The following is a 144,179-nucleotide window of genomic DNA, read 5'->3' as shown; positions in this document are numbered from 1 at the left end:
CATTACATAAATAATTTTCTTTTTTAAAAAAAAAAACTTGTTTAAAACAGCAATGGCTTACTAGTAAGCATCTCCTATTTCCTAAAAGTCTCTTCTTGTTTTGTTCTGTTTGCTCTATTTTAATAAAATTATAATTATTTCACTGGCTCATATCTTTGATTAGAAGAAATACTTTTTGAATGGGGACAATTATTATTTGCCCATTAATTTTTTTTCCTTTGGGCAAACAGTTAAATCATTGAGTATTTTAAATGTAACCAAAGCATTATTCTTTTCAGCATATTGCCTTAGTATTGAAATATTAATAAATTGAATATAGTATTTTCACATATGATTTTATCCCTACTTCATTTTCTTAACACGTTTACATTAATTCTCTGATTCCATCACATTTTTAATTAAAATATATGTGAATTCTGTTTCTTTCTCCTTAATTGGTTTGCCTCCACCAATTATTTTCACATCAGAATGATTGCATTAGCTTCTTGTTCACTATGATTTAAGGACTTTTCATTTCAAACCATTTGATATTGTTCTGCCAGACTAAGCTTCCTAAAAGATGGCTTTCACATATATTTTTTTCTGATTTAAATTCTGCAGTGATCCCTGTGCTCTCATAATCAAGTACAATTTCAACTGTGTTTTTTTATGTATTTTAGCAAATCACTATTTTTACCTATACAGTCTATATCATTTACTCTTTTCACGATCTGTTGTCATTTCATGGTGACTAATTTAGGCATAAGAATGTGCATAACAATGCATGTAACATATGTAAAGAAGTTGGTTTGACTTTGGATTCTGGAGAAATACAATTGAATCCTAATTTTAGGACTTATTGCAATATTTGAAACATTGAGAGAGTCACAAATTATTAGAATTCATCTCCCCATCTATAAAATTGAAACAAAAAGTTCTTTTTATTTCGTAGTTTTTTATGAAGTCAAAGGGAGGTACAGTATGTGAAACACTATAAAAGTATGAGTTGATATTAGTTTGTATGTAGCACTGTGGTATCGTACTCATAGCAAAACAGCAATCTAGAGCTTTCCATCAAATATTTTTAAGATAATTATGACTTCTTCTTTTGCTTTTTTTCTTTTCCATTGTGGTGCATAACTTTATTGAAGAGGGAAATATGTATGAAAAAGGGGCTTCATGCGAATACTCCTCAGGTCAGTGGAGAAGGAGTATTATTTTTTATTCCTGATCATTAACTACAGCCACAGTCTAGCCTTCATTGAACCAACAGAAAATATGACTAATTACAAAGATTAAGAAACAGCTACTATTAAGATAAAAATTATACTCTAAATATGTTCATTATTTCCTCCTTGGATAAATTGAGTAGTAATTATTCCTAAAATATGAAAAGCAGCATTAGAAAAACTGATCTTGTTGGTTAGCATCTCTTTTCAATGATAACACACCAATGTCAAAAATTGTCTATACTACTTAATTATTTTTAGGACAGAGTTAAATCTTTAAATCTGGAAATACAATATCTTATAATTATTCCAAAATTCTACTTATATTCATCAAAACATTGAGCTAATAACTAGTTTAATATCATGATATTTTTCTTTGTTTGAAATTTGATTTATTCTCCCCTCACTAAATTAAACTCTGCTGGGTATACTATTAGCCTCACTTTTAATGATGAGAAAGTAAAAGTGAAGACTTGGACTTCTGTGTCTGCAAATATGTGGTTCACCAGGTACAGAAGCACAGACAAAAATACCATACTTCTAACAGCCTGTTTATTTCTTTTGTTGCTAGTACACATAAAAATATATATGTATAACTTTCCGTGGCCTGAATACAATTGTGGTTGGAATACTCTTCTGCTTAACACTTTTCTCCCTGGGGTAAAATTACAAAAAATAATTGATGAACATATACAATATTTTCTTTATGTTCATGATATATGTGTGACATTGTGGGAAAAGGAAAGCTAGCATTGAGTTCCCAAATGTGATGCTGTCTCATTCAGGGCACAGCTCTTTTGCCACTTTTCCCAATGACTTTTTTCCCAAATTGTTCCTTCCTGATATATGTAATGAAAGAGCAGATATAGATTTGAACTAAAAAAAAAAAAAATGGAAGTAGAAAAAAGGAGGCTTTACAGGTGGATAGAAAAGGTCAATTCATATAGAAAGTTATCAGGAAATTTAAGACCCAAATATTTCCTATTCCAGTAAGGAAAATAGCAACAACAAACAACCTAAGTTGATCTTGAGTTCCACACACATTTGCTGCTGTATTCTGTGCATCCCACTGAATGCTGCCATTTTAGTCTTTCTTTTTTTCATAGTTAACTTTCAGGTGTCAAAACTTGAGTTAATCATACTCCTCAACCACATGCAGTATTGCCACCAGCCCAAGGTTTTTTTATTTTTTAATTTGCATGCTTGTTTCTTTCCATTCATACTCATTTTCGCTGTTTTGAGCAAATTCTTTTATTCACATATATTTCTATAGAAAGTGTATTATTTTGAATCTGTATTTTAAATTTGCATACATGGTGCTATTTTATAGATTACATTATATTTCAATTACATTCTTAAATCCATCAGCATTTCTATGTGTATCTCTTGCATGTTATTCCATTGTATCTATCCACCACTTTCTATAAGCTCACTTACTCAAGAATAGATACACAGGTTGTTTAATTCCCTGCCAATAAAAAAAGTATACACTGGCTATCTTTGTATATGTCCCTTAATGGTCATGGTGATCATTGCTTTGGGATATATACCCAGGAAAAGAACTAAAAGGGCATAGCATATGCCCAAATTATATCTAACTTTGTTAACTACCAGATACTGTTGAGAATTGACTTCACCTGCATCTATTCCTTTCAGCTGAACATGCAGGTCCTCAAGTCTCATATCCCTCTCATAGATTGTCTAATATTTGGTACTTTAGTAATTGTAAAGTGAGGTTGTATATTTGCACTTTGAAATATTCTGATTTCATATGTGCAAAATCATCTCTTCACATGTTGCATTTCCTGCTACATTTCCTATTGCAAATAATTCCTGTTAACTTATTTGTCTGTGCTTCTATGACATTAATGAGTTAGCATGTCTGTGTGCATTTTGAGAGAAAAAGAGAACAAGAGAAAGTGTGAATGTTATTTATATTTGCAGAAACTATTGGCATTATATTTAGTATTATCAATAATTCAAATGAAGTAACAAAAAGCCATATTTTTAAAAGATACACAATACTCAGACACACATGATTTATAATATTATTAGAAGGTAGTGTATCATTTCATGCTGTATGAGTAGAAAAATAGTGATTGATAGAGGTCACTAGTAAAGAGGTAGATAGCTCATTATGCTTAGAGTTGGTCAAGGAAATATCCTGGAAGAGACAAATCCCATACCTAAGTTGATATAAATTGAGCCACTGAAGAATTTGATGTATTGCTGTGCAAAAGGTAAAACAGAAAAATCCCATGCTAATCCTCTACTTTTTCCTTTTCTTCCTTCTACTCAAGCTGTTATTCTCATTTTTACCTCTGTATGCAAATCCTGGTTCAGTCATATTTTCAATCTTTAAAATTTAAAGATTTTAGCTTTCAACTATTTTTAGTAGCAGAGCACTTCTTCGAAGAAAATTGTATAAATCAAACACTATGTGTGTGTGCGTGAATGTGTGTATGCATATATATGTACATGTATACATATATCAGATCAAAATAGTTCCAATCTTATGGAATAGGGGTGGGGGCCGGTAAATTTGTGATGCCATACTGCCTGAGGGGCATTCTGGTACATTTCTAGGAGTATTATAAGCCAGTCATAAACATCTTAAAATCTTGAGATAGATTTGTAGATTGGAGGCAATAATAATATGGTTTACTATTTAACAGATAGTCCAGTATAATTTACATCCCAAAGCATCAAAGTTAATAACAAGTATAAAGAAGCAGAGTTTCATATACTTGCCAAAACTCTGTCATTGCATACCAAACAATCTTTTTTCTGGTTTTACAAATAGAATGTGTTTTATTAGGGGTGGTTTAGTAGAGTGGGATCTGTACCATTACTGAACAAACCATACATTTTATAGTGTTAAGAATGAAAACAAAGTTTTCTATATTCAGTATGGATATTAACTTTGAATAGTGTAGGTAAGGTTAAGAATTTCATTTTTCAGAATTAAAGATACATTTTTGCTTTCTGTACAAGAGCTAAAACAAAAAATCTCCTTTTTGTCCTGTTCTTTTTACTTTGCTTATTCCTACTCAAGCTGTTGTTCCCTCACATTTTATTTGCCTCTTCTTTTTCAAATCTAATCCCTCCTTTAAATTCCATCCAACTCCAAAGCCATACCTTATTCATAACTTAAAATATGCATCTGAACCACCTTTACTGAAATACTTCTTTTTTATTAACTGCTTCATGTCTTTTTCAATCTGCAAACATTAAGCCAAGAAGCATTTTCTATTTATTTTTCCTACTGCCTATCTTAACTGTATTACTTTTTGTTGAATCTGTCAACATTTTGGTGCACAAATTGTCTTTAAACCAAAAGTTCATTGGTTTACTAAACATTTGGACCTGTAATACATAGCCTGATTTAAGTTATTAAGTAAAAACCCCAAATGATTTTCCTATTTAAAGAATTTCTCCTTTATTCTATGTAATATTTTACATTAATAATTCATAACAGTGTTGATTCCTGTTTATTCCTTAGCTTACATGACAGAATCTACCTTTAGGACTATCTTCATGAGGTTTCACCAATCCGGTGTAACTGGAAACGCCAACACATTCAGCTTAGAATATAGTGACAAATTCAACCAGTCATTAGAATATAGTGACAAATCCAACCAGTAGATGGCAGTATCACTTAGCAAAAACAGAATCAACTTTTTTTTTTTTTTTTTTTTTTTTTTTTTGAGACAGAGTCTCACTTTGTTGTCCAGGCTAGAGTGAGTGCCGTGGTGTCAGCCTAGCTCACAGCAACCTCAAACTCCTGGGCTTGAGTGATCCTTCTGCCTCAGCCTCCCGAGTAGCTGGGACTACAGGCATGTGCCACCATGCCCGGCTAATTTTTTATATATATATCAGTTGGCCAATTAATTTCTTTCTATTTATAGTAGAGACGGGGTCTCGCTCTTGCTCAGGCTGGTTTTGAACTCCTGGCCTTGAGCAATCCGCCCGCCTCGGCCTCCCAAGAGCTAGGATTACAGGCGTGAGCCACAGCGCCCGGCCTGGAATCAACTTTTTTATTATACTTTTTTGACTTATTGCTATGTTTTGTGTTCATTTTTAAAATATATAATTTTAGAATCACTTTATAAATTTAAAAAAATATATTTAATTTTATGTTGTTTCATAATTATCATTCTGAAAATATTTTTCTCAAATTTAGAAAAAATATAGTCAAATTATTTTACACTTTTTACAATTATAAATGCTGCATATTGCTATACTAGACCCTGAAAAACATGAGGGCTCTGATAGCCTTTGTCTATATTGTAGAAGTAAGTTATTAAGTTTTTTTTTTTTCTTTTTGGTTAACTTACTTGCTCAGATAAATAATAATGTGCATAATCTTGTGGATCTGTATATTTTATTGGCACTGCAATGCAACTCATACTATAATTTATCTTACTGACTTAAGTAGCAGGTGGTGATTAATATAATTTCAAGTGATTAAATGTTAAAACCAGTAGAGATTATTTTATAATAATCATTAGAAATGACCATAAATCTACATCATAAAGTTTTGTCTATCAACATTACTTCTTGCAATATTAAGAATGATTGAACAGAAACAAATAAAGTCTCTAATAATGGGTTTGAAACTGAATTTAGAGGAGCTCAAAAGAAGTGAATTAAAGTTTATGGTGGTTATTCTGTTTCTTCAACATACTACTGATTTCATAGTAACTGTTTTTACGTCTATTATCTTGCCATTTTTAGCAAAGTATAAACAATTATAATACTTGTTTGAAAAGATGCCATCCACTAGAAGTGATATACATAGTATATACTTAGAAATAAAAATGTGAATATGAAAAATAATGAATTTCATAGTTCTAATAAGTCTGGCGAGTTAGTTGTTTAATGTAAACAAATTGATTTGAGTAAAGCTCCAAGTGTATCAACTGGATACACTAAATGAATATTCTAAATTCTGTAGAATGCAACTGGAGTGTGTCACACAAGCATCCAAAGAAAACAGGTGGTGATTGCAGATTTCCCAGGTGAGGAGGACAATCAGGTTGCAATTGTGGATCTCTCCTGTGTAAGAGCAAATACGGATTGTTCTTTAAAGTTATGCTCTGCTGGTGTTCTGTTTGCTGCAGACACTGTCTTTTCAAGCAACATCTTTACAGGCAGATAAATTCATCCTTTTGCCAAGGACATTCGTAATTGTCAGAGCCTTTGCTGTTTTCTTTGACTGGGGTGAATCAGCTGTTTAACTAAACAGAAAATGCTCACACATTTCTTCTTTCTTCCACTAACTGTAGCTTTCTTTCATGCTTTATGAAATGCCCCCCTGCTAATCAAAGCCTAACAGTGCATAATGGACTTTCGTGAAAGCTGTAATGCATTTATTCCAAGTACAAAGTATTTGAGCAGCCTGTGATTTAATCTTAGCTATTTGTTTTTCTTATCAAGTGATTGGCAGGATGAGGCAAGCACAATCCATTTTTCTGATTAATACACTGCCATGTACTTTGATTTCCTCCACATGAAGGTTACAAAGACTAGGTGGTGCCATCGAGGAGAAGACATATTCTCATAAGGGAAAATGCCAGATGCATTCTGTTTTGTGAAGATAGCTGAGAATGTGAAGTTTAATGGAAGAATCGGGGGCTTTGGAGTCAGAGAGGCCTGGGATAAGTTCAGCCTTCCAACTTGTTTCCCTTAAACAGATGCTTTACTACCTGGCATTAGGCACTTTACCTACCCACTCATCCTGCCAGTATAACATTTTTGAATCAGTACCAGTCTACAGACAAATCTTACAATTATATTTGGCAGCGTTTTCTGTTTCTCATGGCAGTAAGATTGTATGTATCTTACAATGAATGGGATTGGTTTTAAACTCAATGAAATATGTTAATCCTTATGAATTTCCATTTTATCACAGGAAAACAAATTTAGCAGTTCTTACTTCAAGGGGTTGGGTTAGGCATTAACATTGATGGCATATATAAAGGACTTGACATGTAGTAGCAGTTCATTTAACATTAATCATGATCTTTCATCTTTTCTCAAGTATAATCGCTGCAAAGATTGTGAAATAACAAATCATTATGAGAAATACTTTTTCTGGATTTCTGCAAACAAAAACAAACTATTTTATGCAATTAATGTGAGCTAAAATTAAAAAAATTCCTGTCTCCTTGTAAATTATCCTTTGAGGATAATTTACAAAAGGAAGAATATTTTCTTAATTTGCTGGTTTACTTTCTCTGTGCAAGTAAAGTTATTGATTATTATATTTCCAGAGCTCCTAAGACTATCACTTATGATTTAATACATTATTGATAAGATATCTTAAATGATTTTAAACAGTTACTATATTTCCTAAATGCATATGATCACTAGTTAAATGTCTTAAGCAATAGACAAAATGAGCTCATTGGATTCTATTCATTATTCTCTTACTGAATTAATATTGGCTCCCCTGGTCAAACAATTTAACATTGTATACTCACTGTGACATGCTTAAAATGCGAAGAGTGGCTTATTTAATGTGAAGAGTGGTGTGGTATAGACATTCATTTGAAGTTGAGGTAAAGCAGATTAGATTTTACAGTTATTAGAGTAATTATAATATGAATTCCAGAGTTCATTTCATCTTGTGTTCATATCTCTCTTATGTCAGTATGTCCAAAACAACCTCTGGACTGAGGTGTGTATATCAGGGTGATTTTTGGTTATCCATAGATAAAATAAGCACCTCTGTGATAAATGTTTGTCCACTGATTAACTTGAAATGAAATAAACCCTGTGTGTATTCTAAAGATATTGCCAAATTCAAGAAATCAATTTTTAATATGCTGGAATTATGTTCTGCTAATAATTTTAATATTAGTGACAATTCTTTTCTCAATGTGTGTCTGGTAAAGATTTTTTTAAGTGTCTGGAATTCCAAATACAAATACAAATTTATTTTGATATTTACCTAAAACTATTTTTTCTATATAACTTGCAAGAAGAGAAAAAGAAAGCAAGAAGCGAAAGTATCCACCTGGTAACAACAGTGATCTTTAAAATCATACTCTTTTAGACTAGCTCTTCTAGAAAAAATGCTTCAAAATGGTGCTATTTAGGTTGAAAGATATGAAATGAATGGATTGCAAGATGGCTACATGAATGAGAGAGTGGTGAGAAAAAGGGAAAAAAGGAGAAAGTAAACACTGTTCTCAAAAAGGAACCCTTGAATTGGGGAGGGAATATAAACAAGAACCCAAATTTAATTTCTGATAATGACATAATTTGTATTTTTCCTTTTCCTCTATCTTTTTATCTCTTCTATTTCTGTTTTTTCTCTCTCTTTCTCTTACTTATTGCTTTACTGCTTCCTTGTGTTACTCAATTTGTAATTTTGCGGATTCTTTATATATCTAGCTTGTTCTTTTAATTGCTGGAGAAAGAAAAACTGAAAGTAACCATTAAATGGAGCCAGAACATGTATTTAAGGAGTCTTAAGTTGCTAGAAAGATGCAGGGTATCATATGCCTTACAATTCTGCACAGTTTAATTTAACTAGATGGATAAATTATTGAAATGTTAATGCATTTGACTTTCCCCCTCTTTTTATTCCCTTTTCTTTCCCTTATTGCTTAGTATTTTTTGCACTCTTTAGTTCAAGAGAAGAATAAATGAGAACAGAAGGCATCTCCACACTGACCTGAACAGACCCCAAATTAACCACTGAGACACCTTGCATACACACATATATGTATATCACCTGTGAACCTTCAAAAAAACAAAAACCTGAAGTGAAGAGTCTAGCATTTCTTTTTTTAATCTCTGTAGTAGAAAGGGATCAGCTGAGACAAAGAAAAAGTATATTTTGTTCAAAAGCCTGCTGCTGACAGTTATGAATAAGATTTCACATAAAGGATATTGCATCTCAGACTGATTACTACCCTTACAATGTGAAAGAATTATAAGGAAATGGCCATGTCCCAATGGATAATTGAATATATAGAGAATATGTAATTCTCAGAACTAACTGATAATAACATGAACTTTAAAATGAGTCTAAAAACACTAGATCGGAAATAGGACAAATAATGCTTAAAGTCTATTGAGGAGTTACCAGTTACTTGTCAGAAGGAAGTTTGATAATGCACAGAGACTAGGATTTAGTGATTTTATTCATATTACATATATATATATATGTATATATCATAGAAAAATTCCTTTTTTTTTTTTTTTTTTGAGACAGTCTGTCTCTGTTGTCAGTGCCATGGCATCAGCTTAGCTCACAGCAACCTCAAACTCCTGGGCTTAAGCGATCCTACTGCCTCAGCCTCCCAAGTAGCTGGGACTAAAGGGGTACACCACCACGCTTGGCTAATTTTTTCTATTTTTAGTTGCCTGGCTAATTTCTTTCTATTTTTAGTAGAAACCAAGTCTCGCTCTTGCTCAGGCTGGTCTCAAACTTCTGAGCTAAAGCAATCCTCCCACCTGGGCATCCCAGAGTGCTAGGATTACAAACATGAGCCACCACGCCCGGCCCCATAGAAAAAATGTTGCCCTATTTATAATATTGTTCCAAGTACAACAGTAGATAATAGGATAAACCTAAAAAGAACATTGTTTAACAAAATCATAAGTAAATAAGTGATAAATTACATAGGTAAATTACATTCTATTACAAGAATGTAATATTACACATCAAAATGAATGAGCATAGCTACATGAATCAAATTCATACACATAGTATTGAGCTCAAAAGGTAAGTAATAAGATAATAAATATAGCATGCAATTGTTAATATGCATATCAAAAAATAAAATTAAAAGTATATTGTAAAAATATTGATATATATTTATGCATATTTATGGGTGCACCTATGTATATATTATGTATATATTAATACACACAACATATATATGCTAAAAATAGAAATAAATGCAAAGGAAAGGAAAGCAAAAATTCAAGAAAGCAAAGCAAGAAACATCTAGTGGATTTCAAAGGTAAGTAGAATTCTCAAATTATTAATGTAGTCATTAAAAGTTGGAATTTCTTAGCTTCTATATATATTACATATATTTTTACATGCATGAAATGTGAGAAATATTTTTAAATAACAATAATGTAAAAGTAAAAGCAATATGAAAACCTTTCAAATATATGTATTGTTTAGAGTAGCTATTTGTTCTTTATGGAAGTAGAATTTGGAGTACCTCTTCCAAAAAATGTTGGTAACGTGTATAAAAGCATTTAAAAATATGTATACCATTTCCCCCAGAAGTACCACTCCCAGAAATTTCTCCTAAAAATATAGTTATGGATATGCAGAGAATTTTAATTATAAGGTTGCTTTACCTTATTGTACTTTGCTTTATAATAGCAAGTATTATAGCTAAAGCAAATGTTTGGCATTTAGAGAATGATAATAAAATATAAATGATGGTATGTTCACACACCAAATTATTATACCATGATAACCATAAATAAATAAAATAATGCTGTATGTCAATATTGTGATGTTCAACATCTACATTCTCTCCAAAGTTCCTATGGCATACTTAGCTACCAAAGATGTTCTCTTTAAATTGTTAACATTTCTTTTTTTTTCCCTTTGGGATTTATAAAATCCTTTAACACTTCTCTTTTATTGGCAAGTTAATTTTAAAATTTATTTTATTTTTAGTTTTTGACAAAAATTATTGTATGTATTTATTATGTACATGTCATTTTGAAATATGTATACATGGTGAAATGGCTAAGTTGAGCTAACTAACATATATACTACTTCACATTTTGTGATGAGAACACTTAAAATCTGCTCTCTTAGTAATTTTAAAGAATACAATACATTGTTATTGTATATACTATAGTATAACTTATATATACTATATATACTATAGTATAACTTATATATTGTATATAACTACTTTGTTGTACTATAAATTTCTTGAACTTATTCCTTCTAGCTAACTAAAATTTTGTGTCTTTGACCAACATCTCCCCAACCCCAACTATTATATACTTGGAAATACATAATGCTCATCATATGTTTTCTATTTTTTTTCAATTTAATGTCAGTATATGCCTTGAATACTTCTATTTAAAACACTGTGCTTGCTTGTTTTTAATCACATATAGTAGAAATTAAAAATTGTGTATCTTAAATATTTTTAAGTGACTGAAAGGCACTGATTAGCTTTGGATTGTGACACTTAGAAAATAAAGTATTAGAATATTTCTTTACACATTTTCAGTAGGCAGCCCCTGAGCAAACTGCGTGATGCTAAGAGTTGATGGTATGAGAGCCATGACCACATTCCCACACTCCTGGTGTGAGGGTACACTCATGCAGTCCACCTGTAGATCAATCTGGCAAAACCTAGCCAGATGAATATATGATCCAAACACTCAACTTTTGGAAATATTAACCAAATAAATATCTACACAGTTAAAGAAGGGAGAATGGAGAAGTTTGTATTTTACGTAGCATCAAGGACATGGAAGTGATCCGTGTTTATGTCTGGGGAGGGCATAGAAAAATGTAGTGAGAGCACAACATGGAGTACTTTGTTGTAGTTAGAATCAGTGGACTAAATAAAGCCATAGAAATACATGGACCCAATATGCAAACAAAAAGTAGATGAATCTTAAAATTTCAGTTCCCGGTAAGAAGAAGTAAAAGCCACAATAAATTGTATTATACCTGCACTTTCCCTCTAACTCAGAGTCTGGATTAAGCTGCTATAACATTGAGACTGGAAAATATACTGCATTAGAGAAAATAGAAATTTGTGTTTCCTCTCTTGTGTGATATGCCCAAGGTTACAATAGCCATTCTACTCTCTATCAGCCTATTTTTGTGGAATCTGGGTGCTAGCAAAGCATGGTTTTTAAATTTGTAAATGGTTCTTAAAGGAAGCATGGAGAGGAGTGGGGATAGGATGAGGAGAGAACAAGAAGAATAAAAATAGGAAGTGGAGGAGGAGACAGAGACCATGGACCTAAAATACTCACTATCTGAAAATTCATGGAAAAAGTTTTGCTGGTGTTTGCTATAAACAGTAATTCATGACTCAGCTCCTTTCTATTGCTGACTGAAAAAGAGTCACACAGTCTGTAAACTTATAAAAGAGACTTTATTTTTTTATGAAGGGTTACAACCTGCAGGCTGGCCATCCTGACTGAGTGGGAAGCTAGGCAGGCATGTTGAGTGAAGGAAGGGCAAGGCAGCAGTTTACACTGAATGCGTTGGTCCAGTATGGATATTCAACAGGTTATAGGAGGAGCTCTGAATATTTATGAAGGAGACCCACATACATGCGTATTAGGCTTACTCATATGTAATACACATCTTAGGATTCCTTTGCCATGACAATTTAACATTTAATGTATCATTAGGTTCTATAGGTTCTATATGTAGAACTAGGTTCTATATGTAAAAGGTGAAATGTAGAGCCCAAGTTCGTGAACTGCACATCCCCAAGAGACTGGCAGAACCAGTCTTTGTCTTGTAGTCATTTATTAAGAAGAAACTTTTTGTGGTCTGAAATAGCTGTCATGTTAAAACCATAAAAGCAGGAGAAGGGGGCCTGGGGTCAGATGAAATGAGCAAAGAAATTGGCCAACCTTTTATTCTTCTTGAGTCGGCTTTGGTACAGTCTAGTAATAACAAGTAAGAAGAAGGGAGGTAGAAACAAATGGGACATGGCCATCCTCTGTCCTGTCATGACCTGGAACTTAAAACTTTTAGCCAAAGAAGAGCCTGTTAGTCCATTGAAGGTGAGTAGGACTTTTATTTCAGTTCTCACTATGTTATTATAGCTTGGGAACATGAATCAGAACAGCATGAATCAGAACAGCATGAATCAGAACCACCTTTAGGGTTTGTTAAAACAGACTGATGACCCCACCTCACAGTTTCTGACTCTGTAGGTATGGTAACACTGGTAATACTAACAATTATTAACAATTTCTGAGATGAAGCTGATGCCGTGTGTCTAGGAGGAACACTTTGAGAAGCAAATGCCTTGGAGCAGTGCTGTTACTTATCTAGTTGAAACAGCATTACTCTCACATCTGGGTAGCAGAGAGGAGGAAAGAAAAGAAACAACACACTCAGAAACGTTTCACATAACTTTTGCTTATATTACACATTTGGATACAACAAATGGAGATGATCTTAGAAAACGTAGTTTATATTCTATTGCTATTGAATTAGGGATGATGAATTTGGTAGAAAATCAGCAATCCCTGCTACTGCACTATTTATATAAGTTAAAAGTGCAAAAACACAAAATAAAACACTCATTATATAAAGCCATATGGAAACAAAAATATGCATATTAAATAATTAAGTTGGTTTCCTCTATGAGATGGGAGATATGTGTGTGTGCATGTGTATGTGTGTAAAATCTTTCATAGACCAATTAATAATGTGAATTGAATAAAATAATTAATTCAATTCTTTGCACCTGAGGTTTAAAATAAAAAAATAAAATGGCTATATACTGGAATAGAAATAGCTGAAGAAAGACTTAGTGAATCAGAAGATAGATTTGAGGAAATCGTCTATGCAAAGAGGCGAAACACATCAAAAAGAAGAAGAACATTTGTATCCTTAGAGACATATTTTTAGAAAACAAGAAAAATTTCAGAACTAATAAACTAAAAATTCTATTTAGAAACTAAAGAAATTCAGACTAGATAAACAAACTAAAAGAAAGTAAATAAAGATAAAAAGCAGAAAATAATGACGCAGAATACAAAGAAATCGTGGAGATAATTAACATAAAGAAATGCTAGTTTTTTGGTGGAAAAAAAAACAATAAAGTACTTCTTGGACTACAGATAATACAATTTTTATTTACAGGAAACTACGAACAGATATTATGAATACAACTCTCAGGTAGAGTTCACTTTTGTGAAACATCAATAGGAAAACTATGAAAATCTTAGATCCAAGTAGCCAATCCATTAATGAAGAGGAGAGAGAATTCATCAGTGTTTTCAACAGGTGACAACTTTTTATTTTTCAAACCATAAAACTTTTGTACATTGTGATTGTAAAAATGGCATCATTCTCTACCACTCCCTGATCCATGCCCTTTGCAATATGTCTTTGCTCCAACTTCCATCAAGAATTGGAGTCTATTTCTCTACTCCTGAATCTGAACTTGTGTTGTGATTTGCTATAGCCAATGTAATATCCTAGAAATGACGTTAGCCTAGGTCTAAAGAGGCCTTGCACACTTCCACTATCCCTTGGATCTCTGCTTCCATGTGAGTTAAGCCAAGATTAAACTGCTAGAGAATGAGAAACCATGTGGAGCAGAATCAAACTGCCAGCTGATTACAGATACATGGACAAACCCAGACGAAAATCACCGAAGGCAATCACCTATCTGTCCCATAGATACAATAGGAAAATAAATGTTTATTGTTGTATGGAATCATATTTTGAATGGAAGTTTTTGTAATTGTTTTGCAGCATTATAGTGGTAATAAATAACTGGAAACATTTCAAAACACATTTCACTGGGTGCAATAAATGTGAATTTTCACATTTCATGAAACTCGTTCATGTATTAACTTGTTTTTGACATCTGCTTTGTTTCCATTTTGTTGAATAAGATCTTTGCCTTAAAGAAAAAATAAACAACAAAAAAATAACAAAACAAAACAAAACAAATCAGTCATCCTACAAATAAGCATAGATTCACTTCAGAAAATACATATGAATTTGTCTTGGGAAATTAATTTATTTTTATATGTTGATTATAAAACTTAATTACTTAAGTTTTTAAGTAATTATAATGCTTAATTACTTTAAAATGTTGAATATTTCTGTTATAAGCAAAATGGAGGAATGAAGACTGAATCCCCATTTATTCAGATAGACTTATTAAAAATGAAAACTAAAATGTTTTGATACTACAGAGCTTTGCGATAGAAAAAAAAACCTTAAAGCCTATCTTATAAGATTTGATCCAAAGCCTCTGACACTTAAAAGCCTCAGAAGATTTGACAATTCCTTATTAATAAAATATGATAATAATATTAAGTGACATTTATTGAAAGCTCATAGTACATCAAGCATGCTGTTTTGCGTGCATTTGCTCATTTAGTCATTGAATTAACTCTATGGGATAGGAACTTTTACAATTATCATTTTATATGCCAGGAAACTGAGGTGTACATAATGATATAAATTAAGCAAGATCAGTAATTGGTAACAGAGACAGGTTTGAAATTTATGACAACCTGATCTCTGAGCCTGCATTTTTCAGCCAGCACCTCCAACTTTCTCTTTATAGAAAGAGAGCATTGTGAAAGGCTGCAGCAATGAGGGAGCAACACACACACAACGTGTGCAGGAACACACAGAAAATCATCTGGTATCATCTTCAGGCCAATGAGGGTCTAAAACTGTCCTCAGCAGTTAACCTTCGTTCTCCCTGATAGAGGGGGGCATGATAACTTTTATCTTTGTAAAACTATGTTTTGGTTTTAGACTAACAGAGGGCAAAAGCTTTCCTGTACCTGTGTCTTCTGAATCATTTTCAGCTCAACAATCCTTCATGTATGGGGGTGGCATATTCTGTTCTCCCATGGTGGGATAGTTGACTGGCCTTCAGTACCAGGCATAATTACTATATATGGAATAATACGGGGGGAAATTGCCAACCTCTATTTGATAACCCGAGTTTAATTCAATCAGTGCTGCTTAATATCATTCTCCTGGCCATTGGATTAGGTTGAGAATGGACATCTGCCCCAATTCAGACAATGAGGCAAGAGAGGTTTGTGAAGGGTATATGGAAAGTATCCCTTGAGCAACATATAGTGGATTGAATAATGTTACACCAAAATTAATGCCCGCCCAAAACTCAGGACATAATCTTAATTGGAAGCAGAGTTTCTGCAGATGCAATTAGTTAAGTGCACTGGAAATAATATCCTACTGGATTTAGGATAGACTTTAAATCCAATGATTTGTATCCTTATGAGTAGGAAACAACAAAGAGACACAAAGGGGGGAGAAGATGCGAATACAACCATCCCACTGCTCAAAGCTAAGCAAGCAAGGAAGACTTAATGTGAGTGTACTACAATAAGGACAGGGAGGCAAAAACTCAGACTGAAAATTAAACCCACAGAAACAAATAACAAGACAGGTTTTAAGAGCTGGGATAAGGCAATTATTATAGGCCATCCGTGTGTGTTAATTAGCCTTACCCAAAGGAAAATAAAATTTCTCCCATCTTATTGACAGAGGTAGTTTTACAACTTGGAGCAAGGTGCTCATGTTAGTTAGGCTCCTATTCTTCCAGGGAACTGGGGGAAAGGGCTGCTATTTTCCTTGATTACATTTCAAAAAGATGGCCACCAGGTCTTTGAGAAAGACAATCCTGGGCTATGAAACTGTTAAGAGGCATTTTAAAAGATTTACATATCAGTGGCTCAAACCTATAATCCTAGCACTCTGGGAGGCCCAATCCGGTGGATCGGTGGATCACTCAAGGTCAGGAGTTCAGAACAAGCCTGAGCAAGAGCAAGATCTCGGTCTCTACTAAAATACAAAGAAATTAATTGACCAACTAAAAATATATAGAAAAAATTAGCCAGCCACAGTGGCGCATGCCTGTAGTCCCAGCTACTGGGGAGGCTGAGGCAGGAGGATCGCTTGAGCCCAGGAGATTGAGGTTGCTGTGAGCTAGGCTGATGCCACTGCCCTCTAGCTGCAGCAACAAAGTGAGACTCTGTCTCAAAAAAAAAAAAAATTACATATCAAAGGGGCAGAGAAAGGATTTTCAATTGTTTTCTAAAGTAAATGTTCTAAGAAAAGGGAAAAAGGAGAACTTCTGTGGTTAGGTCACCTGGACTCTGTGGGGGCCAGGGTAGGTGGGAGGTGAGGGCTTAAAGGCAGAAAGAAGCCCGTCTAAAGTTTTATCAAGCTGAGGGAAACCTTAAGGCTGGCTTGATCAAAGGCCACGTAAAGATAGAGGCAGACATAGGAGTTATGCCTGCCTTGGGCTACGGAATGCTAGGAGCCACCAGAAACTAGGAGGAGACATAGGAAAATACATCCTTAGAGGCTTTGACTTGGACTTCTGGCTGCATGATCTGTGAGAGAATGCATTTCTGTGATTTTAAGCCACCTAATTTGTGGTGATTTGTTATGGCAATCATTGAAAATGAATATAGTGCAGGCCACCAGCCTGCTTTCGCCCTCTGTTTTGATGCAGCCCTAGAAGTCATTGGTAACAACCTTACTTTGGGATTAATTTGACACACTATGGAAGTCTGAGGATTGAGAAAAAGGATCTTAATAAAATCCATGAAATGCTAACTCCAGTGAATATAATTAATTGTAACCACTACTTATACATTCTTGGAGGCAATAAATCCCCTTTATGTTGATGCATTTTGAGAAGGAACCCTGTTACTGACAAACAAAATATCTTAATCTATGCTATGCACTGCACAATTCCAGAGAGCAGCTGCACATTGATTACAATGTGAATGGCGCTTTTTGGTATTGTTCAAAGCTGCAGTTCTACTTCCTTAGGGTCACCCCTACTTCCTTAGGGTCACTTAGTGTTCCCCAACATTATCCCAAGCAAACCAGTCTGAATCTTCTATGAGTCTCAGGGTTACCAGTAATACCACTAATACTGCCTTGAGAGGTTTACTGTGATAATTAAATAGCAACAAATGTGGATAATTTTGTAAATTACACAATCTTTCAGAAATTTTAATTTGTAAAAGGTATATAATGATATGTACTCGGCATAGTTATAAGCATTAAATGTGAAATGAAAAATAAAATCACACATTATTTCATACATTAAAAAGCAATAAATTTTCTAAGAATCTAAAATTTACGGGTGCTGTTGCTATGGCAATGACTACAGCGGTTTTTCCTCCTCTTCTTACTGAAATTATAAAATCATTACAAGTTCTACAAACAAAAAGGGCTATAGTTGTATGAAAGGACAGCCCTGTAACACGGCATTTTACTCACTTCAATATTGTAATCATCAAATCCGAGTACAAAAATCAAAGAAAAAGTTTCAATTTTGGTTGAAAAATATACTGAGGAGAAAAAAAAAGCTATGTCCCACTATGTAATAAGGAGCAAATGACCTTGAGAAAGTGAATAAAGAACTAGTACCTGTGATCTAAGGAAACAAAATAGACTCCCTTTATCAACTAAGAGTTAAAATGGACAACGAGGTTAAGGAAATAAAAAGTTACCTACAGGCCAGGGCTCTCCTGGCATGGCCACCCCCCAAATTCTTATGACTACAAGAAAAAAATCCCATACTCTTGTTAAACTCCCTAACAATAGACACCATTAGGCAAAATATGGGACCCTCCCTGTCTCTGGTTTATGACCCAGACCACTACAACTCTGATGGAACAGAGGCACAGGACCAGCCTTCCAAACATTCTTCTTTGATAGCTTCAGATCTCAAGCCAGTTTTGGTTAGCTTACAGAGACGTGACACAAACTATCTCTGTGCCCCAGAGCTCATCTTTGGACGTAAAGAGCCAAATCTCACCTTATTTTAAGGCTTAAACAACACTCCATATTGAACATGGGATATATGTTACATATTTGTTTATCCATTCCTTCTGAAAATGTGTGACGCTATTGTGTAACACTGATCCTGTGAGGCAGAAAACAAAAAAACCAAAAACCAAATCAAACCAGACCAAACCAAATAAAAAACTTGCCACTTACATCTTCAAAAAGAGAGCACCTTCATTTCATTCCACAGACTATATCTTCCTGGTTTGCAAACTGATATCATCAATAAAACTCTCTTTTTTACTTTTTTATTTCAGCATATTATTGGGGTGCAAATGTTTAGGTTATATATATTGCCTTTGCCCCACCTGAGTCAGAGCTTCAAGCATGTCCATCCCCCAGATGGTGAACACTGCACCCATCCCCTCCTCCCCATTGCACCTGCCCGACACCCGATGAATGAGAATAAAACTCTTTTCTACTATTTAGTCAGCCAGTGTTCATTTTGATGACATATCAATGTAATCGTATTTAAGAGGAGCAAATGGAGAATCTTACTTTTATAAAGTAATAGAAATTACATTACTTAATTTCTAGACCTATAAGAAGCTAAAAAAAAAAAAAAGCCTGGAAGTAAAGAGGGGACTGACATAAAAATTGACAAATAGATAATATAATAATAGAGAGCTCAGAAATTGACCCACATGTATATAATCATATGATATTTAACAAATGAGCCAAAGTAATTCAATGGGGGAAAGGATGATTTATCAACCAAATGGTGCTGAATGTCACAAGATCCATGTGGACAAAAATAAATACTCTATCTTACTTTATACACCAAATTTAATTCAAGATGAAGTATAGATGCAAATGCAAGAGCTAAAATCATAAAACTTCAGAGGAACATCTGTTTTCATGACAATAGGTGAAGGTTTCTTAGATTGGTCATGGAAAGCAATCTTCAAAAAGGAAAAGAATAGATAAATTAGGCTTCATTAAAATTAAATCACTTGTTATTAAAAGAGAGTGAGAAAAACACAGACAAGAAGAAAACATCTATAAAACATATATTTAGCAAAGGACCAATATCCATAATATATAAAAAGACTCTTCACCCAATAACAAAAGGACATCCAATTAAAAAAAATGAATTAAACAGAAATAAGAGATATGAGATAAGAGATATGAAATAAGAGATATGAGAAAGGCCAAGAAACACATGAAAAAGTTTCAAATATCTTTAGGCAACAAGGGAAATGAAAATTAAAGCCATACTATAATACTAGCATACACTCACCAAAATAAAAATTAAAAAGACTGACAGCACTAAATGTTAGTGAGGTTATGGATGCTTGTTGTTGCCGGAACAATGTAAAGAATTTAGCAGAAATGTAAAATTTATAACCCCTTTGGAAAAAAGTTCTGTCAATTTCATTTAAAACTAATTATATACTTACTCTACATTCCAGAAATTTCACTCCTTGGTTTTTACCCAATAGAAATGAAAATATATCTTCACAAAAACACTTTGTATAAGATATTCAAAGCAACTTCACTTAAAGGAGCCATAAAAACTTAAAATATCCCAACTATTAATCATAAGAGAATGGATGAAGAAGATGAGTTAATTTATTAATAAATAGATATTCAATAAAGTATCCACAGTAGAACATTACGGTGAGAATCTTGATGGTATTTATGGTATTTACTGATGGTATTTACTGAAAAAATTTTAATCTTTGCTGTATAATTAGAAGTTTTCATTATCAATATTAGGTAGAAAACTGTTCATCAGAGGAATAGGCTGCTTCTCAAGGCCATCCATGTCAGGTGTCAAGTCTTTCAGAACACTCCAAAGGGTGTCCTGTGGGTTAGGTAGATGGGGGTAGGGAAGAGTTCACTGCAAAATAGGACTCATAAAATATCCTTAGTAAAACCATAAAAACAGCTTACAGTAGTGGGTGGTTGGCATAAACAGAGAGGTCAATAAAAAGGATTGAGACGCAGATCAGCCAATAATATAGAGTACCTTGCAGGTTACAGTGATCACTTGGGAGAAGCAATAGATTAAATAATCATCAACTTAGGGATAGAGGAACAAGAAGGATAGTCAAGTGTTAACTTCACAAATACTAGATTAAAATATTCACACAAAATTTATGTTTTGTGTGAAAATAATATAGGTTGCTCCTTCCCTCCCTCAAATTTTAAGAAGACACTTTGGGTTACCTGGTTGCCACCTGGACTTTGCTTTTCACATTGGTATGTTAGGTATTTGCGTGAAATGGAAGAAGTTTAGAGAGGTTGTATTGATTTTTATTAGGAAGATTATCTTCCTTTCTCTCAAAATCCACCAATTGCTTCTAATTTCACTTACATATAGATAAGGATACTCAGTCCAAATCCTCAAAATGCCTGCAACAGATCTGATCTCCTGCATTATCTCTCACCTCATTTCCTACTTCTTATCTTCTCACTCACTGCATTAAAGAATTAGCCTCCTTGGCCAGTCCCAAAGCAGTGGTGTTTACAACTGTTTGATCACAGCCAGTTATAGATTTCTTTGTTCCTTCTCCATTCCCCCTGTTTCACTTGACTAGTTTTCAAAAAAGTAATCAAAATAATATTACTTTTCAAAAAAGTAATCAAAATAATAACCAAAAGAATTAGTCTTCCTGCTATTCCTGGGAAAATGCAAGGTCTACTGTTACCTAAGGGATTTTTCACTTGCCATTCCCTTTGCTTGAAATGTTTTTCCCCTAAATATACAAATGACCAATTTCTTTATTTTCTGCAGGTCATTAATTTAATGTTACCTTATGGGTCAAGCCTTTGCCAACTATACTGTCTAAAAACTTGTTCCTCTCCATTCCCTTATTTTAACTTTCTAACAACTAATGCATTCTAATATGCTATGTATTATCCTGACCTATACTCCTATGTGTCTTTCTCTCCCATTAAATATTAAGCTCCATTAGGGTATATATAATATTTTACCCCTATGGGTGTTAACTGGTTATCCTGAGCACTGAGAAAAGTGTAGTAACTATAATTGACAATGATAAATAATTATTGTTTAAAATAGTGATGAACTTGTGAAATGATTATAATTACTAATGATTTTTTTAGCATATATTATATGTGCCATTCTTTAGTCTAAATACATTGCTAGGTAACTGATAGAATCATCACAATTACTCTATAAGGTAGATATTATTTTCCATATTTTATAGGTAGGGAACTTTAAATTCTGATTATTTATTTTAATAACTTGCTCAGTTTCAAAACAGCTGGTATATAATGGAAGCGAATTTATAATAACAGTTGGAAATGAAGAAGAATCATATTAAGAATGGGCTTTTTAGGGAACAGAGAGAAAAGATCAATTCTAGGGTTCAATGCTGTGATCTGAGGGACTTTGAGAAACAAATGTGAGATGTTGGGATGTTTTAGACTTGTTTTCTTTAGTATGTAACATGGAAATAAAATTGTTTCCTCTAGAAATATTTTTGCAAAATTTAAATAAAATTTAAAGTTATGTGACTCATATTTACAATTTGGTTAGTATAAAAGGCTTTTAAGCTTACAAATTTATCTGGATTATGTTCAAATATAATCCTTATCAAATATAAGGGGTTGGGATATAGAGAAGTGGAACATTGCTAGAAATGTTTCCATAAGGGTGTAGGGCAACATATGTTACTCAGGAGCTTCACTAATTGATTTGAAGTTTGTGTCTGCAAAATCAAATCTATAGCTAAGCTTTCATAATTTTATGAAAAAATATAAAGGTATAGGTGCATATTGGTATATTATAATATAATAAGCCAATTGAGAATAAGAAGAGATAAAATCCTACTAGGTCTTGTCTTATTTAATATATTTTATATTTTATACTAAGTACAAGCATGAATTTATGCTAATTAATTGCATTTTTGTAAAGTTAAAATCTTAGAATTGGCTTTCCAAATCTATTTTCTTCCATAAAAACATGGAATGACCTAGTAATTGTACTTCTGCAGTAGCATATTTACAAAAATATTTGATATTAAATGTGAAAAACTTAAGCATCAGTTAAGATTTCTAATTGATTTTATCTTAAAATGTCCATAAACTAAACTTAGACTAATATCATGACAAGTAGAATTATAACCATTTGGGAATATTTCTATTTCTACTTTTAGGATCAAATAATAAAGATGGAGTTTTCAATAGATTCTTCTATCTTTTTTTTTACAATTTCTCTTCCCCTGGACACAATCATTGTATTATAGGAAACAAGGCTAAAGCTTTGAAACTTACATTTTACCTTGATTTCTAAGATTCAAACTTTATCTCCACAGAGGCAGAAATTCTAAGTTTGGCTGGTAGATAGTAACCAGGTGTTAGCTATTCACTTTTTGTTTCTGCCAAAAAGCTGAAAGTGATGAAATAAAATGTCTGATTTAGGGAGAGAACTTAAAAATTTCAGGACAAGATAAAACTATCAGTTGAAAAATATATTTTTAAAAATTCAATTATCTTTGGGAATATTTTGATAATGTAACTTTCATTTGTACACAGATAGGCATTTTCAGACTTTTTATTGTGTATTTGATCCTAGATTAAAAGATAAAACAAGGCTCAAATAATGACATTGTAAAAAATTATATATAAAGAGTCAATTTAAAAATGGTTTATTGGGAAGAAATTTTGTGCAGTGTATGAAAAGATAAATGCTTTCTCAAACACTTCCGAAGAATTTGTGATTTAATACTTCAATTAGCCTTTGTTATATAATTCTCAAATGTCAGTCACTCTAGGTTATCTCTATTGGAGATCACAAAATGTCTCTGTAGACAGAAGGATATCTTGTAACAAATCAATTATTACAAAGAGATAATTTAAATCACAGCATGTTGAATTCTGATCCTTGTCTCTATAGGTTTTAAATTTTAAGTGCAACCAACAATTGATGTCTTATAATAATTCTTATTATAATGTCCTATTTTTAATTAGCTGTACCTTTGTGCAGATAAGTAACAGAATGAGTAATAGACCATATTGCAATTTGAATTTGTTGGCTAATTTTTGGCTAATCATCCATTGGTATATATCTGACCTAATTTATTGTTATCAATAATTATTTCCTATCATTATCTCAATCATTAAAGGGAAAGTTAAGGTATCCCAATTTATATGACTCACCACTTGGATTCTAATCTTAAGTCATCATCAGTTGCAAACTGTACTTGGTAAGTGGAATATAATTGCCTTCTTTCCCATCAAGCTGGTCTCATCAAAGCTATCGTGACTATTGTAAAATGCATTTACTTCATGAAGAAATAAAAACTTGATCAGAGTGATAACTTTTTCCCTTGACTCTATTTTGGGTGCTTGTACACCACCACCAATGACATTAGTGAACTAGCAATAACTAAAGCACAAATATGCCTGCTAGACAACTAAAAACGAAAAACAAATAATGACTTTAATCCACTTCATTACACTTAAAAATAATGACAGAAATCAGGAAATTGCATATCTTTCCAGAAAAAAATACTAGAGTTAAATCAAGAATATGTGTTAGCCTAGATCCATTACCAAAATATCCATCGAAGAGCTGCATCTGGTATTTCAGCTATATCCTTTCTCCAGCTGATATAAATAATATTGTTTATTCTATGGCCCTAGTGAGAACAAGGCACAACAATAGCATGCTTGTATATGTAGCACCAACTCTTTCCCATGTTCCACACCTAAATTTGGCACAGCCAGCTGGACCATTCAATCTGGATATCCCAATACAATATTGGAAGTACTATATATAAAACTTCATTAGTTATGTTATCTATTCTTACACATAGTTCTCCTTCTGAGTCTTCTTCCCTGCCAGTGCTAACATTATTATTCCTAACACATAATTTGGAAACATCTGAATAATGTCTGCCTGTGCGCTTCCAAGTTCCTCATAGCCACTTTGTCACAAATCCTATCCATTACCTCATGCTTACATTATCATATTATGCCTGGCAACTGCTTTCAAAATATATAGAATGCTGGAGAATGTAGTGAACTGAGTCATTAATCGTCAATTGCATCTGGGAACAAAATGGTTCTGGGAAATATTAACAGAAGAAAGGTCATAGTTATTCAGACAGTTTATTTATTCCCCAAGTTCATTCTCGCCTTCTTCTGCAGCAGAAAATACACAGATACACACATCACACACACACACACACTCACATACACATTCACTCTCACACATGCACATAGACTCACAATCCAAAAGATAATTAGTCTAGAGATGTTTTATATTCCTACTTTCAACAAACATGAGTATATCCTATGTGCCAGGCATTGTGCTGGTACTAGAAATATCAGCTTTTGATAAAACCACATTGATTCTACCATCACAGAGCTTATTTCTTTCACGATCTACTATGCAAAACAAAATTAAAAAGGAAAATAATAAATAACAAGATCAAGATTTCAAGTTGTAACATGTTCTTTGAATAAAGCACACATGGGCAGAGATAATCATGTACAAAGAGGATGGTTACTTTCACTACATAGGCTCTTTGCAGAAGAGACAATTAAGAAAAAATACTTGGAAGGTGAAAAGAAATAATACAAACACTACGAAAGAAGCATTTCATGCAAAAAAGCATGCAGGATGCCCATAGCTATGAGCTATGAGCTTGGCATGTTCAAACAAACAAACATAAAAGCTGAAATAAAACTAGCGTTTCTGGAGATTGGTGATTATCCACAACAGTGTGGTGTTGTGTGTGTGTGTGTGTGTGTGTGTGTGTGTGTGTGTGAGAGAGAGAGAGAATGTATAGAAGAGAATGGTTGTTGTATGTATGTGTATTAGTCTGCTAGGGCTGCCATAACAAATACCAAGAATTGTGTGGCTTAAACAACAGACAGTTATTCCCTCATAGCTCTGGGGGCTAGAAGTCCAAGATCAAGGTGTTGGCAGGGCTGGTTTTATTCTGAGTCCTCTCTCCTTGGCTTATAGATGGCCACCTCCTTCTTTTGTTTTTACCTGGTCTTCCCTCGGTGAGTGTCTGTATCCTTATCTCCTCTTCTTATCATGACACCAGTCAGTCATGTTATGTTAGGTCCCACCCATATGGCCTCATTTTACATAAATTACGTCTTTTAGGCTCTGTCTTCAAATACAGTAACATTCTAAGGTACTAGAATTTAGGAATTCAACATATCAATTTTAGGGGACAAAATTTAGCTCAAACAGTATATATGGATATGTAAGTATTATGTAGATAAATACATGTACAAGTGTGTATATGTGTATGTTGTTTGTGTGTGGAGGGAATAGTTGTATTTGCACATATGTATGTATGTGTTTGTACATGTAGGTGTATACTTATATGAGTAGGTATGTGTATACCTGCATGAGTAGGTATGCATATGTGAATGCCTGGATGTGATGTGTATATGTATGCGCTTACGCCACTCTGGGATGGCAAAAGGTGAGATTGAAGGGACATGTAGAATCTCTGTGACATAACCCAGTAATCTATATTTTGAACAGCCCTCAGAGTGATTCTTATACAAGATAATCTGGGAGGCACTAAGATTTTAGGGTGCAAGTACAGGATTAAACCTTTGATAGGAAATAGGAGGAACTTTTTCCATTATAAGGTAGGGTAGGAAAAAATGCTTAAAAGCTACACAGGTTTTTGGGTTTGGTGACAAGGCAGGAGGTGCCTCATCTGCTGTTTTCTATTTTCAAAGTGGGCTATGACATGCTGTCATCAGACATGAGTGAAGGAAGAGGAAGAATGTAGAGAAGTTTTTAGAAAGGAGGATAAAATATTTAAGAGACGCTATTTGGGGGAGTATGAATTCAAATATAGCTGAAAACATGTATTCTATCCTCATAAATTTATAAATGAAACCAGCAGACACATCTGGGTCTTGTTCCCCAGCAACTTTCAGGAAGAGTCTGTGAGTGTTAGAGTTCATCAAGCTTGGGGTTTTGTTAGGAGAAAAAAGAAAAAGGAAAGAGAATCAAGGTAGTGAGATGTTTAGGAAGAAGTAATGATAATAATGGGCTGTGGGATTTTTACCAGAAAAGAAAAAAAATGAAGCCAAGCTGATTTGAGAATAAACTTTGCAATCTCTCTTGCACCACATCTGTGGTACCTTACAGCCAGGATTTTCTGAAATGGTGTGAGTTGACTGATAATTGTCAGGTCATGTGCCTCTAGGTTCTTTTCCCAGACTGTATGCAAGATTTTCTTGTCTTTGTGCCATTATAAACTACCCCCAGACCTCACTTCACAGTGTTTTATTTTGGAACATGCTATATACTCTATGGCACTGCACTTATTTTTTCCAATGTAGTACACACACACACACACAGACACACACACTACACATTAGGCTAATATTCATGACTGTACATGACAATATAACTAAAATAAAATGTAAAGGGAAGCACAAAATAAGCTGGCAAAAGGAAAAGGAGGATATATTTAAAGTAAGATAACAACATGGACTTAACATTAGGTTCATTACTATCTTCTTGGCACTGTGCAAAACAGCCCTATAAATTTGTCAGTCCTTATTTTATCACTACGTTTTCCAGATAAGGATATGAGAAATTACCGAGTTGAATTAGTTTGAGGAAGGTTACCTACTTAGCAAATTACAGCTGAAATTTACATTCAGTCTATCTATTTTAAAAATCTATATTTTTTGTATCATTATATGCTGCTACTTTCTGGTACCACACACACATACACATGCACTGCAAAACAACAACAATATCAATAAACCCGCCTCTGTCTTTATGTGGTGCTACTTCACAATCTCTCCTGTTATGTTCTGTACGCATAAAGTTAGTGTGTTTCACTCTCAGAAATAAGGCATTCTTTTAAGAAATAGTCATTAAAAAATTAATATTTCTCTACCTTATCTGATTCCCTAGTACGAGAATCAGATACTTTTCCTTGTTCATATATTGTTCTGTAACAAGTTATTTAGGGAATCTCTGATTGAGAAATTTATTATTTAAAAAGGCATTACTTCATAATGACTGGTAATATCCTATAAATGGAAATTATCTATAATTTAAGATATAGGCAATTATCTTATTGCATGTACATGATATGCAGTAGAATTCTTTTATAATGTTTTAATTTTTTCTATGCAAATAAGTTTTTTAGGATCCTTATTTTGATCTATACTTATTCAATCTAGAGTTCTTCAACATTTTATTTTCTGTATATCATATACTTAATTTTTCCTGAAATCATTTTATTATATTATAATTTGCATCACACTCTCAGAAATTTTCTGCTTACTTCTGCTCTGGGGAAATGAGTCAAGGACATTTTCTGTTTAAAATAAATACAAAACCTCTTCAATCATGATATTTGAAGGTTGTTTCCTTTTCATAGAGCATTCAAAGGGCCTTTTACTAGTTGTTAGCTGCAGAATTACTTTCCTCTTGGATTTTTTCTCCTATTTTTTAAAAATTGCCTGTATATTTGTTATTTAAAAAATAACTGAAATGAAAGTACTTATCCATCGGGCTGAATAGAGGTGACTTCTTTGAGTACCATGATTCACTCCTCCTCCACTTTCCATCCTTCTCTTCTTCATCCTTTCCCTCCCCCTCCTCCTCCTTGTTCTTCACCATGATATTGCACTTTCTGATGACTTAGTAAGTATTGGTTGTAGTATTTCAATCAGGAATCAATCTGAGAAGCAGAACCATACCATAATTTGGAATACATGTGTATATATATACATTCCACATATATATGTACATTTCAAAGAATTGTCTGGTACAACAGCAGGGGGTGACTAATTAATTCCAAAGTCCTTAGAATAAACAATCAGGAAGGGAAGTTCACAAGCTGGCTAGACCTCTACAGGCATGATCTGAAATTTGTTGCCTGCAGGCAGCAATCAGAAAAGAAGATTAGGAGGGAAGAAGAGCAATTGCAAACCCAGTGGCTATTTGGATTCTTTCCATCAAAGAAGGCCTAAGACTTTTTTATTGACCTTCTGACTGGTTAGGTAAGCTCTCTCCTTTCCCTGCCCACAGCATAATCTTCCCTTTGAATAACGGAGTCACTGATTAGGGACTATCAACACATCAATAAAACTGCTTCACAACAGCACCTAGATTAGTGTTTGTTGAATAATTGCAAAAACAGGGATGTGTGTGTTACAAAATGGCCATGCTCCCTTTTGTTCTTCAATTCTCCTTAAAGAATGTCCTCTTGTAGCCTAACCTAACAGGAATCACACTAAAATGGACATTCTGGGAAAAAGTTCAGCCAAGCAAGTTGAAAGATCAAAAAGCTGTCACAGCTGGAATATGTCAACTTGGCCAGGCTGAACTGCAGGATGGTCTCCAAATTCAATTCAGTTCTCTCTCTCTCTTTTTTTTTTTTTCATTTTTTTTATTTTTTAAAAATAGAATATATTGGATTTGGGATTATATACTGGTTCAAAGATCTGTGAGAGCTTTCATTAATATTTATTTAAGAAATAACAAATGAGTAACTGCGAGTTGCATGTAAACTGTTCTCTCTCTTCTCTCCAATGACTGCCATATTCCTCCCTTTCCTACACTATTTTCCTACACTATGCAAGTATTGCCGTATGACCTGGTCATAGCCAATATGAAGACAAATAATTTGACAGGGTGCCTAGTTATATTGTTCCTAGTTATATTGTTCCTAGTTATATTCTTTTCTTAAACATAAGCGTGAAAGCAGGAATTGGAAAGCTACCATGTGTCCATCAGGGAAAGTTAATTACAGAGATTTCTCCCCTGGCTTTGTGGAAATATGGAAACTCCTTCTTATCTGAAACTAGTAAATCTGATTTAAAATCCAGTATAATCAGGCTTCCTGTTACTTGCTGATGAACATCAACTTATCTGTAGTATATTCATATTATTTTATCTATGAATATGCTTCTTGAGACTATTTAAGAGAAATGATCTAACAAATGTTCAAGTAAACATGTGTATGCAACGTTGTTCATTAAAAAACTTAATTGCTTGTAAGAGCAAACATAGAAACCAGTCTACAACTCATAATATGTTGAGATTGAATACATTAAATTATATTAAAATATGGAAGCATGTGATCATTAGGTAAAGAAAGGTTAAATAATGCTTACTGTGGTAATAACTTGTGAATAGTTGGGCCAGGATTCAACCAAGGAGTTTAACTTTGGCACCTACACTCTTAGCATCCACACTAACCTGCTTCTATATTCACGAATATAGGAGAGTTTTATGATAAATTAAGTACAAAAGCAGATGATAAACTATTATTTATACAAAAATATTTTACAGTATGTAACATATTTATAAAAACAACATATTTATGCATTATTAATAAATATATTCATTTTATGCATACGTGAATTATATATTACTCATGTACATATTTTATTTCTTTAAAATAAATATGTATACATTTTTAAATTCTGTCCTTTTGTTTTGAAATTAATAAGTTAGTCATTTTTTACTTGTATAAACATTTTGCAAGAAGCATTCAAATAATATTTTAAACAATAAAAGAATATGTAGTTCTTATAAGCTGTTTGAGTTAATTTTATAACTGCATCAGCAGCATAAAAACAATTTGTATAATTATATGAGAATTTGGTGTACAAGTTGAACTTCCTAAGAAATTTAATTTGTTAACAAACACAGTTTGTGAGAAAATATTTTGGAAATAAAGGCTTAAAAACATCTCCGGTTTTATTTATTTTTTTATTTAGGCATATTATGGGGGTACAAATTTTAAGGTTCCAATAAATGCCCTTTCCTGCTCCCCCCACAAGTCTGAGTTTCCAGCATGACCATCGCCAAGATGGTGCACATCTGCACATCTCACTCATTATGTATGTATATACCCGCCCCCCCTCCCTCCTCCCACCTGCCCAATACCATTTTTCTGTAGTACCTATGTGTCCATTTAGGTGCTGCTCAGTTAATACCAGTTTGCTGGTGAGTATATGTGGTGCTTGTTTTTCCATTCTTGGGATACTTCTCTTAGTAGTATGGGTTCCAGCTCTAACCAGAAAAATATAAGATGTGCTATATCACCGTTGTTTCTTAGAGCTGAATAGTGCTCCATGGTATACATATACCACATTTTATGAATCCGTTCTTGGATTGATGGGCACTTGGGCTGTTTCCACAGCCTTGCAATTATGAATTGTGCTGCTATGAACATTTGAGTGCAGGTGTCTTTTTTTTGTAGAGTGTCATTGGATCTTTTGGGTAGATGCCCAGGAATGGGATTGCTGGATCAAATGGTAGATCCACTTGTATCACCTTAAGGTATCTCCATATTGCTTTCTACGGAGGTTGAACTAGTTTGCAGTCCCACCAGCAGTGTAGGAGTGTTCCTGTCTCTCTGCATCCACACCAGCATTTATTGTTTGGAGACTTTTTGATAAAGGCCATTCTCACTGGAGTTAAGTGATATCTCATTATGGTTTTGATTTGCATTTCCCTGATGATTAGAGATGTTGAGAATTTTTTCATATGTTTGTTGACCATTCTTCTGTCTTCTTTAGAAAAGTTTCTGTTCAAGTCCTTTGCCCACTTTTTAATAGGGCTATTTGATTTTTTTTTCTTGCTGATTTTCATGAGTTCTAAGTATATTCTACTTATCAGCCCCTTATCAGATGCTTAGAATGCAAAAATTTTCTCCCATTCTGTAGGTTGTCTGTTTACTTTCATGACTGTTTCTTTGACTATGCAGAAGCTTTTCAGTTTGATCATGTCTCATTTATTTATTTTTGTTGCTGCTGTGATTGCCTTTGGGGACTTCTTCATAAACTCTTTGCCTAGGCCAATGTCTAGGAGAGTGTTTCCAACTTTTTCCTCTAGAATTCTAATAGTTTCATACCTTAGGTTTAAGTCTGTTATCCAGCGTGAGTTGATTTTTGTGAGGTGAAAGGTGTGGGTCCCTTTTTAGCCTTCTACAAGTGGCTATCCAGTTTTCCCAGCACCATTTATTGAAAAGAGATTCTTTTCCCCAACATATGTTTTTGTCTGCTTTGTCAAAGATTAGATGGCTATATGAGGATGGTTCAGTGGCTCACGCGTGTAATCCTAGCACTCTGGGAGGCCAAGGCGGGCAGACTGCTCAAGGTCAGGAGTTTGAAACTATCTCTGGTTTTAATATTTGAGGGATAAGCATTAAAATAATCTTGAATGATTATATAACATTTATTTATCTTTTTGGAAGTCTACTTAAAACTCACTTTATGATAACAGGTTACAAAATAAGTATACAATTTATGATAACTGGTACTTAAAAATTCTCAAAATGTGTGTGATCACTTTCTAAATGAAAGATGATATTAATATAGTATTTTACATTCTCCAAAGAGCTTATATTAATAACTCTTTTACTGAAAGTTTCACCTTAAGAACTTTGTCAGTGAAATATTATTTTTCAGTTCCATATAATAAAACCCACCAGTTTATTTTATAACATGGTTTTCCAACCTTTAATTTCCTCTGTATATTTTAGACCTAATTTGCTAATATTTCTGTGAGTAGCTGACATACATATCTGAACCCAGTGCTTCTAGGGAGTTCCCCTTCTGTTTTTCTATAATATATTGACATGATACTCCAGTACTTACCTGCTTATGGGTCTCCCTCCTCTATTACAATGGAAACCCAAGGAGCAAGTATTGCACTCTAATTGTCACTGTGGGAGAAACTCTTGGAACATAATAGAAACTTATAAATATTTTATGAGTTTTTGATTAAATAGATGACATATTTTGATATAAGCAAACACTTTCTTTATATGTTATCTTTCATTAGATTGGAAAAGTACAATCAATTTTTCCAGAAAGAAAATGTGTGGCACATTTTGACATTATTTATGTTTCCCCTTCTTTATTTCTGAACAAAATACCTTCAACCATTTCTTTCCTGTTGAAATTCACACTTTATCACATAGGCATTCTTTCATTGTCATGCACTGTAGCCAAATCACCACTTCTCAACTACATATATTATTTTGAAAAATGTCTTTCTTCTTATCATTACTCTCAATTCATAATATTTCATTGATACCTATTTAATCATAATCATTTATGTTAGAACTTTTGGAATATTTTGTTTTGCTTTTTAATTAGAAACAGTGCTATGAAAATCATTTTAGGCAGAGAAAAAAAAACAAAAGAAACACCAGTGCTGATCTGTGTCAACATCCTCATGATATAAATTTGAAAAATATTTTCTTATATATGTTTACTTCCTAATATTATTTGTTTCATACTTGCAATGGAGGTTTACTCTCCTTCTCCTTCCTCTTCAAATATAAATTTGATTAAGTTGGTGAATTTATTGGCTTTATATGTGTGATTTGGTTTCTCATGAGGTGAGTTGTTTTTTTTTTTTTGGAAAAAAAACAATGAAATTCTTCTGTTTGATGTCAATTGGTTATGTAGTTGTTCAATTCCCATGTCTTCCATCTTTGTCTAATGGCAAAATGCTTCTGCTGTTAGAAAAGTATTGAATACTACCCTTAGGTAATTATTTTTTTATATTAAATTTCAAAGTAATCCAAGATATATTTCATATAAAACTTATGAGAATTTCCATCATATATTTGATGATTCCTTTGATAAGACTTAATGTTCTATATAAATCATGTTTACATGGTATACCCATGAATCTTCAAATTCTATATGATTTTTATTGGTATAGTAATGATAGTCTTTATAATTGATTATCGTATTGATTCTTTGTATAATTTAAAGCAACTAGGTTTAGAGAGAATGCAAACAGGGTCAACTGCAAAAATTAAAAAAAAAACTATGGTTTCCTATCAATATTCTAATCTTAGCTAGTTTTTAGACCCCGAGCCCACCAACTAAAAGGAAGGTTGGGTCTCTTGGGCATAGATTCTGGAATATCACTGAAGAATATAAAATAAACATTCATCCAATCTTTTTCCTAAAAAGATTACAGCCATTTTCCAATGTAAATGTACAACTGAGGAAGGTTATGAGGACTGTTGGATAGAGCGTGTGATCTGACACTTATAATCTGAAATGTCAACATGGTACTTCAGCTACAGTGGTGAGCTAAAGAACAGAGGATCAATGATATCTTAACCCACGCCCATATCCATCTCACAGTCATTCCAATGAGTTCACAGAAATACGCTTAGCTTATTCCTGATGCCTGAGAACAAAATTAGGATGATTATACCCAACAGCTGGCAGAAGAGTTACAGGTTTCCCTAATCTGTGGTTTAAAAGTTATTTTGGTAGGAAAGAATAAGTGGCAGCTCCTGAGAATTTGTCCCCTTGCTACATCAGCCAAGGCAGTAAATTAGAAGTCATATTATGTATCCTTGGTGAAATGTCATAGATTGCCATACCCTCAACTACTTAAAGGAGTAGGGTTTATTGCTTCACTGTATCAGTTTTCATTTCATGTGTGTGATTTCTCAATGGGGGTGGCGGGGGGTGGTGGTGGAACACATTAGATTATTCTACATTATCTTAAGTTTAACGAAGTGACAAACTCAATTCCATTTGTGTTGCCAGATGTAGCATCTTTATTGGAACAGATCCACAGAGATTCTCGTGATTATTATGCAGCTATTCATCTGAAGAATGTATTCTTTTCAATACCCATTGATAAATAGGTTCAAAATCAATTAGCTTTTATGTGGAAAGGACAGCTATGCTTTATCACCTCCTTTTCCCTAAGCTATATCAATGTTTCCTGAGATCTGTGGTCTCCAACTCCCAGGCTGTGGACACAGGCGGAGGTGAGTAGCGAGTGACAAAGCAAAGTTTCACCTGTATTTACAGCCATTCCCCAGCACTCTCGTCATTGCCTGAGCCCCACCACCTGTCAGATCAGCAGGGCCATTAGATTCTTAAAGGAGCGAAGACCCTACTGTGAACTCCACATGTGAGGGATCTAGGTTGCTCGCTCCTTGTGAGAATCTAATGCCTGGTGATCTCAGGTGGAGCTGAGGCAGTGATGCTAGCTCTGTGGAGTGGCTGCAAATGCAGATGATCCTTAGCAGAGAGGTTTGAATGCATGATAAATGTAATGTGCTTGAATCATGCCCAAACCACCTTCCCCCACACACAGTCTGTGGAAAAATTGTCTTTCATGAAACCAGACCTTGGTGCCAAAAAGACTGGGGACTACTGCTTTAGATTATTGTTAACCTTGATTATCTTACTATGAAGAATATCTCAACATGAAAAACATCTTGCTGGTATCTCATACCCTGTCACAGAAATACAGCTACACAGATAGAATTTTGGGATGGCCTATGAAAGGCCAAGCTAAGTTGTCACCTTTGGGATGACACCACGTGGCACTGAGGCACTGTCTTCTAGGATGCAGTATGTGCTTTGATCAGATGCTAATATAGATTAGTACATACATAACATCTAGAATATTCACATCTGGAAATAAAGGAAGAAAGGAAAAAATGTGGAATTGGCCTCTTTCACTCACTCCCAGTAGCCCACTAGCCCATTTTATTCTTCTTATTCCTGCATTGTTAGGTTCTGCCTTATTAGAGATTTTTTTTTTATTTTTATTTTTTTTAGTATGGGGTGGCCAGGGGTGGGTCACACAATCAGGAAAACAGGAAGTGTTGCAGTGAATGGGAATCTGTAACTATCATCTACCCACTTTTGGCTTCTTATCCCTGTGGATCAACAGGCATGGAAAAGAGTGACTTAACAGAGACAACTGACACTGATAACCATGAGGAGCTAAGGATACTGATATACAGTGGGGTTAGGGAGGAGTATATCTAAAATCTATGGAGTTCACTGGGGCAAGTCTTATGGATTTCATGTAGACTAGGTACTGGATATTGGAAGAAGATAAGAGTAATTTTCTGCTGTCAGTGTAGACTACATCAGCCACTCTCAGGTACCACCTCAGATCCTCTTGGCACTGGGACACCTGGCAAATTGTGTCATCCTGGCTGCCATGGAGAATGATGTTGTGTGTACACAACCATCAGCTCCTTTTGTCTTGCCCATGCTGCATACCTTTAAGTTGTAGTGCTGGGTTTTCTCTTTGGCAGAGTTGCAGGATATCATGGAATATGCATTATGGTCATGTATGCACAACCAGAAGTGCAGGGAAGTTAATATCTTATGGGGAAAAGTCTTTGATCGATGTAATACTGGAATCAAAAGATAAATTATTTCTCCTTCCTTCACGTGGAGAGAATTTCCAGAAATTAATATAGCTTCCTGGATAAATTTCTGAAAAGCCAAGTGATAAATTATACAAGATAAAAAATGGTAGCTAGCTCAATACGCACCTCCAATTGCTCTCCTTCTTTCTCAGTCTCATTACCTTTTAAATCAATACTATATTCTTGGGTTTATACTTCTTCATAAAATATTAACTCACAAGATTTTCCTCAGACTGTATTTCCTAAGGCACCCATTCTAAGACAAACATGTAACAGTAGACCATTTCTATTCTTTAGTAAATACTCATCTTGAATATATTTTTAGACAAATTCTGTATATCCTTATTCTGGGCCTGCTTTCCCTTCTTTAAGTTACCTAGAGTGCTTAAAATCCTATCTTATTTGTAAAAATCCTCTCTCTTCTTCTGGGCCCTAAATAATTCCTTTTCTGATTGCTTGTATTATTCTTTTATAATATTTTCCAAAATCTATTTTGTAAATTTTATAAATTGTGTTTTAATTTTCTATCTGTATTATAAGTTTATTAAAGCTAAGGGTTGTTTTTGCCTGTCTCATTTTTCTGTACTAGTACTCGTTACACCTGTTACAGTGTTGTGAAAGTGCAGCATAAATGTTTCTTTTGATGCTAATGCATGTTTTCTTCACTCTGGTAGTTTTTTCTCTCCCTTTCCACCAAAATTCAATAAAATAGCCAGACCTCTGATGCTCTCATCCCTTAGTGACTATTAATGTTTCAAGGCTTAAAGCTTTTGTACAACCTACCTTCCTGCATTTTTCTTCTTTAGTTCTCATTCTGCTAGACATTAGCCACAAAAAAAGAGAATTTTTTTTAAGAACACCTTTTAGAATAACAGGAAAGAGAATAAGAGAATAGTTTTCTGCCCTTCACTCTTTTTCTTCCTGGAAAGATTATTGAGATAAGATGGGTTTTCTGATGTCATTGATTCAAGCCCTGTTTGATATTCACATCCTAAGGAGATAGCAAGGCCTCAGAGGGGGAATGGTTGCATAATGCATCCAGGAAGACTGGACATTAGGCTCCAGGGATAATGGAATCCATCAAAAATTTTGTGTTTTAAATACCTTAAAACCGAAGCAGTACCTTCTGGATTATTCCACAGGCCTCAGGGATGGCAAAGGAGATCTAATAATGAATAACATTGGGTTTCCCAGAAAGTATACAAGATTATAGTTCAAAGTGAAGTTGTATTAGATTAAATAAAAAAAAAATAGCATTTGACATTTCTTTTATCCCCTAGTTTACGGACTAAGATTCATCCCCAGAAGACTCAAAATAGGCAATGGATTGAATTGATCATACATCCCAGGTATCAAAGTGAACAGTTATTCACCCTCACCTATTTTTTTCTCCCTAGAGGCTGTTCTCTTTAGCAATTTCAACTAAGTATATGTTTGCTTCCAGGTTCTGGATAATAAAAAGTCTTTTCAGTCATATCATTTAAGCAAGTCCTTCTTTCACTTTTAAAATGTACGTTTACTTTTGCCCTTTATTTTTCTATTATCTTTGTATCTGGCTGGGTCATGTAAGTCTATTTGCTATGGCTGTAAATCAAATATTCATCTGTGAGATTGTTTTCCATCCCGTATGTCCCTCCCCTGTTACTTGTATCTTAAAAACAATTAAAAGCACTCATGTAGTTTTTTTTTTTTTAATTATTTTCTTTCTTTATTGGTCATTTAATTCTCCCAGTCTCTTATTTTCATTATAAGTATAATGACTTCTTACAACATATAAAAGCCAGATGGCTAATGCAGATATATGGAATGCTTTCTACCTACCAGCATTTACAAAGTTTCATTCAAGACACTACATCAAACCATTTTTAGTTGGTACATCCTATTTTAATTAATGTTTTGAAAGTAGGTGCCTTTGTTTTGTTTTGCTTTTCTTCTATTGATGCAGAATATATAAATAGACTCTGGGATTTACTATAAGTATTTATTATTTATATTTTGAAAGTATCTTTTTTGATAATTAATATTGGAAATCAGTATGATTTTAAAATTGCATCATTTATATGGAAACAATTGAATGTCAATGCAGTGACAGTTCCATTTCTATTAGCAGTTTTGATTCTTATTGAAATTTTAAAGTATTATTTTAATATTTTTATGGGTTTTGTTCATCTGAATTCATCTATGTTGTATATGTTTAATTTTTGAGAACTCAGATTATGAGAGTGAAGGCAAGTTTCAGGAGTTATGGAATTTCATGTATCATTATTGGGAAAAATTAAAACTAGCATCATACAAGCCACTCATATCAGTTATCTCTTTCTGCAAAACATATTACTCTAAAACTTAGCCACATAAAGTAACAGATATTTATGATATTATAGTTTTTGTGTATCAAGAATGTTGATAGAGCCCAGATGAATGCCCATGGTTCAAACTCTCATGTAGGACTATGGTTACACTTGAAGGAGACTGCAGTTTCATCTGAACACTTGCCAGGGAAAGGGTCCACCTCCAGGATTCACTTATATACTTTTTGGTAGTATTTAGTTCTTGTGAGCTTTTCAACTAACGATCTCATTTCATCTTTGTCTATTAGACAAAAGCCTCCTATAGTCCTTGCCACATTGCCCTGTCTGTAGGCAGCTCAGAATATGGCAGTTGGTTTCCTTGGAGAAAGTGAGTGTGAGAAAGAGTACACACATTAAGAACTAATGTATACTCTTTGTGTAAGCTAATCTTAGTAGCAACATCCCAAACTTTCGTCACATTCCATTCATTAGAAATGAGTTAATAAATTCAGCCCCATACTCAAGGGGAAAGGGTTACAATAAGGCAGGTGTCATTGATGCTTACACATAGCTGTTGAAATTCTCCTTTGATCAGCTATTGTGGATAGAATGCAAAACCATAAACAATAAGCCAAATTTAAAGCAGGAAAGGTGCATGGATTTCTTTATTATATGACATCTAGAGAACACTTCTCAACTACAAATTTTTGACATCTTTTGGAAGATTTGGGGTTGGGGAAGATTAAATAGTATGAATATAAGTGTTGGAAATATTAGAAATTTATAAAAGTTCTGAAATAAAATGTGTAGATTGTGAAAGATGTCATGTTTTTCTTTTACTCCGCCATCTTTAAAGAGAAATTAAACATGTATCATTGCCATATTTGCATATGTGAAATTCTAATCTATGCTTGTACAGACTCTATACCAAAAGAACACCTATATCTGTATTGTTCTTTTTACATTTAGAAAAATATTTATCCTTTGTTAATTAACCATTGAAATATAGCACCTTGAGACTATAAAGAAAATTGTGAACATTTTCAGATTTAACAAATCCCATGAAATCCCATCAAATCCCATTAAATTTCATATAAGAGAATTTGCCAAACGTAGTTGAGTAACTTATTGAATGAGTGATCAATGAAGTTTCTTAGAATGAGCCAATACTTAATTTATCTCAATATAGCTTCTCATGTAAAAGAATTATCATAAGTTTGTTTTTCTTTACCTTATGAGATGAAGGCATATTTAGACTCTTCTGAGCTTCCTGTAGTCATACAGTTATTTATTCTATGGAAACTTTGGGGCTGGATCATGATTATGAATAATGATTCGAATATAAAATTGGCTAAATAAATATATTTTTCTGAACCATTACACAGCTGCCAGCTATTTAAAATGAATGTTTATACATTTAGAATCTGGAAAACAAATATTTTTTTAAAATTTATTATTATACTCATTATGTTATAAGAGCATACACTGTAATCTAGACAACAAAACTGCAGCCAAATTATCTCTGGATGGAAATATTCGGTGCCTGTCTCTTACATGGCTATGTTAATGGGCATTTGCTCTGTGCCCAGGAATTCTAAGTTCTATTATTTTCTGTGCAAATGAGCCATGGTGAATTAGGTAGCCTGACATTTGTTTGAATTCATAGAGACATGAACAGTCTTTTAAAATAAGCTTGGATACCTTTACTAAAGGCCAAAATACACAGGTCTTATAATTATTTATCAATGTTGACTGAATAGAATTTTAACAAATATTGACAACATTGAGGATTTTTTATACCTGAATGTAATATTTTTGACAAAGTGACTCCCTTTTCTTTAAATCCTATAAATTTGTTTAGAATGTACATACTAAAGAATTAGAAAAGAAAATATGAGATTTTGTTGTAAAATAACTGACTATGTTTGTTGACAGGAAACCATTTTTAGTAATGGTCAATTGCTTGAACTGGGAACATATCATTTTTTTATCACATGTATTCTACCATTTGGTTTGTGCAGAAAGAGATCTTAGGATCCTGCCCCTTGTGCTTAAGTTAACTTGAGGATATGCTATAGACACTGAATTATTTGCTCCTTAGACTCAGTGTCCAGTCATTTGTATTTTTTTCTCCCCCACTCACCTTTAAGACCATTTAAGCTTCAAGATTTTATGTGAGGCATTAGTTTCTAATTTATGTTACAGTGAACTCAATATATTTTAAGAAATGAGAAGTGATAATAAGATCCATTTTTTTGTAAAATTTCAAACAACATAAAAAGCTCAAAACAAATTATTGCTAATGTTCTTTGAAATATTAAAACCTTTTCAATGACTAATACTTCTGTGCATGCCATAGTCACTTTCTTACTGACTATGGCTGTCAATATTCATGGCACCTGAAAACCACTGTTTAGATTTAAAATTCAAATCAGTGAGAATAACTCCCCCAATTCAATGTATTGAACAGACCTATCTGAAGAAGTTGGGGTTCCCATTATTAATCTAAACAAACAAAACCAGTGTTCAGAATTCTCTGGTAGTTTGTCTTCAATGTTTACGTATCTTCTGATGGTGCAATTGCTGCCTGCCCTCCCTTCCCCCAACACATAAAACTTTGAGATTTTCCTCCTTCTTATTCTTAGATGATCTTAAGAAACATTCTTGGGTCTCCTGTCAAAATAAAAGGTCAATTCTCCTAAGTGAAGTGTCTCAAGAATAGAAAAATAAGCACCACATGCACTCACTATTAAATCGGAACTAACTGATGATCACACATGTACACAGAGGGAAGTAAAACTCAGAGGAAATCAACCAGGGGGGAGGAGGAGGGACAAAAACCTACCTAATGGATACTATGAAGGTTATCTGAGTGATGGGCACACCTTTAGCTGGGACTCAAGTATTACAAAAGTGATCCATGTAACCTAAAATGTTTGTGCCCCCTTAATATTTTGAAATCAAAGAAAAGATAAAAATCATAACCCTCTTCATACTTTTAATGGACACTACCCTATGGGAATACTTACATTTCAAAAATATAGTGATATTAAAACATTTTTACAAAAAAATCTTGTCTTCTCATGATAGACATTCAAAATATTATAATTGGATTTGGAAAAGTGCCACTCAAATCACATTAGAAATGTGAAGCTCTGACTCTGGTGGGGCAGAGGCAGTGTATGTAACCTAAACATTTCTACCCCTGCAATATGCTGAAACAAAAAAAAAAAGAAATGTGATCTCCATATTCCTTATTTTTAAAATACCTATTTTATATGCACATAGGGAGAATGAAGCAATTTAACAGCAAAGATAAGGATTTGAGGTAGCCATTAATATATTTCTAAAAGCCAATGTTCACTCTGCCTTTTAAAATTCAATTTTTACATTGTAATCCATTGTAATTTCATCCATAATTGACAAAAGACTGATCTCTGAGTTGGGAGCCTGTCCTGGGTTTGCCGTTGTTACAAGACTTGGGCAGGCTGCTTCTGTTTCCTTTCATTGCTGACCACTAGATTCCAATTCTCTGGAGTGAAGTATGAACTCAGTCACTGAGAAATTTAATCTTTGTTAGCTTTCCCATGAGTAGGAGTCAATCCCTGGTTCATACTTTCATAAGATATTCCAGTGAGATCCACTTGTCTAACAGTTATCTCAAGGTTCTTCTTGAAATGGTGTGGTTGAGGGCAGTGTGCAACAGAAGTTCTGCATTTTATTCCTGGTGATAGTTATCCTAGTGTCAATAGACTGAGACATCAGCTATTTATGCAGAAAACATGAACAGCCACATCAGTCCTGCTTGCCTCTCTGGATCACAGAAAGATGTATTCATTCTTATGTTCTGCAACAAACTGGCTTAATGGGGCACAGTTCACTAGTGATGCCTGGTCACTAGCCCAAGAGCCCTATGTAATCCTACAACCTTTCTTCTTGAGTAGTGCAATCAGCAACAAACATTTTTTCAGGCTTCTGATGTGCATATGGGAATCCGTTGGAGGCTATAGGCTATGATTGCCTATTTTTCAAACAATCTACCTAAGGCATTAGGATCTGATATTTTACTGTACCATGTGAAAATTCTAGCTAGCTAAGATACGCATATTTTAGTTCACATATTTTAAAAATTTAAAATACATGTATTTTTGGCAGATAAATGGTAAATAACTGGTGTTCTCCACCAAAGATGGGAAGATAGGTGAATGGTTTAGACGGAAGAAATTTTGGAGTTAGAGAGAAATCATTAAAACACAGCTCATTTTGGGCAAATTATTTAAACCATCTGAGTTTTAGTTTTCTTATCTGTAAGTTAAGATAATTATTTCTCACAGAGTTGTTAAAGAGATTGATGCACATAAAACATAAGCACAGTAGAAGATTCATTTTGGGGGATGAATTTTTTTATCCATTCTCGCCCCCTCCCCCCATTCCCTAGATTATGTTCATACTGTTTTCACTGGTTAGGCTGCTTGGCACTGAGTAGGGTGCACTGCTATAATCATTCTTAGACACAATTCAGGTTACAGCATCCATAGTGGATGCGCAACTACTCAGCTGCCTTTCGCCTTAGCCCAGATTTTTTCTCCTTCATCTGCTTCTCCTTCTGGGTTAAAAACAACAACAACAAAAAAGATATTTTTTGTTTGCATTTTTAGGTTCCTTTTTCACTTTTTTAGAAATAACATCTATTCTACCTCGCATCAAACCCTGACATTTGGGAAGCTAAAACTATTACTTGCCTCTTTTCTAGTTCCCTCCACACATTCTGAAACAAGTTCAGATCTATTGAATTATATGTAAGAGACACTTCCTACATTCATTTCCTCCTTCCATCCTTATATTTGGTCTCTTTCTCTTTGAGGAAAAAAGATCATTGACACAGGCCCTGGAAAATCTCTGCACTTCTGTTCCTGGCTGTTTTCTTACTTGCTAAAGAATCTTATGGAAGATCTATACATTACAAAAAGTGTGAACTGGTGGATAGACTTTATTTTAGTTAATTACAACTTCATATGTCTAAGAAAAAATAATTTTTAAAATATAAATGTAAATTTTTACAAGATCATATTTTTTAAACATGAAAAGTATCTTCTAGTGACTTGTTAACTCTGCCTTTTGATTAGGTGACAATTTATTATATCCTGTGTCTAAGAAGCTTATTCCCATTATTTTATCTCAGAAACATGTTTTCCACAATTAATATATTTCAAATCATTTGTGCTTAATTCTTCTGAGAATTCGGATTAACATTCTTGTATGAAACACAAAAGAAAACAAAGATCAAAACCAAAAACGTAGCCATAAATTTTAATGGAAGATCAATCTTATTCCAATTTTTTTTCACACCTGCCTTCTGGCATTTTATCTTTATAAAAGATTATGGAGTAACAAGATTCATCATTATTACTGATCTTTAGTGATTCACATATGCATAAATAAAACTTTTTTTTTTTTTTTTTTTGAGACAGAGTCTCACTTTGTTGCCCAGGCTAGAGTGAGTGCTGTGGCATCATCCTAGCTCACAGCAACCTCAAACTCCTAGGCTCAAGCGATCCTCCTGCCTCAGCCTCCCCAGTAGCTGGGACTACAGGCATGCGCCACCATGCCTGGCTAATTTTTTTTCTATATCTATTAGTTGGCCAATTAATTTCTTTCTATTTATAGTAGAGACGGGGTCTTGCTCTTGCTCAGGGTAGTTTCGAACTCCTGACCTCAAGCAATCTGCCCACCTCGGCCTCCCAAAGAGCTAGGATTACAGGCGTGAGCCACCGCGCCCGGCCTAAATAAAACATTTTAAAGCACTTCATGAATTAACTGTCCTAAATTCAAACCACAAGGAACAAAAGAATGTCTGATACTCTTGGAAATATGTGTTTGGAAGATGCTCTCAATGCTATTGTAAATGCTTTATATACTTCCTTAATATTAATATTTTGTAAACATGAAGTGCATTGAATGTTGCCTTTTTCTTAAATCGAAATTGAGCCATTTTAAAATTATAATCTACTGTGCAATCAAATGAATGATAGGGAGACAAATGGAAGGTTTAAAATGTAGTTCATACGTTTCACTTTAGCTATAATAGCCTTTGTGAATATATTGGAGGCAATATTCATCCTAACTCATGCATCTATTTGTTAGCAATAAAGTTTGTGTGTTACATGAATACTATATACATATAAAACTAGCAAATTTGGTATAATAGAATGAAAATGTCTTTGCTCCACTGAACCCAGTGAAGTAAGAATGTGATTCATAAAGTAGCACTTCATCAAGAGGACATTTGCTTTCCGGCAAAGTCCAGGCAAATTTAGTCACATCTATTAAGAAAGAGTTCACATTTTCACAAGGTAATGGTTGGTTTTTAACAGTATTCTCTGGTCTTATTTAAATTACTAGAGGAAAAAGAAACTTCTGACTTGTGAAAAGTTATAATTATGGGTTCAAACATTGAGCTTTGTCATGCTTTTGATGATAGATTTTTCAGCATGCTTTTTATAATCCATGGTAGTTTTTAAAAGGAATATCACCTAACAAAATATGCTAATACATATAATGTACTTTTTGAGCCAATTTGCATTAAAATGAAAGCATAAAGAATTTATGTATTTGTGGCTTGAAATAAAATTGATAGATGTAGCTTCTTTACTATATAATCAGAAAAGTTTTAGTTTTCTACTAGTAGTGATTCATGTGCACTATTAGGAAAATAAATATTAGTCCACCTTAGTTGCTCAGGAAATCATTATTGAAAGGATGTATGGATGAATGGGTCACTAAATTGATGGATCACTTGATGGATGGATTGGTGAATGGAAAGATGAGTGACATAATAACTAATTATTTTTAATTAAAAAACTAGTAAAATAAATAACATTTTTTCCTTAAGTCTAGGGATCTGGAAGACTTTTTTTTACTAAAAATATGTGAATTTCTGACTCCTATTAGTATAAAAGTAGTAAGAATACATGCAATCCCACTAAAATTTTTATTGGTACCATCAGGAAAGTAGCTTTATCACAAATGAAAACAATTAAGCAGGAAAAGCATTATGATAAAAAAAAAATCCCATTCCAAACAAAGTCTTTCCTTATTTGCTAATTCTAAGAATTGATCTGATTTAATTTGGGTTCCCCCAGAATTATTACTGTGACAACTATTCCAACAGTAGGAATTTCTTTGTGATGCAATTCTAAAAGATGCCAGTATAGAAAAGGAAACAAGATAAGTAAAAAGCAGAAGCTAATAGAGAGGGTGTGGTTCAATAAATTCCCTCTGGGACGATTGAAACTTAATCCTACTGTGAACTCAGCTAACCAGTATAGAGAACAGTCTTTAATGTTAGACCACCGAAGGACAAAGGGCTTTAGAAATCTGCTCACCAATCCCACTATAAATAGATTGAGGGTTGTTCCCAGAAGGGAACATTTATTCCATAGAATTTTAGACATTCTCCTTTGAGGAGCCAACATCTATGGCCAGAGAAAACCCTCAAATGGAGTTGTTAGTACTGTGAGTTGGAATCTGGGTGGGAACACATGAAGATATTGTGTGACCAGGGACCTTGGCTGGGCAGGGATAGTGATTGTTACACCATATTCATTTCTCATTTGGAAATTGAGACATGCCATTGTATACAGTGAGGATCATTTATTCATTAAAGAAGTGTCTACTAGATATGTGCCATGTACCCCTCAGCTCAGTTGTCTACTAAATATATGCCATGTACCCCTCAGCTCAGTTGTCTACTAAATATATGCCATGTACCCCTCAGCTCAGTTGTCTACTAAATATATGCCATGTACCCCTCAGCTCAGTTAAGTTCTGGAAATAAAACAGTGATCAACAGTAGAAAAGTTTTCTGCCATTGAACTTACAGTCTAGTGGGCAAAATAAACAAAATTGGAATTTCAAAAGTAAGTACTACTCTACCAATGTGATAAGTGCTCAGAAGAAATATATGCTGTTATGAATACATATATGTTCTTAATTACTGAAAATCTGTGCTAGTCCTGTTCAGCCATCAAATAAATAAGATGTTACACAAAATAGTAAAATGTTGTGAATCATCAGAATCATACATTTATTTTTCATGTCTCTACTTCTTAGCACCTAATTTTATTGTCTCATTTCTTGGTTTATTTAGGAAATATAAGTTTCCTCCTAATCAAGTCATTGGCTCTATGACAATGGCTATTATTCTGGGAGAATGCAAGACAGATACTGAAAACTAAAAGAGTCTTAGAAAAAGAAAAGTTGTCATGAAATAAGCCTTGATCCCTCATTCAGTTGAGGCTACCAGAGAAGGAAAATCCGTGCTTTTTTGTTATCGGGCACTTAGCAACCCACTTACGGTGAATAGAGGGGACATTGGTTGTATATGAATTTCTTATCATAAGGTGTGAGTTTTATAACATTTGGCATTCTTTATTTGAATAAATGCACTACTTAAAACTTTACTCTTTATTTTGCCTGGTTACATGTCTATATCACCCAATCTGTGGATCCTAGAGGGCAGAAAAAATGTCTTCATATATCTATATCATGATATCCATACACACCTAACATATGGCAGGACACAACACATGTTTAATGAATCATGAATGACATATGAAATATTATCATGTATATATGGATAATTTGAAACAGAATTATCATATCTGAAAACTGTATAGCTTTGTGTTGTACACGTTGTATATTAACACATTATCACATGCTTTAATCTCACCAGAGCCTTAATAATATATGGAATCTGTTGTTATTTCCAATTCAAACATGAGGAAAATAAAATAAATAAATTTAATTGAGTTGCATAAGTCAAAAAAGATAAGTGACATAATTCAGATTTGAATTTCATTCATAATGAGTCCAAATCCACCATTGTTTCAATGTGACTGAGATATCATCACTTCATCCTTCACTTAGGATGAAGAATAGATTTATTTTAACCATGGACAATGTTTTACTTAGCAAAATTTTGCATAAATAATATTATGTAGTTTGTGAGTGAATGCATAAACCTAAACATTATGCAGTACTAAGATTCCAGCAGCATCTGATTGTATATAATTTGTGAGTTGTTTCACACTATATCTACCACACCTAAGGTACAGCTGGTTTTATTTGTTCATTAATGAAGGAAAATTGCCTCTAACCATGGGGGCAGGACTGTAGTTGGAAAGGGTCTCTCTTTCAAATGAGAACTGAGCTCTGGGGAGAGTGGGCAGACTGAGAAGGGCCTAAGGAAGGGTGCCCCAGGATTGAGCATATTGAAACACCCAATACAGATGTGATGAATTGCAGAGTTTTGTAAAACTAAAGGAAATTAATCTTCTCTGCAAAGAAATGTTTACCTAAATGTTAAAGCACTTAATTGTCTTCAAAAAGCTAAGTTGTACCAGTTTTGAACATTTTCTAGACTTTCCTAATTGTAGTCAGCTTTGTGAGACATCTAAGAAGCCATTATAACTCAATAATGGAACAAAAATATCTAAAATATTGTATTTAAAAACATGTGTTAGAGGTTTATTACCCTAGGAGATTTTTGGTATTCTTTATCTGTTAAGATTAAGAATCTTAACATGTCTGTTGCATCAGACATTTTGCTAATTTTCCCTTTAATAATTATATCTTTATACTATTAATAGCATCTGAATCAGTGTTTTCAATATACTTTTCTTTTTACTATGAAAAAAGTAAAATAAAATAATAGATACACACTGAAAGTGTTCTCTGATTTATCTTTTTAAAACTTTGGTAGGAACTTTTCTCTGATTGTAATCAAAGTATTAAAATTTTGTTCTCTGTTATAGGGATGAATATAGATAGAAGTTCACCAACTCTTCGTTGAACTCAGAGCAAGAAAAAATATCTTAGCCTTCCTCATCTCTTTAAAATTATTAAGATTTCAATATAAAATTATAGTCTGTTAGTACATCATAAAATGAAAGCATAGAGAGTTTATTTGACCTCTACTAAAGGTTTTATATATATATATATATATATATATATATATAATATATATATATATATATTACATACATATGTTTGTGGGTTCATGTGAATGAATCTTCCAAAATTTCTATGTCACAAATCTAAATAGAGTTCATTACACTCTGCCTTTTAAATAATTACATAATGATAATTATATATAGTTTAAATCAATGGCTATCAGCAGTTAAAGAGGAGTGGGTCTCAAGCAAAAATATCAAATCATATCAAACAAGTATTTTGACTTCTGGATATAAGCATTATAACTGAAATTTACAATCTGATTTGATACAGACATTAGTCTTTATTGAATTTTGATTTTCACCTCAGTACAACAAAAATGTATTACCTTTTCTATAATCCGTACTCACAGTAATCATTCTTTTAATGTTTTTTTTTAGTTGCCATAACAACCAGTATTTTCTATCTTGCGATTTACACTTATTTTTTAATTGTAGCTTTCTTGTCTTTTTTTTTTCTTTTAAAAAGTATGACCTGACTATAAATATGCACAATATCTGTAAAAGTTATTGAAAAATGATTGGAAAGTTTTTGACTTAGTAACAGTTTTATCTTTCTTTATAATTCATTACAGTCACCCACTATCTCACTTACCCAGTAAAGGTTACTAAAACTACTATCTTGTCATAGGATAATTGCAAATAACTGTCTACTTATTTGGATTGACTTTAAACACCAGGTAAAAATAAATGTGCATATCTGAAAAGTAATACTCATTAAAGGCCCTCAAATCCAGCTGCATTTTGGAAGACCTATTTAAATTATAAGAAGAGATCAACTAGATAATTTCCTAATGCTTCCTCAATATCTAAAAGTATGTATAATTATTAACTCACTAGTGAATGCTACCATAGGATAAAAGTTAAAAATAAGAGGTGAGAAATTAAATATATATTTTGAATGTGTTATAACTATAAGCACATGTATACAATTAGTTTGAAATGAAATTGACATTACTTATCTCATTATTTTCATTTCAAAGAAAAAATAAAATTAAGAGTTGTGAAATTTAATTGAAAATATTTAGGGATTATTGATCAAGAGTACATGATTTGTAGTGCATCTATTTTCTCAGTTACTGATCATACAAGAAAAAGAATGGATTGAGTTCAATACATTCTTAAAAAAGAAATAATATTTCAGGGTTCAGGGCTATGAATTTGGAGAATACTAGTGCAGTTCACTGAGAGATTTTCTTTCCTCAATATTCATCCTTGAAGCAGGGCTAAGGTAAATAAGTACTCAATATAACACAAAGGTCAACTAATATAAGTAGTACAGGTTGAATTTAAATCAAACTTTGTGTACATAGTGCATATATGTATGTAAGGCTTTTGGAGATCAGACTGTATGCAGAGGATAGTACACAAAATAAACTTGGGAGGGTGGATAAGAAAATAGGAAGGATAGTTCATTTTTTTGAAAAAGAATATGAAAGCAAGCATAACTAAAGACACATTCATGGAAATGAAGAGTTTCAGCATAAAGAGAAGTAGGTTTTTTTATTAAGAAAGATACTCTCCTTTACTATTTAAAACCTTTAATCCTAGTATTAAAAACTTGTATGTATTTCTATTTTTAGCTCTTTGAGGTATCTCCAAATTATTTTCCAAAGGGGTTGTAATAATTTGCAGTCCCATTCTAATGTAAGAGTGTTCCAATCTTTCCACGTCCACCCCCCCATTTGTTGTTTTCAATGGAGTTAGGTGATATCTCGTTGTGGTTTTGATTTGCATTTCCCTAAATATTAGAGATGTTGAGCACTTTTTTATATGTTTGCTGGCTATTATTCTGTCTTCTTTTGAAAGTTTCTTTTGTCCATTTATTGATGGGATTGTTTCATTTTTTTCTTGTTGATTTTCTTAAGTTCTATATAGATTCTAGTTATCAACCCTTTATCTGATGTGTAGAAAGCAAATATTTTCTCCCACTCTGTAGGTTGTTTATTTGCTCTAATGATAGTTTCCTTGGCTGTGCAGAAGCTTTTAATTTGATCAGGACTCATTTATTTTTGTTGCTGCTGTGATTGCTTTGGGGGTCTTCTTCATAAATTCTTTGCCTACATCAATGCCTGTAAGAGTTTTCCTAACATTTTCTTCTAGAATTCTTAAGATACCTCAAAGAACTAAAATGAGAAATACCATTTGATCCAGCAATCCCACTACTAGCCATCTGCCCAAAGGAAAAAAAAGACATTCTATAATAAAGACACCTGCACTTGAATGTTTATGGCAGCACAATTCACAATTGCAAAGATGTGGAAACAACCCAAGTATCCATCATTATATGAGTGGATTAATAAAATGTGGAATATGTGTATCATGAAATATTACTCAATTTCAAAAATCAATGGTGATCTAGCACATCTTATATTCTCCTGGATAGAGCTTGAGCCTAGCCTTTGAAGTGAGGTATCAGGAGAAGGGAAAAACAAGCAACATCTGTATTCACTATCAAATTAGTCCTAACTAATCAACACTAACATGCTGATGTGGAAGTAATATTCATTGGCTGCTGGTCAGGTGGAGGTGGGTGAATAAACTCACAACTAAGAGGCGAGAGCACTGTGTCGGGGAAGGGCACTCTTATAGCTCTGGCTTGGGTAAAGCAAATATATTACATGTGACCAAAATGTTGGTAACCTCATGATATCCTGAAATAAATAAATAAATACTAAATAAAGAATAACCTAAATAATGAAAAAAGAAAAACTTGTGCATAGTTTGAAGCAAAATAACTACTGAAAGATGAATTAAAATGGTCATGTTTCTTTAAGTAACCAACCATAATTTAGGTGGGATAAGACAAATATTGAAATCATTTAATTATAAGGCTTGTTACAAAAGTGAAGTAAAAATTAAGAAATTTGAATGTTTAAAGAAAGCAGAGATCATAAAATGTTTTACCAAGAATAGAAAGCAAACTCAAGAGAGCAAACATATTGAGATTATTAACATATCATTACATTTTTTTCTGATTCTTTCTCTCATTTCCAGGAATGATTATTTGCTTTCTCTCACAGTATTACTGTAAATACTTATAAATTTAGTATTACACTTAAATTTATCTGTATGCTTTAATTACTGTAAGATATTAGTAGAAAGTCATAATCAACTCTGAGATACTAGAGCCCAGAAGAGAGAAATCCTTAATAAAAATTTAAGTGAATTCTCTCTATTTTGTACATTGTCTCACATATCATCAAAATAAGATCACATATCCCTCCTATAAAGAGAAAATATTGAATTTGTTTACCCTTAAACAAAGTAAGATATGTTTCTGTACAACATTCACAAATCTCTTAGGAAAAAGATAAAGATCCAGAAAATTATGTGAGTTACTACTGAAAGTCTAAATTATTAGAAGTTTAATATCACCTGTGACTGTTTTTATTCTATGAATTTAACATATAGATTATGTTCTATGTATTATTCATATGTATTTCTTAATGATTACATGGTTATATATTACTTATGAAACTTTCTAATGTGTTTACTTAAGAAAACATAGATTTACATAGATTAAAGTTTAATTTCTTAGTAGGTTTCTTTCTTTCTCAGCTTTGCTGAGGCATAATTAACAAATGAAAATTGTATATATTGAAGATATACAACATAATGTTTTGATATACATACACATTGTGAAATGATTAACACAATTAAATTAGTTAACATATCAATTACCTCACACAGTTACTGTGTGTGTGTGTGTGTGATTAGAATACTTAAGATCTACTCTCAGCAAGTTTCAAGTATACAAGATATTGTTATTTACTATAGTCACCATGATGTTCATTAGGGGTACATATTCATCTTAGAACTGAGAGTTTATATTCTTTGACCAATATTTCCCCATTTCTTCCTCCCCACTATGTCCAGTAACTACCCTTCTTACTCTCTGCATCTGTAAGTTTGATTTTTTTAGATTCTACATATGAAAGATCATGCAGTATTTGTCTCTCTGTGTCTACTGCAATTCTTATTTGTTTTCCTGTATAGTTAAGGTATTTTTATAATTTGTTTATTTCAAGTTTGCTGTTGTCATTTGTTCTCTGCAGCTTGAATATGATATTCTTACGTACAGTTTTTTTGGTATTTATACTTTATGGTGTTTTCTGAGTTTTCTGAATTTATGGTTTGGTGCCTGCTGTTAGTTATAGAATATTTTCTGATATTATTATCTCAAATATTTCTCTACTAATTTCTCATTTTTCTCCTTCTTGTATTCCAATTATGTATTTACACATTTAGAAATGGTTTCACAGTCCTGAATGTCCTGCTCTACTTTCCTCATTCTCTTTCATTATTGAATTGCAGTATAGGAAGCTGCTATTGACATATCTTCAAGCTCACTGATTTTTCACATGACTATATTTTTTCTTGTTCAAGCTGAAACCAGCAGTTATAGATAGATTTTTTTATTCAAACATAACTCAATGTTATACTTTGAATTTGCTTTTTATTTTATGCGACTGTACTATTTGTGTCAGCTGAGCTTAAAAATCAATATATAATTGGTTTTGTTTGATGAACAGATAAAGGGACTGATGAGAAGAGCCTTCTGTGTTGCCAAAAGTTGGAAAAAGGAGAAGGAATGATAGAGAAGGGGCCTGGTCACTGTCCTGCCCCACCAGATGATGACTGAGATCTATTGAGGAGTTGATGAACTTTTATTTCTAAGAAGAAGAAACTCGAGAGTACAGTTAGTGCTTAAATTCAAAGGTGACAATGTGTGAAAAAAAATGAGGGAGTGATATCTGCAGTTAGTTTAGTCATGTGAAGTCATTTCTAAGACTTGAGATAGCAGATTTGGAAACATCAAAAGACTGTACTCTGGAGTTGATTTCATTCTCACAAGGAGAATCAGAACCGCTGTGGAAGCAAAGTGCATTCATGTAGCATCTCCATCAGAGTTCTTCAATAATAGGATCAGAAAAGGGAGGGGAAAATGGCTACAGCAAAGTGATTATTACTGACAGATTTGTGTTTCTTTTTTTTTAAGACATGTTTAAGTTTCCCTAGAGATTAACAAAAATAGAAAGCTTAATGTGGAGAAGATTTCCTGTAAAAGCAAATGAGATGAGAGACAATGAATTTTGTGTTATAACTATTACTCTGATTTTAACAATACTCACAGGCTGGCACGACCTGGGAAAATTTAAATTACATATTTAAAACACTTTTTCAAGCTAACCTCTAAATAAAATCCAGTTTTACTTTGCTATGTGCACATTAAAGCATGAGTCAAAATAAAAATGAAGTACATTAAATTGTTCTTAAGTGAAGCATCTGTATATGATACTATTAAGTTCTTTGCTGATTACAAATATATGTTGCTAATATAATTGCAATTGTAGTAATAGGAAATAACTATTCATTATTTTTTAAAAAACTATTAAAGTATATATCTTTCAACAGAATTCAGATTTTATTTTTGACAGTTAAATGACATTTTTATTTTCCAAGTTTCTAATATTAAGAAAGGAGGACAGTTTAGAATGAATGTGGATATTTAATTGTATTTGCTATTCTAGAAGAAAAAAAAGGAAAATGTCAGAAATATTTTTCCTGCATGGTATTAATTGCAAAGCCCTAATTAAATAATACCCTGAGAACTCTAAATTAATGACAGATGACTTTGTCCTTTACAAGCAGCAGATGGGAGGATGTCAGTATAAATTTGAATTATAATATTAAATTAAAGGTATGAAGACACATTATTATCTCAAAAATGAAGTGTCAAAACATATTTTAAATTATATTTTTCATGTATTTTGTCATTCTTGCCATTTTTTAACCTTTTGACCTATATATCCCCATTTCTCCCACACCCCATACTCCAACCCCTGGCAGCCATTGTTCTTCTATGAGTTTGACTTTTTTAGATTCCATATACAGATGAGATCATGCAGTATTTGTCTTGTCTGGCTTATTCCACTTAACACAATGTTCCTCTCTCTTTCTATTCTATTTCATATGTTTTTCCCTTATTTTCATGAAATGTTCTATGAAATATTCCAGAATGTCTTCAAGATGTTTTGGCTAGTGGATGATTAAGAGTAAGATCCAATTAAATTTATTTCTTAGAGAAAATACTTTCTCAATTTTTCATTGCTAACTTTGTGTTTTGATTGCAGAATTAAATACCAAAATTTGTTATTAACTTTTGGTTTATCAATTTGAAGAAAATCAAAGCCTAATAAATATCTCTTGCTTATATATTTTAATCTATAGAGTCATTTTCAAAAGAAATATTTCCTAGATTGAACTACAGCAAGGAAGGTGAAAGACTTTATATCTTTGTCTCTTTGCACAATAGTTTAACATAATACTATTCACTTAATAGAATAATTACTATAGCAATTTTTAAAATACAAATACACTCAATGAATAGGGATTCTTTTCCCCAGTGTATGTTTTTGTCTGCTTTGTTGAAGATCAAATGACAATATGAGGATGGCTTTATAACAGGATTTTCAGTCCTGTTCCATTGGTCAATGTCTCTGTTCTTGTGCAGTATTATGCAGTTTTGGTTACTATAGCCTTATGGTATAGCTTAATGTCCTAGATTGATGCCTCCCAATCTGTTCTTTTTCCTTAAGATTGTTTGGATTAATGGTGTCTTCTTTTGTTCCATATGAAGCATTGAATCATTTTTTCTAGATCTGTGAAAAATTATGCTGGTATTTTAATAATCAATTGCATTGATTCTGTAGATCACTTTGGTGTCTGGCAGGTGGGAGAGGGAGGAGTAGATGGGTAAATTCACACTTAATGCATGTGGTGTGCACTTTCTCAGGGATGAGAATGCTTATAGCTCTGAATCAGGCAGTGCAATGGTAATGTATGTAACAAATTGTTTGTACCCCTGTAATATTCTGAAATAATAGAAAAACAAATACACTCAGTACATGTTAATGAATCACATAAGAAAGGAAAAAAAATTTGCTGGTTTTCTATCTTTGCTGAAGTTTTCATTTAAAAATATTTAATATTTAATTTTCATAATTCAAAGAAAAAACAGTTACAAAACTTGTTTATGTTTGACAATCTACTTAACAATAAAAGCATGCAGGGAGAAAAAGGTCAATGAAGTATACATTAGGTATATGCATATACTTAAAATAAAATTAAATGATTTGTTAAATTTTGAAGAGAAGTTGCAGAAATTTGAGTTGAATTCTACTCCTGATTGTACAACTATTGTTAGGTCTCTATACTCAATTCTTTTACTGCAAATGATTAATAATGTGAAATTAGTGACTGTCTAGAACTAGCATTTAGATAAGTGTCCTCTTTAAATTAGCTCTTAGAAAGAAATATTAATGGATTTCTACTGCTTCAGTTGAATTACTATTTTTTTTTCAATTCTTTATGCAGGTTGAAAGGTTTTGAAGATGTTAGACAATGCATTCAGTATGAGAGGTAAAAAAAAATTGAGTGCCTGGATAATTACACTTGCAAAAGTTAAGTGAAAAAATGAACCAAATATTGCAATTATATGCATCTCTTCTACCAAACAATGACTCACCACTGTTGATAATTCATACTATTCTGTCATTTGCATATTTTTTTCTTTGTGCTTTCATCTAGAAATGTCATACTATTGTGGAAGTACTAATAATTTATTAAAATGTGCAATTAAAAACTCCTTAAGGGATTAAGACTTGACTATAACAGTGATACATGCACTATGGAGAGCTAATATATATCATCTTTGTAAATTTGTATCATAACCTTAGGTAAACAAAATCTTAGCATACATAGATCTTAATGTGTTGCACGGTATAGCAGTTAATGTAGCTAGGTAGAATTTTCGATAATACAATGCTATTTGACTTTGAATTGCAAATTTGAAAATTATTCTTTTCTGTGAGTTTGAAAAAAACATAGTACATGAAAATAACAAATTTAACTTTTAACTTGTTTTAACTTGAAGAAAACTAGAGCTGCTCATTGGTCCAGTTATCATATCTATTCAGACATTATTGCCCACTATCCATTTTACACTCATGTTGAACAGTATTACCACATGCGAGAAAGTACAAAATGTGCTACTTACTTTGTATTTCCCTTGGAGATGTCATATGAATTCATTCATGAACTGAATTACTACCCCTCAGATATGCATCTCTGTAGACTTCATAAAGGAGAAAGAGAGTGGGATTTTTTATTGATCATCTACTGGAAGTCAGCTCATATATCTAGCAAAACAATCTTGAATAAGTCTTGTTCTTCACATTTTACAAATAATACAATGGAAAGAGAAGTTAAGATATATTCTAAACATCTTGGCAATTACTATTAATTAAAATACATTTCTTTTAGATCAGTAATCTAAATTATCCATATTTCATAACCATTCTAATTATATTTCTCCTGACCCTGCAGCTTTTATTTTAACACAGGTAGATAACCTCCATAAATTTTAAATACTAGCAAATTAATTTGAAGTTATAATTCATAACCAGAATCATCTTTATGACATAGAAATAACTTAATAAGTTACTTATTGACAGTTATATTTATAATGCAAATAATATATATTAATCTAAGTGGAAATATTTTATGTCCCATTTTATGAATTCAAGATTAAAATTAGAATACAGAACCAGCTTGAAACTGCAGAGTTTTCTAAATACTGTTCTTGCTATCAAAATGTCTCTTATTAAATTTACTTTAAAGTTGTTTTCTTCAGTCTGGATTAACTCATTAGTCTGATGAATTTTTCAGTAATTGTAAAGGGAGCTAAAGATATCTCAGGGTACATGAATGTTTTATTAATACTAGAATCTAATTTTCAGCCAACTCAAATCAATAGCATAAATTTGAAAAATAATTCAATGGGAAACAAAGAACTTCATACAATCTTAATCTATTAACTAATATCTAAAGGTTTTCTATTTCTTTATGAAATAAAACATTATTCTTTTTGTAGCAAAATTGTATCTTCCTCTACATTATAGTAGTTTGCATTATTTGCTCACTGTATTTATTGACACTCCCTACCAAACTTCCTTCTAGGCACCCCTTTGCTAAGAGAAAATTATCCTTCTCATACATTGACTTCAGGCTTGTCTATGTGACTTGCTTTGCCCAGTGGGATGTAAACTTCAAGAGCCATGATATAATTTGAAATATCCAAGTCCCAAATATTGGTTGTGTCTTTATTTTAAGTTCTTGGGTAGAGAGCATATAAAACTGCTGCCAAACAACAAAAATATGTAAAAATAAATTTGTTATTCTAAAACCACTAAAATTTGGTGTTCCTTTTTTATAGTGGCATAACTTAGCTCAAAACTGATTTATAAAATATTCAATTTATTTTATTTGACAGCATATACTTGCATTCCTTTGATTCAATTTACTGACATAAAGTAAAATTCCAATGATCTCAACTGGAAGGAGAAATGAAATTTAAACATTTGCTTTAGACACTACAATTAATTAAAAGTTAAAATGTACTTGCATATTTGATGGCAAATTTATTTATCCATAACTTCTTCCTATTTTACATTGTTAGTGTACATTATGATGAGAGAGTATTGACTACAAACTACATTATTCCCAATATATCACTGAATCAGAGAATTAGTAGCACTCCTTGATTTATGGTTCCAATCTAATTTCACAGAGCTCTATCAGCATACTCAGTTTGACACTTTTGAGCTACAACTATAGCAATTCATTTATAACATTCCCCAAACAAATTTCAACTTCACTAACAGATTGTGCTTGACTGAAGCTGTTTGTGATCTAAAATAGCTAGAATCCTAATGAAAGCTTATAATGAAATGTATGACAAGACTCTAACATGGGAGTCTCCTAATGATTTTGTAATGTTTTGACAATCTTGAAAATATGTTTTAAAAAGAGCTAGCAAATGCAAGTTTTCCCTAAGCAAAATAACCCATCTGTTCAAAAAAATGTTTCAGAATACCAAAAGCACTAACTATGGTGCAGGAACAAGCAGTTGTGTGATTAAATTTCTTTAAATAAATGATTCTTTTGATTAGATAAATAATAGGAATTGTAGAAACCTTTAAAATATTGAGTTTATAATGCAACTGCCTAGTAACCTTTAAAGGTAACTGACTAAGGGAATTGTCAAAGATCCCTCAACTATGGCAAAATGTGTCCTGAATGCTCCTATTAGAGTAGCTAAAAAGGATGTTTAAAACCCTATTAGTTTAAAGCACAAAGAAAAAAAGTGAATTTTATATTAAATAGAGTACTGAATGTGCTCCCTTTAGATAGGTATTATTAACATTCATCATTTATCGCTCCAGTTGAGGGAATTTTGACAATTCCCTTTACAAGTCACCTTTGAAGCTATTCTGCCAAGGTGATGAGGCTGAAATATTGATTAGCATTGTCCACAGGTTAGTTCAAATGATTGCAAGTCAGCTTGAGTTCTATATGTACTATTTTGAGACTTCCAGTTGTATAACCTCAAGAAGGTTACAATTAACAAGTTCCTTTTGTACAAAATACACAGTTTTATTCTAGTTTTAAAGTTATTTTGCATACTCTATTTCATCCTATAGATTCCTAATCTTCCTTCATTTCAAATGTAATGAAATTGAGGTCCTGAGGGTGGGGATGGGAGGTGGGAAACTTATATGACTAAAACACCTGATGAAGTATAGAGTAAAAATTTCTAATGTCAATTCATTAAAATGCCTTGCCTGCCTGCTTGCCTTCCTCCTTCCTTCCTTCCTTCCTTCCTTCCTTCCTTCCTTCCTTCCTTCCTTCCTTCCTTCCTTCCTTCCTTCCTTCCTTCCTTCCCTCCTTCCTTCTTTTCATTCTTCCTTTGTCTCTTTCTTTTATTTCTTTCTTTCTATAAGCATTACTAATTTTTTTCTTATAAATTTGCTTCCAAATGCTAGTAAAGTATGCCTTCTACAAAATAACAAATGATGTATAAAAGTGTTTTAATATAAATTTATCTCTTTCTTTTTACCAACTTAGAATATTTTAAGTATACTTTATGTAGATAAAGAATACTTATTAAATTAAAAATAAGTATTTGTCTTATTTTTTAGGCTTAATTTCAGTCAACATATTTCAGAGGATTACATTTTTTTGCCTATTTTACGTATCAAGAGACAATCACCTATGGACCTTATACTCTTTCTGATCATGTTAGCAATTCTACATTAAGAAATTGAAGTAAAAGCATCAGTGAGTTTGCATTGGTATTTTGTGATTGCTGATTCAGATAGCACCACTAATGTTCACAGGTAGATTCAACATGAAATTAATGCATCTTAAGTTACAGGGTCCCTCACTTACTAAGGTCACTTGTAAATTAATAGTCATTTCTATACCTAATTTTATCATTATATATTATTATTATTATTAAAGAAGTTCTTCAAATTATAATGTTTCAGGTTCCAACAATTTGAATATGCTCTTAGTTTTCTATATTAATACAGGTTAAAAATATTCTGCAATAACTTCAAAATTTGTCATATGTGTGCTATTTTTACTCTTAAAATTATCATCAGAATCCAGTTATTTCTAAAGGTGAGCAAAGAAAGAGGTGATCTTATAATTTACAGTTCAAATCCAGTTACTTTTAAGAAATAGCACTAGCCAGGTCTAACCCAGACAAAGTGGAATATATCATTTATTGCAATAAGCTGGAATGTAGATTCTAGCAATAAGCTGGGATGTAAAACCATGAATATCTCTCAATTTTCTAAGTTCCTTTGCATACAGGTATACACAATTGCACAAAAATTCAGCATTTGTCTGATTAACAAAGAAAAAAGAAGTTTCAGGAAGACCCGATAAAGGTTTTCAAATATTTGAAGGTTGTGTGAATTAACGGTTAACTTGATGAAAGTAATCTAGTAAACAACAATAAAGAATTGAATTTGAATTCAATATAAGGAAGAACTGCCAGCCCATCTCTCCCCTGTCCCTTTTCAGAATTAAAACTACCTAACAGTAGAAAAATCTTCCTTGTGAAACGATATGTGCTTTGTCACAGGAAATATTTTAACAGAAATAGTATGACAAATGATGACGAAAAAACTGCATTGGCTGAAAAAGCTCATATGGAGTCTATGATTTGAAGTAGACCATATAGTGGTTACTAGCTTTGGCTCCATAGTCAAGCACGCTGGATTTGGATTTTTAACTTTTTACTATAAAGTCCAGAATTTCTGAATGAACAAATAAGTTAATGCCTAGATAACAATTTTTTGCACCATTGATAGCATTATTTCATAAAATTAAAATTACCATTTTGTTATTTAGACTTTATTAAATCACAAGAACGCTGGCACTTACATAGCCTGAAAAATGATCATTTTCACTCTCCAAAATAACAAAATTTTGGAGAGTGAATAACTTAGTTTGATTTCTACACACACACACACACACACACACAATACACACATACAATCAGCTGGCATTAGAAAATAAGAAATTGTCTCATTTCACATGCAAAGAAATGTTAAGGGCTCCAGGTTAATCAGCTGATTTCACTGATTTTGGATTCCTGCTCTATTTTCACAAAGTTGTCTGCTTCTATATCAGAAATTATAATCTGTAACCATCTATCAGATGTTTGATCATGTCAGTTTATACTTAGGAACATAGACACCTGAGTCTTTAATCTGTAGGTGTAATAAAAGGAATATGTACCTGCTACAATCCTTCTCATTAAAGGGAGGAAACATGCTATGGGAATGGAGGACAGTATCAAGTCTTCTCCAAGGTTGTTCATATTCTTCAAAGGTATTTTAAATTTGAGAATCAAATCTTAGATAACAATGTGTCCCTTTTGTAAGTAACCATGAATGTGTTGCTACAATCCAGAAAAACAAAAAATAAAAAAAAACCTAACTATCTTTGTACTTACTATCTCTAAAACGTGTTCAACTAGTAATATTAAACTAAGGTAGTTTGAAGTTTACATTTTGATTTTATGAAATTTCACATATTGTAAGCTCAATAAATAAAACAACTCATACCAATATTTGAGATAATTAGTATTGTGAGGAGCATACCATTGCTGCTCTTGTATCCCTATATACTCTTGAGTCTGGGGTTGCACGGTCAGGGAGAAAGCCTTTCAGACCATTTAGCATATATTTGGGGGACACCAAAGATCTTATGCGTACCAAAGACCCTTGCCACTTGCATTATTCTGAATGTTCAGTTTAAACAGAATTGTCAGATAATAGGGCATATGTTTTCAAACAAGAAATGACCCACTTTTTTAAATAATCATTTGTATTTTTATTCATATGCATTAATATGCTCATATATAACAAACGAAGTATCATCAATTATCTCCTTTCTCTTAGGCATACGCTGTTTTTGAAAAAAACATTGACAGAACACGATGCACATGAACGTTAAATATATGTATACATATGCGATTATTCTATACAATGATAAATAACTGCATTATTTAAATCCTTACAATATAATTAATTTCAATGTTGATTATTATACAGTGTTTTTACAGCATCGATTTTATGCTTAGAATTTAAATGTTCTGAAAAAGCTAAAATTGTGTATATATACAAGTTTCTTTGGAATTTACATATAATAGTGTGTATAATCTGTATGATTTTTATTTTGCTTCAATTCCACTGGGAATATAAACTTTTAGTGTCACATTCACTAATAAAGAGGATATATTATACATTTTTATTTTTATTATTTTTTCTTCACTTACTTTTTGTATGCCTTTTAGTATTTATTATATTGTAGTAATTTATTATATTGTAGTAATTCACTGATATGTGGAAAAGGTAGAAGACATATTACCCTTTCATGATTATTACAATGATGTTAGCATTCTTCCATGACTTTGTTACTGATCCTGTGTTTCTATGTTCTAGTTATCCAGGCCCTAAAATACCTAATTTGATTTCTAGCTTTACTTTGTTTTCCCACTATTTTTTGCATTAAATTGAGAGTATCTTTTTTATTAAAATAAGCTAATTTAGCAATAATTAAATTATTTGGGAAGACAGAGGTAATTTTTATCATACATATTTCAGGGAGAGTGAGGCAATTCTGTTGAATTCTTAAAGTAACATACTCATAACCTACAGAGATTAAGGAGCAGAAGAGGATGAAATATTCTGGAATCTCTCTAATGATGTAGAGATACAAGGTGACTTTACCTTGAGATATAGTCAGTGTTTCCCAAGTTGTGATTATAGGATGCCACAAATGAAAAAAAAAAAAAAAAAAAAAAAAAGAGAGAGAGAGAGAGCAATATTTTCTATTTTATGATTTTGTGATTGGTTATTTGGGGGAACAGAATGTAAAATTTAAGTACTTAGAAAGAAATATGTCACACCTGGGAACTTTAGAACCATTAGAAATTTTAAGCATTATCTACAGAATTACTTCAATTGTAAACTGAAAAAACTGAGTGTTTAAGGGATTTCTTATGTCTGACAATCACCCTTCCAAAGGAGCTCTTCAAACAGCTTTTGAATCTGACCTTCCCTGGTGTTTTTATTTATTTATTTTTTATTTTGGCATATTATGGGGGTACAAATTTTAAGGTTTAAAATAATGCCCTTCCCCCCTCCCCCCACAAGTCTGAGTTTCCAGCATGATCATCCCCCAGATGGTGCACATCTCACTCATTATGTATGTATATACCCGCCCCCTCCCCCTCCCACCTGCCCAATACCCTATTACTGTAGTACCTATGTGTCCATTTAGGTGCTGCTCAGTTAATACCAGTTTGCTGGTGAGTATATGTGGTGCTTGTTTTTCCATTCTTGGGATACTTCACTTAGTAGTATGGGTTCCAGCTCTAACCAGGAAAATATAAGATGTGCCATATCATGGTTGTTTCTTAGAGCTGAATAGTACTCCATGGTATACATATACCACATTTTATTAATCCATTCTTGGATTGATGGGCACTTAGGCTGTTTCCACAGCCTTGCCATTATGAATTGTGCTGCTATAAACATTCAAGTTCAGGTGTCTTTTTCATAAAGTGACTTTTGATCTTTTGGGTAGATGCCCAGTAATGGGATTGCTGGATCAAATGGTAGATCTAGTTGTATCACTTTAAGGTATCTCCATATTGCTTTCCACAGAGGTTGAACTAGTTTGCAGTCCCACGAGCGGTGTAGGAGTGTTCCTATCTCTGCACATCCACACCAACATTTATTGTTTGGGGACTTTTTGATAAAGGCCATTCTTACTGGAGATAAGTGATATCTCATTGAAGTTTTGATTTGCATTTCCCTGATGAGTAGAGATGTGAGCATTTTTTCATGTTTGTTGGCCAACATTCTGTCTTCTTTTGAAAAATTTGTGTTCATATCCTTTGCCCATTTTTCGATAGGGTTGTTTGATTTTTCCTTGCTGACTTTCCTGAATTCTAAGTAGATTCTAGTTATCAGCCCTTTATCAGATGGGTAGCTTGAGAAAATTTTCTCCCATTCTGTGGGTTGTCTGTATGCTCTCTTGACAGTTTCTTTGGCTGTTCAAAAGCATTTTAATTTAATCATGTTCCACTTATTTATTTTTGTTGCTGCTGTGATTGCCTTTGGGGTCTTCTTCATAAATTCTTTGCCTAGGTCAATGTCTAGAAGAGTATTTTCAATGTTTCCCTCTAGAATTCTAATAGTTTCACACCTAAGGTTCAAGTCTGTTACCCAGTATGAATTGATTTTTGTGAGAGGTGAAAGATGTAGGTCCTGTTTCAGTCTTCTACATGTGGCTATCCAGTTTTCCCAGCACCATTTATTGAATAAGGATTCTTTTTCCCAGTGTATGTTTTTGTCTGCTTTGTTGAAGATTAGTTGGCTATATGAGGATGGTTTTATATCTGGGTTCTCAGTTCTGTTCGACTGGCCAATGTTCCTGTTCTTGTGCCAATCACAAGCTGTTTTAATTACTATAGCTTTGTAGTATAATTTGAAGTCTGGTAAATTAATGCCTCCTATTTTGTTTTTATTGCCTAGGATTGTTTTTACTATACAGGGTCTTCTCTTGTTGCTTTTAAACAGCTTTTTATCTAAGCCCTTGTGAAGTCATTCAATTATTATTCTATTTGTGGTACACTGGTGCATCCTCCTTTCTTTTCAATCTCTCCCATGGCCCTCTAATTTCATTGAAGCAATAATATTCCCTTTACTTAATCTCTTTCCTGATTTTGGTAGACAGGTCTGTGATGCCAAATTATCTGCCCCAGAAATTTCTCATTATGCTAAATCCACAAATATCACTTGTTGAAGTTTTCGCCATGTATTAAAATTTTAAAGCTAGTCTTAACTCTTAGAATACAGCTATCACATGCCTTAAAACATTATCACATGTAATAAATTATCATTAGCTCAGAATTAACAGATAAATATGAGTTCTTCATTCTTGTATCCTAGTAATAAACACAATGCCTGGAATGAAAGTGATATTTAGTAATGCGTATGGAAAGAAGGATGCATTGAATGAATCATGAAGCATTCCTTATTCGTAAGTGGAAATGAATTCAGAATTTTCTTCCAGTAGATAATTTTCACTTTAAGATTCTAAAATTTTTCTTTAAACTTTACCCTTAAGCTTATGATTAAGTGCTGCTTCAGAGTTTAAATGTATTCATATTAGCTACCATAATATATAGACTTGTCTCTCATGGGTATTTAGGAACCTAGATACGTGAAATGGCAGATATTGTCATTTCCTCATGATATATTTCATTTATCCAGAGACAGGAGAATAAAAGTATTTCATCTTTGTGAAGAAGCCTTGTAAAATAATTTATATTTATTATTTTCCATTTTTATTGTTCTATTCCTGTAAGGAAATCAGGATCATCTATCAAAGGTTTTTTTTGTTTTTGTTTTTGTTTTAATTCTAATGACAAACTGCACAGAACCCATCTGACACATGTAAACATACATGAAAATATATGCAAGGTTGCTTTTTATTAATATGTTATAAATCTGTGTTAAGAAAAAATGGGAGCATTTAATCACTTTAAAGTCTAAGACAAAAACCATTGAATATGTCATAGAATGTCCCCTGAAATGTCAGTAGCAAAGGTATTTCTTATTGGCTTATGCAAGTAATAATTAGGGTGTTCTTGTCTTTATTCCACCCATGGATTTACTGAAGAAGGGATAGGGATATTTAGTTCTATTTTGATGTGATGAATTTTTCCAAATAAAATACAGTATATATTAATATGTTAAAATCTCATAAGTTATAATCTTTCAAAAAATATGTGCAAAAATAACTAAAATTTTTTTTGTATTTCAGCATATTACGGGGGTACAAATGTTTAGGTTAAGTATATTGCCCTTGCCCCACCCAAGTCAGAGCTTTAAGCCTGTCCATCACCCACACGGTACACACTATACTCATTAGGTGTGTCTGTACCCATTCCCTCCTTTCCCTCCCATCTGCTAGACACCCAATAAATGTTATTACTATATGTGCACTTAAGTGTTGATTAGTTAATACCAATTTGATAGTGAGTACATGCGGTACTTGTTTTTCCATTCTTGTGATACTTCACTTAGTAGTAATCTTAAAAGTAAAGTTACACACAATTAATATTATGGTCCCTATTTCATGTAATAATGATAGTATATGATCTTACTCATATAAACACTAAGTAAGCAAATGTAATCTTTCTAGCAGTCATTTTTATTTTAAAAAGATATGGTACAGATAAAAATTTGAGATGTACATGAAATTTTTATACATTAATTTAGGAAATCAGTGTGGGAATCTAGCAAACATAAAATTATTCAGAACTTATTTTCATCATCTCTACACTTCTTACTCCTGGACTAAGAAAAGTATATAATGAGGAAACCATATATGAACAAAGACATTTAGCATATTTTTTAAAGTGGAAAAGCTGGAGATAAGCTTAATGCCCAGCAGTAGAGAACAGATTAACTAAATATAGTAGAGTCACTTAATAGAATAGTATTTAAGTTATTATAGTAATAACAATAAGCTCAAGAATGATTAGAATATATACTGCTAAGTGGAAAAAAGTATATAACAAAATTTTACTTACACTATTATTAAAGTATTGTAGACATTTTATATGCCCACTGACACAAATTGAATGAAATTACTCTATTGCCCAATCTGAATAATTACAGAATCAATCTTTTCTATTAAATCCCATACCCATTTGGCTACCATTCCATATCAATTCAATTCAATACACTCTTTCAGAAAAAAATCTTTTGCTATAGTTTTATACATTTTAAATTCCATAGATTGAAACAAATCCCATCCCCCACCCCCACCATTAGCTAGTCCTGTCTGCCTCTCCATCCTAATGTTTTCCCACATCAAAGAAACACACCACACATTTCAAATATAATGAATAACTTGCAATTTCCTGGAAATACCATGCCGTCTCATAATTTTGTGACATCAGACATATATCTCCTCTTTGCAATCCTATTCTTTTCTCTTGCTGAATTAGCTGACACTTGCTCATCCTTTAGAATTCTGTACAAATCTTTACCTCCTCTTGGCAGTTTCCTTGCACTGTACTTTCAATGACTCTAATTGTTAGCTATCCCATTGTGAGCTACAATGGCCTCCTGGGCAGTTGCTATATCTTATTATTCTTTATAATTTTAAGTTCCAGGATAGAAGCAGTAACAGCACACTGCCAATTCTTTTTTTTTTTAAGCATAATTACATCAGATAACTTCAAATAGAATAGTTTTATGTGTTAGTGTAGTGCATTAATGTTAAGGAATTTTTTAATGTAACTATTACATTGTTTTTATAAAAACAAAATTGGAAACTTAAGAAAACTCTAGTAACACATAAATGAAATATTAATTACCTTCAAAAAACAAAGTGGTCAAAATAGAAAGTCAATATAAATTAAACCCAAATTTATATAGTCTCAAAAGCCATAAAGAATTTAAGTTTTGAAAAAGTATAATTTGTATTTTTATAGTACACCAAAACCATTAAATTGTTATGTATGAATCTAATCAAATATGTGCATGCTGACAATTATAAAATATTAATGACAGAAATTGGTGTATGCTGACAATTATAAAATATTAATGACAGAAATCAAAGAAGATCTAAATGGAGAGATATACTATATTCATAGATTATAAGACTCAAGTTGTAAGATATAAATCTCTCTTAAATTGATCTATAGATTCAACACAATCATAATTAAAATCCCAGAAGATATTTTGGTAGAAATTTATAAATCAAATCTAAAATTCATATGAAGAGTCAAAGGTTCTATTACAGTAAACATAATTCTTAATGAATGAACAAAGCGGATAACTCATACTACCTGATTTCATGACTTACTATAAAACCACAATAATCTGCATACTTTTGTTTTGTCATAAAGATTGACAAGTGGATCAATGGAACAGAGTAGAAATGCTTCCACATATATAAGGTCAATTGGTTTTTGACATATTATGAAAGGATGAACTTTTTTAAAAAATGGTATATGAATAATTAGATATACATAAGGACAGAGAGGGGGAAGAGGAGGAGAGAAAGTGAGAGGGGGAGAGAGAAAGAGAGAGAGAGGCGATTGACCCATCCTGGCCACTGTATATGTAAAAAGAATAACACAGTGTGGAAAATATATCCAAATTTAAACAATTAAAACTTCTTTTAAAAAACACATAGTAGAATCTTTGTTATTTCAGATAGGCCAAATGCTATTTAGATATAAATTCAAAAGCAGAAGTGATAAAAGAAAAATTTATAAGTTTCTCTCCATCAAAATTAAAAAGAAAACCACTAGAAGAGTTAAAGAGGGTAAATCATATAACTGCAGTAATAAATGTAAACATGATAATATTTTTATCTCTCTCTACATAAATAAAATTTTCTGTGACCATTTTTAAATTCTACTTTCATGATATACAATCAATGATACCAGATTATATTTCAATATTTTTAAGAATTGGTTATACCAAGTACAAACAGGTTATATGTTTAGCTATTGAGATCAGAGGTCAGCATTAATTTTCCTTAATGATACAGACAGCAATTATTTTAGGCTTTGCAGGTCATAGATTTCTGCTGTAACTAAACTCTGTCATTGGAGCTCAAGAGCAGCCATACAAAATAAGTAAACAAATGGACTTGGCTAAGTCCCAGTAAAACACTGTTTACAAAAACAAGTGATCAGCCTAGGTCCATAGTTTGCCAAATATACAAATTCTTTCATAGCTATAGAAAGTCTCTTTTTTGTTACAAACAAGTAACATGAAATCATAGAAATCATGTGACCACTTTAAATATTGAAGGTTTTTTTGTTGTTGTTTTGTTTTGTTTTGTAAATACTCTCTGAGTTTGAGGAGTTGTGTTTGTTTGATTGATGACTTTTGTTCTTCATAGATTGTAGCAAAAACGCGCTAAACCTAAAATTAGAATATGTGCACATTCTGTTTTTTTTCCATTATTAAATTTGGTTTGAAACACTTAAATTTTATGAATCTCAGTTTCTCCTACAAGTGTAAAATGTGATAATAATCATGAGGATTAAATAAAACTCATATCATGCTCATGGATCAGTAGAATCAACTTTGTTAAAATGTCCATACTACCCAAAGTGATGTCCATATTCAATGTGATTCCCATCAAAAATACCAATAACACTTCTCATAGATCTAGAAAAAATAATTTTGTGCTTAATTTGGAATAAGAAAAGAGCTCAGATAGCCAAAGCAATCTTAAGCAAAAAGAACAAATCAGGAGGCATCACATTACCAGGCTTCAATCTATACTACAAGGCTATGGTAACCAAATAGCATGGTATTGGTACAAAAATAGAGACACAGGCCAATGGAACAGAATAGAGAATCCACAAATAAAACCATCTACCTACAGTCAACTGATCTTTGACAAAGCAGACAACAAAGTACACTGGGGAAAATAAGCCCTATTCAATAAATGTTGTTGGGAAAATTGGATAGCCACATGCAGAAGAACAAAAGGGGACCCCTATTTCTCACCACTCACAAAAATTAATTCAAGATGGATAAAGGACTTAAATGTAAGTCATCAAACCTTGAGAATTCTAGAAGAAAATGTAGGTAAAACTCTTCAGATATCAGTGTAGGCGAAGAATTTATGACTAAGACCCCACTGGCAATTGCAGCAACAACAAAAATAAATAAATGGGACTTGATTAAATTAAAAGGCTTCTGCACACCTAAGGAAATAATCAAACTACAGAATGGGGAAAAAATATTCACAACTATTCATCTGATAAAGGGCTGATATGTATAAAACACAAGAAACCAAACAAATCAGCAAAAAATAAGAATCGCCATTACTGAAAAAGTAAAATAATAATAGATGTTAGCCTGCATGCAGACATAAAGGAACACTTGTACATTGTTGATGGGACTACAAAATAGTACAACCCCTATGGAAAAATAAATGGAGATATCTCAAAGAACTAAAAGTAGACCTACCATTTGATCCAGCAAATCCCACTACTAGGTACCTACCTAAAGGAAAAGAAGTTGTTTTATAAAACATACACCTGCACTAGAATGTTTATTGCTGCACAATTCACATTGCAAAGATGTGTAATCAACCCAAATGCCCATCAATTCATGAGTGGATTAACAAAACATGGTATATGTATACCATGGAATAGTACTCAGGCATAAAAAAGATGAATTAATGCATTTTTCAACAATCTGGAAGGAATGGGAGACGATTATCCTAAGTGAAGTATCTAAAGAATTCAAAAACAAACACCACATATACTCTCTAATATATTGGAACTAACTGATGGGCACACAAGTGCACAGAGGAAAGTAAAAGTCATTGGAAATCAAGCAGGGGAAGCGGGGGAGGAAAGGAGGAGTAAAAACCTGCCTAAGAGGTACAATGAACACTATTCAGTTGATGAACACATTTACAGCTCTTACTCAAGCCATTTAACAAAAACATTTGTACCCCCTTAATATTTTGAAATAATAAAACATAATAAATAAATAAACCCTCAAAATCACTTTGTAATCTGGGTGTAAAATGTAACGTTGCTTTTTATGCCTCTTCTGTTGCTCATTCTTCATGGTTGCCTCACTTCAAACTCTGACTAACCTCTAGGAAAGAGTTGTTTCATGGCATTGCCTTGAATTCCACTTTCTCTTTACAAGGGTGATACCCTCTACATTGATACAACTTTGACCCAAATGCTAACATCATCTCTAAATTGATTTCTCTATTTAAGTGATTTCCTTTGGTTAAGCAATTGTTTATCCCATACCATCAAAGTTATCTTCCACAAATTCATTACTCAACTGCTTAAAAGTATGTGGTAATTTATTGATAAGGGCAAAAACTTAAACTTCTTTTGTGACACATAGGAGACACTGGGATCCTCAGCCAGCACCCAGCTTACCCTCTACCATTCTCTGCTCCTGGGCACTTCAAACTGATACTCACAGGCCTTGACTCTACCCATCACCTTCTTTTGCCCTCCTGGACTGGTAGCTATACATGGATGCTGTGAATCCACTTCTTTTGGTGCATCTGTCCACACTGTATAGGTGCCATACCAAAAGCCAACTTTCTGGCCCAACAACTGTTTTCAAAGCCACCACAGTCATGTGTATGCCCATAACAGTTATATACATAAATTCTGTTTATTGTTATTGTACCCCCCAAAAAACCCACATCATTTTTTTAAAATGAAGTGTATTTTAAGGTCTTAAGAATAAAAATTTGAGCTCCTTGCTGCCACATATAGAATCTTATCACAAATTATCTTAAAAATCTTACCCTCTACCTTTTTCCCTTTCTCTGTTTACTACCTGTCCTATAGTCTGAGCATCTCAATATACTCTTTATTCTTCACATAAGCCATGGGTATTATGTTCATTCCATCCTGTTTCCTATGCTCTTCAGATCGCTACTTGTCTGTTATGATGCTATTTCTTGTATAAGCTTTATTCCTATGTCTCCTAGAGTGAAATAGATTACTTTTTCTTCTGTGCAACACTTTGTACTAATCTCTAAATGAGGGATTTCTTTGCATTATACTCTCAATTTTACAAACCTACATCCACTGGAAATCTATTATCTTCTTAGGTCAGCCTCATATATTCTTTTTTAATCTCCATTTTCTAGTTTAGAGCCTGGAACAGTGTAAAAATTTAGTAAGATCTGGTAAATACAAAGTAAAATTACAAATAAAAGACATGGTTTTGTCTTGTCTAACATAAAAAAGACAACTCTGGCATTTCCAGCTTTATTGTCCTTCTCTACATTTCCTTGATTTATAAGAAATTGCTGATAACTTTGTAATAACAGTAGGTAATTACATATATTCTAGTTTTGATATCACTGGAGCTGGAAATTCAAGCATATACAAGTAGCTTAAGTGATCCGTTGCTAATGTATCCCTATTCTCCTTAGAAATTTTGCTTTCTTATTCCTTATACATCTTCTTTGGGTTTTCTGATATAAGTTGACAGTTTGGATAATGACAGAAGGAAAAAAGTAAATTGAAAGTTACTGCCTGTTTAGTGCCATCTGCTATTATATTTCTCTTTGCTAGTTACTCAAGAAGCAGCATTTTAAGTTTTAATTTTGGCAATACTTTTCTATACTTTTTCTGCCTCCTCCTTACTTTTTTATATGCTACATATCTCTGATTTGGCTTCTCAAATATATAGCTACATTTCCTACTCTAAAGAAAAGTTTAAGATTCCTCTAAAGGCAGTCACTTGTCAACTTTGACAGGAATCTAGACCTAGAATGGATAATGTTTAAGAATAGTCTAAAAATATAGGTAAGGACAATTGATACGCCTCTGCTTTCTGCATTCTTTCTGGCATTTTGGTTTCCAAAGATTTAAAACACAAAGGATGTTAGAGTAGGCATGACTGAGAACATCTTTTTCTCTGAATCCTTTTATCTTTCATATTTGGTAATTTAGCTCTATTATCAAAAATGTGCAGAATTTCACAGCCCTAAATGAGCATAGTATCCTTGGGAACAATGGCTATAAGTCAAATGATGCTATTTTACAACTATGGATCCTAGCTCTATTATTTTGTAATTTAATTTACTAAAAGTAGAAAAGTAAAAGGTATATATTCTAAAATGTTTATTGCAAAGTATATTTTTATATCTACCAACATTTTCTAAGGCATAAAATTACACACACACACACATACACATGCACACACACACGCACACACACATTTCATTGTATTACTTTTCCCTCCATAGTTTATTTGGTTAAATTTGTATTTCTATGACATGTCTCCACCTGCCCCATGCCTCTTTTTTCCATTAAAATGATAAGTCCTGTAGGCCAAAAAGGATTCTTTGCAGAGGAAATTGGCATGAGAATGGAAGGGATTATGAAGGAGTAAAGCCAATTTGTGGAGAACTTTAGAGGCCAAATCTGGAATTTAAAACTTCAGAAAAGAAATGGGAGAATTAATAAATATTAATTCAGAAGAATATTTGTTCAGAAGAAATGACCTGAAAACCTGGTTTGTTGTGAATGCATAGAAAAGCCTGAATGACAGAATAAAAGTAAGGAATGCCAATCAGACAGTTGGATTGGGATAACTATCTGTATGGGGGGAAATAATATGCAAGTTATAACAATTATTATAAGAATGTTGAATACAGGTCAATATCCACATTAAATGTGTTCATCTGTTTAAGAATATGTATCAGGCTGTTAAACTTATGAGAATAACCACTCACACCCCTCAGGCTATGGATATAGATATTTTTCTTATCATTAAGCAAACCAGAGTTCTAGTCTATCTTAGTAGCTAATTTTACATGCCAGCTTGACTGTGTCAAGGGATGCCCAGATAGCTGATAAGACATTGTTTCTGGGCATATCTGTAGAGTGTTTCTGAAGGAGATTAGCATTTGAATCATTAGACTGTGTACAGAGGATCCACCCTCACCAATGTGGGTGGACATCATTCAACTTATTCAAATAGAATAAAAAGGAAGAGGAGGGCAAATTCTCTCCTTTTGTTCCTGAGTTGAGACATTCATCTTCTCCTGCCCTGGAACATAAGAGCTCTTGCTTCTTGGGACTTTGGGTTCAGTGCTCATACTATCGACCTTCCACCTCCACCACCTGCTAATCTCACATTTTCAGCATGGGACTGGGAGTTTTATCATTGGCTCCCCTGGTTCACAGGCCTTTGGAATCAGACTGAATTACACCACCAGTGTTCTTGTTTTTTCAGGTTGCAGGTGGCAGATGGTGAGACTTTTGGCCTCCACAGTCAAGTGTGCCAATGCCATAATAAATTTATATACATATATATACTATATATATATTTTTTACATATATATATAATGTGCATATCATTTACATACAACATATATCCATATATATCACTTAAATGGAGGAAATATAGAAAATATAGACTGTAGACCTCCATTTAAGGTTTTATTTTTCTGGAGAACTCTAATATATATAGAAAGCTTGGTTTTGATATAATTTATTTTTACTTCAATTCTAAGATGAAATCGATTATAAAAATGCTACATTGAATAAAACGACTTTGTGGTACAATGAAAAAGAAACACTTTACATGTAAATATCAATTGCAATACATACAGTTGTTAAATAGTTAAAATAGACGCAAAGGTTTGTTTTCTTTCTAGCTAGATGACCTAAAAGGAACTGATTTACTCTGCTACCTAAAATAAATGGAAAAAATGACAAAATATGAAGCAGCAGTTCTCAAACCATTGGATATAAGGCAATGAAGAGCAGTGATTCCTGAGAGAAGGGAAACAAATGAGGTAATCCTCAGGTTTGCCAATACCTGCTATTGTGATGGGATAGTTTTCAGCCATGGCTCAGAGATGGTAAACTTGTGTAGTGCACATCACTACAGAGAGTTGAGATAGAGCTCAGAGGCTGAGGAAACCAAGGCAGCTAGAACAGAATATTGAAGAGGAGAAAATTGTGCTCATGAAAACGTTGGAGATATGAGAGGGTTCCTCCCAGTTATTTAGCTGAGTAGGGATTAGCGGATGCATGTGAAGAAACTGAGACCTGGAAATAACCACCTGGAAAGATTAAAGACTACAGTGCCTAGTGTTCAAATAGGGCCAGCAATAGAGCCTGTTCCTATCAGCCAAACTGGAAATCCTCAGGATTCATGGGGGATTAGGTAGAATACCAGAAAGGTTTGATTTAAGCAGTGGAAAATAATTAGCACTAGACCGAGCATTGCCACTTAAGAAATCTTGAAAGAAATACCCAAAAAGGTCAAATTGTTCACATAACTTTATCTCAGATCAAAGATGAAGAATGCTTAGAAGAATACAGAATTACTAAGGTTCCAAAAAGGTTAAGATTCACAATGTCTGGCATCTTATGAAAAGTTATCAGGCATGCAAAGAAACAGGCAAATACCATCTATAAGAAGGAAAAAGAAATCACTGATTATAAACCAACTCAGGAAAGACATAGATGTTAGAATAAGACAGGGATACTAAAAATTATTGTAATTATATTCCATATGTTTAAAAACCAAACAAGAAGATATAAAATATACAAATCATACTTTTAGAGATGAAAATCACAATGCGAAAGAAAAATTGTCTTTGTTTGCAAAAAACATGATTGTCTATGAACAAAGTTCAATAGAATCTACAAAAAAGCTACTAGAAATTAATTTAGCCAGGATGAAAAATAAAAGACCAATACATAAAAATCTGTTGTGTTTCTATACACTAGCAAAGTACATATGGAAAATAGCATTTACAATAGTATAAAATATGAAATACTTCAGGATAGATACAACAAATGACATGAAAGACCTGTATACTGAAAAGTAAAAAGTACAACTTTAAAGAACATAGAGAAAACTTGAATGAATCATTTTAAAGAGTAATGAAAAAAACTCATTAATGTTACTTTATCAATCGTCTCCAAATATATCTACAGATTTAATGCAATCCCAATTAAAAGCTTGGCAGTCAGGTTTTTTTTTGTTTTTTTTTTTGGTGTGGAAATTGAATTTATATGGACATTCAAAGGAACTAAAATGACCTAAACATCTTGAAAAAGCAGATTAATTTTTGAGGAGCAACACTACCCAATTTCAAGACTTAGTCAAAAGCTACAATTGAGAAAATGTGGTATTGTCATAAGACAAAATTATTATCCGGAAAGAAGAGAGCTGAGTTAAAAAGAATTGTGTTACCATAGATTTTTGCAAGGGGAATATCTTCTCTGAAGAAACTAAAATGCTAATAAGAGGATCTTGGGCTGTCTCTGGACAGGAATGGGCAAAGCAGGAATGATTAGGGCTTTCTGGAGCTGATAATGGAACAGAGAGATAGCAGTACACAGCTCTGGGAAGTGGCTGTGATTATACATAAAAAAGAACTTTTTACACAAAAGATGGTATCTTCAAATAAATGAAAAAGTAAATCACTTTTTATCAACTTCTGGTAATGAGTATGGAAATCCTTGGAAAAGATTAAACTTTATGTTACTGGAGAAGATAGAACAAAAGCAATGCACTTATTTTCTGGTGAATCCTGGGGCCTACCCCTTCTTGGAAAAGATTAAACGTTATGTTATTGGAAGAGATAGAACAAAAGCAATGCACTTATTTTCTGGTGAATCCTGGGACCTACCCCTTCTTTATGTAAATTGTAGTGTTATCAAATATATTATTGCTTAGTTTAGTGACTATCTAGAAGAGCATAGAATTAAAGTAAATTGCATTTATTGATTTTATTCATGAGTGGCTTATGGACCCTATAGTATAAAGAAGTCCATATATTGTGATATCAAAAAAAAGATAGCATTAGTATTTTTTAGTTACCTACGTATAAAATGGTTTTTTGAAGTCTTTTAAAATTAATATTTCATTCTTTGTTGTCTCGGTTCAGGCTGCTATAACATATGCTAGAGATTGCGTGGCTTAAACAACCAACATTTATTTCTCACAATTGTAGAGGCTGAGAAATTCAAGATTGAGCTATCAGCTAACTCAGTTTCTGGTGAAGTCTTCTTTCTGTTTTGCAGAGGGATACAGTCTTTTTGCTGTATACTCACATAGATGGAGGAGGTTGGGGAAAGAAAGATCTGGTTTATCTTTCTCTTCTTATACACTAATCTCATCATGAGCTCCAGTATCATGACCTCATCTCAATGTAATTACCTCCCAAAAGTCACAGCTTTGAATACTATCACATTGGGGATTAGTGTTTCAACATATGCATTTTGAGTGAAAATAAACATCCAGTCCATAGCTATCAGGTTTTCATAATTGCTAGAAATAGTTGCAAATTCTCAAAGCTCCTATCCGCCACATACTAGGTCTCTAATTCTGGTATATTCCAATTCCTAACTTTGCCTCTTTCTCTCTTTCTTTCCTCTTTATGTTGTTGCTTTAAGAAGTAAAAATTGTGGAAGATTCAATATCTTTTTACAAGGGAATTAAAAGAATCCTACAAATATAATAAGCTGTTAATATATAGTATCCAGGTAAGAGAAGGGGCAATCATGTATTACCTGTGAAGTAGATGGCCTTAAATAGATATTTATTGTTCATTTTAGAAAATATTTGATCATATTACTAAAAAAGTATCTCAAACTTTCTTTAGAGGTAAAACTTTGTTGGTTCCTAGTCATTCAATACCATTACTAAAATGCATATGAATTCCATTTACTGTAGAATTTTTTCCAATTCATGGTAAATTATTAGTATGCATTTTGCATTACAACTGGCATGGATATAGAACCCAGTCTCACAAAATCTCTCCCATTTCATGAATATGCTTATTTCTTTAAAATGTTATGCTGTTGAACATGCGTTTTCTTGGTCTTGAATGTCATCCCCTTACATTCTTTAACAGACGTATTCTTATTCGTCTTCAAATATTTCATTTATTTTGTTTCTAGTCAAAGAAAATCACACTTCTCTATTTGCTTTCATTATGCTTTAAAAATCTTTGTTACAGAACTTAGTTCATGGTTGTAAATTTTTAACAGACTTTAATGTGCTGGGAGCTACATAAAGACAGAACACTATGTTTTGTTAACTCGTGTGTCTGCTATGGTGCCAAAAGTGTTTCTGGCACAAAGGAGTTACTCGTTCTATGCTGCTGAGTAAATAGAAAGATTGGCTAAACGATAATTACTGTTGGATGATGCTTGCTAAAGAAACAGTTTGGTAATAAGATTTTTAAAATATGTTTTTAGATGAGCAAATATATTCTATGTATTTTGAGGGAAGAAATGGCTATGCTTTTTAGAAAATTTAATTTTGAGGAGAACTTCCTAATTTAAAGTACGTGGATTTCTATTTTAGAAATATCGACCAGAGTCTTTAAATGTCCCATTCTCTTGGCAACTCAGTATGCAATTATGTTTTGGAGGATAGAAATCACCCTTAAAAAAATTAGAATTGTGTTATATATTCAGGCATTTCAAGAGCCTAAACCAGAAGACAGAAAGGAGTACTTATTAAAGAATTGAAGTCAATCATAGAAGTTTCAAGTAGGTACTATTTTAATAAAGCAAAATTTCCATGAAAGACAATATCAGACTTCTGAGCAAATAAAAATTATCAGTGAAACTAAAATATATTTCACAATGAAGACCATAATGCATATTCGAAATAATTCCCTAAATATTATATATAAGCAACAGAATGGAACCAATTTGCAAAAATTATTCCGCAATTCAATCAGCATTTATGCATTTTCCGAACAATCATTATAATATCTACTACTTTCATTTTATAAATTTCAAAGGGATGCCTTTTGAGCAAACCGTGATTGAGTTACTTGGATTAAAACTATAAATACAAATTGCTTTATCAAGTTTATAATCCTCTGATGAGAAAAATGAGTTATTTACTCAGCATTCCAATGACCTCACTGGTCACATATACATTTTTTGGTGTATCTTCAAGGAAAGAGTCACTAAAGTTCAGAAATACATAAAATTGTGGTTCATAAGCAAACTAACACTAGGATATAAATATATCCTTCCCAATAGCAGTTTATTTCTAGCAGAGGTTATGGGTACCTCTAATCTATGAGTAAATTATTTTATTGAAGTGTTTATTTTTACATTGAATTATCTTAATAAATAAAGCATTCTTTAAAATCAAAAGAAGATTTAACCATGTAATAATCAAATATAGTCAGGTAGGTTTTATTACTTAAACTACCAGATTTTCTTCATCGTTACTAATTTTAGATATACTCAATGTATTCTAGACAAAGGAAGAAAGGATTAAGACAATTATTATATTAAATAATATATATCCTTCCTGATTAAATATAAGGTATTTGAAGTTATGAATTCTTTATTGTTTAACTTGATAATTTTACAATTGAACAATGCCTAGTATGTGGAAGGTAATTAGTAAATGACTTGTTTACTAACCGAATGACTGCCTCTTTATCAATTAATTTTCAAATGGAATACCCAAGCAAAATATATAAATGATGTTGCTAATGGAAACAAATGTTTTAATTTAAAAGCTTTGTAATAAAGCTTTGTAGATTTCAAATCATTTCATTACTTGGCTAAATAAGTAGCAAATGAAGTTCGTAGAAAGGAGAAATGATAGGGTGTGCTTTAACACAAATCTTGCCGTTTATATATGAGTGCTTAAATCCAAAGAGTTATAACATGGGTTTCATTAAATGTCTGTGACATGTGTGAATCTCTCATAACTATTTGGAAATAACTATGAAAAACATATTGATTCTATTTATATATTCATTTATATTGATTATACTGTTCCTTCTCTGATGCTTCAGTGAGAGCATCTTTTTAGAGTATTAATGAGAGGTAAGTAAAATTTGCTATCTGAAATATAATGCTATTCCATTACAAATTTAGATTCAGCATATGACAGTCTACTTGCTTGCTCAATTCCGCTCAGTTTTGCATCTTAAAACACAAACATTTTTGGCTTGTAAATATGTTTTCTCTGGAAAATTTTTTAGCAGCTAGTGACTATCTACTTGCTATTAACCTTGTTTTTCTAACAAAGTAATTTGGGTTTCTTTGAAATGCTGCTTGTCTTATGTTTCTTCTGCTTATTTCTTTATGATTTGAATTACATTTTCCAGCTAGTCTGATATTATTTCCTTGAATTCAACTGTCCAGTACATTTTTAGGTATATCCAAACTTATATCCCATGCTGGAAACGATTACTGTTGACAGTCTGAATACTATGTTAAAAACTTCATGAAAAACTTCAGAACCCCTAGTCAGTTGTCATGCTATATTGTTAGCCTGAAATTATGTTTACATAAAGTTTTTCTTTCAGATGATCTGGTCAATTATTTTCAGCAAAATATTTCAGCACAATATTATTTTCAGCAAAATATACCTTTTAAAGAAAGTAAATTTGATATTTTATGAGTAAATTAATAACTTTATTACTAGAACTTTCATTCACTGATATCTGTTTCTTTCACTGTGAAGTTCTTCCTTGTCTGACGTTAGATTGACATAAAGATGAATAATAAAGATAACTTCTCCAGGTAGGTGAATCTATAATGGAGGCAATTGCATATTAACAACTGGCTATAATAAAATATGTTCTGTTATAGCATATTGAAAATGAGAAATTAATGTATTTTCTGTCCAAGATTATGTAAGGAAAGTTCTCAGAGAGGTGGTATTATGACTTTTTAAACTGAGATTTCAAGGATAAGTACATACTCCATCTGTTTTTAAGTATTTCATAAACCAGACATTATTTACCACTGAGTCATAAAGTCTGTCCAGAGAAATTCATAATATTAACATTCAATGCATTAAAGAGAAGACCAACATTTGATGTAATTGTTCAGCTATGAGTGTAGTGCCTTCCAATGGCCAGGAGTTAGAAGAGTAAGGGTTAGTGCATGTTATAAGAATATGATGTCAAGTGCAAGGAAGAGGTTATTGCAGTTTGCATCCTGAATCATCTTAATGATGCTTTCAGTCCTAATTGACACTAAAATTTTATTTTTCATTTAAAAAATCAACCAAATAGTAAAAAAATATGGGGGGGGCAGCAATGACAAGTCATCATTGAAGAGATTTATTAAAATCCCAGATGTCACTAGACATACACCCTGAGGAATAATTCACAGGTCACCAGAGCACAATCCGCTGAGCAGTGATATGGCTTCAGGGAGATATCAACTGTTGCCAATATTTTCTCTTCCTTTCTTTTGTGCTCTAAACTCAATAAATATTGCTGTTTTCCTTGTTCATAAAAATTCATGGTACATAGAGTTTTTAGACATGTTGAAAATTATGGGAGAGAAAGAGAGAATTTTAATGGGGTGTGTACATATATTGATAGAGCAAGTTCTGAAGCCATTTGTTGATGTTGGCAAGCGGATAAAATAAGAGCAGACTAAGTTTAATTTTATTGTTTCTACCTCTTTGGACTCTGTAAAAAGGAGATCCTGGATAAGGCCTTTAAAAATAAATACTGCATTTAATTGCTTTTGCAAAGAAAATCTTTCATATTGATAGTCATAAATATTAATGAGTTATAAGAATAGAAAATAAGATAATGGGATTAGAGGCCTTCATCAGAATAACAATACATAAAAACCAATTTTGAGGATTTCAAATTCCAGTTCTGTTTGAGTAACTTTTACCTTTCTGACCTCCTACTGAAAGCATCTGTGAAAGCTGTATAAAGAACATAAAACAACTGCTTGAATACTTCATTATATAATCAAGGCAAGCTGTACTTTACTGGTCAACAGTAGAGAGAAAACTGAAATTCTCTTTGGTTGGCTTTCCATATTAGTCTTTCTGACTTTTCCTTTGGGTAAATTGGCTTTTGTTTTTTAATTCACACATCAGATAGGGAAATGGCACTTTTAACTGACTCATAAAAATAAAATGGTAGTCTAGCTATGTGAAACTTTTGTTCAGACTAGGGGACAGAAATTAGTATTTTGGAGTTCCAAGGACACCAGGATTCAGCAGGATCCTGAACTGCAGAGTGAGGGTAACCTACTAAAACTCACAGAAGTAAAAATTTAAAAAATGAGCACTCCTATGTTTATTTCTGAATTTGAGGCAGTAATTTAAAATAGCTCCATAAAGAAAATTCCAGACACAGGTAGTTTGACCAGTTATATTTACCAACATTATAGGAATGAATTAAGACCGATCTTATACAAACTCCCCAGGGAAGATAAATACAAAATAGAACATCTCTCAATTTCCTCTATGAGGTAAGTATAATCAGAGCTAAAGCTTGGCAACAGTATTCCAAGAAAAGAAAAATTATATCTTAGTATTTTATACTTGAATATGGATGTACAAATGACTAAAGAAAATATTTAAAGGAAGTAAGATATTAAAAAGATAATGTACCATGATTAAGTTGGGTTTATTCTAGGAATTTATTTTGAATTCATATTCAAAAATCAATAAATTTTAGTATATTTAAAGAATAAAAGAGAAATTTGTCAATAGATGTAAAAGTAACATCTTATAAAACTCATGATAAATTCAAACTCTCGCTCTTCACAGATGAATGAAATTATATGTAGAAAACCCCATGGATTCTTCCAAGAGATTCTTAGATTTGATAAATGAATTCGGTAAAGTCTCGGGTTACAAAATCAATATACACAAATCAGAGGCATTTGTATATGCCAATAAGAGTAAAGCTGAAACTCAAATCAAAAACGCAATATATTTTACTATAGCCGCAAAGAAAATTAAATATCTAGGAATATATTCAATGAAAGATATGGAAGGCTTATACAAGGAGAACAATGAAATGCTAAAAAAGAAATTGTAGAAGATGTAAACAGATGGAAAAAATCTACCTTGTTCATGGATTGATAGTTAAAATGTCAATGTTACCTAAAGTGATCTACAGAATTAATGCAATGCCCATCAAAGTACCATCATCATTCTTTACAGATCTAGAAAAAATAATTCTTCACTTTGTATGGAACGAGAAAAGACCTTGTATAGCCAAAGCAATAATAATGAAATAAGCTTGGACTGGCACAAGAACAGAGACATCGATCTTTGGAACAGGACTGAGATTCCAGAGATGAAACCATCTGCATATGATAACCTAATCTTTGATAAAGCAGACAAAAGTATATGTTGGAGAAAAGAATCTCTTTTCAACAAATGGTGCTGGGGAAACTGGATAGCTACATGCATAAGAATGACTCTGGATCTGTAACTCTCACCTCTCACAAAAAATCCACTCAACATGGATAACAGACTTAAACCTAAGGCATGAAACCTTAAAAATCCTAGAAGATGTTGGGAAGACTCTTTCAGACATCGGCCTAGGCAAATAATTCTTGAAGAAGACCCCCAAAGCAATCACCACAGCAATAAAAATAAACAAATGAGACCTGATCAGATTAAAAAGCTTCTGCACAGCCAAGGAAACTATCATTAGAGCAAATAGACAAACTACAGAATGGGAGAAAATATTTGCTCTGTACACTTCTGATAAAGGTCTGATAACAGGAATCTATCTAGAACTCAAAAGAATTAACAAGAAAAAAATCAAACAACCCCATCACAAAATGGAAAATGAAAATGAACAGAAACATTTCCAAAGAATACAGAATTATGGCCAGCAAACATATTAAAAAATGCTCAACAACTCTATTCATTAGAGAAATGCAATCAAAAGCACAATGAGATATCACCTAACCCCAGTAAGATTGGCCTCTACCAAAAAAAATCCCAAAACAACAAATGCTGGCAAAGATGTGGAGAGACAGGAACACTCTTACACTGCTGGTAGGTCTGCAAATTTGTGCAATCTTTGTGGAAAAGAGTTTGGAGATACCTCAAAGAGCTAAAAATAGAAATACCCTTCGATCCAGCAATAGCATTATTAGGCATCTACCCATAAGAGCATAAGACATTCTGTAATATGGCAGCACAATTCACTATTGGAAGGACTCGGAAACAACCCAAGTGCCCATCAATTCATGAGTGGATAATTAAAATTTGGTATATGTTTACCATGGAATATTACTCAATTCTAAGGAACAACAGTGAGCTAGCTCTACTTACATTATCCTGGATTGAGCTTAAGTCCATTATCCAAAGTGAGCTGACGCAAGATCAGAAGAATGGACTCCACATGTACTCACCATCATATTGGTGCTGACTGATTAACACTATGGTGCTCAAATGGTGGTGGTGTTCACCAGGGATTCGGGGGTTGGGAGGTAGACCCACATCTTAGGGATGTGGTGAGGATTGTGGAGGGGAAGGGCATACCTCTAACCCTATATAGAGAGAGGCAAAGATATAAAATGCAACCAAAATTTTTGTACTCTCATATTTTCTTGAAATAAAAAAAAACATGAGTTTAATTTATTCATGATTCAATCTCCCAGAAAACTAGGAATAAAATGAACGATCTAACAAAATATAAGATAATAAAGAAAAATAGCATCAATAATTTGAGACTACAAACTTTTTTCCTGAGATCACTGACATAAATATGTCCACTTGTGCTAAATATTTTTATATATTGTTATTAAAAATAAATTCATTACTCATAAATGTTAATGTTATTAATATTTCAATTCAAATGATTTCTTTTTTTTACATTGATTTAAATGGACATTTTAATAACAGTGATTCACAATGAAAACTAACTTATTTATTGATAGATTTTTGTTAAAACAAATGTTCTTATGGTCTTTGTAATTTTTTTTTAATTCAGGATATTATGGGAATACAAACATTTTGGTTACATGAAATGTGTTTGCCTCACCCACGCAAGGGCTACAAGCTTGTCTTTCTTCCATACAGTGAGCCGTGTTTCCATTAGCTATGGGTTTACCCTCCCTTCCTCTCTCCCCGCACCTGACCAGCGCCCAGTGAGAATTACTACCACGTGAGCACCTTAGTCTTGATCAATTAGTAACAATTTGATGGTGAGTACATGTGGTGCATGTTTTTCCCTTCTTGTGATATACAGAGATTTCTTATTGCTTTAGTTGCAAAGAGCTAAAGCAGGAATGCAAGCAACAAGAATAATAAATTATTCAATTTACCCCCCATTTACTAACTGATTGTTGTGTTTTCAGCACTGTTACAACTTAAGTGCTTCATAAAGCCACAGCGCCTTCTAATTATCTGGTAAGACTTCAGTCCCAATCTGTTATCTGAGTTCAGAAGGGACAGATGATCTGGCACATTTTTAAACTGCATGCACCAATCCCAGATTCAACAAAAGAAAGGACTCTTGCAATGTTTTGTATTAACTGCATAGACAATATCTAGACGGACACAGAACCCCTTCACTGATGCATCTGATATTGTGTATACATAATGAGAGAAACACAAAACCAGATACAGAAAAATAGACTGTGAGTGAAGGATTATCTAGGTACAAACCAATAACCGTTAAAAGTATTTTTCCTGCTAGGGTTTCCATAGATCTCAGAAGCTCCTATTATCAGTTAGGTTACTGAACCTCTGACATGACAACATATATTTTTCAATCATCTCTTCTTTATAATATCTGAGCAGAGGACTTTAACAGCCATTTCACATTAGGAAAGAAGGACAAAAGAAAATGGATCTGCCCAGTTATAGCAAATAACAAAACTAAATCCACCTCTGCTCATCAAACAGATACGTACATAAAAAGAGATAAATCCAAGTAGACATGAAAATTTAGCAACAAAACCAAAAAAATATATAGAACTCAAGGTATGGAGTAGAACACATTTCTGGAAAAAATATAACAGTAATTTAGGGTAAAAATTTTAGTAAGCTTCTAATTACACTTTAAAATTCTGTGCATATTTGTATTCTAAAAGTAAAGGGATGATATATAAAACTGAAAAAAAGAGTTTAGAGAGGCAAGAAAACTTTTAAAATGCAAATATTAACATTTGATTGGAAATACTAATGTTCAAATTCAATTATGCAAAGTGTCAGATGAGACAAGTAGGAGAACACATTTACATTTATTCTGATGATGAGTATAATGATAAACAAAACATAAAAAGATACAAAAGGTGATATATATATATATATATATATATATATATATGACATCCTAAGAAATGGTCTACAACATGTGAATCAGAAGCAGTAACAGAAGCAATAATTACATTTTAAATGTGACAAAACTATCTTGAAATTTAGTCCATGGATTCAATATTTTATTATGGATCAGGCAATATAAGGAGGAAGTACAGCATGGTAAATTTTTTAAATTTCAAGGAAAAGTAAAACAAAAAATCAAGGCAGGAAAATAAAATATTCTTACTACATACAAAAAAAAACAAAAAAAGCACCATGGAGGCCTATGAATTTCTCTTGACAACATTAAACATTGGAAGATAAAATGGTAATCAATAGAGTTATTGAAGAATTGGGCCAGTAACCACGCACTTCCATGCAAGAAATCTTCCTAATTTGGAAAGAAACTAACCACAACAAATTATCAAGCATGTATCTGCAGGAGTGGCTGCAGGCATATACTCTGATATACAAAGGTGATGAAGAGAAGGATCATAATAAGAACTGAAGAATGTGAGATCCATAGGATACATTTCTTCCAATTAATTTTGAAATCAATTCATATAAATCATGTATAAACTTTAGTTATGAAAATGATTACAAAATAATTCAAATATAAAAATCAGTAAATAGAAGTTACATAAGAGTAGTAATATGGCACAATGTTTCTAAACTGTGATATGTTGACATAATATAGGAAGAAGTTAGCAAATCAATAGAGAGAAATAATAAAATAGAATTCTGCTAATGTGTCAGCATGCACTTTATTTCCTCAACTGGGTAATTAAAGAAATATGAACTTTTTTTTTGCTAAAGTTAAATAGAAAATCAGTATATTTTAAAAAAATATAGTAGCTGAAAGTTTAACAAGAAAAGATTATGGTTATAAACAAGCATACCACAAAGATGTTGCAGGTTCAGCTCCAGACCTCTGCAATAAAACAAATATTGAAATAAAGTGAATCACACAAATTTTTAAATTTCTCAACGCATAAAACGTTATATCTACACTATACTGTATTCTTTTAAGTTGCAATTAAACTTAGACGTAATGCAATAGCATTATGTCTAAAAAATGTACATTCCTTAATTAAAAATACTTTATTGCTAAAAAGTGCTAACAATCATCTGAGCCTTCATTAAGTTATAATCTTTGTGGTAGTGAAGGGTCTTGCCTCAATGTTGGTGGCTGCTGACTGATCAGAGTAGTGCTTGTTGAAGGTTGGGGTGCTTATGGCAATTTCTGAAAGTAAGACAATGATGAAGTGTGCTGCATTGATTGATTTTCCTTTCATGAAAGATTTCCCTGTTATATGAGATGCTATTTAATAGCATTTTACCCACAGTAGAACATCTCCTAAAAATTAAAGTCAATCCTCTCAAACCCTGCGGTTGCTTTATAGACTAAGTTTCTGTACTATTCTAAATCCTTTGTGTCATTTGAATGATGTTCACAGCATTTTTACCAGGACTAGATTCCATATCAAAAAACCCCACTTTCTTTGTCCTTCCATAAGAAGCAACTCTTTATGCATTGAAGATTTATCATGAGATTTCAACAATCCAGTCACTTTTTTCTTCAGATTCTACTTCTAATTCTAGTTGTCTTGTTATTTTCACCATATCTCCAGTTTCTTCCTCTGAAGCAAGTCTTGAACTCTGTAACATCATCCAAGAGGGTTGGAATCAACTTCTTCCAAAGCTCTGTTCACAAAAATGTTCTTAATGGCATTTAAAATAGTGAATCATTTCAAGAGAGTTCTCAGTTTATTTTACTCACATCATCAGAGGAATCACAATCTATGGAAGCTATAGCTGTACAAGAGGTATTTCTTAACTAATAATACTTGAAGTCAAAATTACCCCTTGATCTATGGGCTGCAGAATATATATTGTGTTAGCAGACATGAAAACAGCATTAATCTTCTTGTATATCTTCATCAAAGCTCTTGGGTGAACAGTGATTTTTGAAAGAAATCTTTTTTTCTGAGCAGTATGCCTCAAAAGTGGGCTTAAATATTTAGTAAGCTATGCTATAAGTATATGTGCTGTCATCGAGGCTTTGGTTTTCCATTTATAGATGTAGCATAATTCTTAAGAGCACTAAGATTTTCAGAATGGTAAGTGAGCATTGGCTTCAACTTAAATTCACCAGCTGCATTAGAGTCTGCTTATCTTTGGACATTGGATGCCAGGCATTGACTTCTCCTCTATAACTATGAAAGTCCTAGCTGAAATCTTCTTTCAACAGAATATTGTTTTGTCTACATCAAAAATTTATTGTTTAGTGTAGCCGCCTTTACCAATTAACTTAGCTAGATCATCTCTTAACTTGCTGCAATTTCTTCAAAAGTACTTGCTGCCACAGTTTGCACTTTTATTAGGAGATGGCTTCTTTATTTAAACCTCATGAACCCATCTCTGCTAGCTTCCAACTCTTCTTCTACAGCTTCCTCATGTCTCTCAGTCTTCATAGAATTGAATAGAGTTGGAATTTTGCTCTGGATTAGGCTTTGGTTTAAGGGAATATTGTGGCTGATTTGATCTTCTACACAGACCACTCAAACTTTCTTCATATCAGTAATAAGTTTGTTTTATTCTCTTTTCGTTCATGTGTTTATTGGAGTAGCACTCTTAGTTTCCTTCAAGAAATTTTCCTTTGTAGCCACAACTGGGTTTACTGTTTAGCCCAAGAAGGCTGGCTTTTGGCCTATTTTGGCTTTCAACACGCCTTTTTCCTTAACTGTAATCATTTTATAGCTTTTGATTTAAAAGGAGAGACTTGTGACTCTTCTTTTCACTTGAACATTTGGAAGCCACTATGGGGCTATTAATTGGCCTAATTTCAATATTGTTGTCTCTCAGAATAGGGAGGCCTAAAGAGAGAGACATTGATAGGGGAATGACCAGTTAGTGGAACAATCAGAACACATGCATTTATTGAGTAAGTTCACCATCTTATGTTGGTGAGATTTGTACTGCCCCAAACAATTACAGTTGTGATATCAAAGATCTCTGATCATAGATCCTTATACCAGGTGTAAACATAATGAAGATGCTTGAAATATTGTGAGTCATCAAAATGTGACACAGAACCAAAGTGAGCACAAACTGTTGGAAAAATGGGGCTGACAGATGTGCTTGATGCAGGGTTGCCACGAACCTTCAATTTATAAAAAACACAATACATGCCAAGCTCAGTAAAGTGAAGTACAAATAAACAAGGAATGCTAGAAGTCTCAAATGTTGACTCAAATGATATTTATTAATTACAAAGGTAAAAATGCTTACTTTAGAGAACCTGGCATACACCACTTTAATTGATCAAGGATAAAATCATAATGAGTTTTTAAATTATTTTTTGGAGGAATACTTTTAAATGTGAGTTTTAATGTTTATAACTTAAGAAATATTCACTTCCAAGAAATTCTAGACTATTTGCGCTGCATTTATTTACTAGCATGTATGTAAAATGTTGGGCTTCTGTCATTTTTAAAAATTCTAATATTCTAAAAACATGCTTAAAATAAATTTATTGTGTTCTTAAAAGTGGGACACACCATATATGCACACATACATATATACAAGTATTTTCCTTTCTAATATATAGTCTTATATTAACATTAAAAATTTATAGCATTAATAGGTATAAATCTAAAATGATTGATTATAATACAATTAGTCCTTTTTTATTATATTTTCTCTTAGTTTAACATTAATGTATACTAATATTTTCAGATTTGTTAAACATTATATTTATTTTATAACTACGATATCTAGTTGGGTTTCTATAGAATATGCATTTCAAGTAAAAAGTTAAATATTCATGAATGTAAATATTCTAAAAGGGATTAATTATCAATTTACTTATATATGCATATTCATGTATTTTAACTTCACGCATGCATCCAATTATTTAAAGACACAAGCTAATATTTTCTGATTTGTAGTGTTTTTTGAAAAATAGCCCCTTTTCACAGATATGATTTCTGGATATAAGTGCAAAAGCAATGACAATACTGATAGTTCCTTATTCACTGTTTCATTTGTATCTGATACCATGAAAAGGAATCAATTAATTATCTGGTATGTTAGCTCTAACTTAAGCAACTCCTCCATACCACATGTTTGGCTGTTTCTGATTGTTTTTATATAATATCTCTTGGCCCTTTAAATACCACTGGTTTTGCCTATTTTTCTCTAATATCTTTGGTTTTAAACCATGTGAACATACTTCAAGAATAGCTTTTCATATACATGTAATTAGAAACTAATGTCTTAGTTCTTGTTGATCTCATTCAGTGGGTAGCTGGTATTTACAATAACTTAATTTCCATCTCATCTACAGAAATCTGAATAAATGGTTGCACCGGCTGCTGGAATTCTTTCTATTTGAGAAAAGAATTTTTTGCCCCATCTGTCAACAAATGGCATCATTTTTCATCTATCATGAGAAATCTGCTTAATATAATGAAACTCATTGTCAGTAAGAAAGTAGAACATAATTTTCATAAAAACATTGGTATCATCTTCTTAAAATCTTGTCTGTTTATAATCATAATAATGAAGCAAATCACTACCCTTTTATTCCTTTACAATTTACTCATATTTCAATCGCTTGCAACTTAATATTAAAAAATTTATTATTTCAAGAAGCATATGCGGTCTGGAGTCAGGTTTGTTTCTAGTCTATGCTTTTCACAGCTTTTTGGATATAAACATGAAGAGTCATTAAATTCACAGTTCAACTGTTGCTCTTTGCCCTATTAATTCTTATGTTTTCTTTCTATGTTAGAGGATCAAAGAGAATGCCTTCAGTAAATGTGTCATGTTATATTCCTTTAGAATATAAACTACAGGTTCCCTCACCTTATTGTTAAAGTATCAGCTTCTATAGTAAGCTGGGCTCATTTGGATAAAACTTGAAGAACATTCCTATTAGCTTTTTCCTAAGTATACTTATAAAGTCTTTCTAAGCACTTTTATGAAACAGAAAAAAAAATAAGTCTTTAACATTTCTCAAAAGAAAAGACTGCTTTGATAATATAAAAATAATGTATTCATAAAATAAGCAATGTTAGAAAGATTAATCACTTCAAGAGTCTAATTTAAAATGTAATTATGGATCATCTAGTTTGCTTCATGGGAACCATGAGAATTCTAAATTGGAGAGGGTATAAGTTATAGCTCATTGTTTCCTATGTAGTTTACTTATTTCATGACATAACTTTTTCATATGGAATGTGATATATTATTCAGTCATCTCAACAGAATGTTTCTTTTCTTTTTGTAGAGTTTCATGCAAATAAAATTGTTTACCTAAATTATTTATTAAAAAATAAATGATTTGCACTTTCTGAAACAAATGCAACATTTAGATATTTACTGTTAAAAAATGCCATCAATTATTACAAATTACTAATACAGTGTAACTAAAGACATCTAAACCGACTATTTCTTTTTGAATAATGGGTATTTTCATAATTAATTTGGTGATGAACAATTATAATATTAAAGGTAGTATATCTGATGGCCTATAATAACAGGCAAGAGTGTCCTATTGCATAACTATTTGATGGTCAGAATGTTCCAACTTAAACAGATTTTGCTATTATAGATAGAAAAATTACTAAGTGTTAGAAAGCAGTCATTTCTCGAAAATGAGAAAATCTTCACAAATTTCATCCAAGACATTACCAGGGCTACTACTAAATTTCCCAGCCACTAATTATACCTTCCCCCTTATTTATGTTCCTGTCCTAGATCAATAATGTCTATATATGGATATAGAATTCTGTTTTCTCATTCTTTTATACTGCACACACAATTAAGGCATTCATTTGGGCACAGCGTGAACAAATGGAATATAATAGTAAAATATTCCTCAATTTTCTAAATATTTAAAATCAATGACTCAGATTTTTAAATAAAAACAAATAATTACTTCATTAGTCATTAACTTTATAGTAAATGAAATAAAATAAATTAATCTAGATATTCATCTTTATGAAATATAGTAAGATATACAGGAAAGAAATATATATCAGATAAAAATTATTTCTGAACTTATTTATGTAACTTGAACTTATTTATTTCTGAACTTATTTATGTTTCATTTCTCACTGCATGTGCAGAGAGTATTAAAATCTAATTCTACCTTACTGATTACTAGGGTAGGTATATCATAGCTTCAATGAAAGACATACTTATGATGTAAATGATTCATATACCATATTTTAAATAAAACCACATAAAAATACTACACTTGAACTCTTTTATTGAAGCCTTACAGGAAGTATATCTTTCCTTGTGAGTTATTTAGTTACTTTTGTTATTTAGTTACTTAGTCATTTATCCAAATTTACTCTAGTACATATATGGATACTTCAAATCTGTGAATTAGATTCAGATTTTTATATAGAGCTTCAGGAAACAGTCATTTTAAAATGTTAAATTTTCAAGAACAAATTTATAACTATTCTCTGAAAATATTTAGAATTAATTTTGATAAGGGATTTCAAGTAATGAATTAGGCTAAATAGAATGCTCGACATGTGGTTTGGACAATAATATTTATTATAACTTATGAATATTTGAAAATATGGCTTTCTATATAAATGGATCAGTAAGTTCTATGATGATGATTCATCTGGAAAATTTGTAAACATGATTTTAAAAGGTAACAAATAATAGGTAATGTAACCTCAGATTAACATAGTCAATGAATCACAAAAGTGACTCATATGGCAAATATTTATCAGATGTCAAGGAAGGGCAGAATATGATGATTATGGGTACAAACCTCATCTTTAAAAAATAATAAATATGATAGCCAAACTACTAATGTATTGTCAACAGTGTACCAAAACATTAAAACATTTGATGCAAATACAAAAAGAAAGGTATTCAGTGGTAAAGTATGCCTACGTTGGATTTTCTGATCTCTGATGTCCCCAGGTACACCTGGAAATAAAAACATTGGCCATTTCACAACTTCTCCCCTTGGGACCTCAGACACAAACTGGCTTTATCCCAGAATGTTATTTAACAGTCAACTGGACAGTTATTTCTCAAGTGACATTGTATCAGTTCTGGTTTTCTGTGTTTTCTTTTCTCGTGTTTCAAGTGAGAAAGTTAGTAGCCAGCACCAACACTAATTTAAGATTGTACTGTAGAAGCAGACCAACAATAAAGTTCCTATTGGGAATTAGCACAGAAAGTCAACAAACTAGAAGTCAGGATGATACTTGAGTTTGAGATCAAATACAACAGTGAAGTGACAACCAGGTGATGAACTCATGGGAAGACTGTTATGGAACAATGAGCTATTAAGTCTCTCATGAGTGACATTAAGAATGAGCCAAAGCTGTTAAGAGAAATAGAAGGGAGACTAAAAGGTCAGGATTTCAGCATGCTAGAAATGACATTAACAAGCTCTGGTCAAGTTTCTACAAGGTCAACAGAGGTATCCAATGACTTTTATAAGACTTAGCACAGAAAAATTTTAGGTCATTAGGAAATAAGTCTGTAAATTAAAGTAATACCTAGAAAGGCTCTGAAATTTTGAATAATTGATAATACAACAGAGACCTTTATTCCCTTTAAAAATGCCAACATTCAGGGGAATAAGTTTTTCAAAAAAGGATGAAATATTTTAAAAACTCTTATAAATTTATAAGAAATTAAATTTATATACTATTGAAAATACAGTTCATAGTCTGGCTCCTTTCCTCTAGACATACAAACTCCAAAGGAATTTTCTTAACCATTGAACAAAAATATACAGTAATAAGCAGTCACTGTTCACATTGACATTTTTAAACCTTTTTAATAAAATTAAAATCCCAGAAAAGTATTTTAAAATTAAACTCTTAGAAACTATATTATAATATCATTACTTATTTGGTTTTAATGTTAATTTAATTAATATAATTTGTATTTAAATTTTTTAATTAATTAAAATTCCACAAAACTTGTTCTTATCAAGTATCTTAGAAATTCTTTCTATTTTACTATTTCTACAACCAAGGATGAAGCTTTTCCCTTTAAACATGACTAAGATTTTCTAGGTTTTAATGATTAACTGTTTTTCCAAAAGCTACTTAACCTTCTCACCTATTCAAATTCACAAAAAAATAAAACTGAATCAAGGGGGAAAGATCAGATATTCATTGCACTTCAATTGTTTGTGGAATTCTAGGGATAGCTAACTACCTATCCATAATCCAGCTCCCTCATATTTCTTGTCTAGTAAGATTTAAAAAGCAAATGGTATATAATAGAAACAAAAAATTAAATCTGATCAATAAAATCCAAAATTATCATCATTCATGTGCAATTAATTCCATAAATCAGTTGGCATGCTATCTAAAATATTATAATTTTATTGATTTATCTTAATTTAGTGTGATTAATATTGACCAAATTATTTAAAATTATTTTAAAAGAGTATCATGAATCATATGCTCGTATTAGTCAAATTATATGAAAAGACCTATGAAGATAATTAGCAATTAAATCCTGCTTATCACTGAGCCTTATATTTTTATTCACTTATTCATCAATTCAATAAATATTCCTTGGATAACTAATTTTTTTTAGGAGACAGTGTAAAAAACATACAAAGTCATGACCTTTTTAAAGCTTACATTCTACTGGAAGGAGACAGACAACAAATGAACATTATATAACCTATAGACATAAAATATATATCATCTCTGGTGGTGATCTGTGCTTACACAAAGAAAAATAAGGAATGCTGAGGGAAGGAGTTGCAGTTTGAAATGAGGTTATAAAGGAAGGTTTGAGCGAGAATGTGGTTATTGAGTCTAAAGGAGGTGAGAGAGTGAACTTTGCGGATATATTGGAGAAGAGTATTCCAGACAAAATTCTCTGCACAGACTGATAGGTGATGTCTACAGTTGCATTCAAGGACCAGAAAATTGGTCAAGGTAGAAGAAGAAAAGTAAAGGCAGTAAGAGTAAAGGGATATGAAGAGAGATAAGTGGGAGGAAGGAAATCATGTGAGGTGAACTCTGGCTTTTACTCTAAGTGATATGGGAAGTTGTTCATGGGTTTGGACTCCGGGAAGTCTGATTCTATTTAACTTCTTAAAATTAAATTCAAGATAACACTCAAAGGTGGATAATAGATGGATAAATGGATAGACAATAGATTAATTGATCAATACATAAATACTCTTTAATAACAATATATTATATATTGTGAATAATATACATATAATTTATATACAGATGCATATTTTACTAAAGTGTACTAATATTAAGGAAACTAACACCATTTTAGTTTCTGAAAAAGTCTTCTTAATAAGAATGATCTTATACACACACAAATTTTCCTCAGATCTATCTTTCTTAAAAACCTGGTAATACAATTTTCACAAAATAGGTATATTAGGAACTTACCTCAACACAATAAAGGCCATTCATGAAAAGTTCACAGCTAAAACCATAATCAACAAGAAAGACTAAAAGCTTTTCCTCTAAGATCTGGTACAAGTCAAGGATGCCCACTCTCAGCACTTCTATCCCTCATAGCCAGAGCAATTAGACAAGAGCAATTAGACAAGAGAAAGAAAAAGTCATCCAAATCAGTTAGGAGAAGTTAAATTATCCCTGGTTAGAGATGACATGACACTATATGTAGATAACCCTAGAAACTCAACAAAAAAATGTTAGAACTAAAAAATAAATTTAGTAACATTGCAGGATACAAAATTAACATATAAAATCACTAGAATGTTTATACACTAACAACAAACTTTCTAAATTTGGATTTTTTTTTCATTTTCTTTCTTCCCGATTTTTATTTTATTTTTTTTTATCAGCGTTGTTCAGTGATCATGGCTTTGGAGTAAAGAGGATATTTAAAAGTAATCTCATTTACAATAGCAACAACAACAACAACAAATATATGGAATAAAGTTATCCCCAAAAGATGAATAACTTTTACATAGAAAATTATGAAACTTTAACCAAGATAATTAAAGGAGACATAGATAAATGGAAAAATGTTCTGTATTCTTGAATTGGAACAATTAATATTGTTAAAATGTGTATACTACTACTCAAAGTGATCTAGTTTCAATGTAATCTCAATCAAAATCCTAATAACATTTTGTATAGAAAAAGATAATTCTAAATAATTCTAACATTTTTTCTTGGGAAGTTGAGATCGGAGAAAAGAAATATGTAGCCTTTCATTCTACACAAGCCAATCTTTGTGGACAAACTATATAACTGTGAAAAGTTGTAAATGAAGTATTGAAAAAGTGCAAGCTAAATTTTATTCCTAAAATTTTCTCCAGTTCTTCTTCCAATGAACTAAAATTTATCTAGTTAAATTATCCTTTTTTATTGTAGTAATGTAATTATGTTCAGATGTTACATTTTCCTAGATATAAATACCAAACCTGAGGGACAAGGAAATCAAAAACAAATCAGTATTTTCAAAAAAAAATTAAAATCTACAGATAATGCTATCATAAATTAATATTCTTATAATTTTTAATCCTGTGTTTCTTTCTTATCTGAAAGTGGTCTCAAACAATACTAATAAAGTGAATAAGTAATTTGGGGATTCAGAAATCTTCTTGCATGTACAATAATGTCTCTATTATTGGATACTAGGTTACTCTAGAACTAATAAAGCAGTTTGATGATGGGGTGACTTTTCATAAATTTTAAAAGTCATGATTTAAAGTAGAATGATGAGTCTCACCTTTTATCCAATGTTGGGCTATCCTGAGTTAGTCTGATAATAATCAGTGCCAACAATATGGCATTTAAATAGGCTATTCCTATCTAAATTTCCTGTTAATCTCTGAAACTATAAAAATCTTTACTATTGCCGACTCAGGAACTGAAATGATGTGGCCAAATAATGTCCTTTCCTATATTTGAAAGGAAACTCTGCTGTGGAATGCACTACTGAAGGTTTCACATAATTTAATACTATATATTGTAAAGGTTGCTAATTCACTTGATAGAGAGCATACCAGGCATTAATGAAAGAAACTTACACTTTCATAATAGCATGAGAATTTGGATACAGAGCTTAGGAACAAGCCAACTGGATAAAATCCTCCAATTCTTCTCCTTGTCTATTTAACAATTGATAGCTTTTTATTATGGCCAGCATGAGGGACTTTCAGGAAGAAATTGAAAATCCGGTTTAATTAATGGTATAAAATCAAGCTAATTGTGATCATAGGCTAGCTGTTCAAAAACGATAGTCTGTTTTAATAAGTTAAAATATGTGTGCCTTCATTGCTCAGGAAAAGTATATTGAAACCAGAATAAGCATAACATAGATAGTAAATATTCCAAAAGTTAAAGATGTCCATTTAAATCTGGCTCACAAATGTACATACAGATACCAGGAAAACAAAGAAATTATTATAATAAGGTATGCCATGTTGATTTACATCTTATTTCCTCATTATAGTTGTAAAATGTTGCTCTTTAATGCATATGTTCCTAGAGACCCAGTCAAAGCAGGAAGTTCTCCAAATATAATGTTAAGTCAGAGAATAGAAACATGGCACTGTTTATATCATGAATATTCAGTTATAAATTAACAGTTATCAACTTTATAGTACTTAAACCTTTACATAGTGACTAATAGCTAGTGTGAAGTGATCTTTGCTTATTCCACTATAAAGGTAAAATTCCAAAGATTTTTGATGAATGATTAGATGTAGCGGGGGAAAGAAAAGTAAAAGAAAAAAGCCAAGTATAATTTTTTTATATTCTAATTTGGGTAAGAAAATAAATGTAATTTCACCAAATAAAATAGAAAGTATAGAAACATAATCCAGTTTTTTTTTCCACTTTTTTTTTTCGGCATATTATGGGGGTACAGATTTTAAGGTTTCAATAAATGCCCATTTTCCCCCCTCCTCCCAAAAGTCTGAGTCTCCGTCATGACCATCCCCTAGATGGTGCACATCTCACTCATTATGCATGTATAATGCATGCATATCCTACCTGCCCAATACCCTATTACTGTAGTACCTATGTGTCCACTTAGGTGCTACTCAGTTAATACCAGTTTGCTGGAGAATATATCTGGTGCTTGTTTTTCCCTTCTTGGGATACTTCAGTTAGTAGTATGGATACCTAAAAATGATACAAGCCATATATGACAGACCATAGCCAACATCATACTGAATGGAGAAAAATTGAAATCATTCCCACTTAGAACTGGAAACAGACAAGGCTGCCCACTATCTCCACTTCTGTTCAACATAGTGCTGGAAGTCTTGGCTACAGCAATCAGACAGGAAAATGGAATCAAAGGTATCCAAATAGGGACAGAAGAGATCAAACTTTCACTGTTTGCTGATGATATGATATTGTATCTAGAAAACCCCAAAGATTCAACCAAGAAACTCCTGGAACTGATCAATGAATTTAGTAAAGTCTCAGGATACAAAATCAATACACAGAAATCAGAGGCATTCATATACGCCAACAACAATCTAATTGAGAACCAAATCAAAGACTCAATTCCCTTCACAATAGCAACAAAGAAATTATAATCCAGTTTTAAAGCAAGAAATATGAATTCACCTTTAGAGATAATGAGTTTCAGGTGTTGTTGATATATCCAAGTACAGGTGTCCAGATGACATTAGGATTCATTTTTTAAGCTCAATGGAGAATTAAAAACAGCTGGAAATGTATTTCTAGGAGTCCTTGCGATATAGATAGAAGGTAAAACCAGGAGAGTAAATGACATCAATATGGCACAGAGAATGAGAGCAAAGCCAAAGATGAATTAACATTTTAAGGAATAGACAAAGGTTAAAATAGATCTTTTAGTTCTCAAGTTACCTGTGCATATGATTAATTTGCAGTACTGTATCTGGAAAAGGTGTGTAACCAATTACATATGGGAGGTTAAATTGTAAGTAATCTCAGGATTCAATTGGAAGTGTTCACTGACTGAAATATAGTTTGATTTGGATTATTAACAATGGATCACAAACAAGGGTCATACCTACCCTACCTTCAGAAATGTGTGAGGGCATTTTTAGATGTCACAATACCAGGGACAGCTTGCATCAGTGAGCAAGGTTCAGAGATGCCAAGATTAGACTGGACACTCCCACACAATGAGCAAGTTTCTTTTCCCAAATTTTTCTCTCTATTTCTAAGAAGATGATTATTGGAAGGCAAGGACTTGTTTCTTGTTGTGCGTGCTCTCTCTCTTTCTCAGTAGAAAGCTGAGGGTGGTTAACTGTTTATACTGAGAATTAAGACATAGCTGTGAGATTTTCACAAGTTAATTGCGTTTGGTTTAGCATATGCAATATGCATAGGAAAATGATGCAACATTCTGCTCTTAAGATTCGTAGGATGTTTCCAGCCATGCAGAAAACCATGTTCTCTCCAGATAGCAGCCATCACTTGCTTTAAAGTACTGGCCTGTCTCTTGAATGCTATTGTTAGATAAATGCCATACTCCTGAATCACATACTCTGGAGATTTTCTAAACTGAATGAAATATCACACTGCAGGACATGCACTGCTCTGCCCCCACAATTTTCCCAAGGTTAAGAATCTGTCATGATCAGCCACAAGAGCAGCCTGGTGCTACAAACTGGAAATGTAGAGGCAGTAAGTCCATCTGGAGTAAATGTAGACTAATGGGAAACAAGATAATTTTTCTGCCTTTTTTTTTCTGCAGGCAGTATTACAAAAAATAATTTCTGTGTCAATTAGTCCAAAGAAATTTCATGAATGACTGTTTATATAATAGCTATCACATATGGTGGCCAGCACAGCAATGCATTACTTTGCATTGCTTCATATCTTTCCTTGCCTCACTTCTTCATTTTTCATCTTTGCTTCTCTGGGTTTTCAGTTTCTTAATTAAGTATCAACACTTTTAATCCTTGCCTCAGACTCCATTTTTTTTAAGAAATGTGGGCTAAAGTAATTGTGCACCTCTTATTAGAGTTATAACCACTATATATCCATCTTTATTAGAGTTTTCCACTACCTTGCTGTGTGTTTGAAATCATTCTGTGTGCTCACTTCCCTCCAACTCCCATACAGATGCATATACAGTTGACTCTTGAACAACATGGGTTTGAACTGCACGGGTCCACTTACACACAGACTTTTTTCGATAAATCTCTCCTGACTCCCCTTGCATTTCCTCCACCTCTTCTGCCTCTGCTGCTCTTGAAATAGAAAGAACAACCCCTCCTTTTTTTCTCCCCCTCAGCCTACTAAACGTAAAGACAAGAATGAAAGCCTTTATGATGATCCACTCCCACTTAAAGAATAGTAGATATATTTTCTCTTCTTTATTATTTTCTTAATAACATTTTCTTTTCTCTAGCTTACTTTATTGTAAGAATACAATATATAACACATAGAACATACACAATATGTGTTAATCCACTATGCATGTTGTCAGTAAGACTTCAGTCAAGAGAGGGCTATTCGTAGTTAAGTTTTGGAAAAGTAAAAAATTATATGCAGAGTTTGACTGCATGACAGATTGGCGCCCATGACCCCTGTGTTGTTCAAGGGTCAACTGCATACACAAATATGTAAGCTATTCATTTGTTCATGCATATAACCACTTAAAATGAGATGAATGCATTTTATTCTTTGTGAAGATAGATAAACAGCTCATTTGAAAAAGATATAAATGTTTATAGAAAAAAACGAAAACAAATAAATGTGCTAAGGAAGTCTGACCTCAAGAGCTGAGAACTATCTGATACCAAAGCTAAAAAAGAAAATGGGAAAATACTATGCACTACAGAGAGAGGAGAAACTGTAGATAGAGGAGAGAACAGATAGAAAGGAGAATATGGTAAAGAATTGATAAGAAGACAACAGGAATTTGTTAGATGGTGAAATGTGTGCAATGAATGATATTACTCTTCATGTTTTTCTCTGTGGTTTTAGTTGTCTATGAATTCCAAATGCTTAGTGTACTTGGATTTCCTGTAGTTTCAGGTGGAGGTGCTGACTTCCATGTTTGGATAAATATGGATTCACATAAAAACAAAATACATGGATAAAGAATGGCAAGATTGTCACCAGATGGCATATAATGGAAGAGACGTGATTTGTCTGAGGAAGCTAAAATGTAATGTTTGCCTGCATCTCATATTATCTCATTATAGAACACATCAAAGTGTATTCTCTTACCATGCTCGCTAAATGCTTGGTTTTGTGCACAGAAAGTAAAAACAAATATTGTTCAGCCTATTTGATGTTAGAAACATTATTGAATTTTGGAATATCTATAGAATATTCTATGAGATTCATATTTTACCTTGTGTAAGAAATATACTTTGAGATACTATTTATTTCACAAAAAATAGCTCTATATTCAGAGTGTCTAAGATTAGATACCAGCTATGTGACTTTCAGCAAAGTATATAACCTGTCTGTTCATCAATTTCTTTATATGTAAAATGAAGATAGTAATACTCTATATCTCACAGAACTGCTGTGAGATGTAAGAATTATTGTTTATACCGGACTTTGTTCTTGAAAGTGTGGCTAGAACATGTGAACTAAAGGAGAAGTAAAGGAAGAAAGGGAAGGAGGAAACCAGGAGGAGTGAAGAGAGGAAGAAAATAGGATGGATGTAGGGAGGATAAAGGAAGGAAGGAAAGAAGAGAGGGAAGAAGGGAGAAAAAAGGGAAGAGAGAAATGATAGAAAGGAAGAAGGGAGATGGATATGAAGGGAAGGCGGAAGATTAAAAATTTATTGAATGGGTATTGGTGGCATTAAATCTTTGGTTCTTTTCATTTCTGGATGTAATCCTATACTTTTAATCTGATCAATAATTACTATAATTAATCTATTTTAATCTCAATTTCTATACATTCCAACCTCCCAAAATTGTGTCATGTAGCACAAAAGGATGTAGTATGAGAAAATTTTCAAAAGGGAGAAAAGTTTCTCGAACTGAATGTCATTTGCTTTACTTCATTGAAAAAACTGGGTAGTAATGAACTCTCCAATAGGTAATTTGGGAAAACAGCCAGAGGAGGTTCTATAGTCTGACATCCAGCACTGCTTCAATATGAAACTATTCTAATATATTTGTTTTGTGCCAAATTCAAACATTTTCATTTGGATTATATAAAGGTCTCCCTAGTGTGAGACTCCCAATTTTTCCCCTCATTATGATAGGTAAAGAGAAGTTAGAGAGCAATAGAGTTATCTCTAAGAAGATTGTTTAAAGTAAGATCTAATCTGCTCATCTGGGGTATTCACAAAACCAGTTGAGTCTTTCACTTAAAGATCAAAATCCACAAAGGCTGTTCGTCCTCTGACGATGAGATTATTTTTTACAGAAAATCTCAAAGCACAGAGGTAGCTCAAATTCATAAAATGACTTATAATTATTAACACATATTTTTGTATACTTCATATAATTCAGGCCTATGTTGAAGACAATATGCATTATCATATTTAATTCTCAGATCCACCTGTGTTTTAGACTAGTTTTCATTCCCTTCTATAGTTGATGAAACAAGGGTAGAGAGGAGAAATGACTTCTCTGAGTCACTGGTCAGTCTGAGACAGACAAAAACTTCATCTTCATTAGGTCTTGTAGTAAACCCCCTGTTCTCAAACACGAGGCCAGGATGGGAAATTTTGACCACCTATAAAAACAATGAGTGTGATGTTTCACCACTCGTACTTTATTCTTCTACTGTCTCCAGGGACTGTAGAATTAGAAAATTTTCACTGTATATCTTCATTATTATTTACTTATTTATTATATTTTAGAGTAATATAGCCATATATAGGGCATTATTTGAATGAAGATATTTATAAAACCCTTATATATTCTGCTTATAATCTTCTATGAAATATAATAGAACAGGTAAGTTTGAAAGTAATTTTTTTCACATTTACCCAATATAAAACAATAAAAATGTCTCTGAAAATTAATAAAAAAGAATGATTTTATGGAACAACATCTTTATCTAATGAACAGAATAAATGTGTGTGTTCTATGTACGTGTATACACATACATAAATGCATAAATGTATATATACACACATTGTAACAGTTTTGAATATGAATCTCCAGCATGAATAACACAGTATTTGAGTATTTCTTTGTCAAGCAAATAGAAATGCATATCACAGCAAGTGAACTGCTCTTTCAGGGAAGTGATTATGAAGCTTTTTTTATGGTATTGGTAATGATCCAGAACCAATTATGACTTTGATAGATATAGTATTTGTCAGCAGTCAGCAAGTTTGTACCAAATGGAAGTTGAAGATTTTTTTTTTGTCTTCCTAAGGTCTTATTTGATTTAAGATACTGTAAAAGATATACAGTACAATTGCATTGTTTTTGTTGTCAACTTATTTAGTTATACTGCGAACTCTCTGCATGACTGGAGAGGGTAAAAGAGCCAGAGGTTAAAATTTTCAGTTTGTTCATCATGTCACTGAAATGAGCTTTATTACTACATTACTTTGTTTTGTTTTGTTTAATCACAGCACAAATAGAAAGAAGGCTTGGCTGCATGCACTTCATTTAAAATATCATCCTGGCAGGTCATGCTTGGTCAAATGCCCTGGGGAGAATTCAAATTCCAAGGACTCTGAATATGACAGAGTAAATTTAGTCATTTTTATATCAAATAATGCTACTTTTGTATTGCTTCACATTTTAATGTGCACATTCAATTTTTAACTTCAGCTTTAAAAAAGTGTATATTTATAATCAGTGTCACTACTGAGGAAAAATCCCTAAAAATTTAGCACCAAAGACCATGTAAAGAATTTTGTCAATCGCAACTCATATTTCAACATCAATATTTTGTAAGTAAATGTGCTAGGCATAAGTAACATTCATGGGTAAAAACTACAAGAGGCTCATAGCTTGTTTATCCACATAAAAAAAGAAGTTTACTAAGAATGAAAATGGGCTGTGATAAGTATCAAATGATTGTTATATTCAGCCAATACAAAAACAATTCGGAGAAGCAAGAGATCATATTTGGCTTTAATATTGAGATGGGTTCATAGTGAGATGAAGTTGGCATTTGAGGAAAGGAAGTTTAATTAAGAGGTTAAAGGGAAAGTAATTATGCAAAGCCAGAGGAAAAGCCAGAATAATTAAGAAAATATCTAATATATCTGGACAGAGTAAGGGCATATCTGTGAGTACAGGACTCAAATTGGCAATATTGCAGGAAAACCTTGAATTTTAGGGTTAGAAGTATAGACTCCAAAGAGATAAATTTTAGCAAATACTTTTTAAAATAAATATTATAAAGCAAAAATGTTCTGGATATATTTTATATATGTAATGGCTTGCTATGTATAAATGAACTTTAGAGAGGTTTTACGTTCACACCAAAATTAAGCAGATAGTAAAGTTAGCATATACCCCCTGCCACCACAGATGCACAGCCTACCCCACTTTCAGTATCCAGAGTGGTACATTTGTTACAATCTATAAATCTGCATTGACACATCAATATCTCCTAGTTCCATAGTTTTCATTAGCGTTCACTTTTGGCATTGTATATTACATGGATTTTAACAAATGTATCCACCATTATAGTATCATGCAGAATATTCTCATTGCCCTGAAATCCTCTGTTCCCTACTTATTCATCATCCCTCTCTCCTCCATAACCCCTGGCAACCACTGATCATTTTTACTATCTCCATAAGTTTGCCCCAGAATGTGATATAGTTGGGATCACATAGAATGTAGCCCTTTTACATTAGCTTCTTTCACTTTGTGTTAATCATTTAAGATTTCTCCATGTCTTTTCATGGCTTGATGATAGATCATTTATTTTTAGCAATGAAAACTATACTATTGTCTGGATGTACTACAGTTTATGTATCCATTCACCTGTTGAAAGACATTCTTGTTGCTCCTGGTTTTGGCAATTATGAATAAAGCTGCTATTAACACCTGCAAGCAGGTTTTTGTGCAGACAGGAGTTTTCAACTCTTTTGGGTAAATACCAATGACTGTGATTGCTAAAGCATATGTTCAGACTGTGCTTAGTGTTGTAAGAAACTGCCAAACTGTCTTCCAAAGTGGCTGTACCATTTTGCCTTCCCACCAACAGTGAGTGAGAATTCCTGTCTTTGCACATACTCACCAGCATTTGGTGTTGACAGTGCTTTGCATTTTGAGCATTCCAATAAGTATATAATGTTATTTCATTGTTGTGTTAATTTGCAATTTCCTGATGACGTATATTGTTGAACAACTTTTCATATACTTATTTGCCACCTGTATACCCTCTTCTGTGAAACATCTCCTCGGATCAAATGAGGTGAACATTTTCTTATTATTCAGTTTTAAGAGATTTTTGTATAATATAGATAATAAATTCTTTATCAGATATGTATTTTAACAATATTTTCTCCCCATCTCTGACTTTTCATCTCACTGTCTTAACAATGGCATTCAGAGAGCAAAAGTTTTTAATTTTAGTGAAATCTGACCTATTCATTATTTCTTTCAGGGATTGTGCCTTTGGTGTCATATCTAAAAAGTCATCACCATAGTCAAGGTCATCTAGATATTCTGATATAAATGTTATCATTTAGAAGTTTTATAGTACTGCATTTTATAGTTAGGTCTGCAATTCATGTTTTGTTAATTTTTTAAAGGTATAAGATTTGTGTCTTGATTCATTTTTTTCCATGTATATGTCCAGTTGTTCCAGTACCATTTTTTTGAAAGATTATCTTTTCTCCATTGTATTACCTTTGCTCCTTTGTCAAAGATCAGTTGGCTATTTTTGCAGGCCTATTTATCGGCTACCCTTTTCCATTGATCTGTTTGTCTATTCTTTTGCCAAATTGTCTTTTCTTATGTTCCATTATAGTGCATTCTTCAAGCATTTCTCATAACTTGAAGTCTACTTTTAAGTCTCTTCTACTAACTTTTCCCCAAAGTGCATTATTCACTGCAATCTGCATTTTGTTGAGATCTGCATCTTGATGAAATCATCTCATATTTTAACTTCAACTACTTTAAAAACCTATGTTTAGCAAACTGTGACATTGTTTCCTATATTCTTTGATATACTGCCAATAGCACCTAGCCATGGAAAGTACTTGTCTTTATATCATTATACATTTTAATGAGTAGATATTTTTTGTATAAAATGATATTTCTGGGACCAGGAAAAATGGTTTTGCTAACCATGTATCATTATATTTTCCTATTAAAAAATAGGTGAACTGAATTTTGGAAATTAGAATCCATGACATTTTTGAAAATATTTTATGAAAAATAATATGAGTCCCCTAGTGTGCTGTTTAAGCTACATTTTAATCACAATGTTGTCTGTATGGCAATTCATATTGTTTACATTTAAGATATACTCCAATAAATATATCTCTTTTCTCTGTCTTAGGATTCAGAAATTTAGGAATGAGTTGTATATCAAGGCAGATGAGAATGAAAATGCCATTATAAAATTGATGAATATGGCTTATATTTGCTGGCAAGTAGATTCTTGGCATCAACTAAATGGAAAAAACTGTTGACACAATCACAGGGTCATTAAACAAGGGCAGGACTTCCCACATGGGGACCTGTACATTTAAAACTCATTGTATGGAGGCATGGCTTCATGAACATGTGATCTGGGCAGTCTTACAGTGCCCACACTGAGTTTAATGCTTTTATGCCTCCATCTTGAAATTCTTAGTAATTTTATCATTGAATTTGTATTTCATAATGAAGTCTGATGGGACAATGAAGCATGAGCAGAGGAGATAGGCACAGTGTTTGTGTCCTCCATTCCTTGTCTCTCTATTTGCACATAGCATTTGTGATGCTCCTGAATAGAGAATCCTGGTGAATCCACAATGCATGGAAATTAAGGAAAACAAAGACAATATAAGGTAAGTGTGTTATATCTATGACTTAGAGGGACACTAACAGTTTCCAGAAGTCAACATTACCACTCAAACTATAGCTTGCTTCGAACATGGAAAAGACACAATGATGTTCTAGGAAACATGAAAATCAAAGAATCTTATCAGGTCCTTTCTTATTCATGTTACTTCCTTGGATTAGCCAAAGCCTTACACTGAAAGTGATAACCTACAAAGAGAGGAAGACAGGAGAACCATAATTCTTATTCTGTCCACTTCTTCCTTACTTATCAGGAAACCGAAGTTAGAAGGCATTTGTAGAATGTGTGCATCAATGTGAAATAACAGTGTTTAATTAGTTCTCTGTAATAGTTCTACTGTTTCAGTAAGAATGAAATTCATGTACATAAGAGCTACAAAATACTGATTATGTATTTTTAAATTTAAAATTGACCTTCCACAATATAAAGATGAATGGTAATATTTATATTAATAATTCAAACTTTTATTTTTTCTTCACTTAGAACAACGTTACACAGCAAAGGAAAAAAACAAACGAACCAAAAAAAAAAAATGGAAATAAAGACCACAGAGTAAAAGAAAAACTTTGTACCTTTACAACAGTTTTTCTCACCTTTTGAAGGAGAGGTCCCACGTTTTCAATTTGCACTGAGACTCACAAATTAGGTACTTTGCACAGAGAAGCACAGAAGAATGCATGTTTCTTATGTGTACTTGGTTCCCACAAATGAAAGAAAAGAAAAAAAGACAGCTACACATGCAATTTCTACCTCTAAACTCATCAGTTAAATTAAGCCACTCTTCTGAGAAGAGGTATAGTGGGGCATTGAAGACAAAAAACAGGCTTACACTAATGAAACTTTGTCCTTATGGAAGGAACACTAGGAGTGGAAAAGAAGTAGTGACACTGCTGTTACTGAAGTTTGTTTTGTTTTCTTTTTCTCAAAACCCACTGAGTTAGGTTAAAGTCAATGCTGGGTGTGGCATGCCTCACTGGAAAAGAGCAGAAGTCGATAATGGTTATTCTTGCCCCAACACTACACCTTAAAGATGAATTACAATGTAATTTGTTAGTTATCATTTCTGAAGTGGGTCAGAAGGATACTCAGTGAATCAATTCTATGATTAACATTATACCCACAGCTGAAAGTCACTTTTTACTCTATTTTCATTTCCAAATAATGTCCCTCTAAATTGTACAATAGAGGTTATCAGTGGTTCTACAATGATATAAAATGAAATATTAAAAACATCAAATATTAAAATGCATAAAGATATATCAGTAATAAAATTCCATCAACAGCAAAATGACTCAAATTTAAATTTAAACCCTCTTCCACTATCAAATTCTCACTGAAACATTAAAGTACAAAGATTTAATTTCTTTGCAATCAAAGTCCCACTACATTAAAACTCTAAGCATTTTAAAGTCTTAAATCAGTGACCTCACCCTTTAAATTAATAGTCTCAAGGATTTAAAGGAATTTAAAGTCCTCTTCAATTTTTATTCTATCCAATATTTAGAAAGAGGGTTATTTATCCCTGGTAAGGAGCTTGACTTTCTGGAGTTGCAGATGGGGCTGTCTCTTATTGGGATGGTATAATTTATTCAAGCAGTTCTTCAAAACTTTTAGTGGTTCAAGCCGGGCGTGGTGGCTCATGCCTGTAATCCTAGCACTTTGGGAGGCTGAGGCGGGCGGATTGCTCAAGGTCAGGAGTTCGAAACCAGTCTGAGCGAGACCCTGTCTCTACCAAAAATAGAAAGAAATTAATTGACCAACTAAAAATATATATACAAAAAATTGGCCCGGCATGGTGGCGCATGCCTGTAGTCCCAGCTACTCGGGAGGCTGAGGCAAAAGGATCGCTTGAGCCCAGGAGATTGAGGTTGCTGTGAGCGAGGCTGACGCCATGGCACTCACTCCAGCCTGGGCAACAAAGTGAGACTCTGTCTCAAAAAAAAAAAAAAAAAAAAAAACTTTTAGTGGTTCAATAAAAGTCTCAAGACCTTTATTTACAAGGGAACTTTTTATATAATTACAAACACATAGAATGTATGCAAATCTTGTGGGTAAAATTCAATGAATTTTGGTAAAGTGAAAGGACCCATATGTCCACCATGTTGGTTGACAATCAGGATATGCACAGCACCCAGTACCCCCACCTTACATCCTTTCTCAGAAATTACCACTTCCTCCTCCCTAAATTGCTCTTTTGACTTAAGTTACTGTAGATTATTTTTGCTTGGTAAGGTTATTGATGGAATCTTTTGTTTGTCTTCTTTCACAAAATATTTTTTTTTGTAAGATTCATCCACGTATGTAGCAGTACTTGCTCATTTTTATTGCTGTATGGTATTGCATTCATGAATATAACCCAATTTATCCATTCTACTATTGAATAAATATTGTTTCCATTTTGATTCTGTTCTGGCGCTTGTTTCTTGGTGAACCTATGCATTCATTTCTGTAGGATATATAACTACAAAGAGTGACATTACTGGGAAAAGTTATACATTGGCCTTCATTTAATTGATATTGACCACTTTATAGCATTTGTGTATGGGGTAAACTTTTAGTCACCAGTGTGTGACAGTTCCCTTATCTCCAACATATGGTATTGTTAGACTTTTAAAGTTAAGGATTCTAGTAGAGGTATGGTGGCATCATGCTATGCATTTTACTTAATTTCTCTGTTTATTAGTCAAGTTGAGGCATCTTTGGGCTTTGTTATATGCACCACATTTGAGATAATAATTGGAATATGTTAATGAAAAGAAGAGAAAACAGATGTGGAGTAGGCAGTTAATATTACCTTCCAGTCACGTAAAGATTTAAGGAATGATATAGGTCGACTGTCTTCTTGATTAAAACCTTTCATCTGTTGAATTTCTTCTTAATGTTCCTGTGGTTCCAACCGCTGTTGATGCCTTTTCTTTCCAAGCATCAATACAAGTAAAACTCAAGGTCAAACTGTGCAACTTCTTTCCTCAGGCTAACTGCTTTAGCAAACGACCTTCAGAATCTATGCTTTGTTGAAGTTCTATCAAGTCTATATGCTTGCTTGTAGCGACATAAATGCTGAGATAACTTGATCAGTGTTTCATTTCAGATTATGGTGGCTGTGGTATCCTGCTAATGACTTATCATTCATGTTGCTTTGTTGATAGCTTCATGCCTTTGCTTTAGACTTTGGACATGAAGACCATTAAGCCTCTGCACAGTGATGCTCCTGTAAAAATAAGTACTTTCCTACAGATGAGCCACTATGAGTGGCACTATAAGCTTAACAGATGTGAAAAATCTTGAAAAGCATTATTACTAAGGCTAAAATCTCCCATCGTGGGGTTACCATAAGTCTTAGTAACTTTACATTCATTTTCCTTTGTGGAGCAATGGTTTCAAATTAAGCCTGTTATTTCCTTTTAGGAATTTCTTCCATAATTTAAGGATTATGGCATAAAATCTATCATTTGGGCAAAGTTCTACCAACTGTCCAAGTGCTCCAATATTTGTGGGCATAATTTAGATAATATAAAGCTTATTATTTTGTGTTATATTGATTGATTGATTGATTGATTGATTGATTGATTGATTGACTTTTTAACTTTATAGCATAACAATAACTCACTACATTTTACAACCTGCCAGTTTGGGATAGAGGTGTTATTCCAATCTTTCACAGGGTCGATGTTCAAAATGTGAGTATAAATACTGATGATGACATTGAAATGTAGTTCTAGAGGACTACAGGCATCACTGGATTCATAAGCAGCTCATGGAAGAAGTTCAGTGATCCTAGAGGAAGGAACCGAGGAAGCCAGATCAGGAGAGTATGGGTGTACAGAGGAGGCTTTGGTTAAGAAGTAGTTATTAACAGCATTGCTATGTAATACTTCACTATTCTAGTCATTGAATAGGACCTGAATTATCACTTCTGACCCTAACATACTTCAGCTCACTTATTAACATAATTTAGAAATTTCACAGTTTATATTCCACATCCTGCGTGTGTTTCTGCATCAGTTTTGCCTCTTTTACTGGAATTGTCAGAAGTTCCCATTTGTATTAGTCATTATGGACTAGAGAATGCTGTGGGATAATCTCAAAGTCTCAGTGATTTATAACCATTCACTCACATTTCATGTCCTTCACTGGTCAATAGGTTCCTTACCTGAGGTCACAGGCTGGTGGGCCTCCAATGTCAGGCACGTCACCAGTACCATGGCAGGCTTAAATAGCACAGTAGACTATAGCATTGGCATTCACGATCACTTTACATCAATTCAACTTATATTTTACTTGCTTGCCAAGGATATGCATAAATTCAAGCAGACAGGAAAAAACAGAATATTTGCTATTAAAGAATGAAAAGTGGTCTAGGAAGTCTTACTTCTTAGCAGCTCCAGAGGAGAAATTAAAATTCTCCTCCCTTTCTGTTACCCAAGCAAAAACCTCTGCATAGTTAACAAGTGGTCTTGTCCAGCAAGGCATCCTCGTTCCATCCTCGTTACTTGAGCTGGACTCTTGAACTTGAATGGGTGAAAGTAGTTCAGAAATAGGAAAAATTAAGGTACTGTCAACAACAAACTAGGAAATGCCAGACAGACAAAAATAACAAATGCCTATTTTACCTGATAACATAGTTACCAAGGCAAATAATCCTGTATTTTGTCTAATTTTGGGGGGGGGGTATTTTAGATACTCCTAAGACTAAGGCAAATAAATAACAAAATTTAGGAGACTTTTTGTCAATATCTGAAAGTGATAACACATTTCAATAGGTACTTTATTCCATATAGTATAAGCTCTTTGGGAACAGGGTTTGTTTCCATTTATTTTGCTATTTTTGCTGTCGTTGGTAGTGGTGGTGGTGATATTTCAGTTTCAAAAGGCTTATTGTTTATATATTTATTTGATTGCTTATTTGTTTATCTATTTTTGTTATGTGGATTATGGTTTCTACATTACACATTTTAAACATTAGTTACTTCTATATTGTCAATACTAAGAATAGCACTTGATTGTTATATTTTTCAGCTTTTTTAAAAAAAGAATAAATTTTTAACTTTATTACCCTTGCCAAATTTCTTTGATATATATCTAATGTTAATTTCCCAATACAAGGGAAGCTGTGAGGGTTATGGAATAGAAAGAGTTTTCAGACTGAAGATGAGCCTATCAACTTATCTGTAGATGTGTACATGAGAAATGCATGTATGTATATATACACATACACAGTTAACATTGTGTGGTTGTTACTCAGCAAATGTTAACTGACACACCTCTACATTTTTGTGATATATGATTATAAAAATGATGCCGGGGAATAAAAATGAAAGTCTATACTTACATATATAAAGAGAATGAGAGAGAAAATCATTTACTTTTTAAAAAGCATGCACACTGATTAATGATAGCCAGGGACTCAGCAGAGCAGATAAAATGGAAACTAAGAACTTGCAGTGTGGGAAGCTAAAGAGAAAGATGTTTTGCATGTTGATAACAGGAAAGTTTTAGTCATTTGAAATTCAAATTTCTGCTAAAGGTGGAGGCATAGATGAAGCTGAAAAGCAACAGTTCCATTGAAATTCTTTATGAAAATAATCAGATTGCTAGATCTTTGGCACTATCTCAAATAATTGGTCAAATATGCCTTCCCCATATGGCAATAGATTCTGTAGTTTTAACCAAAGGGGCTAAAAATGATAAGTGGGATAGGAGAAAAATAATTAAAGAAACAGCAAACAATGGTGTTACACCAAGGAACAGAAGATGGTTTCTAGAAAAAAGGAGTGTTGAACCATGCACTATGTCACACGGAGGTCAAAGAAATTAACGAATAAAAGGTGTCCTGTGGGTTTATTTTATGTTGGCTCCAGCCCATGTTTCAGTGAGATTAAAGTGGACTTCACCTTGACATAATTTTACAGTAAATCAGATTGAGAGAAATGGGTACAATGACTGACTGAAGACCCTTCCTGAAGCCTGACAGTACAGGGACAATAGAGATGTTACTGAGCCTGAGAGAGTAGTGGAGTCAGAGAAGTATTTTAATTTACTCATTAGTTTTTATAAATAAGACACTCAGCACATTTAAATGTTGATGGGCAGGAGAGAGTGGAAAGAGTAATTGTGCCAAGAAAGAAAAGGAGCAGTTAGTATAACACTCAGGTACTCACATGGAAGTGATATTCATGTAGTGCCAGGTGGGTGAGGGAGGGTGGTTGACGGGGTGGGTAAACTCATAACTAATGAGTGCAGAGTGCACTATATGGGGGATGGGCACGCTTGTAGCTCTGGCTTGGGTGATGCAAAGGCATTATATGTAACCAGCATGTTTGTGCCCCTATAATATTCTGAAATTTTAAAAAAAAGAAAAGAAAAATTGAGAAAAAGAAAGAAAAGGAGAAGGCTATCCATTCATTCTCTCTTTTCTGATTTCCATTTTTGGATGAAAAACTTTCAGTGTGCTTCCTTTAATTTTTTGATAGAAATCCTTTGGTTTTTGGTAATTTATTGAAAACAAGATTAAATCGTGCAAATTTTATGTTGCTTTTCTTTAGCTAATATTCCAAATGTGTTGTTCTTTTTTGCCTTCTGAGTACTCTGTTTTCCTTTTCTGTTGCAGAATATTTTCACAAGTCCCCTATCCACAGGACAGACTGTGGTTACTCCACCCACAGGTTTCCAACCTCATACCTCAGTGCTTGCAGGAGAATTCAAACTGCTGGCAACTGCTTCTATTTGCCTGAGGGCTTTGTTCAAATTCTAGTGTTCTTGCCCCCAAAGGGACAGGTCAAGAAATTAACACTCACCACCTTCTACTCCTAAACCAGTACTGACAGGAATTGATATATGATTTCCTCAATTTCCTGGCCACCATGGTCCAATAACATTGAGCTATGTGTTTTAAACTGTTTTTCAGGTAGAATTAGGCTCCAGTCACTCACATCTATAGCTGACTTGATATTGCATCCATTATTGGCAGTTTTCCCATCCCTTACTTTTCTTCACTTCTATATATTGGTCTTCCCCGTACCTATCAAGTACTGCACCAGCTTCCTTGTCTTATAGTCTATTTCTGGAAGAGCTATTTATTTTATTCCTTTTGCTGAATGCTATTATAATATGCCTTCAATTTTAAAAGGATAAATGAATGTGGTAAATTCAATTAACAGATCAGCAGTACTATAGGCTTAGATAGAGTAATAGATGAATGGATACCTATAATTTATCACTGAACTATGGGTTTAGGATGTGAGTGCCTGTATATGTGAAGTCACTTGCTGACAATCAACTTAGCCAATATCCTCATTGACTTGGTTGGCCTACCCAGCTGTAGGAAGGCCTAGTATGCTTCTTCCTGACAGTACTTCTTCTGAAGTTACAGACAATTCTATATTTTTTCTGTTTTGCACAGATACCTGAGGACCTTGCAGCCTTTCTTTCACTCTTCTAAATGGCTACTGACCACAGCAGAAGGGTCTGCTCCAAACATACCCTATGTCTCATATGTATCACCTGCGTTATTGCTTTCAAATTAGGTGATGATAATGAAGTTTATTTGATATTGCTTGTGGACACAAATCTTCTTTTAAAACAAATTTATGATTAAGTCCACAGAGCCTCCCTGCAATCTTGTCCTGTGTGCATAATGCCTCGTATGAATTCTTCACAACTTATGAAATGTGGCCCACTAATCTTACCTAGGTTTGTGTAACTCCATAGGGTTTAATTTTTTTTTTTTGTTCCAACTTTGTAAAAAATTCAGTGAGAGCCTTTTATGAGTAATGGAAAGTTATATAACTGGGATTTTGAGAAATGCAAATGGGAGGATCCCAGAAAAAGCAAAATTAAAAACTCATAATGGGCAAATTCAGAAAATCAGGTCACACATGACAAACATGTTACATGAACCAAATCAGCTATGGTTCAACATACAAGGCTGAGGACAAATCATAGAAATACATGAGTGGAATGGCAAGTAATTTGGATTTACCTATGAGAGTTAAAGGAGACTTAGAAATTTTGGAGTAGAACACTGACATAAAAAGAGCAGTTTTAAATATAATAGGCTGGCAACCAAGGTTATTTGGAAACTTGAGTTAACATCAAGAATAAATGTAAAGACTTTTAAAATGATCTATTTAAGAGAAAATGTTTCCTCAAACTGAATTAATGACAGTACAAAGAAACATCAAGTGTTGAAGAAACAAACAAACAAAATTCACACTTAAGGGGTGAAATTTGGCCTGAGCAAGAGCGAGACCCCGTCTCTACTATAAATAGAAAGAAATTAATTGGCCAACTGATATATATATAAAAAATTAGCCGGGCATGGTGGCGCATGCCTGTAGTCCCAGCTACTCGGGAGGCTGAGGCAGTAGGATCACTCGAGCCCAGGAGTTTGAGTTTGCTGTGAGCTAGGCTGACGCCACGGCACTCACTCTAGCCTGGACAACAAAGCGAGACTCTGTCTCAAAAAAAAAAAAAAAAAAAAAAAGGGGTGAAATTTGAGTGAAAGGAATTATTCAACTAACAGATTTTAAACCAGAATGATTTGTGGAAGTAGACTTCCAGGTCCCTATGGTGGCTACGTCAAACAGAAAGATACAAGGATTTCTGTGCCCTGATGGGAAATAAATCAGAAAAAAGTAAATTGGCATTTACCACTATGTAAACCAGCTGATGGTTGAAAAGGGATGTTTGAAACTCATTGAGTTTCAAATACCTTTCATAATGTTCAGCACCTATTTCAAAATGTGAGCTATGACCTACTGTAGTGTTTAAGAATACAGATTGCATCAGAGTGTCTAATTCTCTAGCTGGTCATGTGAAAATTACTTAATTTTCCTGACCCTCATTTCCATCATCTTTTAATAGGAATCTTGGAGTCTATAGCAAAGGTTTATGAAAAAGAGTTTTTAAACATGCACGTGAAGTATTTATCAAAGTACATTATATCTGGCAAATACTCAGTTCTTGATAATGATATTGATGAAGTGAATAATAGTGGTGATGATGACAATGGTGGTGAAGATGAGGCTATGATGAGGATGAGGATGATGATGGTAACTATAGTGTTTATAATGATGATAATGAGGATGATGGTATCGATGATGATATTTATAGTGGTGTCAGTGATGATGATGATGGTAATTTTTATTTCCTATTTAACTGGGTTGCATATTCCACCATGAAGAGATAAATAAGAATATATTACTCTATGGAACAAACACAAATAGAGCTTTTGCAGACCCCTCACTATGCTTTCCTTATGAGAGTGTCTTAGTACATAATTAAATAGGATGCAAAAGATTTTCATTATCAGTTCAACAGGCTACATTTCTTATTCTTAAGTGATAAAGGAACCTTTCCCATTAATAGAATCATACTTCATCAGAGCAGTTTTATAAGCACCACATCTGCCATACACTTCTGGCAGCATGATAATATTCTAAAGATATATTCAATCTATATATCTGTTCTCAATTATGATTAATTTAAAAAACCTAGTCACCATATCGTATTTAGTATATTTTTTATGCATTTAAACATATTTCTTTAAAGAATTTATCAGTATTGGTTAGTCATTCCTACTCTTTCCTTGGATGGATGATATCATTGACTTTGCTGTCACTTTAGAATTTACGTCAAGGAATTTCATGGTAGCTATGGTTTTCAGTTATTTTATAATTAGCAAGTTTATGAGGATGTAATGGTCCATTAGCCTCTACTGATTTGTTTGAAACTTGTTCTGACTTTTAAAAGTAGAACTTTCAAAGTTTATGAACATTATAGAAGGGAATTCTAAACAGAATATTAATGAGAATTGATAATTAAACCAAAGAGGTCTTTTCTATATTGAAAAATCAGCAAATCAGTATGTCTGCCTTTAGTGCTATTGTCTTCTGTCTGTTTTGTGTTGCTATAACACAATAACCAATACCACAGATTTGAGTAACATATTAAAAAGAGAAATTCATTTCTTACGATTATTGAGGCTGAGAAGTCTAAGGTCCAAGGGCCACATTCAGTAAGAAAGAGTCCTCTTGCTGTGTCATCCCATGGAGGAAGGTGGAAGTGCAAGAGAACAGAAGAGGACCAGAGAACAAAAGAGGGTTTAACTCACTTTTATAACAACCCACTCTCATAACAAATCCCCTTCCTTGACAACAACATTAATTCATTCGTGAGAGTGGAGTCCTCAGGGCCAAATCACCTCCAAACAGTCCCACCTCTTACCATCGCAATGGTAATTAAACTTGAACATGAATTTTGGAGGGGACACTCAAACCATTACATCTTTCATGTAAATAACAGGACAATGGACTCTATCTTAACCTACTGAGTATAAGTTTTATTTTAGAAAATGATTTACCTTATCAGACACTATTTCCAAAGATTTATACCATTACTTCAGTATCCAAAATAATAACTACTTCAAATTATGTGCATATTTGTAGGAAGATTATTTTATTTTAATAGAACCATATAACTTTCTAGTGATATTTGTGAATATTTTCCCAAAATATTCACATTAAAGAGAGCATAATCATGCTCTCTTTAAATGCATTATTTTTATTGAATTTTTGAATTGAAGTACCATCTCACTTTACTCCTAAAAATATAAATTTATTACATGTAATGTATTCTCTAATGATATTACCTAAATCCAAATTGTATCAGAAGGTTATCATCACCGTCTGTCTAGTAAGATCATCTATATGATGTATTGAGTAACTGCTATTGCCATTCACTTCAGTTCTCTAAATGCATCATGTATTTACTTGTACATTACTTGAATTTATTTGAAGGTAGCCTAATGAATTTTTCACTTATTTTCTAACTGTTTCCTCTGCTCTTTTGTACCATGCATTATTTTGAATTAGTAACTTGAGGTTATTCCATTGAATGATCACATACATGGAACACCCAGCAAGGCATTGTTATTGCCTCCAAATTCAAACTAATGGAAATTGTAATCAAAAGAAAAACATCTTCTAGTAATTGCATATAATTTTAAAGTACCTTTTCAAAAGGTTCTATCTATCTACCACTCATTAAAATGCCTAAAGGATGGAGTTTTGAATAAAGGAGAAAAATAATTGAGCTATACTTCAGGTTAATCTTTTTTTTTTCTGAGAAATTCTTAATAGGACATACATTTATACCTATTCAGACTGTCTACAATAACTGTGATCTTTGTTAAGAATGTGTAAACAGAAAAGTATTAAATTTGTCTTCTAATTTATATTCTATAAATTAGAAAGTGTTCTCTAAATATAAAACTGTCTTCAAATTAACTTTCTATTTACAAAACAACTCTAGGGATGTCAAATTCCATTACTAATGTTCAGAATGATGCTCTAAATTAGCCTGAAAATAACAAGTGGGAAATAAACATACAAAATTACTGATCCAAAAAATCATAACAAAAGCGTACTATTTACAAATGCATAGTATTAAAAATCCCAATGATTTTGTACAAATTTATAGTCAATTTAAAATGTTTTACTGCCCACAGAGAAAGTGGAATTCTTTTCTCTAAAGAGTGAAATATAATCAAAATTGTTGTGATATTTCTTACTGTAGTTTGTGAAACTACTGATGTCCAAATTAGTATCAGATCAACTAAAAGTAATTATTGATTACATACTATGTGCAAAGCCAATATCAAATTCCATAGTAGAAAAAAAATTAAACCACAGATTTTGACCTTTAGGACCTAACATATGATTCAGAAGAATAAACACACTAAAAGTCTTTATTCTAATTGAGTGTCAAACAAGTTAAATAAGCATTTAGCACTGTAGTATAATTGAACTTAGAGTTGATCAACCAAAATCTTGGTAGAATTTTGAGAAAAAAGTAATATAGAGGCAAAATGTTAAAAAGCAACTGGTTGGAGATTAGGAAAATTTGGAGTACCTTAGAAAATATTATATTTCAATGTACAAAAATAATATGTGATGATTAATGAAATGAACACAAGGTAAATGTAGCAAAAATCATTACTCAACTTGACAACTTTTCAGATTTTGCATTTACTTAGTTTATTCAAATTTATTCTTACTGTATTTTTGAGACACATATGAAAGGAATTTTATCTCTGTAACCAAAAATATGAGATAAATACAGTCCAAGTAATGAGATCATATGTATAGAGATAAATGTTTCATACCTATTAAAGTTTGATGCATATTGAAGGTAAGTATAATTCAGAAGGGAAACATCATTGAGGAAGGTTTTTTTCCCCCCCATTTACTTGCTTTATTCAAATAGACTCTTTTGTTTATTGAATCTACATATATCTATGTTTCTTAAATGTTCATCTCACTTTTACCTTGGTAAACTTATTCAAATTAATAATAGAAGAAAAAGTATTCATTGGCATCCAATTTCGAGAACAAGCCTGGCAAATGCCAAGGAAGATATATCAAAAGGCTTAAGAGCGAAAAAAATTATCAAATCCCAGAAGCTATGTTTTCCAGATCTGCCTTCAATAAATGTGGCAAATAAAGCTATTGTCCATCCTGCTTTAGGAAAAATATAAATCCCTCAGAGTAATTTTATTACAGTTTTGATTGTTGGCATCCAATTATGCTTGAGCCTAGATTTTAGTAGTAGTGGATTATTTTATCCAAAAGTGAATATCATTTTCAAGACCATATTTCATGCTTTGAAAAATACTGACTTGTGTATCTCTCTTCAGATTACTATGCTGCGAAATGAGCTTTTTGTTTTCTGTAGAATTCTGATCTCTACAAATGCAAACTATTCTTTTATTATAGAGCTTTGCCAAGGGAAGGGAGAAACTCATTTAACAGATAATTTTAACCTTTTAAAAAATCAAGAGTGTTAAAGTTTTATGTGACTATGCAGAGAAAGCTGTCACATGATTTATATCTTCCCAGACTGGAAAACATTATTTTACATTTATATTAGCATGCTTATTGCTTGTGCCAAAATATTGAAACCTAATGGAATGCAAACTAGTATTAATTTTCCTAGCAGGGAAAGTCAAGTCTAAACACAGAAAAATGACACATTTAGAGATAAATTCAAGGGTCATTTCCTGCTTTTCTGTATCATCACTGATTTTTCACTTTGACACTGGATGAACTGCTAAATTTAATATGAAACATTATTTTCAGAAAAAAAGAAGCCTCATACAAAATAAATCACTAAGGCGACTCAACCTTATTGAAAGTTATGAGAGCTTCTCAACACATCTGGGCTTACACCCCTACCTGGAGTCTAGTTCTCATAAAGACAGAAAGTGAAAGCTGTGTCACAGCTTGATTCTTTGTGGTTATGAGGTAATAGAAAAAGATTGTTCATGCACTTGTGCTCACACTCTCTCTCTACACATATATATATAAAATCCTAATGGGACAAGATATAAATGACTTTTATCATCATCATCATCATCATCATCATCATTGTTGCACATATTGTACCATGCCTGGCTCAAGCACTTAAATTAACCAAATCAACCTTTATTACTTTTTAAGATAATACTATAGCCGTCTATAGTATCCAAGGGTACTCATATTGTGCTTTGCAAAATTTTGTAAAATCAAATGGTTAATTTTCAAAATACATTAAAAAGAATTATAAAAACAATACACTTATATTTTAGCATTTTGAACCTTATGAGAAGTTATTATTTTCTTCATTTTATACATGAGAAACTGAGGTTGATAACTTGCATCACACAAAGACTACATTAGGGAACCTGAACTCAAAGCTCGGGAAGTTTGGTTCCATGCCCAAGATGAATGGGGGGACAATGTATACTTCTCCCACAGAAGAGGAGGGAATGAAAACCACACGGTGATAGATGAAGATTGATATGATTTTTACAGTAAATGGGAGAGGTGTACATCATTAGAGATACATTCTACCACATCATGTTATTGATAAAGTTCTTCCAGTAGAATGCAGTAATTAGTGGCCTTATAAACTCATGTGAAAAAAAAATAACTTACATGACTGGTGAATAGCAAGAAATTGTCATCAATTGGTATTCATGCGAATGGGATTAATGTGTTAAAATGTTTCTTGTATATGGTCTTTCTCTAACACTCTCCCAATAACTTAATAACTTCAGTAACTTAATATGATAAAAGGTAGAGAAATTCAGAATACGTGTGTCTGCTCCATAAGTCTTCAACCTTTGTAGGCCTGAAGTAGTAGGAAAATAGTTGAATGATATGTACAACTGAAAGTCAAAGTCAAAATGTTGAAAACTTTTTAGGCCTTATACCATTTTTATTTAACTCAGTGATATTCATCTCTTCCCTTGTAATTTGAAGGCATACACAATTCTTAACTTCATTTCTGTCTGAATCCTGTGTCTACAATTTAGCTTGTTCAGAACTAGAAAGGCTAAGGAAAGATGTGATTAACTATATACATATTCCTAAGAACAACACCTACCAATATCAAAAAAAATGTGTCTCCATTGTAGAAAATAAGCCTGAAAAATTATTCCCTTTTGGAAATCACACGTTTACAGAAATAATAAGGTAGAAAAAATCACCTTGAGAAGAGAGAACTAGATACTATTATGAACAAAATATAAGAAGTCTATTTCTGAGCCTCAATTTTGGACTTACTTTTTAGGATTTTTGGACCTAAGCTTCTGTATACAATTACACTTGGAAAATGTCATGTCATCACTATGGAAATAAACCAAAAGTGTATATTCACCATAACAATTTATGCAGTGACTAGAGGTCAGTTGGACACTAGCCATGACAAGACTTGCAATGTCTCCACAAATTAAAGGAAAGAAGGCGATTCTGAGCTTTATAAATGGGGCAGGGAGTATATACAATGTCGGCTGAATGTTTATTACACATTTAACCATTTGTAAACAGAATTATATGAGCTCACTGGAGGATATATAAAATAGGCTAATTAGAAATTATTTTTAACTCTTTTAATAGAAACTATTTTTTCAGAAATAATAACATTTTTATGGCATAATAAGAATGTATATTTAGTCTTTATCCCTGGTTTCTGACACAGAGCTCCTAAAACGCTTGTAATTTCCTATGTAATGGGGTAATGGAAGCATCTTTTAGTCTAATGTAGTGACTCTTGCCAGCAACTGGATAGCTTCAGAATGGGGGTTGATCACCAAAATACCTCACCTTGAAACTTTTAGCCTTACTCCGAACCCAACCTCCAGGTATGGGAGAGAGGCTGAAGATTGAATTACTTGACTCTGTCCATGTGATGAAACTTCCATAACAATGCCTAAATAATAGGGGCCAGAGAGCTTCCAGGTTGGTGAATAAATTTATGTCCTCAAATCCACAGGGTTAGAAGCTCCTTTGCTTGAGAATGCATGTACTTCTTCATCTGGCTGTTCATTTGTATCCTTTATAATATGTTTTATAATAAACCAGTAAATGTAAAGAAAGTACTTCTGAGTTCTGTGAATCACTCCAGCAAATTATTGAACCTGAGGAATGAGTCTTGGGAACCCTTAACTTATAGCCATTCAGTAAGAAGAACAAGAGGCCCAGGGCTTGTGACTGGCATCAGAAATGGGGGGCAGCAATCTTGTGGGACTGAACCTGCAATATCTGCACCAACTCTGGGTAGCTAGTGCCAGAATTGAATGAAATGATTGAACACACAGTTGGTATCCAGAGAATCAAAGAATTTAATGTTGGTGTTGGAAAATACCTCAGGCTTGAGAGAGAGAGAGAGAGAGAATGTCTAACAAGACTACACCAGAGGTAGTGGCATTTTGGTGACCATGGTGGAGCAAGATATGAAGTCTCTTTGGAACTAGCAATAGACACAAAAATAGAGAATATTTTTGCAAGAGAATAATTCAGAGAGAATCTTTTGTCAAAGATGGAGGGAAAGAACTTCAAACTCTAGTTTGATTGTCTCGCTGACATGATGCAGTTGTGGCAACCCTCCAGGTAAAGAAATGTTATATTATCAGGACAGCACTGAACTGTCAGAATAGGGTTGGGCGTACCTTAGCCTCCTAAAAGTAGACTTCTAGCAAACAAGGTCCAAGAGATTGGGGCAAATTGATCTCCAACTTCAAATTAGAGATTCCTGAAGAACCACCCTGAACTTTGGTAACAGCCTGCCAATCAAAATGCCTCTATGTCTTCAAGATAAGTTGGCTGTGACAGAAATGATCTAATGCTTTTTATCCACCCCCACCCCCACCTTAGGTAACAGGTTTTTAAGAATTATTCAATAAAGTCCATCAGCTTCCAGAAGTTTGCTTTGCTTTAGTTATGGAGCATGTTTGCATCAGTTTGGGGGCAAGGTGAAGTACCTATGTGAATTGGGATAGCATAGATTATACTGTAGTAACAACACTAATCACCACAAATATAAAGACAAAATTTCAGTGGCTTAAAGCAACAAATGCTTATTTCTTGCTCATGGTATGACTGCTTGGCCACTCTGTTCCAGCTTGCCATCCTCACTCTATGACTTGTGGCGAGGGAAAAGACCACCATTGTGGCAAAGGAAAAAGATTACACTAGTGATTTCTCATCAGCAACATATGTTATTCTCACTCGTAGCTAATTGGTCAGAATCGATCGAAAGCTCTAATAAACCACAGGATCAAACAGTAGAATTTTATGATGTGTTTAGAAGGATGGTAATTGGAATTCTGTCAAATAATGCCAATGGCTTTGAGATGGTATTTCCTGCCTTAGGCTTTGCTTACTGTAGTTATTCCTCTAAGTAATCTATATAATCTATATAAAGACTATATAATATATATAGTATATAGTAAGTTTATATGTATAAACTTTTCATGGCTTTGTTAAAATAAAATAATTTTCATCACCTGCAATATAAAATACGAGATTACAAGATTGTAGGAGAGAAAAAGTGGTATCTTTTCCTCACCTATTGCAAGATTGAAGGCTGAGACCTCTATACCAAGACAGATTAACAAGAAAAAAATACAAATCTATTTAATGTAAATTTTATGATAGGAAACTTAATAAATTAATACCTAAAGAAACAAGGAAAACTATGTATTTTCATGCTTAGACTTAATAAAGAGCAGACAGTTGTGCAGAAACACGATTGGACAGAGGGTGTCATTTCATGGTAACCAACCTGGGTAGGGGGAGGGACTTAGTAAGGCCAGTGTGGTTCAGGTTCTTCTTGGAATCTCTGTGTCTTCATTTTTTCCCCTCTAGGTATAGGAAGGACATTTCTGGAATGAGAGTCTTATGATCAACTTTAGAAGAAGTTCAGAGAGTTATGGTCTGTTTCAGGGGATGTGAAGGTGAAAGTCATCTTCCTCCTTTTGAGGTTTTCTCAATTTCTTTCAGCTTAAAATATTCAGTATGACAGGTGCTATATTTGGAGATACTGTATATTGAGCCTCAGTAAGGATGGTAATCAATTGGACCTATATCTCCTGTGTCATATCTGGTCAGCTCATAACACACCATGCTATAGCTGAACTAGATTAGTCACTATTCTTGTAATTCTCAATGCAAGTTTATACATAATTTCCAGATAGAATTCCCCCTTTCCTCTCACCATTTGCTTCTCAAGGGTCTATTAATTCTGTAAGACCTGGAGTAGTCATCAGCTTGCTTTACTTAAGATATTTCCTGAATTATTGAGTCTGCAACACTACAGACTTGACAATTCTATCAAGGCACTGAACACTTTGTGCTGTAATTATTGTCTGTTTATGAAGTTATCTTTCTTACTAGACTGCAAATTATATAAGATTTTTGTGTTTGTATGTGTGACACAAAGTGAAGTACTTGAAAGAGAAGGCATTCCATATATGCTTACTGCATTAACAAAGGAATGATTAAATTAATTAAAATTAATACAAACTTTTTCACTATCTTCCTCCTTCTCCATAAGCTAATTAAAGCCAAGCACTATGCTTTACTTTTATTTTTGTTTCAGGACATTAAATAGGATTTGACAATCAGATTGTCAAGAATTGTTTTTAAATAAGTGAATGAATAAATAAATACATTTTTGGACTAAATAAACTTCTTTCTTATTTTATTTTATTTTTTGAGACAGAGTCTTACTCTTTTGCCCGGGCTAGAGTGCTGTGGTGTCAGCCTAGCTTACACCTGGGCTCAAGCAATCCTTCTGCCTCAGCCTCCCAAGTAGCCGGGACTACAGGCATGTGCCACCATGCCCGGCTAATTTTTTTTTCTAGATATTTTTAGTTTGCCAATTAATTTATTTCTATTTTTAGTAGAGACAGGGTCTCGCTCTTGCTCAGGCTGGTTTCGAACTCCTGACCTTGAGTGATCCACCCGCCTAGGCCTCCCAGAGTACTATGATTACAAGCATGAGCCACTGAGCCTGGCCCTCTTTCTTATTTTATTTTTAAATAAATATAAAATTAAATATTTAATAGTAATACATGAAATACAGTGGAGAGATCTCTTAGGCCAACTCTGGTCAAATTATTTTTATTAGGAAAAAAACGTAGATTCACTAACAACAATGAACTTAAAAAGTAAAATCCCTATGGGAGAATAATTTTGACAATTTGTCTGCTGTCAAGCACTCTAACTGGTGTGATTAGTCTTTACTAAATATGCCCCAATTTTTGTTTTATTCTCTTTTTAAAAATGATGGCTGGGTGGGCGAAGGAATAATACATTTTACAGTACTGGATGCCACAGTCAAAGTTGGATTTTGTCAGAATTTGAGGTATAAAGGGAAGGTTGGAAGCTTTTATGTTTAGGAAATGAGTCCCTAAAGAAGAATTAGGGAACATATATTATCTGCTTAATTGTTTGTTTCCCAGATCTTTATAGATAATCATCTAATTTCACCTGACCTATAAATACAAGCCAGTCATCACTATTCACCTGTTTTACTCCAAATTTTGAAACTACATAAGTGGATATAGAAATAAGTCTTGAAATAAAATATTCAGGCCCCATAATATTTCAAATCTCAGATAATACTCGGATTTTAATGTGACTTAAACATACTATTACAAATAAATCTGTGGTATATTCTGGCCAGTGCAATGCATTTTAGGATTTAATAAATAGATAAATCTCCAAAGATAAAGTACAAAAATAGAAGATAAACATGGTGAGAATTCTATATTGTCCTTGAATATCATGAGAGAGAAATTCATGTAATTTCATGTTTTCAAGCATTGTTACTAAATAATATTTTTCATACTTTTATACTCTATTTAGAATCTCATTTCTTTACAATATATTTTCTTTTGTTGCTACTGAAAAATGATACAGACTTCTGACTTTCTTGTTTAAGGGAATAACAACTGTTTGAGACTGAGTGAAGATCTTTGTTCCAACTTTTGGCTGCAAAGATCTAAAGCCTTCAAAAAGTGCATTTGTAATGGAAATTCCAATGGAACTCTTAAATGACACAAAGACATCGAAAGTTTAAACATTATTTTAAAGTCTCTTTTTTCTTCTTTTGTTACTAATCTTTAAAAGCAAAAATTGGCTGAATGTGATAATGTGTGCCTGTAGTACTTGCTGTTGGGGAAGCTGAAGTGGGAGGATCATTTGAGCCCAGTAGTTCAACACCAACCTGGGCAACAGAGTGAGACTAGCATTTCCAAATAACAACAACAAAAAGTAAATAAGTAAATAAGCAAAAGTTATCTGAAAACTAAAAATTTATTTTACTTTAGAGTCTCTGTACAAAAATAATTATCCACAGAGATTTTATCGTAAGCAGTTAACCTACTTCAAATGAAGGTTATGCAAAGAATCCTCCATTAAATACATAGCTTTAAAGTGGCTCTGGTAATTGAAAAGGTTTATGGTCTAGTGATAACTCTGCTCTTGTTTTTCTCTATATTGCCAGAATATTTCTATTTTTAATTTAACTCAGGTTGATTGTTTACCTAGTTTTGCACAAAATTCACCCTGTCCTAAAGTGGCTTTGATGACAGGTAATCACTCAAGCAATTATGGAATCACAGGTGAAATGAAGTGAACCTGGTATATGGTAGATGCTTAATGGGTACGCTATGATTGAAAGAAGATATCAATGAAATGCATTTGTAATTGCATTACTTATGCAATTACTTACAAATAATTACATTATTTGTTATGAATAATCTACTAGAATTTACTTCAAACTAGAATTAAAACAATAATATAAATTTACTTGGAAGCAAAATTAAATTACTTGAGTCAAGAAATTAAATTAAATGTAGCAAATTAATGTGGTTTTGATTTAAGGCATATGTTTGTGTGATTGAGGATATTGTGAAATGACAAAAAGAAAAAAAAGTGTAAAAAATAGGAGATTTTTAAAAAATATCAACTGGAGTCAAAGCCAAAATACAAGTGTGAAGACCTTTAATTTTATACATAAAATGTATAAACTTGAGGTACATATATTATAAAATAAAAATTATAGCAAGGATAAATGCTGAGGTGGCTTAAAAGTTTTAACAACTGTGAACTAGCTCAATTTCTTTATTTTGTTTATAATAGATTATTAAGAAAATCATTTGAGATTTTGAAGCCATATGCAAGGCAATTTAAGTCCCAAAGCAGGAAATGTTATTATGCATGTTTTGTTGAGATTGTCATTAACAAAAATATAAATTTCAAATATGAAATCCAGTGAGGCAAATTATATTAGGCAGCAGTTTAGTTCTTCTGGGAGAAAGGTGAGGAAAAGTACTTCTGAAAATGAAATATTGCTAATCTTTTCGTTCAGTGTCATGCATTGCTATTTATTCATTCATTCATTTTTTAATTTATTATTAACTAGGTTATTCTTTCCTCATGAAATATTAATTAAAATATTGTTTAGTGCAGAAATTATTATCTGGCAAAATTTTAAATAATTTCAGTGGTGATCTAAACTTTTTGATCAGGGAAGTAACATTTAGCACACTATAACACTAAATTAACAAACCAAACTGATATGTTTATTGGCCGAAAGAAAGATTGTCTTTGCTAGGTGATAGATACTTAAGTCAAGAATGCAAATAAAACCTAAGAGTTAACCACACACAGGTACCACTGGGTGTATGTCTTTCCACAATTACATTTACTTCCATGACATCATGGACTGTAATTTTCTTTTATCAGCTCCAGATCATTTAATAAAGGAAGACGATAAACTTAGTGTTTCTGATAACAATGAAACGAATTTTTTTTCAAAATGTTATTTTTACTCAATAACAAAAACGTCAGGAAAAAAGATAATGAAATGAATTTTTAGTAGATGTAATAATAACTGTTTAAAAAATGAACTTTATATTTTAAAGTAGTTTTAGGCTCAGAACACAATTGATCAAAAGATATAGAGTTCTTATATCCCTCCCACCCACTCCCCTCATGTATAGCCTCCCCTATCATCAATATTCTCCACCAGAGTGGTACATTTATTACACTGGATAAAGCTACAGTGACACATAATTATCACTCAAAGCTGACAGTTTATGTTAGTCTTAATTCTTGGTGTACATTTCATGGATTTGGATAATTGTAACATGTATCTACCACTACAGTATCATACAGAGTATTTTCACTTTCCTAAAAATCCTCTATGCTCTGCTATTCATCCCTCCCTCACTCCTAGCCCCTGGCAACCACTGATCATTTTACTGTCTCCATAGTTTTGCCTTTTCTAGGCTCTCATATAGTTGGAAGCATGCACTGTGTAGCCTTTTCAGATTTGTTTCTTTCACTTACTAGCATACATTTATGTTTCCTCCATGTATCTTCATGGCTTGTAAGCTCATTTCTTTTAGCACTGAACAATTTTCCATTATTTGAATGTACCACAGTTGATTTATCCGTTCCTCTACTGAAGGACATCTTCATTGCTTCCTAGATTTGGCAATTATGGACAAAACTGCTGAAAACATCAGTGTGCAGGTTTTCGTGTGGACCTAAGTTTTCAACTCCTTTGGGTAAACACCAAGGTTTGAAAATGCTGGATCATATTGTAAAAGTATGTTTAATTTTGTAAGAAACTATCCAATTATTTTGCAAATTGGCTGTACTATTTTGCATTCCAACCAGCAATGAGAGTTTCCAGTTGTTCTCTACATTCTTGCCAGTATTTTGTGTTGTTAGTGTACTATGATTTGCCCATTGTAATAGGTGTAGGGTGATCTCACATTGTTGCTTACATTTACATTTCTCTGATGACATATGGCGTTGAACATCTTTTCAATGCTTACATGCCATCTGTATATTTTCTTTGGTGAGATATCTGTTAAGGTCTTTGGCCCATTTTTTATATCAGGTGTTTTTGTTTTTTTATTGTTGAGTTTTAGGAGTTCTTTGGTTAACATTCTTTTATCAGATATGTCTTTTGCAAATTTTAACTTTTAAATTCATTTTCTCTCTATATAGTAAAATTCTATAGTTCTCTTACATCTTTAAATACTGTTTAAAATATCATCTAAATGCATTGCTGTGCCACACAAATTTTATACACATTTCTTAAATTTCTTACTTCTTTATTACTGTGTGTGTATTCCCCTAGCTGTTGTCATTAAGAATTGGTTCTTCATCTTTGTGGAAGACAATATTTTATCTTTAAATTTCTTAGACATTATTTATAAAATTTTTGAATTGTGATTTAATTTCACCAGATTTGGGGAGATAGATTTCTTAAATGAGCTATCATGCTATAACTAAATATTTTATGACAGCCTTTTCTAGAGAAAACAGGTAAAAGTAAACAACTAATGATTTAGATAGGTCTAAATATATGATATATTGATGTTATTTTTCTTGTAATAACCCATAAAAATTCAGATTACAAATGAGCAGGAGGAAATTTTAAGACATAATGGATATATTAGTTATGTTAATTATGTAGTACTGGTTCTGGTTTGGTACGTATATGCATATGGTGAAGCCCATCAAATTGTGCACTTTGAGTATATGTAATTTATTTGTCTATACCATAATAAAAGTCAAAGTTAAAGTTAAAAAGTCAATGGCTAGTACATTTAAAATATGTGAATATTAATGCATCTAAAATTATAACTCATGAAAGTTGAATAAAAATGTTAAGAAAAATAAGATGTCTAGCATTTATTTCTACTTGCCATTTCCAGACCTCATCCTTTCAGGTATATGTCATGATAATAATGTGTAATCAAATATGTGGTTTTAAATTTGAAGAGTGATACTCTGTATGTGCAGATATTAAGTATAATTATAGATTCACATTTAGTTGTAAAAATGCAAGTTCTCTGTGGATGTGGAAAAGGAGATCTTTGTGGTCTTTGTGATATGTCATGATTAAGGACAATCTAGAAATTATTATGTTCAATCATTACAAGATTACCTACTTTTATGAAATAAAAGTTTCTACTTTTATAAAATAAATTTTATCTTTCAAATGTCAGGTTAACTTTTATAAAGTTTATTTATTTGTTTTATTTCAGCATATTACAGGGGTACAAATGTTTAGGTTACATATATGGCCTTTGCCCCACCCCAGTCAGAGTTTCAAACATGTCCATCCCCCATTGAGTGTGAATTTACACATCTTCCCTGCCACCCAGAGTTGCAGGGATGATTCAACATATGCAAATGTATAAATGTAATTCAGCACAAATAGAATAAAAATAAATACCATATGATCTTCTCAATAGACAAAAAAAAAGCATTTGACAAAATTCAGCACCCTTTTATGATAAGAATGCTTGACAAAATAGGTATAGACAAGACTTACCTAAAAATGATAAAAAACATACATGACAAACCCACAGCCAACATCACACTGAATGGGGAAAAATTGAAAGCATTATCACTTAGAACTGGAACCAGACAAGGTTTCCCCCTGTCACCACTTCTATTCAAAATAGTACTGTGAAGTCCTAGCCAGAGCAATCAGATAAGAGAAGGAAATCAAGAGCATCCAAATGGGAGCAGAAGAGGTCAAACTATCACTCTCTTTGCTGATAATGTGGTCTTATATCTAGAAAACCCCAAAGATTCCACCATAAGACTACTGGAGTTGATAAATTCAGCAAAGTCTCAGGTTACAAAATCAGTGTACACAAATCAGTAACATTCCTATACACCAACAATAGTCAAACTGAGAACTAAATCAAAGACTCAATACCCTTCACAATAGCAACAAGGACAATAAAATATCTAGGAATATATTTAACTGAGGAGGTGAAAGACCACTACAGGGAGAACTATGAAACACTGAGGAAAGAAATAGTAGAGGACGTAAACAGGTGGAAAACCATATCATGCTCAGAGGTCGGCAGAATCAACATTGTTAAAATGTCTATACTACCCAAAGCAATCTAGAGAATCAATGAAATCCCTATTAAAATTAAAAACATTATTTTTTCGCAGATCTAAGACCCTGTATAGTAAAAGCAATCTTATGAAAAAGAACAAATTGAGAGGCATCAATTTACCAGACTTCAAGCTATACTACAAAGTTTATTTTCTTTCAATTATTTTCACTCAAAGTACCCCTTTCGTAAAAACAACTACTTTCTGATATCATCTTTAAAGTAAATATACATATACATCTATGTTATATTCATATACTGTATATATATATGTCTACACACAAAGAAAGACCGTGTTGTTTTAATCTAGAAGTATTACCTTGAAAATAAAACAAACAAACAAACAAAAATAGATAATATATGAGCCTATTTCTCTTGTCCAATTTTATATTTTAAGATTTTGGAAATAATACTTTCCATAAAATCTATGCAATTTCAACTTACAATAATCTATACAATTTCAACTTAAAATTAAAAATATATATTTTCATCAAATTTGCTTTTACAAAGCAGTGGTGGATTCTTAATAAGTACATATTGCTTTAAAAAATACTAATAGAAAAGAAAACGATAGTGACATAAGGGAAAGTAGAGATAATTATTTATTTTGGACTTGTAATGCATATGGTGATAACATATGGACCCTATGTCTATAGCAATGTAATGCTGTCACTCCCTACAAGTTGAAATAGTAAGAAAATTAGCTGAATCACACTACTAATTGAATCACACACTACTTTACTGCAAGCAGAAATTCCAGCTTCATTATGATAGTGAAATTATTTGCTCAGGTCTTCCCTATTGGTCTTTATTCTATAGTTTAAGGCATAGAATGACTAGTCACTGAATCAGTTTAGAAAACGTAATGAACATGGCAGGGACACTGCTTTACCAAGGAAACTGGTGGTCATGAAGGAACTGCACTTAATCTTATGCACAATTAAGCACAGCACCAGCCAATAAGTCCCCTAGGGTTTGTCCTTCATGTTTCACAATTTATTTAGAGCCTGAGAAATTAGTCATGGTAGTCAACTACCTATAATTGTGTGTGTGTGTGTGTGTGTGTGTGTGTGTATACACAATTTTTCTTCTTTTGGTATAGATAATAAAACAAATACTCCTTTAAATATTGGAGGTCACTGAGGTTTTTGTAAAACCTCTTTGCCATTCTCTTGTATGGTATAGAAAGTCAAAGTAGGTTAAATCATTTCAGTGTTTTCTAGTGTGAATTCTGTTATACTCCAGAAAAGAAATGTTGATAAAATTGATAAAGTATTCATTTGAAAATATTTCCGTGTGTCATTGGATCTTTTGGGTAGATGCCCAGTAATGGGATTGCTGGATCAAATGGTAGATTCACTTGCATTCTTTAAGGTATTTCCAAATTGCTTTCCATAGAGGTTGAACTGGTTTGCAGTCCCACCAGCAGTGTAGGAGTGTTCCTCTCTCTCCGCATCCACGCCAGCATTTATCGTTTGGAGACTTTTTGATGAAGTCTATTCTCACTGGAGTTAAGTGATATCTCATTGTGGGTTTTATTTGCATTTCCCTGATGATTAGAGATGTTGAGCATTTTTTCATGTTTGTTGGCCATTCTTCTGTTTTCTTTAGAAAAGTTTCTGTTCAAGTCCTTTGCCCACTTTTTAATAGGGTTATTTGATTTTTTCTTGCTGATTTTCATAAGTTCTAAGTATATTCTAGTTATCAGCCGCTTATCAGATGTGTATGTTTATAGCAGCACAATTCATAATGGCAAGGCTGTGGAAACAGCCCAAGTGCCCATCAATCCAAGAATGGATTAATAAAATGTGGTATATGTATACCATGGAGTACTATTCAGCCCTAAGAAACAACGGTGATATAGCACACCTTATATTTTCCTGGTTAGAGCTGGAACCCATACTACTAAGTGAAGTATCCCAAGAATGGAAAAACAAGCACCACATATACTCACCAGCAAACTGGTATTAACTGAGCAGCACCTAAGTGGACACATAGGTACTACAGTAATAGGGTACTGGGCAGGTGGGAAGGGGGAGGGGGCAGGTATATACATACATAATGAGTGAGATGTGCACCATCTGGGGGATGGTCATGCTGAAAACTCAGACTTGTTGGGGGAGGGGGAATGGGCATTTATTGAAACCTTAAAATCTGTACCCCCATAATATGTCAAAATAAAAAATTTAAAAAAAAAGAAAATATTTTAGTGATCTAGATTCTCATTCATTACTGCATTGATTTTCATAATACTAAGGATGACATAAAATATGTTTACTAAATAAAATTCATATTTATAAACTGTATTCATTTACTTTTGAGAAAATATCTGAAGAACATGATTCCTTGAACTAGCTTTATCAAATGCTGTACTTAACTGGGAGTGAATTTGGATAAGAAACAGAAGATTAAAGTTTTACCCATAAAAGGTGAGCATTAATTTTATTACTGAAATATCCTGTAGAAATAACAAATTATAAAATGAGAAAAAAGACTTCTATATTAAATTTTACTATCAAGTTTCAGAAAAGATTACGTTGGGAAGAAAATTTTAACATAGGCAAAAAATAATATTCCCTGATGTCTTTTACCTATATACTTATCTTGAAAATTGATGTACAAATACGTCACTGAAATCAATACTTCACTTATTAGCCTTTGTACTATAGTGTCTTAAATTTTACAAACCTACAAATGAACTCAGTGTCTCTTCACTGTGATGCTCTAAAACCTTTCAGAAATATATTATTGCTAATAAACTTCACTCAGTCTCCAAAATATTAAAATTTATGTCATGCTTGAATAATCCCTTACTCTGCACTTCGGCCTAACACTAAACTTATCTACAGACATTTTCCTAGGTAATCTCATCTAATTACATGGTTTAAAAAATATCTATACACTAATGACCCCAAGATATACGTCACCAGTTCCAACTTACCTTGTCCTTTAATTCCAGGCTAAAACAATCACTGATAATGTAACATTCCCACCAAGAAATGTAGCTGGTATTTCAAAATACATGTGTTCCAAACCAAATGTCTGGTTTACTCCTCAGACCTGCTCCTCTTCTTGACTTCCTTGTCTTTTTAATTCACAGATCTATCAGCAGTCTCCTCATTTTTTTCCCACAAAAATTATCTATTCAGTCTGCAGGTCATGCTTGCACTATCTTCAATTTATATGCATTATTCAACCCTTTATCTTCACCTCCTCAGTTCTGTCACTCTTATTTCTTAAGACGTTTCAATGGCCTATTAACTTGTCTCTAAGTTTGCATCTTGTCTGTTTTCTAAATACCTAAGAATATAATCTTCTTAATATGTAAGTCAGAAGATGACTTTACACAGTGATTGAAACTTCCCTTTTTTCTTGCCCACATAAAAAGACTACAGGACTAGACTTCTACTAAGTCTTTAAACCCATCAACCACCTTCTTCCCCATAATCATTTCTGTTGAGGACGGGACACCTGTCACCTCTGGGGGGACGAGTCCCACTGCATGAAGATCACAAAGAACATACCAATGTCTACCACCAGGAGCAGCAGTCCCAGGATGACAATCCCCTGAGTGGTTTGAAGGTGTCAGGGTTGCCAAGAAAGGCATAATCCAGGCAATGGATGGAATGCTTTATGCACATAAGAAAAGACAAAGCAAGATCAGTTTTAATAGTCTTGATCCCCCATGGCTAGTGGGTCTCACCTACAACCCTCTTGTGCTTCAGCTGAAGGATATTGATCTCTCCCCATCAGGAACAGATTTAGTGGTGGGACTGACCAGCTAGGTACCATATGATGTACATGTTTAAGCAAAACAAAAATGTACTTATTATGCCAAGAACAAGGAGATATATTTCTGAAGAGAATGACACACTCAGCACAGGCTATGAGAGCTCTTTATCTCCAAGTAAGGACAATTTATCTCCAGTCCTGAGGGTCATTCTTATGCAACTATATAAGGTTCAGTGGACCATGCATGACTGCTGCTCCCAATAGTCCACCTCTGATCAGTGCTCAGCTGCTGAAATAGAAGATAAAACACATCAAATCTGGTAGGGCCACCTCCCACCCCCAAATTTGTAAGCCAAAACTGTGTACCATGGGGGCTGTGAATGATACTTTATAGATCATTTTTCTCACACACCCTCTGTCATTTTGAGACAGCATTTCATCATGATCACTGGAAGAACAAGGCCCAGGATGATGAAGTCTTCCTGGAGGAAGGTTCTTAACCGGGAACCCCAAATGCTTGGATTAAGCCAATAAAAAAGGTCAAAAAATGTCTAGTAGGTACCAGAGGTGAGAAGCTGATGACCAGCCTGAGCATAAATCTTCTCTAGTTCTTTTACCTTCCTTAAACTATTGACATATATGTAGCAAAGGGTGTTCGCAAAAACACAAATATTATCTTGTTCTGCCAGCGACAATCAAGGGCTATTTAGTTGTCCATTAGTACCTTGACTAGTGAGTTATATTGGTCTTGGATGGCCTGTGCAGTAGCATTAGATATTCTCACCATGGTTAAAGGCAGGTAGCACACCACTTGTCCTACAGCTTGTATGCCTATGACTGCTATAAGAATGTGAACAGCAGAATAAAAGCAGCTGTGATTTTGTCCTCTCAGGATGATGTTATAAGCTATTTCATGGTGAGCTAATAGAGTGGATCCCAATCATCTCTGACTCCCCACGCCCAGCCATCTATATGATTGTTGATATGGATTGTGGACCCTAGGACTTAAGGAAATATGATTATGCTCTGAAGGGCAGAAGTTCTGATGCCTATTGAGGCCCTCAGAAGAATACATAACCCACGTGGGTACAGGTGACCCTCAGAAGAGATTTGTTATAATAATGCGGGCTAGTCCAGTTGTATATAGTATCAGACTGGTTTTGTCATACAGTTGCAAGGAGAGAAAAATTACATGAGCCACATTCAAGCCTGAAGTGCCAACGTAGATTGGCAATGCCTGTTCAGGAATGGGGATCTTTTCCTTTGATATCCTAAGTAATATCAAAGTGGAGAAGTTCAGACTGTGTAGCCATTTGGACTTGTAGCAATAAAATAGCTTTGCTTTCTGATTCATTGATATCTTGTTCATAGAGTCAGTTGATCCCTGGGGCCCTTGTCTGGAACTATCTTGTAGATATCATTTTTATCTAATTATGGGGCTTTTCTGAGTCTGTTCCATTTTATTGGTAGAGTTAGTGATTATCTCTGCGAGGATGGGCAGCTCGGGTATTAGGTTACCTAAAGTGCTGAAGTGGAATAGGCTGGGAGTTTCTGTTTGAAGGGAGATGTATTCCTGTCTTATGGGGCAGAATTGGAGATGTCTATTTTTGACCATTTCTTACATCTAGGTGAATTCTATGTGCTAAATGGTTAGAGTATAGGACCCTGCAACATTGTCTGGCAAGGGGAATGTATCCACTCTTAGAGAAACCAGATTGAGTCCTGGAGCCGGAATTGGTGTAAGGTATAGGTTGTATGTGAGATGGATGGTTAGCAAAATATAGTTGAGTTACTCTTAGAGTGAGGAAAATACATCCTGGCTTGGAAACTAACAGTGCATGTCCATGACAGGTGAGTTATGAATAATAAAATAAATAACTTGAATCATGTAAACCTAGAATTTAAAAGAAACAGATTATTTATCTTGAAATATTATACTTTAATTAAATCAATTGAAATTTCCACATTGGTTGTACATTTAACCTTTGTAAAATTGTATCTCCCCATATGATGAATAAAGTTAGGAGAGAAGTAGCATTACAAGCAGAAATTTTTATTTATCATGATTAAACCCCTTCTTGTTGCACAGAATAAATACAGAGGAAATAACTGAATGATATTTGAACTTTATGAATTCTCATGTACCTTCCAATTTACTAGGTAACTTTTCCAACTTGTAACAGAGAAAGATTTGAAGAACTTTTCCCTTTGTCATCATTCAGAGTTCTTGTCATACAATGAAATAGTAGGAAGCCAAGACAGGACATTGCACCCCTGATACTTTATGTCTTCATCTATCTTGATTTATATTCATTACCAATATTTTTCTGGCATAATTGCTCAACTAGTCCAAAAATTATAGTGCATTAATATTAAACTCAAACCATCTTTTCTCGCAACAAATATTTACAGAAAAGTTCATATTCAGATGACATTCTACTAGAACTGTGAGATACAAAAGTGGAGAGTGTGTCATCCTTGCCACTAGGAAACACATAATCTAATGTCAAATACATTTAATTAAAAAATTATTATATCTCAATAAGATTAGTATTCCAGCAGTTGTGTGAATAGATTATATAGTAGAGAAGGCAGGTAGAAATCCTGTCTTTGGTGCTGTGGAACAAATTGATGTTGAGGGACAAATATGCATTTGACATCAGAAATGAAAAGGCAATGCAAGCAATAAAAAAGCTTGTAAAAAATACAGACTTGTCAAAGAGATGGGAAAGTGAAGAAAATTCTAAAACATCACTTTGATCTGAACATAAGGCATAAGCAACCTAACAAGTTGAAGGAAGAGATGTTAAAAAGAAGATTCTGAGCATAGAAAGGGGTTCAAGTATGAAATGGAAAGTTAAAAGAAAAAAGAAGTTTAGAAATTGTGTTCCACAAGACAAGAAGGAAAAGTGGCAAAGCATTCCTGTATAGAATATTCATTAACTTTAAATGAGAGCCACAAGAAAAAAAAGATTTGCTTTCTCAGATGTTGTTGTGTATATCAGTAAGACAGAGACTGTCTAAAAATTCCTGTTATTACTCTGAGAATAAAGCTGACACATAGATCATTTCAAAGCTGGAAATTTCAAATTTCTTCAAAGAAATAAAACTGGGATTCTTACAGGGTCATACATTATCTCTCTAGAAATATCCAGTTATATAGGCCAACAAATTTCCTTAATTGGTTAAGCCAGTGTTGTACCAACCACATAAACTCAAAATGATTTGAAGGGCTTATTTAAATAATATATAGAGTAGTGTTAAATACAAAAGTATGTAAAATAAATTAGCTTTAACGTAAAATTAAAAGTAAATATTTTAAAACTATGAAATAGATCTGTTTCTAAATGTAGAAATATATCACATAATTAAATAAAAGATCCTGTTGCAATATAAAACATACTCTATAATTTCATTATTGTGAACAAACTAACATTTAAAAACAGAAAGATTTAGATATGTTTTAAAGTCTCCAAAATACAAAACAAATGAGTAAGGATGCTTGCCAATGAGAGGAAAAATGGCATTAGAGATTTTGATATTTTAGCCTTTTTAAAAATGTGCTAACACATATTTATAAAGCATGTGTGCAGTTAAAATATTTTTAAAGGGAAAAATACATATTATCATATATCTTGGTGAGCTATTATAGTAAATCTGGCATTTGATAATAGGGGCTTGTATTAGAGGATTTACATTTTATATATAGAGAAAAAGAAAACTAAGTAGCCCAATATAATGAATAGATTAAAAAATCAATATAGAGAGAAAGCACATAGGCAAACTCAAAAATAGCAAATATTAAAAGAGATTAATGCCAACATAGTAGCATGGGTTAGTAATACTCTTTCACTCAGATCTATCTGCAGAGGAACTGTGAAAACAGAATGAATTCAGGGAAAGTTAAGTATTTTTGCCTGGTTAGAGATACTGTTTCAACAAATGAAAATATTGAAAGAACCATGAACTGATATAGTTCAATTCTACTAGATAACAAATGTTGTAGAAAAATTCAATTATTTTGAAAACCAACAAATCATCTACAATCTAATTATATATGTTAACCTAATTTTATACATTTATATTTCTTTCACCTGAGAAGATGCACATTAGTATAAAACTATTTTAAATAATCAGCTATTCCTATGGCATACTTACATTAGATTTTATGTTAGTAGAGAAATCGATCAAACATTTCATGAATGTTTATAATTTGCCAGAAATCTAAATGCTTTAGATATATCCTCTCATTTAACTTTCACAGCAATTATATAGATTAGTACTAACAATATCTCTTTTTTCAATTTTAGATAATTAAGCAGAGATGCAACAAGGCTAATTTTTATAGCTAGTAAATGGGAGAAGAGACCAAGGAAGAAAAGCAAAATATTAGAATCTTTAACATTTAGAGACAGGATAGAAGAGAAGAGCGTGGAAGGCATGTATCAGAGAGGTAAGATGAAAACCAAGGGCTTCTGATACTACAGAGGAGTATACAGAATGAGAAAGTGGTCCAAGGTAAGGAATTTCACTACCATAAAGGGACATTTTGAAAATATCAATGACCTTGACAAGATCAGTTTTACTGATACTAAACTAGTGTTAGGGAGCTAAAAGTCTGATAGCAATAGGTTGAAACAGTGAATAGGTGATTTCTGGGCTAAACTTTGAAGGGTAATAACAAAGTGGAAGAATAGTGACAGAAAATATGTTAACAAAGGATTAATTTATCATCATCATCATCATCATTTCCTAGATTGAAGGTCTTAATGTTCAGTGTTTTGTTCATTAGATAGTCATTTGTCAGCAGGATGCCCACCTCCACCCCAGAGCACTCGTAAACCATATAGACTCTCAAAACACAAATATTAAAAAGAATAATAATCTCAATGTATCATCATGAATTCATAACATTCTGTTATGAAATCTGCCTGCAGAAGAACTATAAATTCAGAATGAATTCAAGTAAAAATGAGTAATTTTCTCTTAAAAGGAAATATTGTTTCAACTATTGACATCTGAATGACCAAGGGACATATGGTTCCACTCAACTTGATGACAATTGAAAAATAGTCAACTCTGTTTACTATCTTTTCCTTATGTATGTGGACCCACTTACCTCTTGCCTTTATGGTCCCCATATCCCAAAGCTTGAAACCCATCTTCTTTAAAAGGATTCCACCCCAAACTTTGTATTGCCTAAACCACACTGGACAAATCAGCTCTCTGGCTATCTTGATGAATTATTTAACATTATAATTTCCAGACTTCACTATTACTATACTACCTAAAACCCACAAAGTGTAACTCTGATAATTTCCCTTCCAAAAACAAACAAACATATTTGAATCCTGCTATGCAAGTAAACCTCATAGTGAAATGTATAATATTTAGTAGGCATTCAATAAGTATCAGACATTATTGCAAATAGTGTGTGCTGGTAATAATGTTGCAGACATTGAGTACTTGTTTGCTCTTTCTCCTGAGCACAGTACTAGTTTGCATTTCAATTATATGTGGTCAATTGGCTAAGCAATGAAAGATGTTGAAATACTTTCTTTGTGTGGTAATAAACTCAGATTTAAATTTAAAAAATTCACACTGGCTGAATATGGGAAATGAATGGTAGGAAAAATACACATTTGGGAAAATGATATAAATAAATTTTTGGACATGTTGATTTGAATTGCTGGTTCAGTAAAAAAGTGAATATATTTAGGAGCCAATTAAATAGTGAAGTGTAAACCTCAAAGATAGGATCTGGCCAGTAAATATACATTTAGGTTTATTAATTTATACATAACAACTGAGCATATGTTTATGAATTTTGTTGATTAAGGAGAGAATACTGACTGAAAATGAAAACTTAGAGCCATGCATGTGGATTTCCTCCATATCAAATTTGTAAGGAAATGATAAGTATGCAGAGGATACTGAAAATAAGTGGCAAGAGATATAGATGGAGAGATTATATCAGGAAAACAGAAAAATGATGCTTTGGCAATGAAGGTCAATAAAGGATAAGTGACTTATTCAAGCTGACAGAGTTAATGAACTAATACATAATGGAGGTAGAATTTCAGGAGAGCTGTCTTCAGGGGCTTTGCTTTAAAACACATACTTAATTATGTGAGTTATTTTGCCATGTACAGCTTCTCTAAACTGCCTGAACTGCCAATAAAATGATCACTTCACACTGTGGTGTCTGGTACTGATGGTTTCTTTGCACAAATTTTTAAATATTCCCAATGTTCTTTTGTCATTAAGAATAAAAATCTGAAAAGGTGAGTTGATATTTAGACAACTTGAAATGCTTGTTCTTTTCCAAATAATATTTGCTGGAGGATAAAGCTTTGAAATAAAAACATAATTGTAAATATTATTTTTTATTAAATCAACAAATGCAGAATGCCTGCTAAATGGCCACTAGGCACTGGATCATTCCTTCATTTCATAAATTGTTAATTTTGGTTCATAATTTGATGGATATTTTCCTCATAAATATGATGATTTCCATAATATGAGTAGGAATATTTTTGGATACTTCCTATTTTTCAGATATTATGTAAGTATTTTATTATATCACTTAACCTATGGGCCTATAAAGTCCATAGATATTGTGAGTATTGAATATCATAATGTATGTGGAGAACTCAGGTCAGATAATGAATAGCAAAGAAGACATATAAAATAAAGTTAATCAGTAATCTCATCATAAGAAGAGATAATTGGAATTTAAATATATAACATGCACAATATGATACAAGACTAAAACAAAATCTAAGGATGTTTGGCACCAACTGGCATACACATATACTATCTGATAATTGCTTTTCACATCAATATTTTTCACGGCCTCCTCTGAGATTTCCATGAATTTTTTTGAGATTTTGTGATATTCTAAAAGAAAAAGGCCATATTTTTAAATATAGATTTTTTTACTCTTGATTATAATATTAATATATGTGTAAGTATGAGGGAATTAAGGAACTGTTTATTGAGCATTTAATACATTTAAGATTTGTGCTAAGTATTTGTATAAGTTGTTTCAGCAAAGTGGAAGTAGTGTTAGAAGATCTAACTTCTAGTTCTGTCTTTTACACTATCAAATTATTTGACTATATCTTACTATTTAGGTACTTCAAATGCAAACAAAAGAAAGCCTTTTGTTAACTTAAGGAGAAAATAAATTATTGCGAAAAATATAGAAGAGCTCACAAAATTGACAGGAATAATACAGAATAAGGCGAAGAAAATGTAGGGATCAGAGTACAGGCTAGAAATGAATAACCTCTTTAGGATGCTGCCAATAATATGATTGACCTCCAGACATTTTCTATATTTTGATAATGCTATTCAAGATTCAAAATTCAGAGAAAGAGCACTTGATTAGCCAATGAAGGTGAGGGCATAATAACTGAGCATATAACAAATCTCCCTCAAGTTAAGAAAAAATTACTTAAGAAAATGGAAACCACATCTCTAAAAAAACATATTTAATATCATTAGGGAATTGCAAATTAAATGATGATGGGCTTCTACTTAGAATAATCAAAATCCAAAACATTGACAACATCAACGCTAGTGGTGATGGGGACCAACAGGAACTCTCATTCATTGCTGGTGGGAATGCAAAATGGTAGAGCGACTTTGGAAGACAGTTTGGCAGTTTCTTGCAAAGCTAAACATAGCATTATCATATGAGTCATCAATCATGCTCTTTGGTATTTACCCAAAAGAGCTGAAAACTTACGTCCTCACAAAAACCTACATATGGATGTTTATAGTGGTTTTATTCATAATTGCCCAAACTTCAAAACAACCAAGATATCAGCCTATTAAACCTTAAATGTCTACCACTAAGAGAAATAAGCTAATATTTCATTTTATGTATTTCACTATATACTGTATGATTCCATCCATCTAATATTCTGGAAAGACTAAAGATACAGTGACGAGAGCAGTAGTTGCCAGGGGTTGAGAGGAAAGAAATAAATAGGCAGAGCACAGATGATTTTTAGGGCAGTGAAACTACTCTGAAGGGTAGAATTGTTTTGGATACCTGTATTATACATTTGGCCAAAGCCATATAATACTAAATGTGAAACCCTAATGTACACTATGGACTTTGAGTGACAGTGACTTATTAATGTAGGTTCATGAGTTGTAACAAATGTACCACTCTGATGGGGATGTTGATAGCAGGGAGGCTGGGAGTATATGGGAAATTTCTGTACCTTTCACTCAATTTTGCTGTGAACCTAAAGCCACTGCAAAAATAAAGTCTATTAAAAACCTACAGATTATTATCAATATTTACTATATTTATAAATAATGAATTAAGTTTGTGACCATATTTTTTTATCTACTAAATGTTTCTGTATTCTCCATTTCCTTTACCAGACTTTAAGGATCGTCTCACAATATAAGATACACAAGTGCTTTGCAAATTGTTATGTAAAAGTAGTATTGTTTTATCTTGAGATAAATTACAGAGATTGACTAAATGAGGAAAATAATCTCAGAGTACATGTGCAGGAGGTGATAATGGATAGAGTTAAAGTTAGAAGAGTAGAAAATTGTGACATTAAAGGTATCATTTGTACTTTTTTATTTTTCATATTTCATTTATTTTTCCTCATTCTTAGAATTCCTGGTGAAGATAGGAATTATCTGAGTTCTCAAGCACTCCATGGCATTACATTTAGGACAACATTATTACTGTGCAACTCATTAAATAATACCTAATGCCACATTTCTGAGCATGTTAGAAGAAGATTTGCTCTTCTGTATTTAAGAAGCTCACTGAATGTTAATTTGAGGTGGGAGCCATGGAAGGGACAATGCCTGCCTCAGCCTCACCTCCTACAGGTGGGAATAGCCCTCTTTTTTTTTTTTTTTTTTTTCCTTTTTACCTTAGGTTCTTTCCAGTACGCCTATAATTTCAGTGACATTTCTTTGGAACTTATCCTGACCATTTCCTTCTCCTTGCAGAAAGGCCTAGAAATATGCTAGCCACATTTAGCCCATTACTTAATGAGAAAAAGTGTTCTTCTGGAATTAATAAGACGTTGGGCCCAGCAAAGAAAATTTACATAGCAGCAGCAGTTCCACTTTCATTAAAAAAGGAGAGAGACTTGAGTAAATTAGGGTGAAAAATGCATCTCTGATACTAAAAATTTGGAGAGAGAACAAATAAAGAACAAATCATTTTTACAAGAAATTCTTGAATAGAAAATTGCCCCAACAAATGAGTATTCACTCTGCACTTTATCATTGCCCAAGATCAACACATAAGACACAGGCTATTTAAAAACATAGGTTTGTTCAAAGTACAATCATGTATTGTCAAGTACTTTTTAATGTAAGATAAAAGGTGAAGCTGTGAGCAGCATGTTAATTTCAATAGGAAAAAACCTGTCTTACCAAGGTTAAATGAGATTCAAAATACATTATAGCAAGTGATAATTTACTGATGACAGTGTCAGCTACAATGCATGTGATACAAGTTGATAGCAAGAGATTGAAGGCTATGTTCTTTGATCAAATAGCTACACCTTGATTTCTTTTTGAAAAATGCAGAACAATACAGTTATCAACCACAGAGCATGAAGTTCTGGAACATTTTGTGTGATTTATGCAATTTATATTAGGCAGAACTCTTACAGCATCGAGCCCCTAACCACCAAAGTGTAAAACAAAATTATTATTTCAGTGGGGACAGGAGAGAACATTTTAAAAGATTAAGTAATGCTATAGTCCAAATGGTTTTTGTGCTCACCACATTTCATATTAATCTAAATCAGAATGCTATTCTTAAATTAACATTTAATTATTATGACATTTTGATCACTGATAGCAGACAACTAAATACCGAACTAATCCATAATGTAAAGCACAAAAGTCATTTTCTTAAAACAGATATGTTTAGGCTTTCAGTGATAAGAGTACACATTCGAAGTCACAAAAAAGAATATTGCTCTCAATAGTATAATATAATCTTCA

Source organism: Microcebus murinus, chromosome 13 (assembly GCF_040939455.1).
Source record: "Microcebus murinus isolate Inina chromosome 13, M.murinus_Inina_mat1.0, whole genome shotgun sequence".
Taxonomy (NCBI): domain Eukaryota; kingdom Metazoa; phylum Chordata; class Mammalia; order Primates; family Cheirogaleidae; genus Microcebus; species Microcebus murinus.
This window is presented reverse-complemented; position numbering follows the sequence as displayed.